The sequence below is a fragment of the Zosterops lateralis genome (assembly GCF_965231275.1).
Source record: "Zosterops lateralis genome assembly, chromosome: Z".
NCBI classification, from domain to species: Eukaryota; Metazoa; Chordata; class Aves; order Passeriformes; family Zosteropidae; genus Zosterops; species Zosterops lateralis.
In genome coordinates, this window is record NC_139800.1 from 33,967,067 (window position 1) to 34,108,991 (window position 141,925).

The following is a 141,925-nucleotide window of genomic DNA, read 5'->3' on the forward strand; positions in this document are numbered from 1 at the left end:
CTATATTAGCATGCCATTCCTTTCAAATTCACCAGCTCCAGTAAGAAGCAGAGTTTAGGTATCCGATTTTATTAAAAGAGGCGCATGGCTTCCCATCAGACTGGAGCATAAAGCTGTGGAAACTGAGCCCATCAGTATTGACCTAGTCTAAACTACAAAATTTATAACTAGTTACTTTGTTTCTCCGTATCACCTCAATACACCTCCACAGGTTTGCTGTTTACTTCTGTTTAATTGCTTATTTCTGAATGCTATTCTTATAGTCAGAAACAGAGCCACTCACCCTCAGTGCTCAAAACTAGCAGTAAAGTGAACTTAATAACCCAGGAATGTTGATGGTTTCAGATATGTATCCTACTATGCTTTTTAATGTAGTAGCATTTTCTTTCAAATTGGCAAGCCTGGACTGGTAGCTAAAACAGCTTTGAACAAGGGCAAATGTTCCTTAGCCGTAACAGGAGTTTCCTGATATTCAGTGCCTCTGAAAGGCATGTCCAACTCAGACATTCAAATTCAGGTTGCCTAAGAAGCTGCATTCTAGCCCTCTTAGTGCTTTAATTTTCCCAATTGTAAAAATAAGAGTTCCATTTGTTATTAACAAATAAATATGAGATGCACTCAGTGATCTCCAGTCTTTTTGAGAGTTTTGATCTGTAGTCCTATATCTTTGTAACTAGATGATCATTAAGGTCTCTTCTAACCAGAACTACCCTTTGATTCTGTGATTTTATGCTCTGGATCTAATCTAACACTCTTACGTCTTTATCTTATAAATGGAGGGGGGGAAGTTTTCTCAATCTGAGTAAGAAAGTATTCTTCATCTGAACTAACTAATGAAAAAGTCCTAATGAAAGAAAAATGTTTGTAGATTTCATATCAGTGGGATAGTGTGAGAAGCCTGATAGTTAATCTGCAAATTTATGTGAAACCTATACCTTCATTGGCTGTACATTCAACAGGCAAATCTAAGAACATTTATTTCCTTTTCTTTTTAAAAGCATGTGGAAAATATGATTTCCCAATCTTTCTGTCTTTGTTTTGAGGTTACTTCTTCCTTAGATTTATTGCCAAGGGACCTCCTGGGAGTATTTCTTTATTTACTTCTAGCAAGATAAGTCTGGCTAAGCTTGCCTTGACAAGTTCAAGGCAGATAACAAGCAACTTGCATGAGGATGTGGGATGATGTTTCTCAATGTTCTGTCATCTGAAGTTCAAGGAAAGCTAGTAAAACAGGCAGATGCTGAAGGTTGTTCTTTGCCAGCTTCTGTTTCCACTCAAAAAACCCAGAAGAACAGACCTTTGTCCAAACTTGCAACAGAAACTGAAATGGAGTCCAAAAGGAGAACAAAAGCACTTAGAATAAAAAAAATAGTATTTCAACAGACTTAGTTGAATTTCTGAAAGTGACAAAAATTCAGCATCAAGTCTATTTTGTTAAGTATATTCTGAAGGTTAAAAAATCTGGTCTTTGCCACCTGCCCACCAGGGCAGGATTCCCTCAGTCATGAACCTTCAGAATTTGGATAGCTCAGCAATTATGTATCTTAAAGTATCCACTTGTATCAAGTTCACAAATAATTAATGAATAATTATCCCTCATTTGGTATGGAGAAGAGCAACCATATTTGTTTGAGGGTATGACCACAATATTCTGAAGCCTATACATGGTTCACTGAGGAGGAACTTAAAGGCATTTTAGTCAATAAAACCACTAAGTTCTTATTTCTCAGCTGCCCAGGCAGGTTAAATGCAAAGACAAAATGATACAATGAAATAGAGAAGAAATTGCTACTTTAACATTTCCCAGATATCTCTTGTTCTGTAGATAAAGATGTCAACAGCTCTTCAGATCTGCCAAAAGAGACAATTGTGTAACACTCCCCAACCCATGTCCATCAAATTACACCTGGTTATTTCAGATAGCTTAAATAACGTTGTTAATTCATCTCACATTGCTTCACATAGGTTAATGAATGAATAATTTACACAAGAAGATCAACCTCTAGATCTGAAACTTCTGAACTTAGTAGAGTATAACAATCTGTTTCCATCAGCATTGACGAAACAAAAAGAAACGGCATCTCCCCTGTAATCATGCAGTAAAATCATCAGAGAAGAGAATTTGGAAGAATTACGTTCTTACCAAAGTATAATTTCTATATGAATAGTCTCCTAGTATCTAATCTTGAAACAGCTGGAATGAGGACCTAGTACTCTGATACTCTCTTTGTAAAGCCCTGTTCTGTAACCAAATGAACAATAGAGCCTACAAAAACTCTGCCGCAAGACAGTGAAACTGTGATTATAAAAGGTTCCAGGACTAAAGTAATTAGTCCAGCTTGAATTATGTATACAAAACAAGGTCATTTCTTGGAACTTCATCTTCCATTCTTACAGGGGAACACGTAAAGGAGAAAGCAGGGTAGACTACAAAAGTGGAGAATGTGATGGAGTGATCAAGACCATCAGGCTCTTTTAGGGAGTGTATTAATACCAGGTAAAAACTGGAAATGGGGTTTTTTTTGGTGGATTTTTTAAAAATATTTTTTCTTAGATAATCTTGGATATTCCTGAAAGGCATATGTGCCTTTGGTAGCAATTACAGGCTGTTGTAGTTCCCCTCTTTGGGCAACAGTTTTCTATAACCAGACTGAAAATGGTTTGTAATTTTCTGGGTCTAGGTAGACACCTTTCATTGTGCTGACTGTTAGGCATGTTCACAAGCACAATTTTCTTCCAGGATGACTGATTTAAATGCCAAAATAAGTGTCAAAATTTTACACACTAATTAGTGTAATATATACACTAATTATTGTGGCAAATAGATTAGAAAGCAGAAGACTGGAGAGGAGGATTATAAATTGCTCAAGTGACTTGCAGCTGGGAATAACTCTGAATAAGCATAGATGAAGAGCAGGCCAGTGATCCTCTAGCATGGACTGAGTTTGAGTGCCTTCATGTCCACTTGTATACCTCTGGCCAGGCGTTGCTTTGGGGATAACCCAGTTCACAGGGTAACAGAAATTAATTCACTCTTTGTGTTCAAGCCACAAGTTTGTGGTTGTTCCCCTGCCTTCCTGTGTCAGCTCACACACTAGTGTATAGCAATGTAAGTACTGCAAGTGCATCCCTCCTCACAGGCTGACTGGGTTGTGAGTGCAAGAGTCTGAGGTCACTGTGCTGCACAGGCTGGTGACTCCATAAGGGAGAGGAGCTGGGAGCTGAAGGAGACCCTAGAAGCTTGCCCAGAGCCCAGGACATCAGGCAAGATCAAGGTCATGAGACAGGGGAAAGCCAGGAATACAAGCCAGCAGTTCAGGGTTAGGACCTCTAGGGTCTGGACCCAGATTAGCAGTCTAAAGGCCAGGCAAAGACAGGATTGTAATGTAGTAGCACCTGTAGCTCAGGTAGGATCCAATCACTACAGCAGCACCTTAGGTCAGTTTCCACAGGAAGGTAAGGACTTTCTGCAGTGCTGTCTGCAAGAGATGTCTCTTGGAGGGTTCCCTCCAAGCTTACCAGAGAGAGAGGATAATCCTCAACAATATTAAATTAGCCCTGAGGTAGCCAAACCCCCAGGAGGAGAGGTGGTCTCAGGGCCCTTCCAACAAGTATTTCATAGCTTTAGTAACCAACAACCACTGAAAGGAGAAAAAAAAAAAAAACCTAACTCAAGGGCTGAGAATTCTTATTTCTGTCAAGCCAGCTTCTTGTTCTTTCTAGGTTTCTTTGATTTTTTTTTTCCTTCTGCCAGATACTTAAGGTTTCTTTATTTAAGCTTAAAAGCAGAAGGATGATACAAAGAGAAAAAAAGGTAACAGTATGTCTCTTCCTTTAAGAGATTAGGACAATAGGTTTATAAATTCACCCCAATTTAGCTGCTTAGTAAGTAAACAGTGCTAAGGCTGTGACTGCTCTTTCAAACAAGAATTATGACAGAGAGCCACTAACAATTATTTCATGAAATTGCTGCTAGCATCACATAAAAATGAACAACCAGGCACTGAATCTAAAGGCACGCAAAGAGCTATTTGAATATCCATGCCCTTTCTCCCAGTGGGAGAGTTCCAAGGTAATGACTTTCTGAAAACCTTTTTTCTTAACATCTGCAGACACCTCTCTATATGGGAGGCATCTCTCTTTAGTACCTTGAGCAAGTGGAACCTACTTTAAATTTTACTTTCAAAAATATCTCTAATCTTTTTCCTGATACCTACCAAAAGCTTGGGTTTCTTCAACTTTTCTTACTTTATCACAATCAGGTTTTATCTGCACTTAGCAAGTATGCTTTTGGCTTAGGCAGCATTTCTGTTCTAGCTAGGCTGCCTTTTAAAAGGAAAAAAAAAAAAAAAAAGAAAAAAAAAAAAAAGAAAAAAAAAGGCATACCATGTGGAATTAAAAAGCTCCATATACTCAAAACCTTGGTGTTTTTTTCCTTGACTTTCCTCAGAACTATTCAGCTAATTGTGAAGCCTTTTTCTCATATGGAACCACTTTTTCTGGAAGTGAACAATAGTGAGTCAATGAGTCAGCAGACAACAAGCTTCCTGAATGAAGTCAGTGGTCCCTATTTCCCTTCTATTTTGTAATGTAGTGGGATGTGTCAGATAAAGATTGCCAGACTGCTACATGTATTTACCAGACTTGCTAAATATTTAATCTTTGACCTTTCCTCTAGTTTCTTTCTTTTTTTTTTCTTTTTTTGTACGTTCATGGTCTTTTGTATCAAAACCAACATACTTCATTTTAAAAATAAGGAAAGACAACAGATTCACAAATTATGGTATCTTCTCCCTGATTTTTTTTACTTGCTCATCCCTTTGATCAATTACTATATTTACACAAATATTAAGGACAAGACTAATCAGGTAGCAGAAATCCATTAATTTGTTCCTCTAAATAATTCACGTCAATACCTCACTTTTTTGGTAAATCCATTCAGCATGGCCTGTTTATAAAGCTCTCTTTCTAATAAAGCTGCAAAACTATGGAGCTGTCAGAAAACAGACATCATGGCTTCCTTTAAAGACATGTAATATTTCCTACAGAAGCTGAAACTAAGAAAAAAAAAATATTCCCAGCTCCATGCTATTGCTTCATAAGAAGTTTGAAATTTTGGAACCACTAACAGTGACATCTCAAAATGTAATTCCAAAGAAAAAATAATAACTTTCCAAAACCACATGATTTCTCAAATTATTATACATTATTTGAAACACAAAACATGGTCCTCATCAAAATTATCCTAATATCCTAATAACATTAAATAATAATGATATTAAGAATGATTTTGCTCCAATAATTAATAAAGTGTATAAGAACTTAATTAGGAGCAAAAGGGCTTTTTAAAATTGTTATTATTAAACAAGCATTCCACTTCTGAAAGTCTTAATTCTCAGACTTAAAAAATACATTAGAAACTTGTTACTAATTTCACTAAAATTTGGATTAGCATGCAAATGATCTGTCTGACATCCCTTAATGAGCAGACAGAGGTTCCAACAGTCACTGAATAAATGTCTCAGGGTTTGGAGGCCACTCTTCTATGTCAGTCCTTTTCCTGATAAAAAAGTTCTTATTTTCTTAAGCTATTGGCTGATAACAGTTCGTTAAGATCTGAATCAAAGCACAAAAATAAAGAATCGTGCTGTAAAATGGTTGGCATCTGTAAGCACAGCATCAGTATAAACCATGAGAGTATGTGCAGCTTTGATGCACTCTGTTTCCCCAGGTGGAACATCCTCACAGTCAGTCTTGTATTTGCTTTTGTAGAATTACTTAGTTTTCATGCTCACTTTCTCATCCCTCTTTCAAAGACAACCCTTATAGATTTAGTAGAACTTCTCAGGTTTGTTGGCTTCTAGGCAAACTTTAGAGTATTCATATTTGAATAAAAAATGAGTGGGCATGACCAATGGACAGTTACAGTCACTAAGTATACAACTCATAAGCCTACTAATCTTCCTCCTTCGTAGCAGCTACGGTTTTATCATCTTTTCAGCATTTTTCTGTTGATAGTCTTAACCCAGTACTGATCTTCCAAGCTTTTCTCAAAAAGCTTCAAAGTATATATATGATTCAATATGAGTAAATTTCTTTTCTTGCTTTTTGATGTAGAATTGTAGAATCATTAAGGCTGGAAAAGACCTCCAAGATCATGAAGTCCAACCTTTGACAAAACACCACCATGATAACTAAGCCATGGCACTAAGCACCATTCCAGTCCTTTCTTGAACAGTTGCAGGGATGGTGACTCCATCACCTCTCTGGGCAGCTCATACCAATGCTTGATTGTCGCCCCCGATTTTATTGCTTTCGAGTGTTTGAACCTTTGCAGCAGCTTTCCCATGCTGCTTCACATAAACAATATTGTATTCTCAGAAATTATCAGTATGTTTTGCATAGTTGTTCTCTGAGAGGAGAATTTGACTGATGGTCATATTGACCAATGGAGTCAGGAGGTTGTAACCTCCTTGGGCCAATCTGGGCCCTCTGTACAAAGTGTATATAAGTAGATTGGAGTCAGATAACAAAGAGCCTTCCATGTTTGATCCTGCTGCTGCTTGCTGTCCTCTGTGAGGGTCCACACCCACTTCGCAACATGTTACTCCTCAGAGTGCAGGGGTAACACTTGATAACCCTTTCAGGTAGAAATTCTTTGTCATGTCTAACCTGAACCTCCTCTGGGGGAACTTAAGGCCATTTCCCCTTGTCCTGTCACTAGCTGCCTGGGGGAAGGGGCCAGTTCCTACCTTGATACAACCTCCTTTCTGATAGTCATAGAAAGTGATAAAGTCTTCCCTGAGCCTCTTTTTCTCCAGATTTAACAACCCCAGCTTCCTCAGCTGCTCCCCATAAAATCTGTGTTCCAGATCCTTTACCAGTTTCATTGTCCTTCTCTGGACGTGCTCCAGCACCTCAATGTCTGTCCCATAGTGAGGGCCCAGAACTGAGTGCAGAATTTGAGATGCAGCCTCACCAGTGCTGAGTACAGGGGGACAATCACTGCCCTTGCCCTGCTGGCCATACCATTGCTGATACAGGCCAAGATGCCATCAGCCTTCTTGGCCATCTGGGCACAGCTGGCTCATGTTCAGCTGTTGTCACCAGCACTGCCAGGTCCTTTCCCACCAGGAAGCTTTCAGGCACACTGCCCTCAGTTTGTGGTGTTACATGCGGTTGTTGTGCCCCAAGGGAGAGACCTGGGACCTGGCCTTGTTTAACCTTATTCAGTTGTGTTGGAGTCCAGGGCATCCCTCTGGGTGCCCTGGAAAGTCACAGACCTCAGTAGAGAGGCCTGGGACCCGAAAAAGAGGGTCTGGGGTCTTTGCCTGGCACAGAGCCCAGAAAGACACAGTCTTTGATTTTGGTCCATGAGAAAAACATCCATCAGAGAGAAGAATTGCAAGTCACAAAGGTGTTACTGAGAGTAGTGTAGTTATCACTGTGTAGAAGATTTTGTAGTTTTGGATTTTTAGAATGTAGATGCAAAGGGACAAGATGGAGATTTTAGGGCGGTGCCCTGGGTTCTTCTTCTTCTCCCTTGGCATCCATCTTCTGCAGTGATGTGGGCACAAAGTAGTTTCAGTGGATTGGATCAGAGTAGAAATAACCCTGTTAGTATAGGTGATAGACACTGGCACAGAATTATCTGTGTAAGAGGTAGCGACCTCCCATCACTGGGGGGAGTCACCTCATGTCCGAGCTGCTGTGAACATTTTGGCTGGACACAGAGGGAGTCACTTCATATCCAGGCTGCTGTGAACATCTTGGCTGGACACAGAGAATTGTAAGATAAGAACTAATAAACAACACGAGAAACCAGAAAACCAAGACCTTGAGACTCCTCATCATTCTCGCACCGAGCACCGAGCTCAGCAGAGAACACAGAGACACAGAGTCAGACAGCAGACCCTAAATCCTTCAGAGGTCAAGAGGGAAACTCACTCCCTCAGAGCCCACACGAACCACCAGCATTGGAATCTTGGGTGAGAAAAAAACAGATTAAACCCAAGAAGTTGGCTTCTTAATTCTGCTTACTGCTGTAACTTCACTTGAATTTCCTCCACTAGTCATTATTTAATGTACCTCTAAGTATCATTGTTAGGCAAATTGTTCAGGTAGTGGATCTATTACAATCTAAGGCTGTTCGTAAGTAAGCAATATTAGTTTTATACATATATTTACTAAATTAGTACTTGGATGTGAGCAATGAATTCATTTTTTTGATAAAAAGATTCTTGGTAGCTTCTCATGGACAAACACTTAGCTAACGTAATTTTGAATAAATTCCACATCATTTATGAACGCATTGTCATATGCTAAATATTTAAAAAACAAAAATAGATTTTGGCATTTGATGGCATTCCATGTCTACTTTAAAAAAATAGGAACTTACTGTAAATGTTGGCCATGAATTTTGCCTCACAAATTTACTGGTGATCTTTTCTGTATTTTAGTAGAATTTATAGTTTCTCAAACCCTTGAGATGTCTTTACCAATCGTAAGAGCAGGAATAAAGAAGAAATTTATAGTCTGAGGAATATAGTGTTAAAGCAGACTCTGTATTTTTGCTAACTTTCGTCAGTATAACATCATGCAATTTAGAATTTAACTTTTAATTCTGTCACTGGATTCAAACAAATATTCTGAAGACCAGAAAAACAAGTATTTACAAAATCCTCGGGAACACCAAGCTCTTCTAATTCCTTAGTATGTTTGATACTGAAATCGGCTGGATAGAAATTTTTCTAACACAGTTTGAGTATTAGAAAGCATGCTGGTCCCTCAGGGGACACTTGCTCCATTTGCGTGCCCTGAGCATCAAGTGAACAGAGATTTTATCATACACACTGATTATATATTCATTAGCTATCCCCACTTACTTGACTTTATTTGACATAGTTGTTTCTCTTATCAGAAGTCATTATCTGATTCTTTGGGGTCTGTCTTCAATGTACAGTGTCCTTTCTATGTGGCTGTTCCTTGACCTCTGCTTCTGAGTAAGTGCAATATCATTGTTTTGCACAAGTTCTACTTTGCCAGCCTTGCAGAGCTGAGCTGGCATCCTGCTTGTGTTTTGCATGACCTCTGTTTGCCTGAGTTGCATCCTTTATTTATTTCTCCAAAGCTGTGCTGTTGTCTTCTACTGTCCTTGATAAGACCAAATGTTGTGCTGTTCTACTGACCTTATCAAGTGAGTAAAATGATGTTTTGTTCTACTGTTCTTACCACGATGACCAGAAAATTTCACAGACTTCTTTCAATCTTCAGTCATTGCAACTTGTAGCAGAAGGACTGCAAGCTGCCTCACCATGGTCTGCACCATGTGCTAGAGAGGAATCTCAGGTATGGAGCCTGAAGCGCCTCTTCTCCCTCCTTCTCCAGTGACCTTGGTGCCTGCAGAGTTGGTACTCTCACATATTCTCTCCCTGCTCTTCTCTAGCTGCAGTTATATCTGCTCAATACCATTTTTTCCTTCTTTGATATGTTATCGCATTCAATACTGGCTTCTGTGTTTTATATCAGATTTGGAAAGAAACGTGTCACAGCAGAAATTAAAGTTTGGATAATTAACCACAATTTTAAAAATCTTCTTGTGAATATTGCACACATCATTAAAAAAACTACAAAATATTTACAGAACCCTATACACAGTGTGAAGGACAGTATGAAGGAACATGCAGAAATTCTTCAAATTATCTCAGTGGAATATAAACAAATTAGAATGTAAACAGCAGCTTTGTCTATTTATAATAACCGCAAACTTATTTACAGACTTTCAGAAGGAGTAGCTATAATTTGGAGTACTTTTCCTTCTCTTCCTACAAAAATCACACTATTGCTAAAGTATTCAGAATCTCTTGTGCTTCCTTCTGTCATTACAAAGAAGAATAAATCCTATAAACCACAAGTTGTTGCCTTCTTCCCTCAGGTCAGGACAGCTGCATGCTCTGTGAATTACAAACACAATTAAGACATTTGCGGTCCAATTTTAACTGTATCTGTGTGTAGCAGAACTCTGCCTAAACAAAGCCCATGCAACACCAGCAGGACACAACACATTCAAATTATGGACCTCCCAAATCACAAATCTTAGCTGGTTTTAGCAATTTTATAAATTGACATCAGAAAGACAGGTAATTAGGTATTTAGGGTCCATGTCTTAAACAGGCTTATTTCAGCAGATATTTTAGTGCAGCGATCCAGACATATAAGAAACATATAAGACACAACTCAGTAAAGTGCTTAAACATTCATTTAACCTAAAAGCTTGACAACTTCCATGCCTTCATTATGATGATTTTATTGCTGAACTTTTGAAAATTTTCAGCTTTTTAGGTAATACTAACTCCAGTGTCTGAAATTTCCTGAAAGGAGATTATACAACACTGCCACACTATGTCAGGGAAAACTGAAAACACAACAAAACCAAGTAGAGGTGGGGACAATTTGATGGAAAGAAATTAAATAACTTTCCCATAGAACAAATTTTTAGCTCCACCTAATGGTCAGAAAAGAAAGGGCTTTTCTGTAGACTTCCTATTTGCTACACAATCACAACTGAATAGGGTGCATCAAAGTAATAAACATAATTATATCAAAACAACAGTATAAGTAAAAATTATGGCAGCAATAACTAAAAAACATCAGCAATTTTACCTCATGTATTCAGCAGCTAATGGATTTTTGTTATCCTAGGAACTAGATCAAAGGCATCATGGTAGTTTCCAAAGAACAGAGAATGTGCTGAGTGTTGCTGCATTTGTTCATTTAATAACAGGAAAGTTCCTTCTTGTGTTTCAGTGAACTACCTGAACTTACACTGGTGAAGATGTGGTCTCTATGTTATGTTTTGTTTGCTGAAGCTTTGTTCCATACTGTACCAACTACTCGTGTAACATGCATTCTTCAGATAAAACCAAACTCCTTCACACATGCCACTCAAAGATCTAAGTGCTAATTCATTAGGTACTTGCAGGTATGGGTTTTTTTCACTAGGTATGAACCTGCAGCACAGACCATCAGGCCAATTCAGTGACATCCTGCATTTTTAGGTCTCTTTATGCAGATATGCAAAAATTCTGTATTTACTCCAGTGGTTTTAATTAAAAACACCTGTCTTCCACATTTTGAGAAAAACAATGTGAAGGTACCCTAGGCTGGATAAGAAGGATTCTTATAGCAAGTAACCCATGAACATTTGAATAATCCTATGAACACTGCAATATATAATAAGCTACAGAAATTTCTCCCTAAGCACCATAAATTACTAAGGAAGGGTTGAAATAAAGGTTTGTCTTTTTCCAAAAAATAATTCTGTTCTCAAACTTATAATATTCAAATCATCCATACTTTTACTAAGATATACAGATTACCTTCAACAGTACACCTTTTAGTCCTACAGTATGTGTTTCTGGTTCTAGGTACTAAGTCACTAAGTATGGGCAGATTTGGCCTTAGTTAAAAATTTTCTATAAAAGACAAATACAGCTGAAATGAAAAAAAAACCCCAATGCCCCCCCCCGCCCCAACCACAAAGATGAGAGTAAAACCAGCATTAAATAGACAAGAGGAATGAGAAGACCCTAAAAAGTAGATTAACATGTCCTAACAGAATTAATAGGCCATTAAAAATTCTTAGTTTGCTAAGAATTGAGAAGAAATCTTGCCGTACCTAAATCAGTTACTCCAACTAAATTTTTATTGGATTATAAAAGAAAAATACATTATTTATTTTATATTTTCCTATAATTTTAGAATTTTATAATAAAATTGCTTTAAAAATTGACTATTCTGCAAAATGTCATCTTTAGAAAACTCATAGCGTAACAGGCCAATCTCAGTTACATTGAGTTCTACTTTGGCAACACATTAGCAAGGCTGACTACTTTATCAGGCAACTGTTTTGGAACTGAATCATTTAAGTATTTTTCACCCAGTGCTAACTATACATTTATTCTTATTTGTTCTGTTTGTAAAATAACCTTTTGCTTTCAGACAATTTGAGGAAAATCTTGTTTGTATGTGTTTGGATTATCTTCAATTGAAACCAAGTTTTCACAGGGTTTTGCAATGTTCCATAGTTATAAACATAGGGAACAGTTAAATGAAGTCTGAAAACATTGTTCTAGCAGAGAAATATTCTTCTATTTGAGTACCTTAAATATGTTTTTTAGTTAGTCAATAGTAATATAAAATTAGAACAATAGTTAACACTTTTGATGTGTTTTTATCCTGATATCACACAATGCTACAGCAAATACTATTTATACAACATTGTGATTAGCATAGAGAGATTAAGGAATTCATAAAAGGTAGTTTAAAAATCTTGGGGAAGAAGTAGAAATACAGGGGCTGTGTATATTACTTGTGCCTTTGTTATATGCTCTGGCTACTAGATTTTCCTCTTTCCTGAAAAGATATAAATAAACAGCATGCATGGGGAACATATCTGCACATTTTGCTATTGAATAACACTGATTTGATCATACACCTAGGCTTTCTCTTTGTTCTGTGATATGTAATAAATATAGGAAAGAAATGGAGAACCGTAACAAAGATTCAGGAAAAAAAAGTACAATGAGTGGTTATTCTTCTGAAAAGAGTGAAGAGAAATACATGGAGAAAAGACAAGACTTCTAAGAGAAAACTTCTAAGGTCATGACTGAAACCACCACTCATGGTACACTGCAGAGAGCTCTATTTATTTACTTCAGAAAGATGAAAGGCTGAGTCACTCCTGAGCCAATGGGTAGGGTAGCGTAGGGAGATATCCTACCTCTTTTCTCACTTATATGGTGCCAGAAATATGTTGCAAGGTCATTCTCTCCAGCTTTCTCAAGCAGAAAATAGAAAACTTGAACAGAGAGACCTCTGGGAATGTTGAAGTCTTTTGTGTTCAAATGTTGACACCATTAGCTCAGGAATTAAAAGGGCTAGGCAGCATTCGTGTAGCTAACTGTTTACCTGCGGAGTCTTGAAAGAGAACCACTTCTGAGCTCTGGGACTCTCCAACAGGATCAAATATTCTATTTCTGTATACAAACCAGCCTCTGTACATAGTCTATTGTCCCATCTCACGTCCCATCCTTTTCCCTGTAAAGCACCTAATAAATGAAAAAGGAACTGTGAAAGGAAAAAACCAAAACCGAATATACACACCCATTTGCTATATTTACATAGGCTCTGGAACATGGGACCAAACTCCATTAGTCACACTGAGTGATTATTTTTCCCCTTGAGACAGGGTCTCAGATAAGTGCTTCCAGGATTAAAATCTTAAGAGTGGACTTTACTAAATCCACTTAGCTTTTAAGTTTACTTACACCAAATGTAAATAGGTTTTTTTATAGAAACCCAAAATGTCTGGATAAGGCAGTCCCACACCTCAAAAAGTATTACCTGCTTCCACTGTGACTAGAACTACTATGAATCTCCAATCATTTTTCAAAGGTACTTTCTGAACAACTCTTTAAGCACACGGAGTAGCTTGGGAAAGGGGTGCTCTTGCTGATATCTTTGTTTTGCTAGGAAATGCATCTGTGGAGTCACAAGAAAGCTAAACCTGTGCTTTTTGGCCTCATCCACTGGCTTGAAGTTTTTGTGGAATCACAACCTGGGTTAACAGGTCTCAGATTGCATTAAGACATTTCCATCTCTCTGTAGACATAGAAAACCTAGACTTCATCAGTATATGGTCAAGGATTCTTGTATAATATCCTTGCTTAATAAAATAAGCAAGGGTATTATACAACATCCTTGCTTATCCTTACATATGAAGGAGTTTCCCCCCTCATATGAGATGACTGGAAACATACAGCTGTCACTGAGACTAGAGAACAGGAGTTAACAGGGAAGAAATAGCTAGAGGAAGGATAAAGTCAGAGGATGCCTGATGCCATGTAGCTCCCAGACACCTAGGTTCTTAGCCAAAGACCCTCACAACAGTAGTCCCCAGCCACATCCCTACTCCCTTCCCAGAAAGCATTTTGCACTCCCTCAGTGTAGCAACAAGAATTGTTCCTTCTCTAATTCTGAAATAAAAACAGAAATACATGGATACATGTATTACAGGATACATGTTTTAAGCTGAAGCTATATATGACAAGGATTTTATGTTTATCTCATCTGTGTAGGTCATGGATTAAATTACTAAAGGCAGAGAGAAATATAATTATATTGTTTATGTTTACTTGCCTCCAATTCTTTTTCCCTTGTGTCCTGTTTCTCTTGTGTTTGGCTTTCTAGGACCATGCCCATTTCCAGCAGTATCTCTGAGATTCAACAAGGAACATCCTATTAATATTGACAAGGTCTATCTTTTATCGTTCTGTTAAGCGTGGATAAAATAACAAATTAATTTGTCTCAGTGTTATGCATTTCCAGTCAGTGCTCAGAGGACCAATTAATGACCAGTTTAGTAGGATCTATTTTATAAAATAACTGAGGTAAATGTTGGATTTAATCATAGATACTGAAACCAAAGAAAGTTATTAACTCATATGGCCTTCTTTAGACTACACACAAATAAACAATGCTGCCCCAAAAAAGCATCTAGAAATTAAATACTTTTTTTCAGTGGGTTGCATTACTTATTATTACACAGTAAGAAACTACATCTTATTTCACATCTGAGTTTCATAGAATCCTAAGATGTCTTGGGTTGGAAGGGACCTGAAATATCATCTATTTCCAAACACCCTGCTGTGGAGAGGGATGCCTTTCTCTAGAACATGTTGGTCAGAGCCCATCCAGCCTGGCCCTAAACACTTCTAGGGATGGGGCATCTACAATTCCTCTGGAAAACCTGTGCCAGTGCCTCACCACCCTCACAGTAAAGAATTTCTTCCCAATATCTAATATCTAAATCTGCTCTTGGTTTGAATATGTTTCCCCTTGTCCTGTCACTACATGCTCTTGTAAACAGTCTCTCTCCATCTTTCCCATAGGCACCCTTCAGGTACTGGAAGGCTGTAATTAGGTCGCTCTAAAGCCTTCTCTTCTTGAGGTTGAACACTCAAAATCCTCTCAGTCTCTTCTCTGGTGCTCCATTCCTCCCCTGGACTCTGCTACATGTCCATGTCCTTCCTGTGCTGGGACCCCAGAGCTGATGCAGCCCTGCCGGTGGGTCTCAGCAGAGCAGAGCAGAGCAGAGGGGCAGAATCCCCTCTCTGGCCCTGCTGCCCACGGTGCTTTGGATGCAGCCCAGGACACGTTTGGCTTTCTGGGCTGTGAGTGCTCATGGCTGGGTCATGTCCAGCCTCTCCTCCACCTGCTCTCCATCTGTTCATCTTCAAACCTGTATTTATTCCAGGGATTTCCCCAACCCAGATGCAATTTATATTCCAGACATTATTTTTTGTTTCTTTTCTCTAAATTAAAAGGTCCTATTTAGTCTTTGTGAAGGTACCTGTTTATTTCAATCAAGTCAACCCAGACCTTTTGATAAACTGAGCAAGTTTTTGCTCAAGAAAAAGTTTTCTCATTTCTAAGAAGTGAGTTTTCTTGGAAAATACATTAAAAAATGAGGTTATGGTACTAAAACCAGCCATTAAGACCTAAGTAAGTACCTACAGTTAAGAAGTCAGGTTAGGTAAGTGAGGGACAAAGTGAGTCGGCATAAACTGACCTGAACTTTAAAACAGAATTTATGTTCAGAGATATTCCTATTAGGACAGGATCAATTATCTCAGTGATTACAGGTGGAACAAAAATCACCTAAATCACAAATCTGAGTACACCTAAAAAATTACTGTCTTCTGTGCCTTTTTGCTCACATGGACTGATTAGTAACAGCAACAGTAACAGCATATAGAGCCTTCTGTTAGTATAGAGAAGTGACTGTTGTATGACAGCTGACCTAGGAACCTGCTAAAAGAATCCAGAGCCAAATCTAACAGCAAAAAACACACAGAAGTGAGTCCTAGCAAAAACAGACATTGCAACAATCTTGTGCTTTCTGAAACCCCCATTTTCTACATGCAACCAGAATCAAGAGGTATCATGATCAATACTTTTTACAGGAATAACCTTTTTTTCCAACTACTGAGGACTTACATAAGAAGTAATACTTGAGGGAATCATAACCATTTTGAAAACAATTCTAAGACCCATTGCCTTCTAAGCTGGACACAGAGAGATGCTAACTGAGAGCTTTTACACGGAAAGGGAACATGATATTTTTCAGAAAAATATACTGAGAAAGCCTTTGAAAGATAAATATCTCCAAAAATCATGCCATATCTTATGCAGGAAAGATCAAGATAACCAGATTTTTAAAAATTAATAATTTCAATGTATTCTTGAATTTAGGCCTGTATTTTAAGCAGCATATATTATTCATTTAAAAATAATTAACATGAAGAAAGGGATCCTTATCCTCCCCTGCAGGTATTCATGATGACCTTTCCAGCAAGAATAGCTAAGTTAGGTTTTGATCTTGTAACACAGTAACAACTAGCAAAAAATTTATAATACTGGATTGAAATTGTGACACTTTCAGACAATATAGTGGTTTTGCAAACTATAGGTTTGCTGAAATACAATTACAGGATACATGTTTTAAGCTGAAGCTATATATGACAATGATTATATGTTTATCCCATCTCTGTAGGTCACTGATTAAATGACTAAAGCCAGAGAGAGCCTGTGAATATTCAGTTCCCACCCATACCATACAGTCTGAGCAAATAAACTGTGAAACATAACCAGCTACACAGTAAAAACCACTTAGATTCAGAGCTTTCTGTCTTATATGGAATTGCAGATCCCAGCTATAACTGTTAAAAGTAAATTGTGATCTTCCACATATTACAATGATAGCATTACCTTACCAATTTTTAACAGATTGCTATCAGCAGAACTCCCTGGGGCAGCAGGCAACCAACCCTTTATTCATTTTCACTACCCCCTTTACAGACCCTACTCCTACCGTCAATTCCAAAAGCCAGAGAAAACGAAGGGTCTCTGATGGCATTTCCATAATTCATATTACTGGAGGCAACAACAGGATTAAGGAATTAAATCTTCCAGTAATTATGAAGAAATTTGAAATTGTTCTGTCAGAAATATGAAAAGGGAAGGTACTTCTATTCCCAAGGACTCAAAATAAACAAATTATTTGCTCCAATGAGTTTAAAGGATCAGGCCTACCTGGAGTATAACTTTGGTAATTGGTGATTAATCAGAGTCAAGACAATTTTTGAAAACTATCCAAAACTACATTGAACAGAGGGAGATTTTTTGCTACTCAGATAGAAATGAAACAGAATGATTTGCTATAACAAAAAAAATCTTAAATTATTGGTTTTCAGGGTCAGTAACAAGCTGTCTGACACATGCATGATTTAGAGGATTATTTTGGAAAAAAAAAAAAATTATGGTTAGATTATCTGCTTTGGTTAAAAGACAAAAAGGAGCAGAATGGATCTAGAAACTCATGGTATTCCAGGGAAAAAAACCCCAACCCGTTATTTCTTTAGATGCAAGGATCAGAATTAACCTCTCTGGGTGAAACAGGTTCAAAACCACATAAATTAGCTGCCTTTATCTTAGCCTCATTCCTTCCTTTGGATGGGTGGAATTTAAGGATGGCACGAACAATACCATGACTAAGTGCTACCAAAAGGATGGTAATCTCATTTTTTTATGGCAGATCTACTACTCAGTGACTTTTTAGGGTACTTTACTCAATCAAGAATTCAGAAAAAAAAAATTAACACATTAAAACACTCCTTGAGCTTCCTAGTCAGTTATTGAATAAAACCAGAGTAGTGGAACATTTGATGGATGTCAGAGTAGCTGAAATCTGCAGCCAGAAAGGGAGACAGCTTAGGGTAGAACCAAATAGAGTACTATAGTGTAGTTCCTCTTGGAAGAGACTTACAATAATAATTTAGTCCAACTGCCTGACCACTCCCAAGCTGACTAAAAGCTAAAGTCCTTTATTGATGGCACCATCCAAAACCCCCTTAAACAGTGACAGGCTTAGGGCATTGACCACTTCTTTCAGGAGTCAGTTCCAGTGTTTGACCACCCTCTTTGTAAAAAAATGCTTCTCAGTGCTCAGTCTAAAGTTCCCTAGTGCTGCTTTGATTCATTCCCATTCAGCCTGTTGCTAGGCCCCAGAGAGACGAGATCAGCACCTCCCTCTCCACATCCCCTCCTCAGGAAGCCGTTCAGGGCAATAAGGTCACCCCTCAGCCTCCTCTCCTCCAAACTAGACAAACTCAGAGTCCTCAGCTGCTCCTCAGAGGACATTCCTTCCCAGCCCTTTTGCCTCTTTTTCCCCTCCTCTGGACATATTTAGGGACCTTCACATCCTTTTTGAACTGTGGGGCCAGCACTGCACACAGGACTCAGGGTGAGGCCACACCACGGCTGAATCCAGCAGGATGATCCCAAGCACAGCTGGTGCTGCTGTGTCTGATGCAGCCTGGGATGGGGTTTGCCCTCCTGGCTGCCCGCGCACACACTGCTGACTCACCCTGAGCTGCTGCCCACCAGCACCCCCAGATCCCTCTCTGCAGGGCTGCTCTACACACACTCCTCTGCCAGTCTCTACTTGTGTTCAGTGTTCCTCCAGCCCAGGTGCTGAATGTGGTTTTTGCTCTTGTTAGACATCATGACACTGATTATTTTCCAATGCTCTGATATTCCCAGGTTGCTCTGCATCCAAGGAGTCCCCCAAGAGAGCAAATAGCAAACTCCAATTCGGTATCATCAGCAAACATACAAAATGTGTGTTCAGCTCCTTCCTCCTGATCACAGATAAAAACATCAAACAGTACTGGCCCCAGAATTGAACCTTGAGGAAAATCACTGATGAGCCGCTGCCAGCCAGATGTAGCCACACTGACTGGTACCCTTTGAGCTCTGCCCTTCAGCCAATTCTTCACCCACTACACTGTGAACCTGCTCTTCTCACAGCTTGTCCAGAAGGATGCTGCAAATACCAAAACCCTCACTAAAATACAGAAAAAACTGTGTCTGCCATCTTCCGTTCACCCAAGGTAAGTTCCTCTATAACACCACACTTTTTTCAGAAAATGTGACAAGCACTATCTAGTTAATCGAGAGTCACCTACGAAGTGCACAGGCTCATCGGTGCAGGCAGCCGGAATGCTCACGGCCATACAAGGATAAGCTGAGGTGATTTGGTGTGTTCAGCCTGGAGGAGCCTGGGACAGGCCTCACCAAAGCCCACAGGCTCCTCATGAGAGGAACTGCAGGGCGGGCACTGATCTTCTCTCCGGGGAATAGCGACAGGACCCGAGGGAATGATACGATACTGTTTCAAAGTGTGTTTAGGTTGGGTATCAGGAAAAGGTTCTTCACCCCGAGAGTGGCTGGAACAGGCTCCCCAAGCCTGCACCAAGCCCGACAGAGTTTAAGAAGCAATTAGACAATGCTCTCGGTTTGATTCTTGGAGCTGTCCGATATAGGACTAAGAACTGAACCTCGATGATCTTGCGGGTCTCTTTCAAATCAGCATATTCTGTGATCGCCAAGTTTCCCTTCCTACTACCACCCACCCCCTACCGCAGCCGGGGGGGGAAGGGCCCCTGAGGGGACTCGGGGCCGCTCCCCCGGCGCCCCCTGCCGGCGCCCCCTGCCGCCGCCCCGCCGCTCCCGGCCCGCCGCCGCCGCCTCCTTTCGGGGCGGGCCCTGCACCCGCCTGGAGGCGTCGGAGGGGGAGAAAACATGGTGGCCGCTTCCTTCTCAAACAGGAGCGGTGACGGGCGCGGCGGCTCCTGAGGCAGCGGCGGGGCGGGGGCGGCGCTCGAGGGGCAGGGGCCGGCGGCAGGTGAGCGGCCGCGGCAGGGCGGGAAGGAGGGAGGGAGGGGGGACAGGAGGGGAGAGGGAGAGGAGGGGAGGCGGCCTGACAGGCGGGAGCGGAGGGAGGCGGGCGACCCGCCGGGTCCGGCGCCGCTCCCGCCTGGGCGTGGGAGCCCCTCTCCGAGCCCCGACTACACGGCTCCTTCCTTCCCCTCCAGCGCGTCCGGAGGAGACTCCCCTCCTCGCCGGACAGGCAGGGAGGCTCGGGGTGTTCCCGGTCTGCTCGGTCCCGGGAAGGGCTCCTGCCCTGACCTGCCCCGGCAGAGCTTTTGCGCCGGGGCTCGTCCCTAACCCGCTCTGCGCGGCCGGGAGGGCGGAGGCGCTTTCTGGACTTTTTCACTGTAATTGTTACCGCGATAATTGTTACTTTCCCCGCTGCCGTCGGGCGCGGCCGCCCCGGGCAGCGCGGGGCTCTCCAGCGGCGCAGGTGGCAGGCGCTGCAGGTGAGTCCCGGGGCACCTCCCTCCTCTATTTCTCCATTTTCCTCTCCTTTTCCATGCCCCGGCTCCTCCCCTAAGCTCCGGCCTCAGCGGGTTAACCCTTCCGGGGGTCTGTGCCGAACTGGGATCGTCACCGGCTGTTGGAAGGGTGTTGGGATAACAGGGATCGTCCTGGCTTAGTCACGCTGGTATTTTGGAAGCTGATAGTATCAGGGAGACGCTTGAAGTACTGAAAGTGTGAGAACAAGGAAAGCTACATGCGTAACTTTCAATCAGTCTGTGTGTCACCTGTGGATATCTCGTGTGTCTTTGCTGCAGGCCCGGTAGCCCGTGGAGCAGAAAGATCTGAGGTGTGCTGGGGCTTTCGTGAGTCGACTAGTGGAAACATATTCACAGAAACATTAAATATGATGTAAGCTGATTAAATCTGCTGTTAATGCCTGACACAGTCGTCAAAAGTGTTGGAGCACAACTCTGTTGTTGATTTTGCAGTCTCAGAAGGGATGCAAAAACTGAACATTATATTAATTCTAAATTTAATGTCAGTTCTCTACCAATCTTTTTAATGCTGTTAAGTCCTCTTCCCTTGTTCAGATCAAACAAGTTGCAGACATGGACTGTTGTGCTGCTGTCAAACAATGCCTGTGGCTAAACTTTTATATCTGCATGAGGGCAAGACAAACAACAAACAGGACATTTCATTTGACTTTTTTTGTGTAGGTTGTATTAGTGTGACTTCTCTAATATCTTCTTGGCTTACTATGGAGTTTTTAAACTTCATAGTTGTTTAAAGTTTAGGTAAATTTGAGCCTGCGCGTGGATGTGTTAATAAAAAGATAATTATTTGCCCTTAGTTTTGTTGGCTGTTTCTTTGTGGGGACCAAACATAAAGTTAGTAAAAGTTTTTGCATCACTCTTTTTATGGTGGCATATTAGGAGTTAAGGCTGTAAATGTTTTGTTCTTGTGGAAAAAATTAATAGTGGAATGCAAATTACTTCATATCTGTTTGGAAAATGGAAGAATTTATATTTGGTGGGGTTTTTTCTTTCTTTTTTTTTTTTTTTGGAAAGCAGTCATGACCCGACTTAAGTGATTAACCAGACTACTAACCAGCCATTCTAACATATATATTTAAAATTCTTCCCATAAAGGACACAAACTAAAAAAACATAACTGTTAGTTTGTGAATGTTTGTATTATAAATATGACTGAAGTGGGTTTTATTTTTTTTTTTTTTTAAAGAATTGGCTGGCAGGCTGCTTTTTTATCATTCCACTGGATATGAAATGCTAATAGTGCATGTCTGTCTTGAGCAGTCCAAGGAAGTTTAGTAGAAACTAGAAATATAAATATTAGCTTGCCTACATGAGTTCTGACATCGATTACTACTAAAATCTCAATGTCTGAATCTTTTAAAGAAGAAATCTTACAAATTATGATGGGCATTTTCCTAAGTACTTATCTGTAAGTTTAACGTTACATTTGTCTATTTATTCTTCAGTTAAGATTGGTCCCTTCATAGCCCAAAGTACAGTAATGACATCTTTTTGGACCACCTTTTACGTATTTCTTTTCTTACTTGAAGACTCTGTGTGTGATTTCTTTCTTTAATCAACCTTTACATAGATTTCATTGAAAACAAAAAACCAACTTGAGTAAAATTTGAATATTAAATGTTGGTATGTATAACATTACTCCGACTCAACATATATTAAATTCGCATTTGGAGTGGCAGTGCTACATATTGTTGGAATGCAGTTCTAGAAGTGGTATCTTTTTAAGCTTAGTTCTTCTTTAGGTCTGCGTTTCACCAGTGGAGAATTGATTTTGGAATTCAACCTCCATATGCTTTAAGGAAAAATATGTTCAAGTGTTCATCTTGACACACCATCTGCTTAAAAAATTGCCTGAAAATGCAATAGGGGAAAAGTCTTAGTAGAAAGGAAGATAGGAAAGATATATTGACAAAGTTGTAAGAATAAGGTAAGATTGTCTTTTGACTGTTATGTCTCCCTCTTAAGGTTTCAGATAAATGTCAGTGGCACCTGTAGCTATAGAGAGAGTAGTGTGCATAAAGGCTATCTTGTTGGGGGGCCCTCGTACTGGTTTCTTGGCCTTCTGACTGAAATAACAACAAAAAGTACCTGTAACCTCTAAATCAGGTCTTTTTGTCTAAGGGTAGCTTGCATTGTCAAGGGTTATCTTTTTCGTCCTGTGCTGGCTAGTCATCCCAAGGCAAGGATTGCCCACCTTCTGCATGCTGCTTTCTTGGATGATATTCAGGATACTGGAGGTCTTGGCATAGGTGACCTGTAAAATAATTCTTGGGGGTCATACTCATAGTTACTAAGTTGTTTCCCACGTGACTTGCCAGATAGTTTTCCATACTGCTTATTCAGATCTGTAAAATGAAAATCAGTTTGCTGCACTTGCATAATGAGACCTGTTTTCCTCCTGTAGTGCTTCAAACAGTAAACTGAATGTTTTAGGTTTTTTATCTGCTTTGGAATTTCTGGTTTGCTACAAAAATAATCCCTCTGTTAAAGTTGTTTTCCAAGGTAGTACAGAAATGTGATGCTGCTTCTTTTCCATCTGATAAAAAGGTAGTGTTGTTGGAAATGCTACACCCCCGTAATGATAATGACAGTGTTTCATTTTGTGAATTTGTGGAAATAAAGGCTCACAGTTATGACCTCTGTTCTTAGAACCGAAGTAACTTTGTTTAGGACAGTTTCTGGAGTGCAACATAGTTTTTGGTGCAGTCAGGTTAGTTTCACGTTCAGTTAATTCTTGTGCATCTGTCACAAAATGTGAGCATGTAGACTTAGTTATTCTGAAGTTGCAGGAATACAGTTACACTGTGCTCTGCATTCCAAGCTCTGTTTGAGCAGAAAGCTTTGTCTTGGTTATAGTATCTCACTCTAGCTCTTTCTTTCTGCTTACAGACTTTTTGTAAATGTGGTCCTGATCTTTACTGTTTGGTTTGGCATACAGGAAACTTGAAAAGAGTTTTCAGAATTACTAAGATTATGATTATGGTCTCTGTTTAATATGCAACTTTTTTTAATGTTATTTTGTTGTTGTTGTTGTTATTGTTGTTGGGGGTTTTTTTAGCAGCATCTCAGGCTTCTTGATCAAGAGAACAGTGAAAATGTACCCACAGTTTTTTGCTGAATGTTGGCTTGCATGTCGTTAAACATTCCATTTGCTTTGTTTCAGTTAAATGCAGTAGGCCAGTTTTGCCTTACTCTGCTTTCATCTTTGCTTTTAGTGGCACTTCAGTTCCTTTTCTTTATTTATTCTCAAAAAGTCTCTAAAGAGACTTGATGCTTTTCAAGCAAAAACCAAGAGCCTGTGTTCCTCTGCCTAAAGGATATTAAAAATAGTGTAAATCAAGGATTGATGTGCAAATTAAGTTATTCAGTTCTAGCAGCAAAAGCTGCCACAATTTACAAGTGTCTAAAGGAATAGAAGCTTTCATCATCTTGAAACGAAAGTGTTTTCCAGTTGTGAACAAAGGGCAGGTATACCACAAAACGTAATAATTTTTCACCAGAGAGGCAAAACCCCCAACATCCTTGATTTTTCTCTGAACAGCCTCATTTCAGTGATAGCTTTCGTCTTTATAATTAATTTCAGCCTTTGATCAGTAATGCATAAACTCTCTACTGCTGCATTCTTCAGTGCTGCTGTTCCCTTCTGCAAGTCTTTGCAGTGTAGAGGAGTTGACTGCTGAAAGCAACACTTTTTTTTTTTTTTTTTCTTCCCTGTTGAGCAACCCCGTGCTGCTGTTCCTGGTGTCACATAACATGGCTCCAGCCCTTGTTGCTATTCTCTGTGGAAGAAGCTATATTCTCATCCAGATAAGAAACCTGACATAGATAGAAGTCTTGTGATTAAAATATCCTCCTGCCATGTCTATATAATGTGTATATTTTTCTGGTTCAGGAAGGGATAAAAGCATGGTTGAAGTTCGAAGAAAGAGAGCACAACTAGAGGGCAGCTACCTATGAGCAACATAGGAAGAAAAAGGAGTTCAAGGACTTAATTAATGTTTCAGGAAATTCAAGAATTCAAGGCACCTGTAGTTGTATAGTTAAGCCCTAAGGCTTCTGTAGGATAGCCATCTTGGTCTAAGAGAAGGTTACAGAAAAAAAATATAAAGTAAAACACTGAGTCACAGCAATAGATTATTCATTTAGTTACTCTAATCATCAAAAGAGAATATTGCAGAATATGGACACCAATGTGGTCAGTTCTCAATAGCTGATCAGTCAGCTGTCCTTGGAAATAGCAGCAGCAGCTTGCCTACACTACAGAGTCATTTTTACCTGTGTTTTCACAGCTGAGCATGAAATCTCATAATAACATTTCAAGTAATTAATGATCCTAGTGACAATGTAGAATTTTGGGTATCTAGCTGGAAGGGGCAGAAAATTGTTGTAGTTGCAGATAATATGAGCTTAAGTATGCTGAGGTGGATTTTTTTGCAGCATAAATAATACCTTTTGCAGGTTTCCTTGAAACAAATCCTAAAAAATAAGCCATGTCTTTGCCAGAGGATATGCTTTCGAGGAGATGGACAACTTGAGAAATATTTAATATATGTAAAACATATGTGTCTTGTCCCTGTTAGGGAGCTGAAGCTGTCAAAGATATGACTGAAAAGCAACATTGACTGAAGTTAATTTTAGCTTAAGGAGACTCAAGTTTCTAAGCTTTCTTCTTCCCCTGTTATCCATCACCTTCTTTTTAGGGAGTAATTCCCAATGAAAGCCTAACTTTAGGTGCCCTCAATTACCAGCTGAAGCTCCTCTTCCAATTCCTGCAGAAGGAATATGGGAAGGCTAACCCTATGAAGTTTAGTTTTCTGTTCTCTAAACATTCTGAAATGTTTATGTATTCAATATATATACTAAATGTAAGGTACAACATACATTTAGGAGTAAAATTTGGATTTGGCCGGAGAGAAAGAGCACACGTACTTTATAATAAAAGTCTCAAAGTCATGAAACCACTGTGATGTGGTTTGCTAGTGCTTGGGAGGAGTTTGCCTCTTACAGGTCACATCCAGGTTTGTTTTCAGTTCTGAATATTCAAAGGTCAACAGGACATAAAAGATAAAATTTTGTAACTGCATAAATGTGTTACTATTTTCTCAAAGTCTTGCTGAAACCAGAAAAAGCAAGTATATATGTCTCTCCTACAGTATTTGACTCAAAGTGATTTCTTGCAGTTAGACTCATCAGTGAAAGACTTGATTTTTTTCTTGCCTTAAATTCTTGCTTAACCTTGTGGATCCATCCTTCCTTCGCTTTTTTCTTTTCACTTTTTGCTATGTCTTAATAATAAATAAGTAAGTAGTAATTCTCTCTGTACAAGACTGTTCTTTTTTTTTTTTTTTTTTTTTTTTTTTTTTTTTTTTTTTTTTTTTTTTTGTGAATAAAGTAGAGACATACCACTAAAATTTTCTAATACTAATCAACAATGTATGCAAACCTGGAGTGGTACTGGTATAAGAAAATCTCAAGCCTTAAGTAGAACAGATTTTGCAAACCAAGAATTTGTTTTGGTAGTGATGGCGTTCTTTCACAGGGGTTTATATTAGAATACCTATATGACTCTGAAGGGCAGAATTCTTTTGTGGACTTCTGGCTATGCTAGCACAATTCTTTTGTGGACTTCTGGCTATGCTAGCACAATTCTAGGAATAAAGCAGATGTACCTTACACATGATAAAGGGAGAAGTATGTAATTCAAGATTGGGTAGATGAAATATCAAGTTCACCTTTGAAAAAAGGCATGGTACACAAGCTTTCTTGCTACACATGCTTTCTTAGAAGGCCAGTGTCATTTCAAACCCTGGTACGTGTGCTTTGCTGTGTTTTTGCTTTGAACTTTGTTTGTGGAAATCTACTTGTAAGATAATTATATGTGAATGCTTGAAGTTCTTTTGGATTATGATGACTCATTCACTGTGAATGTAATGACTAATGTGACTTTTCAGTTTATTTTAAAGAAAACAGAACGAATCCTGTTCAAAGATGTTTACAGATTTCCTTTTTTTTCTTCTGTGAGATTCAGATGTACAGTGCATTATACATACACGTCTTCTTCTTAGTCTTTTTGATCCAGCTGGTTCTGCTGGGAATAAAAGATCTTATTTACTCAGTCACTCCTCTAATTTGGAACTGTTTTTCTAGTTGTATTAGTAGCCAGACAATTCACAGATCTGAGGAGGGAAACTGCTTTGATCCTCAAATGTCTAATTGTCTGTTGTGGCTTTTTAAAATTCTCACCTTTAACTAGCGTGCTTTCTAGTTTGAATGTCTGAGTTGAAATATTTTGCATTTGAGTTGTTCAGGTTAAGTGTAAAAAAATGTAAAAGTTACTCCATTTATATTCCTACTCCCCTTGTCTCTATGGAGCATTGATACTGCCCTAGACCTGGCTGAGGTTAAAAAAAAGTATGTAAAAAATGAAAACTATCATAAAGGACAGAGTTATGCTCTTTCTTTTGAGCAGGGCCTAAAATGATGGTACTTCATTTCTAAGGTAAATCCTCAGACTCCACAACTGTCATCCCGCCTGTCCCTTCCAAGTGCCAGCAGTATGGTAAAGTGTACAGTGGAGCAGTATCACTGTAGGAAAAAGAGGATGTTCCACTGCTGAATACTTGGGAGCACATTGTGGGGGCTGGGATAGGTGTTTGGCCTTTTGGTAGTTTTGGTTGATTGTTTTTCATTTGGGATTTATTCTGGTTGGGGAGGGTTTGAGGGAGTTATTTTGGTGGTTTTGTTGTTTTGGGGCTTGAGGTTTTTTTGGTTGGTTTGGTTTTTTTGTTTTGGGTTTTTTTTGCAAAGGAGGAAATAGTTAATTCCACTTCACCGTGTGCAGAAAAATGAATATAAGGCATCTCAAATGTTTTGTGCATGCTACAGTAAATGAGCTTTGGGACTGTCCTGTTTTGTAAATCATGGGGGATCTAATCTTGGGATTTCCAAAAAATTTGGAAAAGTATAAGATCAGTTCTCTAAGTAAATCAAATTAATTAATTCCTAAATGGTTAAACTTGAAATAGGAATGTTAGCAATTGCAAATTGTATTCATGATAGTCATGGTCTCCTTTAGGAAACCAGGGGGTTTTATTTTAAACATATTACTAAACCAGTTACTGAATCCAGAAATGTATTATGTGTCAAAAAACAGTAAAAAACCCCCATAAAAACAAGCATGAAGAATATTTTAAATAGGAAGACAATGGCAGGTGTTAAATTATGACAGAAATTAATGGTATGCTCTTGGCAATGATTTGACTTCTACTGTCTAAAATTGTTACAGTTTATGCCAGAAAATCAAGTTCCCTTGTATTTTGTCCCTCCCTATTTTGTCTGAGAACTTCACAGTGTGTTGAGTAATACAGTATAGGTATTTTGAGTATCGTATGATGATATTAAGAGAAGGCTCAAAATAGGTGTAATGTCAGACTTCGTATTTATCATGTCTGGTGTGCGTGTTAGGACTTCATGACAGAGAATCTCAAGCTTGCTACCCTTGATAGCTTTTTTTCATGTTTGAGGAAAATATTTATTGACACATATGTCTGTATAAGTAGTATACTGCTGCAGCTTAAGACCAAAAGCATGAATATTCTAACTGCTGTCAAGTGTGTGGTTTGGACTTAATTTTAAGATGTCTTGGCAAACTAGAGTTTCTTAATGAGGAGCTGGCAAGGGGATTAAAAGACAGACTTTTGAAGTGTTAATAGGCTCCCACCAAGCTTGAAGTGCAGCTGAGGAAGAATGAAAATGCTGAAGCCGAGTGGTTTGAGGCTGGTTATCATAGGCCAACCAGAAATGGGAATCATACCTCTTGATAGGCACAAGAAAAATTCAATGGGGTGGGGATAGGCTGCAGGGCTGCATGTGTCAGTAAAGCAGCCTGGGTTTTGTGAAGGTAGTGAAGCTGTCAATGGGGAAACCTACAGAGAAGAAAGATGTCTTTCTGCAGTGGTGGTTTTTTACCAAAAGACAAAAGCCAAGGAAAATTGTGTTCTTCAAAACCAGTGAGTGGCTTTTTCACTCTGGTTTTGTAGAGGCCTTTGATGATGATTTCAAGTGACATACGGCTGGTTGTACATGGCTAACAGAAATTAAATCAAATCATGATTCTATGATCTCTGCTTGTGGAGACTCTGGCAAAGTAATATCAATGTTAATACTTAACAATTTCAATGCTTAGTAGAGAGAGCAATAAGAAAAGGAATATCTCTGATTCTTATAAATTACTTGGAGTAACCTCTCAGGTGAATTTGAAACAACATTCTTTCTTCTCTCCTTTGACCTCTCAAAACCAAATCATAGTCCCCACTCACCTCAACCAAAATGGCACTGAAATAACTACAAAAAAGCAATCTTAGAGATTTGGCGTCCCAGAAGAAATTTAATGTCTGGACTTTTTGTCTTTTGACTTCTTCTTTACTGTTTTGTTTTTGTTTCAGGCTACTATATTTGGCTTTTTTCCCAAGAAGTTTCCAATTACAGAAAGAGTTCTCTAACAAAGAATGTTTCCAGGGCAGCAGATGTTTCACTCATTACATAATACTGAGCATGGCTAACCTTTAAAGCTTTCAACTGGGGCAGTAAGTGCATTTTATAAAGTACTTTTCTTGCTCTGAGAACTATGTTGTTGTTATTATTGTTCTTAAATTTTCTCTTTTGAATTCTTTTTTTTTTGCAGTCTTAGGAGTAGTTGCCATCTTCTGTTATGTGAAAAAGCAGTTACAACACTGATGAAACAAGATTAAACTTGTTTATTAAATGAGTGTAGCTGGACTGCTTGCTCCTTATCATTCTTCATGTCTCGTATCTTCTCTATTTCTGTTTTTAGTCCTTGGCAATATAACTTAATTTACTGGTACCAAACTTGCCTTCATTGGTTCCAGCTGCTTCTCAAAACTGTGTAGGTCAGTTCAGAATTTGAGTTTTGGCCTCCTACATTTATAACTGCTCCAATTTTTATACCATTGGACAACTTGAAATTACTGTTCAATACGAAAACTTGAACTTGTTGAATATTAATATGGTAGAAGTAGCCCAGATAGGTAGTCTGGAGTATGTTGGGTATTTCTTAGATTAGGGTTTGTTTTTTTTTTTTCTCTCAACTTGTAATTTTTCTGAGAGGTAAATTTTCAGACGCCTGAGTGTCCTGGATTACAGGGTGCATTAACTTGGTAATATTTTCAACCATTTTGAATTCATAAGTAGCTATTCAACTTTCTATCCCAAAGCTTTGCTCCTGAAAGCTTTGTTATGTTTGATACAGGCATTTATATAATAACATCATTGCCACTCTGTTTTGTAGCAATGGTAACTTTTTTCCGGCAATCAGAAAAAAATCAGACTGAAAGCACAGTTCTACTTCTTAAGACAGAACCTTAAATTGTTAGTAGATTGCTTTTCTAACTAATTTTAATTTATTAATTATAAACCTGAAAAATTGTGGCTGGTTTCCTCATTTTCTTTGATGATCTTTGCATGCAGGACAGGCAAACATAGCAAATGCAAAAAAAATTCAAGAGAATGGGGAACAAGAATGTATTTTGTTTGAGGCCAAAGTGTTCTCCATTTTTTCTAAAACATGTCTGAAAAGCTGTAAGACCTCTCAGTAACAAAATTGATGTGTAAGTGGCAAACTGTGTATGAGAAAACTAGATATTTATTGTTATGTAATAATCACTTATTACAATACTGGATTTTCAGAGTCAGTTTATTTCATCTTCACCTTTTCTTCCTGTGATGTACACTTTTGTTTCATCTCCAAGCAAATTGGAAAGGAAATCTACATTGGAAGAGCACAGACACCTGTTTCCCATTATATAAATGGTGTGGCTTTTAGTGGCTCTCAGGAAAATGTTAGTAACAAATTGCCAAAAAGAGACACCAAATACCTGTTCAAGTTTTTAAAAACAATGATTGTCTTTGGTCATTGTAGAAATAACAGATAAAGTGTGAAAAACATCTCTGCATTTCCCACTTGTGGTATTCTAAGCTTTGGTATTTGGGTTCTAACTATGGTAATTTGATGTTAAGATTCATTTATTAAATCAATTGATATAATACAGGGTTTTTTTTCAGTATTAACTGTATTAACAGTATGAACTGTATTAATTATGTTTGACATACCAAAAGCTTAATGCAGAAGTGATTTTGTTCTCAAACATTCACAGTCTGCTGCTCTGAGAACCGTTTTTTGTACAGGTGGAGGGAAAAAGCCCTGCTGTGTCATGAGATTTTTTCCAGGCTTGGTGCCTTTGCTTCCCTGGGAGTTACTTATCTGAGTGATTTGCTGTGATACTTCCTACTGGAGTGGCCTGATCTGTTTGGAGTGCTTTAGAAAACTTTACCATCAAGCCTGGTCACCTGCATTTTTTGCCTGATTTTTGTGTCTGTATATAGTCAGAAAACAGTCTGATGCACAAACAGCAACTGCAGAGTCTACTTTTTCTTCTTTACATGTGTTCAAATTTGCAAGAATTTAGCTGTCTGATGCAAAAAACTTGTCTAGATTGTTTTCAGTACCAGACCTTGAACCAGGTTACTTTCTGGATGAAGTTCAATTAACTCAGTCCTAGGTCGTCCTGTAGGAGTGCTTCATTAAAATGTAATTGGCAAGCTTTTTGTCTTTCACCTTGTCCTTAAGTTTATTTTTCCAGTGTTAGAGGCCTCTGTAAGATAATCACCATGTAGGTTGTAATATATTTCAGTTGTGCAATTACAATAGTCTCAAATGTTTACTTGAAAACTGCTAGGAAGGAATGGTCCTGTATTTGCATATTTGTATTGTCAGACCAAAATGCAGGTGACATGCAGCCATTCCTGTTCCACAGCTTGTAGTGTTAAGACAGGTAGAAGGTGGGCAGTGCATCTCTGAAGTGTCAAGTGACTTTAACTGTTACTTTGTTTAATAATTTTCATTATATTCTGATATGCAGTCAAAAAAGGAAGTATTTAAAAACATTTCTGGTTGGTTTTTTTTTTTTTCTTCTTGCTATTGGCTGACTGGCTAACAGTTTATGTACTACTTTTTTTTTTTTTTCTATTTTAATCCTGTTCATTGCTGAGGGTGTGCTGGAAGTAATGTTTGCCTTACCTTGTCTTTTGTTATGCTGTGTATATGTGTGTGCGTACAGATGCACTTTGTAATCTTACACATTGTAAAATGTGCTTCAAAGAACTTATATATAGGTATGTCCATGTGACTTCCCTGTGCGCTGCAAGTGCCATTTCAAGTGTTTAATAACTTCCTTGCTCACTAATTCCCCCCTGAACTCACTTAACTTTGTAGGGTAGTCTATTTTTTAATGTTCCATTCTGTTGTAATTTTAAGTTATCTGTAACGCACATGGAAGGTCTGATTTCTGCTGTGAAAGTGAAGTGGACAAGCTAGAGTTGCACACTTACCTGAGTTGAAATGGGTTTGCTTAAAACTGAGTGTGATATGGACGAGCACAATGATGTGAGTAGTAGGAGTGAAAGGTATGCTGAAACAGATAAGCAACTGTAATTCCAGCTGCAGTACGTTCTCATTGTTAAATGGTAACAATGAGGTTTAGACTTGCTCTGGAAGTGTTCAAGGACATGTTGGATGTGGGTGGATGTGGCTATGGGCAGCCTAGTCTAATGCAAGGTGTCCCTGCCCATGACAGGGAGGTGGAACTAGGTGATGTATAAGGTCACTCTGTTCCCAACCCAAATAATTTTGTGATTCTGATATTTTAAATGTATTCAGAAGAAAGAGTGACAAGCTGAAGGCTTAATGCAGCCCAGCTCTATATCTTTGCTAGGTATGGCAGTGATTTAACTTCTTCAAATAAGTATTTGAAAGCAGCTACAAATCTTGTTTAATTTTTTTTTTCTGTTTTCAGCTTGAACATATGGCTGATACTGTTTATCTCAAGAAGTAGCTCTTGTTTGTTACTTAATGTGCCATTCTGAGGTGTATGTGCATACTATGTAATACTTTTAATGTGCTTTAAGGCACACTTCCAAATTTGCTGATTAAAAGAAATTCTGTGCCGGTCATTTTGTTATAAAATAAAGATTTAGCTGACATCAATGAAGATTCTTTTATACAAAGGGAAAACATTGTTCTTCCCATTCCTTCCCAAACAGTGCTATTTAATCTCAGTACAAGATAAACAGTGGTCTGTGTGAATGAAAAACGAGATGTCTCCCTTCTTTCACACTCCAGGGAAAGTTTCTGTATTTTCAGAATCTGTATACCCTTTTTCTCTTCTGATTAATTAATTGGAAATAATAAAGAACTTGCCTCTGTAAAGATTTCTTCACACAGAAGAAGTTTCTATATTGAGGAGTGAGGTGCCTGTGGTAGTCATTGTGTTGTCTATGAAGTTTTACCTAGGGCAGTGGTTGAGAAACAAAGCTTCTCTCTTGCTCAGATTGCAGCCAATAAGTTTTCCAAGTCTTGCAGATGACATCCTAATGCACTGTCTTCTATCTGTCCAGTAATGTCTATCTTAAATTAATGTAGTAAATTCAGTGTTTTCAGTGATCTTTTGGTCAGTTCATTTTAAAAGTAGATGTCAGAGCAGAGTGCATTTTTTAAACTTCTTTTCTTTCAATAGCCAAGTATAATTCACTTGCTAAGTTAAAGATTTGTACAGAAGTCCTGAGTTAATTTTAACATCTACCTTGCTTAAAATTCTAACTGTGGAGGCTGTTTACAAAATAGGTATTTCAACCCCAGTGAACAAAAAGTGCTGAAGTTATTCTTCAGTCTGGAATAAAACTCATTTCCTGTGCACTCTGGTTACAAAAATATTTCTAGTTATGAAGGGAAGAACTCACCTTTCCAAGTTCTTTAGTCATCTGTGTATGCATGTTACAGGCATGCAAGTACTTTTTAAGTAGTCGTTTCCACACTTCGTAGTTTGTAGGTAATGTCAGTGTGTGAAAGAAGATGCAAGTTTAATAAATTGCAATGTCATATGTTAGCCATTAAACAGTTACAGACATTACTACCTTTTCAGATAGTGGAGTGCTTCCTGAAGTGGAAATTCAAGACTTTTAAGATCAACTTGATTTTTCTGAGTAAAGCTATGCCAGTTGGCCTCCTGGGCCTTGTGCTGGGTTTTCTTGAGGTTAAGGTTAGCACTCCAGTTAGGAGTGAACTGAAAAAATACCCCTTGATATCCACACACACTCTAGATATAACTTTATTTTCTTGGTTTTGTGCATTGAGGTAACAGCATTTGTGACGCTTCTTTCCACGAGCTGAAAGGAATAAGCAATACTCAATGATTTGCCTGCACATAAGCCTTAAAAACAGCTATTTTGGAATCTAGGTCTTATTCTTACTTTGGAGTGAGTATATACATACAGTTTTCCAAGAATGCTGGTTTCTTGTTCATTGAAGGAGTTAGTATTTGTATACAAATTATCAGATTGGTGTTTGTAGCAAACGCTTTGCCTTGGTTGCTTCTGTATGCAGTTTTGCAAAGCTTATGCTTCCTTCTCTTTAAGACGGTTGTCAAAAACTGCATTTAACTGTACAATTTCTTTGTACACTTATGCAGACTTTCTATCCTAATTTTAGAGGATAAATTGACACTTAACACCTTTTTAGAATCTGACTGGAGCTTTAGAGACTAGGAAATAACTGAAGCAATTTCTAACTTATTTTTTTCAAAAATTATAAAAGTTATTTTTATAAAAATGGAATCCTTTTCACCAGGGCAATTTTCCTAGGAAACCTGTCCTTAAGAAAGGTCAGTAACCTTTTAAAAGATATTAGCAACGTAACTATATTTTTGCTAAAATTTTATGAAGATTTATAAAATTGCATTTTGATTGCAATTTGCATTAAGATTGCGTTTTGATTGTGAGAAAGAGTATTATGTTCCTGAAGTAGCCAACCTTACGTGAACTGTGGGAGAGGACACTTTGTCACATTTCTGGCATTTAGCATTGAAAAGATGTTATTTTCTTCACTGCTTTTATTTTTGATAAATAAATCTCATCTTAGGCCAGACATACTAAGTGCCTTAAAGTGTGATCTGTGCTGGCTGGTTTTGTTTTTCATATACACCTAATTACTGCCCTTGTGAATTTCTTTTAGAGAAACATTGGGGGCGGGGAGGTTAAAAGTGCATTTTTTATTCTGAATTTTTTTCTTCTTCTTCTTTTATTTAAAAAAATAATTTAGTTCCTAAACTGCTCACAGCAAACTTTCCGATTGTGGACTATGAATGAATTGGAAAACTAACTTCCCTTAAACATTTTTTTTGTAGCCTGTGTGGGTCCATATGAACGTTGGGGTTTGTGATTCCTCAAACAATATTGCTCATGTTCTTAAAATGGAATTCCCAATTTTTGTTTTCAGTTTATTTGGCTTAAAATGAAGTATTTTTGTAGACTTAAAAACAAAATCTTTCATGGAACTTTTGTGTTGACTTTTCTTTCAATACATCCGTATTGTCGTTGTCCAACATAAAGATAGCAGCTTTTAACTTTAGAAATATATTTTTTTTTGTATTTTAAGTTTTTTCTTGCAAAGAAACATGCTATTGTGTGTTACAATAGAAATCCCAATATTTTCTAAATGTTGAGGTTTTCTTTTAGTCTTGTGATGTACAGAACTCTGCATATAGAAAACAGACAGAGGACAGTAGCTTTTGAAGTTCTTCTATGGAAAAGTTGCTTTGATGAAACATAGAATAGATGGGCTCTTAGAATTATGTCTGTTAAGGGGAGCAGTGTTCATACTTGTTCCTGTGTGAGTCATCACAAAAATAATGGAAAATAGTGGTGGATTAATCTTGTTTCCCACAAATCCTATGGGGTTTTTTTCGCTGCAGTTCAGGAGGCAGAGTATTCTTGGACTTGATTAATTCAGCTGTTTCTATTTGTATTGGTGGCTATCTGCTGATTCTTTGTCTATTTATGTTTCTAAAACTGTTGCATTAGTGAAGATCACTGTGCTTAATTAAGAGCTGTTACTCTCAGGTCTCTTTTGAGTGATCCTGTTTCTTTAAGTCTTTCTGAAATTGGAGAACAAATTCCTGAAGAGCTGACTTGTAGTGCTTATTTGAAACCTTACTTATCCTTGTGGAAAAGGAACTGTTTTGAGAGACTCGGAACATTTTGAAAAACTCACTAAATGTTGTATTGACATACAAAGCTTTTGTGCCAAGTATCTCAGCTGAATTGTCTGGTGACTCTGACTTTTGCCTGTCACATATTACACAGTTTCTGTGAGGTAAAACACAGCCATAACTAAGAGAAAAGTGTAATGTACACAAGGAGATACAAGTGTATGCTCCTAGCAACTAATTGCTATAGATTTATTGATCCCCACTGATGAAAATTTAGAGATGGATTCTCATCATTTACATTTTAACTTTACAAATCTTAGTATTTACTTTTTCAGGTGCTTTTAAATTTTCCTCTCTCTGTTTTCCCAGGAAAACTAAGTTCTCCCTTTAAAGCATATTTGAGGATAACATTAGTGCAATTCCAGGAACTTGAGCTGTGATTAAAAATATAAACTCTTGTGAGGTTTTTGATGTATGCTGTTATTGTTACAGTTTGGTTTTCTTCCTGGTGTGTGCTAAAAGTAAATATAGGCCATGATTTTAATGTTGCATTGAGAGAACATGATATTAAACTGTGTGAATGTGACCTAGTTAATAAAAGGCTGGAACATTTAACAAAAGTTTTGGGTTAAAAAATATTAAAAACAATAGGATGCCAACCATTTTGCTATTTTTATCACCTTTTCCCAGTAATTTGATTTCAATTCAAATGGTATTTTACAGATTGCAAGATATTCTAGCTCAGGACTTTCTTTTAGGAGGAGCAGAGAGTGGATAGTTTATTTCTTTATTTCTTTCTTTATTTTTATAATTCTGTGAGCAATTCCAAGCATCTGAGAGGCAAACTGAAACATTTTAGGCTTTGCAGTTTTATGATTAATCCAGTGTAAGTCAGTACTGCTGCCGAAAGGGTCATACTGCTACTGCTTTTGTGGTGACACAGGCAATCGCTGAAGAACTGCTCTAGTTGAACACTAAGTCTCTGCCAGGTTAGTATTCAGCCTGAGCAATTTCTTGTTCCAGTCATTATGTGGTTGCAAAAAGTATAGTTCCAGACAGAAGTGAAGGTGGGAACGAGCAATGGCAGTGTGAGAAGGGACCTTTCAATTGAGGACCAGTTTACAGAGGTGAAGTAGAAGCCACACCTGCTGCATTTCTTGTTGACTTGCTTAGTTGTAAGGCACTTTATTGCTGATTTCATGCTTTTTATGACAGTAAAAGTAAATTGACGTAAGTTTTATATCTAAAGCTGATCACAAGTAGCTGTGTCTCTGGAATGGTTTCCTTGTTCTTTTGGAGAATTAGGCACTTGAAGAACATAGAAATTACGACCTGACAAATTGAATAAACCTTTTATTGTTCCTGTTGATATGGCATCCACATGTTTTAGGCATAAATCCAGGCACATAAATAACTGTCCCATGGCTTTCTCCTTTGCAAAGGAGCCAAAATCTTCTGTGTCTCTGTATGGATTGCCCTACAAAGCTGTTAGCCATGGTGTTTAAAGAATATTGTAGTGACACTGTGAAAAGTATGATGGAAAATAATTTAAAAGGTGCAGGTACATCTCCTTTCAGATTTGAAAGGACTTGAAAAGGGGTTTGAAAATTTGTTATTTCAGTGTAAGGAAATAAAAACCATAGTCAGAATATAGAGGTACAACAAATTTATATGAAGTTATTTCACTTCTGCTCCCTACTTTGATCTCATCCTACAGTAACTTGCAATGTAGTGTTTGGCATCCAAGTTTTATAATATGCTAAGATTTCTGACCATATATGCAGGATGGATAACTGATTTTTGCCTCAGATGAATACTTAGTACACTTATTATCAAAAGTCTTTGTAGTCTTGTGTGCTGTGAAGATCGGAAATACCTTTTGAGTATGATGTCAGTAAGAAAGAGCTGGATGAGAGCAGGAGCATAAATCAGGTTGCAGGGAACGAGATTATACTGCCTTCACTAAACCACCTTACTTTCAGCAGAGGCCAGTGTTTCTTCATTTACCAGACTTGGGCATTCTGAATTTGAGAAACTTCTCAATATTGGTGCACTAATTGTTTTGGTGTTAATACCCATGAACCATCTCTCCTTGGTTGATGGGACCTTGGCAGCCATGGCAGTCTTGTTTTCAGAGACGGAAACCAGACTTCCATTACTCAATAGCTTTTTATATGGGATTCCCAGAAATCTGGTGATGGAAACAAGGATATCTAGAAGAATATCGTACTTAGCTTCCTGAAGAGGTACAACAGTATCCAGGTTCATTGCTTTACTGCTACTGTTTAAATATGTCTTACTCATATTGTAAAAATAAAAGATTTAATGAGATTTGGATATTTGAAATTGTACTTGAGGTACTTGAGCAAAAGCTGTCAGCTATGTTTGTTCTTGACAGAAACTTACATTTCACTGTTTTAACATCATATGCTTAGTGAACATCAGTGGTGTTGGGAGAACAACTTTCCAGATCTGGAATGTGCAGCTGAGCAGTGATGTGTACTGCCTGATCAGCTGATGAAATGTGGATTTGGATGTGTGATCTTTGTAAATGATTTCCAGATGTTACAGTTGCCAGCTGAATGTCTCAAGACTGCACTGTGAGGTCTATGTTATAAAACAAAATGGATGAATTATGCAGAAGATGAAGTGGTGAGCCTGCACTCGCAATTGTTCTTTCTCTGTCCAAAAAAAAAAACAAAACAAAAGACAATGTGATTCTGTGGTCAAATTGCTCACAAACAATGGTAGAAAAATGTGGATGCTTTTAGGTTGGGATACCTTCGTCAAAGTATAGCCTGTCAAGAGCTTGAACAAGAGAGTGTATTAGATATCATGAAGCAATTTTCTGTGTAGCTGCTGTGTTTTAAGAGCTTTGAGTTACTCTATATCTCACTTAAACTTCCTTGTTCTAAAATATTACTGCTGTGGTGCTAGGACTGCCATCTGATTACCCGCAAGATCTTTCAGTATCTTTTTTGTGCAGGAAAAGTCAAAGTTGGTTTTGCAGTTTCCGTAGAATTTCCGTGAACTCTGTATATAAGAATTTTTCTATTTGCAAAAATCTTTTTCAAAAGTTCTAAATCCTCATAGTTGTTGAGGGAATGGTTTGAGCTTGAAAGCAGAGTGTTTGATTTCTCTCTCTTTCTTTTCCCCAGGAAGTATTGACATAACCATGACAGAAGACAAAGGTCCACGAGTGGCTGACTATTTCGTGGTGGCAGGGCTCACTGATACAGACACGGCAACCCTCCTGGACCAGGAAATCAGCCGACATGAAACCAAGTCAACTGGTCCCAAGGCTCCAATTACTGACATTGCTGTGATAATTAAATCAGCTGGTGAAACTGTCCCAGAGGGATATACGTGTGTTGAGGCCACCCCTACAGCCCTCCAAGCCAACTTAAACTATGGAAGTCTAAAGAGTCCTGAACTTTTTCTTTGCTACAAGAGAGGCCGGGACAAGCCACCTCTTACTGACATCGGGTGAGATTTCTATTGCAGTTCAGTTCCTCCTTCAATAATGATAAAATCTTACTATTCATAGATGATGGTGAAAACAGATATGAGAAAATGTCTTTAAAAGTCCTGTTTTTATCTGTATTGCTTAATGTGTGTTTCTGTATAGAATACATTGAACAAAGTGTCAGTCTTCTAGCGAACTTGTCTTTTTAAAATTAACGATAATGTTTTAATTTAAAAGATGGGAGAGAGAGATGAAGCTGGTAAAATATGAGAAATTAAGTTCTCTGCTGCAGCTTTATGAAAGATGACAGAATAACACAGAATTTATTTATAGAAAATATGTAGTCCAAATCTAGAAATATTAACATGATTAATCTGACAATTATGACTTCAGAACTCAAAATTTTCACTTTGCCGCATTCACTTAAATGCTTATAGTAAAAGATAAAACTTCAGAATGTATAAGGACATTGTACAACTACTGGGGATATAATGAGAAAGAAAATAGAGCCTGGTTGTGGGGTGCTGTTACAATTATGGCAAAAAAAGCATGTATATTTTTCTCCCTAAGTAGTAGGGAGTAAAAATCATACCTATATATGCTATGATACTTTTAGTTATTTTCATTTGTAAGCTTAAATGCTTTGCCATGAAGCCGACATACCTGTTTTTGACTTAAAATTTCTGTGCTTACTGACGCACAGTGTCCAGTCAGGAGACTGATAGTGAAATCTGAGTAATGAAAGCAGCTTCGTGGTAAGACAGTTCACTCTTATGGGTAATGGTTCAAGCTGTATAATTAAGCTGGCACATTCTAACTTCTGTACATTTTAGTCATCTAACCTGCGTTCCAGTAGTCTTCAGTGAAATTGTGATTTTTAACATAATCTTTTCCCATATGTGTGACTAGCCCTGCAAGGAGAGACACTAGAGTATGAAGTTGCGTTTTGACTGATTTGTTAAACTTCATTAAGTTCTTACAGAAGGAAGAATTTCTACAGGGAGTGTTTCCTTAAGGAATTCCTGAAAAACCAGTCTTCAGCATGTGCCTTTAAGGAAGCAGTTTGGGTAGCATATGTTTATTTTGTGTGTCCCACAGCCTTAGGAGCGTGAATGCTTTGGGAGATTTTATGGACAAAATAGGCAAGTAGTTGGCTAAGATGATGGCATTTGGCAAATAGTATTTAGTCTGTATTTTGTTGTAGACAGATCTAGTTAGGGTGTCACACATAACACATCGTGGCAGTCTTTTCTCTCTGAGCAGTGATGCATACTCTCCCCCTGCTGTTCCTCCTGCTTTGCAACTATGTGCAAGAGATGGTTAGAGCATTTTTTTTTCCTGTGAATTCCATTGTGCTCAGATAAAAGTAGAGTTCAGGCAAGAGATGCATGTACAGTCTGAAGGCTAATTTATGCTGTTGTTTATTTTATTAAAGAACCAATGTGAAATAATATTTTACCTTTGAGCCCGTCTGACATGCTGAGTGAACTCAGTGTGTACATATTGAGGAAGAGTAAGGAAGAGTACGTCCCTTGAAAGAATGAAATGTGTACTCTCATATTAGAGTTGTTAGTGTGTGTATAAAACCGAGTTAGGTCATAGTTGGAACATTCAAGTGATTCTTGATGAATGTTTGTGTCTGTCTATGTATTTCTTTCAGTGTTATTTTTGGGGAAAGTAGTTAAACAAATGCTGTTTCTTGAAGAGGGAGGTAGGGATATGCTCTACTGTTTGTCTGCCTTGTGTTTGGTATTTCTGTGCCCTGCATCCTCATTCCTTTCTGTTTGTCCTCTGCTTGTTGAATAGAATGTCTGTATGTTGCTAGAGTGAATTCCTGCTGCAATTACTTACTTGCATATGGCCATGTGCCATGCCTGTGGATGCTACATTTCCTAGAATTAATCAGATTAATTAGTTGGAAAAAATATTAGTAAGAAAAAAAAAAAAGGTTCATTCCTAGGATAAAAGATCTGAGATCTTTTTCCTTAAATGTAGCTGTAAAATTTAGTATCTTAAGCTTGTCTGTCTATGAAATAATTCAGTTACTGTCTTTCTGTTACTTTCCTCACTGTGGTGGTTTTTGTTTGTTTGTTGTTTGTTTGTTTGTTTGTTTGTTTTTTCTGATGTTCCAGAAACAGACAAGAACTGAGATTTGAGATCTGTTTTGGTTTAGGTGCAGTGAGACTTTCAAACAAAATCTCACTTCTTTGTTTTTCATTTCAGTTAGGAATCTGTTAGAGGTCCAGCACATCTTTCTTACCTGGAAGAAAAACCTGAATGGGTTTTTTAAAAGTAGAAGTGGTTTTGCAATTCATAATACTTAGTATAGAAAAGAAAGACTATCATTCTTCTTGTCTGAAGCAGAGGTTCTTGTAATACCAAGTAATGCAAAAGTTAGGTATCTTCCATTATCTAAGTAAAGAAGTTCTGATTTATTTTTTTTCTTAAAGTAGCGTGGGAGGATTTAGTTTGCTTAGGGTTTCTGTGCTAAGGACCCTTATGATTCTGTACGCCTGATTTCTGAAAATGTCTGCAGGTGTATCAATTGAACAAATGATCCTCTTCATTAGAGATGTATTTCAAAAAAGAAAATTAATTCAAATTTCAAGAAGAGTAATAGAAACTGGAAGATATTCTTAAGAGCCAGCATCTTCAATTGTTCCTTAATCCTACCACTGTGACAACTGCAGCTGGATGTTTAGAACAGTGTAGGGTAATAATGATGAAACTAAAACTTGTTTGTTCAGACAAATAATACAAGAGATGGCAGTAAAAATAAAAAATAAATGAGTCTATCAATCTTCTCCCTTTACTTGATCCACACTTTTCTGACCTTAAAATGTTTATATAAGTTCCTTTATTATTCAATACTTGCAAAATGAGAGAGGAAGAGGAGTTATAAAGGCGTATATTGCCTAACAGCTCTGAGAGACAGAATTGTGCTTGGATCTAGAGAAGGAGGAGTCAAACTGGACAGCAGTCTTAGACAAATGCAATTCACAAAAGTCTGACTGTTTTGAAATGGTTTTCCAGAAGAAAAATTTTCTATGCTTCAAGGGTTTTACCTCAACAGCCACAAGGTTGTATTTCTTCTTCTAAACTCTATCATCTGATGCATTGAAGTATACTTTTAAATCAGTAAAACTGGGCATGGGGAAACTTCCATGTACAATGTCAGTCATACAATGAGGTGATATTCTTTTGGTCTTTCTTGCAGAGGACCTGATATCTAGAGGAAACTGGTTTACATTTTGCTTGAAATGAAATTGTATTGGCATTGATAGAATAATGTAGAGAATAATGTGTACTTAGGATTGAGACCAAACTATAAATGTAAAAAGGAAGGAAACAAGTCTTACAAGATCAAATTAATTAATCAAAGGCAGGCACTTGGAAGTTGAAACAAGTAGAAGTGAACTTACCCTGTCAGGGAGGACATTTTATATACAGGGGGTCTGGCTCAGTATTTCATGCATCACTTCTGAATCTTTTCTCTGAATCATTAAAACCGTTGTTTAATTTGAGTGATTCATGGGTGGTGGCTTTCTTCTGTTTGCTTGCAGATACAGCATCGTACTGTAAGTTCAGAACTATGCATGAGGTTAGGAAATGGTGTGGGTTTAATAATACTTATCTAGTGTACATGTAGAGGTGCATGTTGCTTTCATTTTCTTTTTTCTTTTGGTGAGAGGTTAAAATATTTGTAAACGTATTAAATTAGACTGCTGGAACAGTCTTATTCATGCTGTTCCTTCTCATAAGCTGCCAGCTGACAAATGTTTCTGGAATAAATGTATAATTTTTATTTTATTTAAAATACATGAAACTGAAATAAAACTGAACTGAAACTTCTATTGGAGACTGCTCTGCTAGTATTTTCTTCTGATTAATTTAAGACAGTGATGTGAAGAGTTCATGTTAACTCCTTATGCACAATGGATGTGGCCTGAGAGCTGCTGCAATTGTAGTGTTTGGATTCTGTTTTGTTTGAGGTTTTTTAACTTTATGGAGGAAGTAACTCAATAAAAAGAACCAAGTACATGGTTTTCCAGAACATTACTTAGTTTAGACATAGTTAAGTTACATGTCCTTTCCCTATGAATGTCTTGAACCAGTAGGTAGTATATTAACACTAATGTTGCAACATGGAGATGCTGGTATTAGGCTGGTTTTGTACCTGAGAGTACACATTGTTTTAAATTTATACCAAATCTGATGGTGAGAGTTTTTACAACTGAAACGATTGTTGAATATTATTGTCCTCCATGAGCAATGGAATAAATTGGCAGCCTGGTAGCTGCATCGATATACTCCCAACTCATGTGATTTCCTTGTTTTTTTAAAGTATTCTCTGACTGTAATTCATGTTTGTCATCAATACTATGACAACATATGTGGTTTTTTCTGTTGAATCGTAATAATCAGTAGTATTTATGTATTCCAGTTTAATGGTGGAAATAGTCTTCAAGTCATTTTGGAAGTTTAATCATATATTTTTTTTGAAGTTCTGAGGATTGTTGAATATGGAAAAAGACTCTTCTTTTAGCTTAGACACATGACTTTTTGAAGTTTTCAAGTACATACTTAGTACTAGTCTGTCAAACATTTAACCAAAGCTATTTTGGGACAGTAAATATATATTGCCTGGTTATTTATTTTAATGTTGTGAGGGACTATGAGTGAGAGGCTGGAGATCATGAAGTACAAAGATTTAATGGTTACCTTTATCCTAAGTCTTGTACGATAAAAACTGATTTGAAGGTGGACAGGTACTCTGTACATACTGCAGAGAACCAAGCAAATGGAGCCATTGCTTATTTGGGTGTGGAATGGGAGATAAAGCTTGTCCTGTAATAGTATCTGTGCATTAAAAATGTTCAGGTGTATGTTTTAACTGCTACATTTTTTCTCACAGTGACTTTCTAATAGCTTTATGTTAGGTAAAGAAATGTTATAGCTTATTTAGCTGCTGTGAAGCTGTAAAAGATCTTTCATTTTTTTTTTCCTAAGAATATGATGATCCAAGTTAGTGATCTTGCAAAAAGAAAAAAAGCCATGTACTACATGAATGTTGCTGTACAGCCGTGTAAGATATATTCTGCTTTCTATGAGTACAGTCAACTGTACTTAGTATTTCTTTCTTTACTATGCAACAAAGTATTTGTCCTCCTACCTCATTGTCTTAAGTGCTATTATTCAAACTGTGAATGTCAATTATTACTTGGTTTGGATTTTTTTTTTCTGTAAAAATTCTTCTGGGAAACAGACTTCTGTCCTCTGTTGTGCTTTTCCAAAAATCTTTATTAAAAACAAGCAAACAAAGCCCCCAAAATTTAACCAAAATCCAGAGAAAACCAAGCTTGAAAAGACTTAGCAGGCATTTTAGTGATTAAATTATCCACTGTCATGTGGGGAAGCAATTTAAAGTGGAATTTTTATTTATTTTTCATTGATAGTGCAGCATTCCAACTAGTTCTGTAACTAAATCCTTTTCAATGCAGCTTGATTTTGTTTTTCTCCACAGAGAGTTCAGTATAATTTTCAATACTTCTAAGCAGTTTCTTCAACCTTAAGTGCTGCATAATGAAAGACAATATAAGAGATTCATGTTAAAATGTTGCTATGATGACATAGGTTGCTAATGGATGGACATTTTCTCCAAATTCATTCAAGTAACTCTGTATCTATTTGAATGCACGTAACAGTGTTTCCTTCCTGTGTGCAGAGTTCTCTATGAAGGGAAGGAACGAATAATTTCGGGCTGTGAGGTGATTCAGGCTACTCCGTACGGTCGTTGTGCAAACGTTAACAACAGCTCAGCTTCTTCACAACGCATCTTCATCACCTACCGAAGGGCCCCTCCTGTGCGACCTCAGAATTCATTGGCTGTGACAGACATCTGTGTTATTGTTACCAGCAAAGGGGAAACCCCTCCTCACACATTCTGTAAAGTGGATAAGAATTTAAATTGTGGCATGGTGAGTATCTATAAGCTTGAGTTTCTTTTTCTTTCCTTTTACTTTTTTAGCCCAATGCATATATTTCAATGAGGAGCACCTTGAACTCTTCTTAGCACTATTGTAATTGTGTTCTATCACTACGTCACAAATCCTTCATTCTTTATACTGTGTGTGAGATGTCAGTTTTGTAGGTTTTGTTCGTTTGATTTCCTTTCATGTTGGAAATTAGTGTTTCATACTTATAACTCACTACTTCAGTTTGCATATTCATGTCTAGGTGCTCTTTATGAGTAGTGCAGTGAAGTTGTTTTTGTGGGTTTTTTTTTTTTTTTTAATTATCTCTCCCACACCCTTTGGGGATGCTGACACTTGGGATGAACCAGAAACACTCTTTTCTTAGTTATTCATAATGCCTGTGTTACTAAGGCATTGTAAAGGTGATAATCACTGCTTAGAGTTTCTGAGTGTGCTGTGCTTTGGTTGTCTTTTATTTAGTCTGTTTTGCATTCTGTTTACTTGCAGTGGAATAAGTGAGTTTTTTTGGATGGTAGAGTATATTTGGACAAACTGCAAAAATACTATGTCAATAACCCGTTTATAAAAGTACAATAAAAGCTTCACATTCTGAGTTATGATAATTAGAACTTGACTTCCCATAATGGGGTCCTCATGAGAGTCTACTTTTAAATAACCAAGAAGATGTGAAGGTGGAAATTGATCTGCTTCACTTTTGCCTGTTCTTTTGTTGAAATACATCAGAGAGTAGTGTGCTGGTCTGTGGTGTGGTTATTTTATGTAAATCCTGTAATCTCTAAAAAATGAGAGAAAGGTGATCTCATTTTTGTCATTTACATGCATTCAGCAGCCAGCTGCTCATTTTATTCTGTTGGTTTTATTTTTTTTTTTTGTTTTTGTTTTTTTTTTTTTTTTTTTTGGTTTTTTTTTTGTTAAAATATCCAATTTATTTGTAAAGGGATATATTAAAATGCTTGATTTCTGTTTCTTGTTGTCATCTTTGCTGGTTCTGAGGTCAAACGTTTGTCTTTCAGTGGGGTTCCAGTGTATACCTTTGTTACAAGAAGTCTGTGCCGGCTTCTAACTCTTTAGCATATAAAGCTGGTAAGTAATTTTGAAAGCTGTCTTAACATTTTAACAAAAGGATTCAAATGCCTTGTTAAAAATAAAATAATAATTTTAAAAAAATTAAGTGCTGTCTGTCAGAATACTGATCGTGGAGGATGTCAGTTGAAGTCAGCTTCTGTAATTCCTTCTTTGCTCTCCTTTTTTTTTTTTTTTTTCCCAGGGCGAAAAAACATGGGAATAGCATTTATCTTTATTATTTTAGTTCTTATCCTGACAGGCTTGGTAACTGAGGAGCTTTAGCAAACTTTTGTCTTAGCGGACATTACAGATGTAAGAAAATACTTAATATTTCTTGTGTTGGTGATAATGGAGAAGGAGTAATTAAAATCTTGTTCAGGCTTACTTCTATTTCATTCTATGTCTAAACGTCTTCTGTTTAATTTGAAAGTTAAATGTATTTCTTCCCTTCAACTCTGCAATTATATTCTTGTTCCTTATTTGAGGAGAGTGAAAAATATTCTGAACAATAAATCACAAGTCTGGCTTTTGAAAGTTTTTTAATGCATTGCTAAAGATTACTTCTTCTTTCTGAAGAAACCCAAAAAACTTTCAGAAGCATTTCTGCTAAGAAGTGCACCAAATTCCTTTGAAAATAGTAAATTACCAAATAGAAGTAGAAAGAATAGGTAATGAAGTTGATGCACCACAAAATAAGCAAGATGAGCAGCAATACTAAACCTGTGTTTTAGTATTGGTAGTTTTTTCTACCAGCAAGAAAGAATTAAATATACAGAGTAGCAGAGAATGCATTCAGCTAATTCATCCTATTTTCAATGAAGGTGTTACTGCTGTTTTTACAGTAAATTATCATGTTCTTCATAGGGATTTCTATTAAAATCTATTCCAGTGGCACATTTGAATAGCACAAGTACCTCCCAACTGCTTTGATATAAAAATCTTCATTAGGTACTGTGTTTGAGCAGTTACTAGAAGTGCAATAGCTCAAAGGATAACTTCAGTATTAGTACACTATTTTCAAATGATTGCTACTTGGATGGCTTAGTCTTATTGTCAAATGAAATACTTCTTCTTTGCAGCTATAATCCTCAGTTTTAAAGTTCAAGTGAAAAAGTTATAAATTCAGACATAGAATTTGTGGAAATTAGTGGAATTTTATGGAAAATATATTGCTTGCAGTATTTAGGGTCTACAGAACAAATGTGCTTACTTTTCTTTTTTCTGTTTTTGAGGCTTAATTTTCAGATATCCTCAAGAAAACTATGAATCATTTCCATTGTCAGACTCTGTACCTCTCTTCTGCCTTCCTATGGGAGCTACTATTGAGTGCTGGGACCCTCAAACCAAATATCCGCTACCAGTGTTCTCAACATTTGTACTGACCTGCTCTTCTGCAGAAAAGGTATTGGCTCCGCAATGTATTTTTGCTTTTATTTCAGATAGCTGTTATGGAGATAGACAAGGGTTTGTTTCTTCTGTGTTTGAGAAATACTTGTCTAATACTTCCCTTATAAAATTGTATTTCTTAAGCTTTCATGTAATATGAAACTGAGCCAAAACAGGAATCAGCTGGAGGAGTATGTGCTGTTTACTCCTATGTAGGCTGAACCATACACTTAACAAAACCAAATCTCACAGCACATGGCTTTCTCTGTATTTTCATGTAATGGGAATGGAAGTGTATATATTAAAGAGAACTTAACACATGTGTTAGCAATGCAGCGAATGGTTACAGTTTTTATGTGGTTACCTTAAAAGACACTTCCATGTGATTTTATATAACAAGGCATGTGACTTTATGTAGTATGGCTCTGTACATATCTCTGTCTGTGATTTGAAAGCTAATTACCAGAAAGCAGGAAGGTAGGGAGAGGATAAGTGTGCACTGAGAGATAGGATATGAAAGACTCCAATGAGCTTCCAAGACTTAGTGATCTTCTTGAATTTGCCTGAAGGGATAGACTCAGAACATCAGAATTCTATCTTCTAACATTCAGATTTGTCTGCTGAATGTTTATAATGCCATCAGCACACAAAGACACCAAAAATGTGTTGTGTGACTTGGGTTACAGGTGGGAAGGTAGTAGAGGTACTCCTGATTAAGCAAGGGAGCCTTTGCTTAGGGTTGGTCTGCCAGCTATTGTTTCAGCTTGCCAGCTGTGTGTGTGTGAACTGTATGAGGGAGTAAGCGATTGTAATGTGTGATTTGCTCTCTGTATAAATATTTGATTAGCTCTCTAATAAACAGCAGTTTGGCTCTGTTGGTGATAACAACTCAGCTTCCACTGTCTTACTCCCTTAACATAAAAATTTACATAATTCACCATTTTCAAACAGAAAAAACAACATTTCTCCAAAATATTAATACTTCTTTTGCAAGAAGGAATGCAGTAGCTGCCACTCTTTTCTTTCCTTACTTATTTCTGCTAAGCTTGCCAGAATAACTCAGTTATGAAATACAAATAAGGAAGGAATGTTAGAAAAGGTTTATATCTTTTTAACTTGATAAAATAAAGGAAGTCAAAGCTAAAATAATTTTATTGTTTAATTTGGTAATGGTAGGGGAATTTACTATGGAAACAGAAATATATCATGAGGGTTTGGATTTGAGATTTTGGGGATGGTTTTGATCCAGATGATTAATGGACAATGTTTTGCCGCAAAATGAAGGTTTGGTTCCTTCCTTTTCAATTGAGTGTGAGTACTTTGTTGAGGAGGATGCAATGAAAATAAGAGAGAGTTCAAGGCATTTTGTTTATAGTGTTGATTTGTGCATGTTACATAAATAAAGTCATTTCATAAGGTACCAGCAAAAGCACTGTAGTGTGTGTAAATTGCAAAGACTTAAAGATGCATCCAAAGTTCTAGCCCATATTCCTGTTAAATACTGGGCCTGCTTGGCTGTTTTTCTTCATCTTGTAGGTTTATGGTGCTGCTATCCAGTTTTATGAGCCTTATCCCCGGGAGCTGCTAACAGAAAAACAGCAATCGCAGCTGGGTCTTCTGACAACTGTAGAGAGAAAAGTGATTACTTCCAAGTCCATCAATTCAAACAAATGCATCTGTCTTCTCTCACATTGGCCTTTCTTTGAAGCATTTCGAAAATTTCTTATGTTCATCTACAAACTGTCTGTCTCTGGACCTCATCCTCTTCCCATTGAAAAGTATGTAAAACATTTTTCAAGTTGATGTGGTAATGTAGTTATAAGCTCAAGAAATCATGTGATTTATGCATGTCACAGTTGCTACAGTTGATCCATCTTGTTTGCACTGTTTAGCTTAGGTTGTACTGATAGAAATTTTTGCTGCTTCTGTTTTATAGTACTGGCTCTTGCAGTGCCAGCAAAGCTAACTGGATTTTAGTCTGGGTCTTTTTTAGAATATGTCAAGCCTGTTTACCTTTCTTTTAGCTACCTCAAGCACGGAACAGGCTGAGCTGTGATACATGCTACATTTGCAGTCCTGTGTTTTAGGTTAATAAATAAAAGCTCAGGAATGCTGTATGTTAGTGGCAAATATCTATGTCTTCTTCCAAGCACTGCAGCTAATTCAGATTGTCTATGAATGTGTGTGCAAACTCTGCAGAGGGTGCGTGTTATGGTCATGAAAGTTTGCTGAAAAATGATGTTACCTTCAAAACTGCTAAGACATCTGGCAGTGAAGTCTATACTTCCTCTCAGCAGAATCTCTTTAGAAACTGTAGAACAGGGTTAGGCTGCCTGGGATTTTAAGTGGCTTGTATAAATGCCAGTATATTCTTATCTTTTGCTTACATATCTGAAGGTGCCGGTATTAATTTTCGGGCATGCAGCTGAGTGAATGGAACTTCTTCATTTGAGCTTGCATAAATAGGCTTTGACTTATTGAAAGAGTAAAGAGGTCTTAACAGTCTTTCTAAAACATGCTACCATATTAATTCTAAAATGTGGTTAACATTGTTTTCAGCCTTTCATTACTCCCTGGTGCTGTTTTTCTAACATCTTGTCTTCTTTGCAGGCATATATCCCATTTTATGCACAATATACCTTTCCCTTCACCACAAAGGCCAAGGATTCTTGTGCAGGTAAGCAAAACATTTTCATCCATTTTAAGCTACAGCAATGGCAAACCCTCTCTTGGTTTCTTCCTTTTTTTTTTTTTTTTTTTTTTTTTTTACTTGGCTTTGAATATACATCTCCTGGAAGGGAGAGGGGAAGAGATGGATGGGTTGGCCTTCTCCCTCATTGATACAAACCTGAGACAACTTAGGAAAGGAAACAAGCTATTTCATACTTTGGGTGGTGTGGCAGAAGTCCTACTTGCATTATGAAATATCTGCCATGTATTATGTTTTCATTTCATAGACACCATTTGCATTACCTCAGTGGTAGCGTTGTTTTCTGTCTTCCCCTCACTTGTCCACCCACTGATGTGGGTCAGAGGTTAGTCCCCTTGGGGCACTGTCTCTTGTGCTTCTCTGTTTAATCACCTAGCAGCAGTTACATGCTCAACACTGAGTCATGAATGATTTCCTGTAATTCTGAGAATTGTTTCAGTGACTAATATGAACTCTGTTCACTTAGTGAACCCAAGTCCCAAAGACACTATGTCTGTATGCCAGGCAGTTTATGAGACCATGGGTGTATATTTATATTGGAATGTTATACTGTATTAACTTTGGGGTTGTTCATGTCAATCACATACTACTTTATGTGTTTCAGCTTTCCGCCCATGATGCATTAATATTGTCACAGCCAGTTTCTACACCGTTGCCATTAAGGTATCATTATTAATGCTTTAAATGTATGCTACTTGAAAAAATCAGAGGCAAGCAGGAGTCAGTTGTAGAAAGAAGTCAGATATTAGTGCAATATCATTGGGTATTATAAACAGGAAGCTCAATATGCATTTATTATGTTACGCAGTCTTGTCTTGACATGCATGTGCCCCTTGTGGAAGTATAATATCACTAATTATCTTGAAATGAAGATGAATTGCCAGATTATTGCAGGAACTCTAAAGGAATAATAAAGTGTTTGTAAGGAGAAAAAAAACCCTCCATATTTAAAGATCTTGTATTTTCAGAACCAGCGTAGTAAGCAAAATTTAGTAGCATGGAGACTGCTATCTTGCTCTGTGGATACTGCCTACATCTCTGGGTTAGATCTCCATATGATTGTGACATGTGGTTTTATTTCAAGGCTTCTGTTCATCATTGGTTTCAAGTTAAAACCCAAAATCTTCTCAGTTTTTATTCTCTCCACCCCAAACCATTATCATATAATATTTTTTGTGCAGAAGAATCCCATCGTTAATCACATTTCTTACACAAGCACTTAGGTGAAAAATTGCAGCCAGGCACTAAATCGCAAGAGTAACATGTAGAGAACTTCTTTTTTTTTTAGGAACAGATTTCACACCCTTGTATTTCATTCCTAAATGTGTACAGTCCCAACAAATGAAATGGAGGCTAGACTGTAGAAACTAGAAGCATGTTGCCATCAGAATGGTGGATTAGTTTTGACTCATATAGAAATTTGATACTGTGATTCTAAGATCAAATGGATACTCTAGTTCATGATTCTTGTGTGAGGTAACTCATCATATGAAACTGCTAGTGGGGTTTTTTTGTGGGTTTTTTTGAATTAGCATTTAGATTCACTTTGCTGTTATGAATACAAGATGGCAGTGCATCTCTGAGAGAGAGTGCTGTAAACAACACAAATTTAGCAGTAGCATGGTTTAGTGTATGTTTATTTAGCCATAGAATTCAAATTTAGATTTCTTTAGGGTAGTACAAGCCTTAAAATGACATGATAGTTATTAGTTAGATAGCTAAGTTTTTGTTGTATATTAGCACCATTCAGCTACTTGATCCCAAACATTGACAATTGTCAGAAGTTTGATAGTAGTGAATTTTTTTAAAACTCTGTAACATTTTTCTTTTTTTTCCCCTTCCCATCCACTCCATAGTGGAGCAAACTTTAGCACTCTGCTCATGAATCTTGGACCAGAAAACTGTGCCACTCTGTTACTCTTTGTATTACTAGAAGGCAAGATACTCCTCCATTCTCTTAGACCAGCTGTGTTGACAGGAGTTGCTGAAGCTGTGGTAGCTGTAAGTACAAAGTGTTCTGTACAGCAGTGAGAGAAATTGATTTAAACACCACAGTAGTAACAAGGCTTTAAGTTGAAATGATCAGTGTACTAAATGGTCATTTTTCCCAGAAATAGCATTTAGTTCAATTGCCCTAGCTAGTAACTCTTAGAAAGATCATGATTTTTGCGTAGCTAACTGAGAATTATACTGCATTAAAGCAACAAACTTGGGGATTTTTTTCTCATAGTGTTACAATGCTTTTAGTAATTTCATTTCAATGTGCTGCATGTAACTTGCTGGGGTTTTTTGTCCAATATCTGCTGTCTTGTTTTAATGCATTTATTTCATTTAATTTTTCCTTCAGATGATATTCCCGTTTCAGTGGCAATGTCCATATATCCCCCTCTGTCCTTTGTCTCTGGCCACCGTCCTCAGTGCACCTCTTCCATTTATTGTTGGAGTTGATTCACGATACTTTGATCTGTATGATCCGCCACAGGATATTGTGTGCATTGACTTAGACACAAACATGGTCTACATGTAAGTTCTATGGAGATTTTACATTTTTCTGTAGATGAAGAGATTGCTGAAGTGCTCAGGAGTCAAAATTGTTAAACACTGATCCATGTGGTTTGTTTCTTACTGTCCCTTTTTTTTCTCATTTCTAAAGCTTTAAAGTAAATCAAAACTTAGTAAGTGAAAGATCAGCGCTTTGCATTTCCTATAAAAATGCAATGCAGATCTTGCTATAAATTTAGTAACAATGGTAAGTAACTAGGGAAAGGATTGTCCCCCTGTACTGGGTGCTGGTGAGGCCATATCTCAAATTCTATGTTCAGTTCTGGGCCCTTCACAACAAGAAAGACATTGGGCTGCTGGAGCATGTCCAGAGAAGATGGTGAAGGGCCTGAAGCACAAGAGTTGTGAGGAGCAGCTATGAGGAGCAGCCACAGTTGTGTAGTGTGTAGACAAGGACCTTGAGGGAGACCTTATCACTCTCTACAGCTGCCTAAAAGGAGGTTGTTGCCAGGTGGAGGATGGTCTCTTCTCCTACTTAACAAGCAGCAGGGCAAAGGAAATGGCCTCAAGTTGTCCCCGGGGGAGCTTTAGATTAGATAGTAGGAAAACTTTCTTCACTAGTGGTCAAGCATTAGAATGGACTGCTTAGAGAAGTGGCTGAGTCACCAGCCCCAGGGGATATTTAAAAGACATGTAGATACAATGCTGGGTTTAGTGGTGGACGTGGTTTTGTGGTGGTCATGGCAATGTTATGTAAGTCATTGGACTTGATGATCTTAAAGGTCTTTTCCAAACTACATGAACATGAATGCTTCAGGATCTTTCATAATAACTCTTGATACTTTCTTACACTTGGGCTACTTTATGTTAGTGTTAATAAAGAAATTTTTCTGAAGTTACAAGGACCAAATTTTTTTAACACCCATCAAGCAAAAGTTGGTGTCTTTGCTATGTTAATTCTAACATATTTTAACTTAATTATTGTATTTTTTGTACTTTTCTTAAATTGAAGTATTCCTTGAACAATTGCTTTGTACCTTCTTGAGAAGAGGCTAATTCATAATAATTCTTCTGGGTTTCTTTAATGTGACTACAAATAACGGAAATGTAAAATCAGATTTTTCAAGTGTTTAGTAACTACCTTTCAATTTTTAACTAGATCACAAATAGAAAGACATGTCTAAGCTAGTTCAAGATGAGGGTGATCATCACTAAATCAAGTGCACATCCTTTCTCGGAAAATTGAGTTTTACTTATCTCATCCTGTCATTTTTTAACTCTTGACTTTTTTTTTTACTCTTGAGATAGAGTTAGTAATTTGATCTGTGGATCAGTGAAATGCTTTCTTAATTTTTATTGTCTCAGAAGGACCCTTCCTCTACCGATGCCAGTGTTTCCTTTGCATTACTGACATGCTTTGTTTTGTTAGTAACATCACAGGAAATGGTAAACAATGGAGCAAATTGTGGTGGTTGGTTGTGGGGTTTTTTTTTTTTTTGTTTGTTTGTTTGTTTGTTTGTTTGTTTTTTGGTCTGGGTTTTTTTTCTCCTTCCCCTAAGTCCCCATAAAAAAACATGTCAAAAAGCATCAAAAAGCCTTTTCATCAGTTTATAACAAAGTATTATGCCACCAAGAGAATAATTATAGGTGTTGTGAAAGAAGAACATATTGAAGAAAGTCATGACAGATAACTTATTTATTTGAAGGTACTTGCAGGGAGAAATACCTCTGTATTTTTGTTCATAAGTAGAATGGAAATTGACGATTGTGTTGCCGAAAAATAGAGATAAACTGAGGAGATTTTGCAAGTAGATAAGGATGTCAAGATGCTTCTACGACTGTTAGAAAGACCAAGTACTACTATTATTTGGATCGGTTGCTGAGCTAAAAATCTCCTAGTGGCTGACTTCTTAGGAGGCAGTCAACTGGAAAAGCTTTCCTACTCTTTCTTTTACTGTCTTATAAGACCATTTCTCCTTCAATAACAAATTGATCTCTTCTGGTTTTGCTCCCCATTTTGCAATTATCCTATCTATACAACATGTTTGACTTCCAGAGGAGTTCGGAAGTAGCATTTGACGTCTGTAACATTTGACTTTGGTAGATGTGAGGTATTGGTACCTGCTTTATGAAGCATTTTTAACCTGGCAAGGAGTATATCTTTCAGTTTTGGAGGTGTGTAGGTAAGCCCAAATCTCCATAAAGCACTTTGTGTTGAAGATAATACAGAATTATGAAAATACTGTGTTATTAGTAAATAAAGATTTTTTTAAAATATAATTTTATCCATATTGGTTTCGGTCCCTTTATAATTCTATGGCAGTGCAGTAGTGCTGGATTTATTTGTTTGTTTATTTAGCTGTAAAAGCATTTAACAGCCCTGTTGCTGACTTGGAAAGACTGCTTAATAGAAAAACAACTTCAGAAAAATTAGATATTTTCTGGTACATCAGTCTATCTAGTGTCTTTCTAGAGCTTATCTTTCTTAAGCTATACCAAAAAATAATAAAGGCCTTTTATTCATTCAGCATCTTCCTTATTGCTTTTTATTTTTTCTTAACATTCTTTGCGATATTTAATGAGTTTTCATTGTTAACTAGCATTTTTAGGGCAAAGATTTGAGAGTTCATTTTATTTTCTAAGCAGGATTTCTTTCCTGTCACTTTTGGAATAGTACCGCTTATATTGTTTATAGGCATGCCATTATTGTGGGGGAAGAATGGGCAAAGGCATCCATAAGCATGGAATTTTTCTTTAACTCCAGAAACTTTGGCTTCTTTCCTAAGATATTTCTGTGTTCATGCCAATAAAGCAAATAGTAACGGAACAAATATTTCGCAGATGCAAAGTACAAAAACAACTAGTGCCAGTATCAGCTTGGGTAGTAATAACTGGTTAGGTTTAGTGGCAAAGAGGTTTGTTATAGTCTCTGTAAGAGCAATCTCTCCCATCTTCTGCCTTCCAGAAAGAGGCATAGGAGTTCTCAGGATTTATTCCGTACTCTTTATTTATATCCAACTGGTTAAAAAAGGTCTAGCATTGTATCCATTTTTCTCCTTAAAGATGAACATCCCTTTAGGCAGTTTACCCCACTGCTTAATCAACCGCATCATTTTCCAACTGTGAACTGAATTCCCAGTCTTTCTAGTACCTGTTAGACTGTGAAGATGGGACTGGGTTGCTGTAGCCATATAGCTGAGTACCGTATGACCATCAAGTTCTGATGGTCAGGACTGATCTGGCCTCTTTCAGTAACATGTACTTAGAACTGCTTTTATTTGTGTCAGCAGTGGTATGGCAGGTTCATGCTAGAATAGACCATGTTTAATAAGCACATATAAGAGAGTGTGCTTAAATCATAGTAGCAAGGCTGGTAAAAAATCTGAAAGGGAAATTATTGTAAGGTCTGAATCAAATCTGAAGGCAGATCCTCCTTGCAGACTGGATGAAACTCTACTCATTACTCACTTTATATGGTTCTGTATCTGAAGAAATTAAATTCTGAGTTATGTCAGTCCCATTTTTTATTTTTAACAAATAGCTATAGCTACAAGATTTCAAGATAATTTGAAGGTACCATCTTCTGTAAATGAAGTGACTTAAGCTGTTGACATTAATCTTTTTATACTGTCTGTGTTTTATATGTCCTTTTTTGTCTCTCCTGTGTTTTAGATCAGATGATAAGAAAACCATCAACTGGAAGCAGTTTCCTAAAAAGCCATGTAAAAGCCTTCTCAGCACCTTAAAGAAGCTGCACCCACAGCTGGCAGCAGGTGACATAGATAAAATAAAAACTTCTAATTAATATATAAATGTAATGATTTCCTCCTATCACATGAAATGTGATACATTTGTTTTAGACTTTTTTAATGTGACTTCTTAGAATTTAATCTCTTTTTTTAGCCCTTACTCATGGTCATATGCAGCGTTTCATCCACCCCAAATCCTTGGCAGAGATCTGTTCATTCCCCAGCCTATGTTGTTACTGGGAGTTTCCTCAACTCAGCATGCAGCACCTTGCACTTAGTCTGGTTAAATGTCATGAGATTCCATGGGCCCAGTTCCTGAGTTTGTCCAAGTCCCTCTGGATGGCATCCCATTCCTCAGGCATGTCAACAGTATCACTCAGCTCAGTGTCATCTTCAAACTGTCTGAGGGTGCACTCCATCCTTTTGTGTTATTGATGAAGATATTAAATAACACAGGCCCCATATGGACCCCTGAGGGATGCCAGTTATCACTGGTGATAACTATCCAACCGATTTCTTATCCATCCAGCAGTCCACCTGTTAAATCCATCTGTCTCCACTTGAGAGAGAAGATATTGGGAGGGGTCTGTGTCAGCAGCTTTACACAGTTCTGGAGATCAGTAGCCCTTCTCTTGCCCACTGATGTAGTCACTCCATCATAGAAGGCCCCTGTGTTGGTCAGGCAGGACTTGCCCTTGATGAAGCTGTGCTGGTGTCTTGAGTCACCTCCCTGTCCTCTCTGTGCCTTAGCACATCTTCTAGGAGGATCTGTTCCAGGGTCTTCCCAGGCACAGAGGGGAGGCTGAGAGGGTGGTAGTTACCAGGGTCCAGTGCTAGTGGATATCTTAGATAATGACTTTTCTACCACAATAATGGAATAGCTAATTTTTGACAAACTGTTTTGTCAAAAGAAAAATAAAGACAGACTGTCTTCAGCAGAGTGTCTTTGACAGATAAGATTGAAGTTCTAACTGACCTAGCAGTTTTCAGGTATTGTTTCATTCTAACTGTAGATGGATCCTTTTAGGTAAAATGGTTCAGAGTATGTAAGGTTATATTATTATGGGGAAAGAAACTATGATTTATGTACCTAACGTGCATTAAATTAATAAATGACAAAAGCAAACAATGGTAGTAATTAAGAGATAGGTGTTCCTGCCTTAGTTTTTTATGATTTTTTCTTGTAAATAGCCTTTACTTCATCTGTTAGAAAATCTCAACTTTACTTTTATCAGCAGTGTGTATCATTCATTAGGAACTACTTCCTAATTCTATCTTGAACACAGCCAGTGTTCAAGACACATAATTTTTCTATTTTGGCAATACTCTGATAGCTGTGTTTCAATATTTATTTGTATTTATGTAAAGGTTTTTTTATTATTATAACTCATATTTTTGTTGTAAGTGTTGAACTGTCATTTTCAGCAATATCTGCTGCTGGTTTTTTAAGATTGCAAGAGTAAACTCTAAATGTCTTTTTCTTGTTTCTACCATTTGCTGCACCAAAATGTTAGGATTGATGTTAGAAAAGTAGTTTTAGATATGTATTCTTCAGAACAAGGGAAACATGATTGTAACAAAGGAGTGGTTTAGGTCACTTAAAGAATCACCAGCAAAGGTATTAGCAAAAGCAGGTTTCATATAAATTTGCAAAAGCACAAAAATGTTCAGTAGCAGGATTCACTCTATCACTGGTTTACATGGATGAAGCACAAAAGGAAAGTCAGATTAGAATCAAGCTAGAACGATTGTAACAAAGTCTGGGAATGCAAAGGGGCAAGGGTATGAAGAGCTAGGAGAAACCCTTCTGTAGAGTCAAGAGTTTCAGAGAGGACCCACTTGCTTTCTAAATTCCTGATGGAGCCTAGGTGTGACTGAATCCAAACTTAGCCTTAGAGTAAGGAGGCAGATCTAAAGTCCAAACTAAGCCCCAGGTTTGTCTAAAGGATTTAGCAGCACTTAGCCATTGACTGATAAAACATCTACAAAGTGATTTAATGAGATTTACTGTAAGCACCACAGTAACTTTATTTCAGATCTGAGATTGATACTGTGGCATACTATGCTTGCCATTGGGTGTTTAAATCCATTCACATACATGCACACAGACCCAAAGACTTGAGTGCAAAGGTGTATGTACCTGTTAAAAATTCACCTTGAGTTCAGTGAGATAATCCTATCCCTTGATAACACTCAAGGAGTCATAGGTTGAGCTTTGAGGATTGCATGGTACTGGGGGGTATCCCAGACCCTGTCAGGAGGTTTCAGCAATGGTCCTCAGACTATGGCAAACTGGAGAGATGGTGGGCTCTGAGAGGTCCCACTCAGAATGAGATGCAGTCAAAGATGCCCAGAAGAGCTCAGAGGGTCTGGCTTAGGACTAATCTTCATAGTGCCACAAAATTACTGTCTTCAGTCATCTGTCAGTCTTCATCCTATTGACTGAAAAATACGGGAATTTTCCTTGGATGTCTAGTAGTAATAACAATAGTAATATTGTTCTGTTTGAGCTATGATTCAGGCAAATAGTGTTCCAAGGCTATCTATTAGGCAAGAACTATTTTTTAGGCAGAAGCAGTTCCTAAGAACAGCCAGTGTTTCTGATAAACTGAAGGGGACGTTAACTGCTCAGGAGCCATTAATCAAGGCCGTGGTCTAAAGAGAATGCCTGAGGAGACTGGAGATTGTGTAGCAGCCCAAAAGGAGCTGGTTGGGACAGGGAGTGGAAAAAACTACCACACATAGTGCTTTGTGTTTGTGTCAATTTATTGTTGAATGATTATTTTCAGTTGAGTATGGAGTAACATTAAATGAGCTGACATCCTTGTTTTATGTCAGACTGCTACATGAGTTAAAAAAATGCACCTTTGGGGTAACCTGCCTTTTAGGTCAACCAGTTCAATTGGATCACAGGATTTCTAGTGCTTATCACCTAAGAACATAATCAAATAGATAAAATGTTTAAACGCACTGAATTTTTATTAAAGGACTGTATGTGTTGCTCATTACTAGTTCACAGGAAAACTCAAGAAGGTTCTGCAGTGGAAATGACTCCTATAGAGGCAGATTTCTCCTGGCAGAAGAAGATGATGGAACTAGAGATGGAGATCCAGGAAGCATTTCTCCGTTTCATGGCGTCTATTTTGAAGGGTTACAGAACATTTCTCAAGCCAATCACACAGGCACCTTCAAATAAAGCAACTGCTGCCGATTCCTTGTTTGATCATCAAGGTCAGGGTGGGGCAAACAAGCTGCTGATAGCATTAGCAGTGTTACAACTTTAGAGCTGAAGAGCTGCATAACTTTAAAAGGTCAAAGTTCCTTTTGGTTGTACAGTTCTTGGCAGTGTTTAAAATTGGACGTTTAAAATGCCTAAAGTTAAGCTACTCAGAGTTGATTGGAACACAGATACATACACGTAGAACTGGAGGTTTGCACTAGCTCCAGTGTTAGAAAAAGCTTTTTTATAGTAGCATGATGCCCTTTCATCATGGCATATTCTACAAGGGCAGCTCTCAAGAATGAAAAAATATTTCTCAATTTGTATGACACAAAAATGCTAAAGCCCTAATGAGGAGTGAAGTAATGGCCTTGGCAGAAATTGAAAAATAGTAGAGAATGGGACAGAAATCAGAAATATGGCAAAGCAATAAACAATAGTCAGCAAATGTCACTTCTCTCATCACTGTTAACTATTCAGATCTGTTCACGACTTAAATGCTACATAAAATGTCACAGGGGTTTTGTCTGTGGTGGTGTTTTGGGTTTTGCTGCTTTTTCGGGGGTTGTTGAGTTTGGGGTTTTTTTTAGTTACTGAATAAAATATTTGAGAAGAGATTTTTAGGTATTCATTTGGAGACTTTTTAACCTTATCAGGCCAATCACCTTTCAGAATAATGCAATTTTTATTTTAGTATTGTTCTAGCTGTTGGATGCTTTTGTCCAAGGTCATCTTTTTCTTGCGTAATGAATCACAAACAGAGTAAGAAGGGATTACATGGGTGTAATTGATTAATCAAGGTTGTTAAAAAATAGCTATTAAAATGCTGTTGTGTTAATCTTCCAAATGCAAGTTGTTTTTGATAAAGCAAATACTTTGCATATTAGTCTTAAGTAATTTTTATTATGTGAATTATGTTTATTAACACACTTCATGTGTTAATTTCCTAGGGAACTTTTAACTGGTATTTAGTTGTGTGTTCCCTTTTATAACCAGGATTTTTAAAAAGCAGAGACCGTGCCTATACAAAGTTCTACACACATCTCACCAAAACGCAGATATTCAGCCGCTTTATTGAAGAGTGCAGTTTTGTGAGTGACAAGGATACTGGCTTGGCATTTTTTGATGACTGCATAGAAAAGGTGAAAAATACTCTACTAAATAATATTCTTCTGTTCACTTTGTGTTACTGTCATTTTCCTTTCTTCATCTTCTTGCATGGTCATAATTTCTATGTTGTTGGGGGAAATTTTAATTAAAGGCCTGTAGTATGTCAATCTATAAGATAATGTGAGAATTACCAGTAGCTGACACTTTAGCAAGATGCAATCCATATCTTCCCATTAAATGCTAATTTCCTCCTCCTGATGGGGGATTTCTACGAGTGGTCGTGTGCCATGACCAAAAACATCATTATAGTTTTTCCCACAATCTCTGGACAGAACCTTCATTTTAACAAGTTCTTATAGACTGAGTCTTTAGTGAAGGATTGATTCTAATCAGATTAACATTTGTGAATGGACAGAAGTTAATTTGCCTTTCCTTTCTCTGCTAAATGTGGGGTATGCATCTAGAGATTACTTAGTTAATAATTTGTTATTATTGCAGGTTGTCATATTGGAAATAGCTGAAAAACAAGATTTTCTCCCAGTGAAACAAAATGAAAGCCCTTTTCCTTTGATACATTAAGGATTTTATATTTAGTAGATAATGCGAGCAGATTGAAAGCATTCTGATTACTGAATTCTTCACTGAAGTATTTGAAATAGAGCTTAATTGCTTCTACAGTAATACGGAAGATTTCTGTTTCTTTAATATTTCAATCAGCAAGTGACACAGCTTTAATAGAATTATTTAGGATTTTTGTTTTGAGTTGAGAAGAAACTCTTAATTTTTTTTTCTTTTCCCAGCTCTTTCCAGATAAAGGAACAGAAAAAGGAGAGAAGGTACTTTGCCCTTGATAATGTTTAGGAATATCTGATCATGGAATAAAAATGGAAAGACAAGGCTGTGGACTTGATATTTGAGTAATTAGAACAAGTATAATTGATATATAGCCAATCAAATATGGCATATATTAAATACATTTTTACATTTTAATATAACTGACATTGAAAAGGACATTTTGTTACAAAGCCAAACTCTGTACTTAATGTACAAACTCTATTTTCAGGTCGATGTAGATTCTGTTGAAGATACACGCCTGATTGAGCTTGATGAGTCACAGAAAAGTGAACACACCGTGTTCATAATGCCACCAGAACCACCTGCTGATGATGGACAGGACCGAGTGCCAAAATACAGGTACAAGTTAGACAGTCATGAAGAGTGAAACTAGAGTGCTTATGATGTTTAGCAGGGCAGATGTTCCGCGATGGTGCAAGATTTGCCTTAATGCAGTGTTCAGAAGAACTCTTTGAAAGCAATGAACTGCCCAGCTTCTGGTAAATTTCTGAACCTCTAGAAGTCAGTGGTTTGGGTGTGAATGTTGAATTATGGTATTAATTTTTAAATTGCTTCTTGCCAACTTTATAGTAACACTTTCCTGCATGTATTCAGCATCCTTTCTGTTTGAGCCATTTGTATTTTGTAGCAAGTGCAGTGCTCTTTGTTCCATGTTGGGAATGATGAAAAGTGGGTTGTGAGTCTACCCAGTGCTACTGATCTGCACACAATGAATCAGAAGAGCAAAACATGCGCTCCACTTTCCAGATTTCTTGCATTGAGTCTTTTTCAGCCCTGTGCAGGAAGTGTGGAGTTTCAGACACTCTGAGTATGAGAGTATGATTTGTTTCTACCTGAGTGTCTTGGAGATCATGACGGTTCTGTTTTTTGCTGTTATCCTTTTAATCATGGTCTATGCTCCCCTGACCTTCATGGTTAGCAATCTAGCAGTGGTTCTTCTTTCCATTGTCTTTGGAGGTTTAATGTCCAAGGCATCTTCTTGTAATATCTTTGTGAATAAAGCTACAAGAATTTTTCTCCTGTTTGTAATTTTTTTTCCATATCCCTTGTCTTTGTATGGCTTTCCTGTTACGAGCAGGTATGTGAAAACTTTTATTTTCTGTTGTTTTTTTTGTTGGTTTTTTTTTTTTTTTTTTAATAATCTACATAGCTATAAAAACTTCCCACGACTAGATTTCAAGCTCTTTGACAGGCCACAGGAGCTCAAGCTCTCCTTCAGCAGACACCCAGCTGGAAGCAGCATTTCGAATAGTCCAGCACTCATGGCAAAGAGGACAAAACAGGTCAGATGAGTCTCACTGTAATCACTGTGTGATCACTAGAGACACAAATTTTCTTGGTAAAACTGCTGCTGCCTGTTTGTACTGTAAGTTAATGTTGTTAGAAGTTTGGTTTCTCTAAGTATTCAGAATGAACACTTAAAAATAAATGGAACAGAAGAGATTAAAAATTATCATCTGAGATTACAGTTTATTGTCAAATGCATTTTTAAGCATCAGGCTGTAATATAAAATTAAATTAAAATCAATGCATAGTGTGGGAAAAAAGGATTGATCCTGATACTAGTTTTTACCAGCAGAGAGTCTTAATAAGAGAATGAAAGATAAAAAGGGATCTTCAGCTGAATATGTGTCTATTATTATTAAATGCTCACTCTTAAGAAGCCAGTATCTGAATTAGATTTCTAGATTCGAGATGTTAATATCTTTTGACTGCTTTTGTGTTTTGTTTCACCCTTACAGGAGATAAAAACAGCCCATAAATTAGCCAAGAAGTATTATGTAAGCCCCTCCCAGTGGGCTAAGTGTCTCTTCAGTCATAGTTACACCCTATGGTTTATTTGTCTGCCGGCCTATGTCAGAGTTGCACATCCCAAGGTCAAAGCACTGCAACAGGCATATGATGTTCTGATTAAAATGAGGAAAACGGATGTGGAACCACTAGATGAGGCAAGTGGAAATCAAATAAAGTTACGACTGTGAAATAGAAGACAAAGTGCAAATACAGTCAATTTTGCTAACACCACCAGGTTAAGCATACTACAGTTTGACCTATATTAAAGCTACCTTAAAATCATCTCAAGTAAGCTTAACTACAACAACTGGAAATTAATTCCTTATTTTATCCCCAGCATAGTGTCTGCTGGGTCAAGTACTCCAACTCAGCGTTGCTAGTCTTCTCACAGATGACTTCCAGAAGGAAGTTCTTGAATATCCCTGGGTTTTATTGCACTTTAATTAATGCTTTGCAGCCTTACTGCACTGAAGGGATGATGGATTTGTGTGCAGCATACTACTCTTTCAGTGGTATCCACAGTACACAGCAGCAAGTTGTCCTTCTTACCTTCTTTATTTCTCAAATAGAAGAGCTGAGTGAAAAAAAAAAAATCAGCATGCTCAACAGTGTGACCGCTGATGTTATTTCAGGTCCTGTGACTTGCTATTTAATTTTTATTCCCTCTTCTGGCTGTAGCATATTACGGACTAACTAGTTGTTCTCACAGTTTTCCCTTTTATATGTGTAAAAGTTGGAAATCAGAAAAGAGTTGAAGATGCTTCAAAATTCTTGTCCTTAATCCATTTACACATTTCTGTATCTTTTCAGGTCTGTTACAGAGTAGTAATGCAGCTCTGTGGACTGTGGGGTCAACCTGTTCAGGCTGTGAGAGTCCTTTTTGAAATGAAAAATGCTGGAATACAGCCAAATGCCATCACCTATGGTTATTACAATAAGGTAAGGGTCCAGTGTCTTTTGCAGTTGTCACTCCCAATGTCTGGTAGCATGTTTTAAGGTTATTTCTTGAAGTTCTTCACTTGGATTTGCTGATTCTGTTGGTCAAGCAATCCTTTTGGACATGCTTACGGAATGACTGAACCTACACTAAATGATTCTATACTGTTAAATTTACATTTTCATGCTGTTTGGCTAACCAAAAGTTCTCTTGATTTACACTGTTTCCATTTGCAAATATTGGAACCGTCTAGTGCTTCCATGTCAAGTAAATCTGTTCTAAGGTGTATTCTTTAAGATAGCAAGATCCAAGATGGATGGAGGCTGGAATTAGGCTAGTTGAAGTAGACTCCCCCTCTTTCCTTGGTTTCAAGTTCTCATAATATCCTGATGAAACTTCGTGCTAAACTATATAAAGGAAGAAGAAAGGAGATGGTACTATGGTCTTCTGTTGCTATCAAAATATATAGATAAGAACAAAACCCACTGTGTTAAAGAAATTTTGATCCGTTGTCTGGTTTTACTCAGCTATTGTGTACTGAGCTGTGGAATAAAAGGGAATAGCTCATAAAAATTCAGTTATTTGTCCTACTTCACATGGTTGACAGTAAATGCTTTATATTTTTTTAACTGGAAGGAGAAAAAGCTTCTAATCATACTGTGCTTTTTAATGTAACTTCCTTACTGTTTTTGTTACTGCAAGAATGTCTTTTTCTGCAGGCAGTTTTAGAGTCTTCTTGGCCTAGCGGTAACCGCAGTGGCATATTCCTGTGGACAAAGGTACGAAATGTACTTCATGGCACAGCGCAGTTTAGGCAGTGCTTAAAGAAATCAACGCAGAGCCCACCAGTGCCTGTGATATCAGGTAATAAGTTAGTTGAAATAGATTTATTTCTGGTGAACAAGGGTATGACATGCTTTCTGAGGAATTGCAGCTAAAATTGTGGCTTTTGAAATTGGAAAATCTGTCCTTAAATATATAAAAATTGATATTTGCCAACTTGATTCTTATAACAGGATTAGAATGTCTTTTCCATACTGAAGAATTAATTATCTTGATTTCTGTTGTCAGAATTTCATACTCATATTTTATGTGTGCAAGCTGAAGTACTTACTGTTGTCTGAAGAGGTTAGATTTGTTTAAAAACCTGAACAATGAAGTCCTCTCTTACTAACCAGCTCTTGTTCATGTCTTTAGCTCTGCGGAGTCCCACAGTTGGAAGTGATGGGGACATGGTGAGCCATGGTAGCGTGGATAGTTCTAATGATGCTAACAGTGGGGAGCACACCCTCTTCGTCAGTGACTTAGTCAGGCTTGATTCCGTTGATAATCACTCTAGCACAGGTACTAGATTCTGCTGGGTTTACTACTAACAGTTCCCCAAAAGGCTGAATTTTCTAGTCTCCTGTTGATTTTCCTTTCTCAACTAGTACTTTCCCTTCTTGAGGCTGTAGAGTAGTGTGGAGTTTAACTTGTGTAGAAGAAGTACACTATTGTTGAACATTTCTCCTTTACTGCCCGTCATACTTTAGTTCAGAATGTACCATAGCAGAGCTACTGTTATAGTAAAATAAGAGTTTTGCTGTGGTCTCATGTACTCTGGTTTCTGTGTTAACCTTCAGGAAAGGTATGAAGCCTCTGACATATGAGGCTGTTTAATTTTTTGTCATTTATTCACAGAAGTGTTAGTCTATGTAAAATCTTTCCATGAAAGGAAAGGAGTGATATTTGGTGAGATGATTAGAAGGTTAACACTTGAAAATGTTTTTACTTGATAATATCCCAGAAAGGTCTAATTAGCATTCAGGGAATTAGTATGTTATGTTAGAGTATAGTAAGCTATGCTTTTAAAGGCTATATTCAAGTGTCCTAATAGTATTTGCTAAACTTTGAAATAAATACAGAAATTATCAGAACCTTGTCATACAGTTTTTAGGAGACAGCATGGAAATGGAAAGGCAGATGTTAAGCTAGAGAAAAACTCCACATTAAACATGGTGTGCATTCCTCCTGACAAACTGAAGTAAAAAGAGTTCACAGGAAGTTAATAGTTTGAAATGGCAAGACAAAATGCATGGTTCTTCTTACCTGCTTTGGTACTGATCACATCCTAGCTGTGCAGTCTCAACTAAACATCCTTTCTGTGTATACTTCAAAACTTAATGTACAAAATGATTCTTGCACACTCTTCATGTTTTTAATTTCTTGAGCCCTTCTGTAAAGAGAACTTTGAGTCTGATTCCTATGCTTCAACTGATATGTCTGCCTAGATGACTGAACTTCCCTTCTCTCTGCTCTTTGTTGCTCTGCTTTTTGCTCTTTGCTGTCTCTTGGGTGCCGCATTTGTCCTTGGCTATCACGGTGTGGGGTGCAGACTTATGGTGTGAAGCCTTGGATGCACGTGTGCATTATTTCTACCCTTGAATGTTACTCCTGCAGGTAATTCACCCATTTATTGATGGGGTATTGGCACTTCTGCTCAAGGCAGGGACACTAAAATTATTGAAAATCTGATAGAGAGAAAATAAGCACCAAAAGATATCGAAACTTAATTTTCTATATATAATTTTTTTAATACAGTAGCCAAATGTAATAATTGATGGCTGCTCCAGAATTAAAAATTCTTTTTAAATAGCTGTTACTTTTGCTAAAATAAATAGCAGTGATGTGTATGGTAGATGAATTGTATCTGTCAACCCAAGTTTTACAGAGCTTCCTAACACCTTTCACACTTTTTTGTTACAGTAATAAGTGATAATAGGTACTCTGAAGTACATAAACAATCCTGTTGAACATGTTGCTGAGAAATATGTCCATATAGTATTTTTTTCTTTTTGCACATGCAGCAACACTTTAGATAACAATAACAGAGAAAAGACTCATTCTGGGTTTTTTCATGTGACAGACCTTTTTGATTACTATAAACTTTTGGTTTTTTAGTGAGTTACAGCTGGCAAGTTTAACTGCTATAGCAGAGGATCAGACTTTTTAAAAAATGTTTATAGTTTAACTTTTCTTTTCTATTACAATTTATACTTTGGCATACAAAGATATAGCAATGTTTATAGTGCAGATTTTTTCCAGAGCTGTATTCACTGTTAGAAGCTTGCTCAGTTATGGCTGTGCTTGTCTAAATTTCTTTTGTTAATGCATTTGAGAATTCAGCTTACCCAGCAGTTAAATATTTCATGCTAATGTAATAGGAAAGGAATAAGAGGAGATACAGTTCTTTAAAAAGTTAGTCACCATAGTGTTTCTAGGGTTCACTAGTGTTCTAGTGTTCATAGTGTTTCCATATTCAATATGGTTAGAAAAGTAAATTTAGATTGGTATAGCCAAATTATCTCTGGTGTAATCATCACTGAGTAGATCTTTCCACAGATTAGAAATTTTGGAGATCTCACTATAAACTTTTCTGGAGAGACAACATGTGGAATAAGTAAATTTCAGATCCTTTATTTTCCTATTGAAAAATAAATTTAGAAAGAAAAATGAACTTGAAGCATGTGTTTGTATTTTTTCTAACAGGTGGTCAGTCAGACCAGGGTTACAGATCCAAGGATGGACTTTTGAGAGGTGATAAGGATAGTCTTCCTGCGGCTGAAACACAAGTAGAGAAAGATATTTCTTCTAATATTGAAGACTTAATAGGAGGTTAAGTATGCGTGTTTATGTTGAAGAAGGCTTTTGGTAATAAATATGTTTCATGCATTAGATTAACACAGATACCCAATGTATTGAATTAGTAATGTTCTGAGGCTCAGAATACAACAGATTTCATTCTACTTATGTGCCCTAAATTATACAGTGGAATGTGTATAGGTAGAAATATTATTATTTATTATATTAACGTAATATAGATGGAAAAATTGGACAAACGTTGGGGTATGCAGTAATTTACATTCCATTCCTCTCATTTATCTGTTTGAAATTTTGACAATTTTTAACTGCACTTGTTGACCTAATAAAAAGCACTACTTTTTCTTACAAACTCTTCCCAGCTATAGACTGCCTTATGGTCATCTCCTGTCTTCTGTTCAAATTTTGACCTTAGCTTTTCTATATTTTGTTGTTTTCATTACTAAATTTGTTTCATATCTGGGTTATGAGATCCTTTCTGCGAGTTAGGGCTTTAAAAGCCTCTCATTAAACAAATAGCCCTGCATGAAAATTTGTGAGCTACTGTTCTTACTCTGCTTGGGTTAGTTGAAAAAATACCATGGGGAGAAATTGGCAAATGCTATAACCCTGTGAACAGCTGAGCACTCTCTGCATAATGCTGGCAGCTGTAACCTTTCTGGGCATTGCTTCCAGGAAATGCTCAGAACCTAGTAGGAGTGATCCTTTAGTTTGTTATTACTTAAGTGGACTGTTGGAGTTTACATTTTACATACCAGTGCAAATAATTACTAAGTTACTTAACTTTGTATCTCTATATCTCTGTATCTCTATCTATATCCATATATACTGATGTTCACATTCTCTTTCTTGCAGAGATTTCTACAGAAAAATCTTATGAAAAGCAACAGCTGAATATAGAAAGTCAGAGTCCAGCTGATCCACCTGCTTGGGGTAACAGTATTGTGAAAGCTCCATCAGGCATTTTTGATAGCAGTGGAAGGAAGAGCAGTAATGGTGAGCCACTGGGTGAAACAGAGCTTGCTCAAGTCCTGATGTTGTTCTGTAGTGTTTTGCAATCTGTTTTGTGTTGTGAAAAGAAACAAATCTTCTGTTCAAGGTGCAGATGTCTTGCACAATGTTTGCTTTTTCCACCATTATCCTGTGTAGGTGACATAGGCGCAGGTGAAAGCTCTGGATTCTAGGGCTGAAAATCACTGTTCTGTAGGTTGAAATCAAGATTTTCCCTGCCTGCACTGTGAGTGTTTCAGTAATACATTAGGAAACAAAGAGAAGTAGTGTCTCCACTCCTGATTTTGTCATCTAAACCTTGCTGATCTTGGACAAGTCTCTATTCCTGCAGCTTACATTGCCAATCTATCATGCAGGAGTAATGTGTGTTGTCTTTGTGCCGTACAAAATTAATTTACTTGTCCCAAGATTTGTGATGAGGAAGATTTATGGATATATAAAAGCCAAATCTTGGGGATCAGTTTATTTTTCTGCCTTTGTGTTTGTCCTTTACTAAGACAAGATAGTCCATTTTCAGTGTAGCTTGACAGCACAGAATGGTGTCTCGGGTAATAAGTTGCCTGGAACATTTTGACTATTGTGATAACTGTTGGCTAGCCAGGAAGCAGCATTGACGTGAGACTCAAACATCCTCCAGCAGGTGGATATGGTACAACAGGTCTTCTCTTGAGGTCCTAATATAGTACAATTTCCAAACTTACAGAGATTTTAACCTAGCTAACACAGCTATCTAGATAGTAAATGTTCCCAATTACTCTGAGGAAACAGGGACATTTAAAATATTAGTTTATATCCTCCTCATGCTAAACTTAATTAGCATTTTCTAAATATACAGCTGTGTCATAAATGAAACAATCCATCTGTATTGGGCAGACACACATGGTAGTATTTTTCAGAACCAGAATGAACTAGGGAGTTTGATGTTTAAATCTGTGAATGTAGCTCATGGGGGAAAAACCTCAAAACCAACCGAGCAACTTTTACCTAAAATTGTCATTTCCTTTAGTTCATGGCTATAGTACTCTTTGGGTGTTGGCACAGGGAAAGGAGGTAGAAGCCATAAACAGCTTTGACTGCAAAGAATAGGTGGCTTTTGATCTGCAGGATGCCTTTGCAGTAAAATAACATTTTCATGCTAGTGTTACTTCTTGATGGATATCTTGAGACTGCAGTGCTTCTCTATGTAAGGAGATTGAGATTTCACATGGTTTCAGGAAATAAACATTTTTGGTGGCTATGGATACCATGTTATTAATACATTTTCTCTTTTAGAAACTGTCTGTAGCCCACTGTTCATAACTCAGGATTCAATCGAAGATACTGTCTTTGATAATGTTTCTCCTAAGAAAACAAGTGAAAAAAGACAGAAGAGGCAAAAACTGTTTTCAGAGAGAAGCTGCAGTTTCAGTAGTGAAAGCAGAGCTGGAATGCTGCTGAAAAAAGGCAGCTTGGACTTGCATTCTAAAGAAATAGCAATAATGATGGGAGCAGATGCCAAGATCCTAACAGCAGCTTTATCTGGGGCCAAAATTTCACCCTCTCACATGACTAAATCCCACAGCTTTGAAAATATCACTGACCAGCAGGATTCTGACGTAAGTGGCACTTGGAGTGGTTTTACTGCAACTGATTGGGACCTAGAACATAGGTCTTCACCAGTGCTGGAAGAACCTGGGGAAGGGCAGGAGCATCTTGAGAATGGAAGAGCTGGAAACATAACCACAGTGGAAGACATGAATCTTGAACAGTCAGCTGAGTCTAAAAACCAGAAATCAGAATCCAAAGATGCAACCACTAAAAGAAACAGCTTTTATGGAGTGGTTAAGCCTATTGAAAGGGAAGATGTTGAAGTAGGCTTGGACCCTCTTTCTTTGCTAGCCACTGACAGCACACAACCAGGTTATCCAGAGCCTGGGGAAAAGTTGATGTCACCAGTTGCAGCACGTAACTTGGCAGATGAAATAGAGAGCTATATGAATTTGAAGAACCCATTGGGTAGTAAGTTTCCCAGCATGGAACTGCACAAGCTGGATAAGGAAGCAGAAGCTTCTGGTATACTTGGTCACTCCCAAGAAAGGAGATCAAGCCTGCCTTTGGATCCCATCCTGCCATCGTCCAAGCATTATGAAAATCGAAGAAGTCCTTCTGTCTCCAGATCCAAAACATTCACTGGACGATCAAAGCAACAAACTCATTCACAAGTTCAAAAGGAGCGGTCTTTGTCTTTGACAGGATTGGGTCGTTCTTCTCCACATGGCTCATTGGGAACTGTTGTAACAACTTTATCCAATCTGAAGTTAGACAATATACTGTCTGGACCAAAAATTGATGTTTTGAGATCAAGCATGAAGCAGGCTGCCAATGTGGCCAGTAAGGTGTGGGGAGTTGTAACATCAGCATATAGTTACTCAGATGATGAGGTAAGTGTTTTTCAGTATAAAAAAATTGGAAGACACAAAGTTAGAGGGCTAACTTTTATGTCCAGAGGATTGCTTCTCTAGGTGGTGTTTTTTATTAAGTATTGACCTGTATTAGATAATAAAAGTTATACTTTATCTATGGTGTTTTTCCTTGCCATTAAAAACAAACAAACAAACAACACTTTTCAGAAAAAAGCAGATTAGATAGTCTCAATGCAGTAAGTTTTAGCTTTTTGTTCTCAACGTTTCTCCCATTTGTTTATTAATCTTTTTATTTATATGTGAAGAAATTGAATCAAGAAACTCTGGTAAGTAAAAATTTATGTCATCTTAAATGATGCCATACTGCCCTGTCTTAATTTAGAAAGCTATGTCTTAATTTAGAAAACTATGTGAAAATAAATTACAAATGCAGGAAGTCAAGTTGGTGAGGGTCAAAGTTGAAAGTAGTAAGGTACAGCCTGAGATCTAGTAAATTTACCTATCAGAAATTTGGAAACTAAATGTTATGGTTCTTCTGTGACTAATAGAGTGTTTTTCAGAGTAAAACATTTCACACAATGACAAGAATGAGGAGGATATAAAAGGATGAGTATTGTAACTTCCTCTTTCCTTGTTATGTCCTGTTATTGTGCCTTCAAACACAGTTTTCTCAGTTAGAAAGGCCTCACCTTGATCCAGTTAATGCCTCAATCAGGTGTTTGGTTTTAAGGATCTTTTTTCTCTCCTCCTCAAGGTATTAAAATAGCTTTTGGTTGCGTTTCTCAAATTCTTCTTGCTTTGACCAGCCTTCATAAAAAGTAGAGAAGGAAAAGATAACTTTGACTTATTTCTATGTGAAACAAATTTAACTGATACTACTAATGGGGTCTCAAATAATAAATAAATATTAATAAATTCTTCTTTTTTTTTAACCAGATATTGCCTGTGACAATGAAATCTTGCTGCCTTGCTTTCTTTCCTGGGGTTTTTTCCTATGATCTGTGTTTTCTTCTGTGCCTTTCTATTAGATTGACCTGTTGCATAGAATTTTGTTTAATCCAAGGATGTGACTTATTTCAGTTTTCTTCACACATCATTTCATTCTCTCCTATTTTATTTCTTTAACTTACCTTTTAAAAATATCCTTATTATTATTATACCTAATATAATATCTAATTATTATACCTTGTTGCATCTTGTGTTTTGGTGACTGAGTTATTGCTGCAACATTTCAGCTGGTATGTTTCCTTCCTGTCTTCAATTCTGAAAATAAGACTTTAACTTGAACCTTTTTTCTGGTATTTACTTCATTTTGTGTAATGTCTGACAAATTGCTGTTCTGCATCATTTCTCCTGTTTCTACTGTAATGAAGAAATTTATATCCCTATTGTTTTGCCACTCAATGTGTCAGTTTTTCAATATCCTCCTGCTTTATCCAATATCTGCACCTTTTGGGGCTCATAGATTTATCTTACATCTCATAATTTATTTTTTTTTTTTACATCAGGATTTATCTTAATCTACTAGCTTAACTATTTATTCTCTAGGATAAAGATGGAAGTCAAATAATGGATGTGGAAATACTCAAAAATGCTACTTTTTCTTCTTGCATTAAAGGAAGAAAGCCATCGACCAGACTTTAACTTCCCTGTGAGCTTTGAAGATAATATTTTAGGAGATAACCTGTCATCAAGAACTGGAGTCCCAGGCCTACTTACAAATGAGCTTGCACAAAGCACTACTAGTCTTGGCAGTAGCAGCAGTGGTGGAGATGTAGGAAGACAGCATTACAGTGCAGGTGAGATGATTTGGTTTTGTTTCCCCTGATAACTTGATTGTAATACAACTAACAGGGAAAACTGTTGCATGTGAAATCACTCAAAACAGTGGAACCTATGATAATGTGAAATTATTTCAAGCCCTTAAAAGAATTACAAGTAAATCTTTACTTCCATTCTATACTCTTCTCTTGCAGTAGCAAGTAGCTAATGCTTCTCTCCTCATTGAATGTATAAAAAGCTGATACAATTTGTATGAGTTTAACCATAAAAATACTTCTTGTGTATGTGATAGGAAGATTGCTAACTAGTTACAGCAAGAAACACCTGCTCATTCATGTAAAGTCACAAAACCCTTGAAAGTATTAATAGTGAAATATTAATACAGAAAAGCTGAGCAGTTTGAGAACTGCAAATAGTTGCATAACTAACAGAGACAGATCATTTGAGGGAGGAAAGGGGCAAACTGTCTTGGTTTAGAAAGACAGGTGTCTACCAGGGAAAGCTGGAGCTTCCCTTAGAAACCAAACCAACGGAACAAGCCCATAGTTCCATGTGCACAAAAAACCCTAAAGCAATACACACTAAAAGTTATTAATCTTTACCAGGGAATAGGAGGTGTTGGATACATACTTGATTTGAACTTACGTAGGAAAATACATGATTGTTGATGACTGTGAGCCTATTGCAAACTGTCCTTTCCTCCTCCCTGCCAGATATAAAACTGAATTAAATAAATCTAGTAATTTTCAGTTCAGATTTAATTCAGTTAGATTTGATTCTTATTTTGAGAAAAAAGATGTGTTTCTGAACCAGCTGTGGGGTTGGTTTAGGTCTCTTTGCAATGCAATACCTCAGCAATGCAAACATTGTAAAGCTGTCTGCATCAAGAGAGGAAGAACTATCTTGCGTACTGGAGATAAGGTGGCCCTGTATCGCAAAATCTGGACAAGATATCTTCTAGTTCCAGTTAGTTAGGGGGAATATAAGAGCCAACTATAAAGAGTGGCAGCCAACAGGGTACGTAAAATTTGTTCACAGACATAATCTTGAGCTGAAAAAACAGAGGAGCCTTCTTTATGAAGAGGGGATATCGGTGGTGATTTTTTTAATAGAAAAATTTGGGCATGTAAAAAATAATTTCAATAATATTGCCTTCTAGGAATGATTCCAACCATTTCCTTTTAATGAATGTATTCCACCTCCTTTTCCCCTTTTCTTCATAACCATAACCTTGGTTAAGGCTCATAACCATAAAACGTAGCATTACCAAAGAAAGACTATTTGTTTTAGTCCAGTGTTAATCAGGGAAAATCTAAGTGCAGTAATGGTAGTTTTGGTATCATATGCCTCACGTGGTGCTGTCCTTGCATTTTCTGTGTACATATGGATGTATTATTCAAGAAATCATGACTAACTTGGTCAATGTACATTGGGCAGTCTTACTTTACTTTTTACAGTCTCTTTTACTGTTTTCTTTTACAGTCTGTTTTTTTTGGTTCATGCTTTCTTTTACTATATCTGTGATATATTGTATTAGAAAATAACCTTGAAATGTTAATCATGAACAGTATATTTATCTATATTGTAACTGTAATGTCAGTGAGTTACAGATACTCCTTCCTGTCTTTGGAGATCTTTTGGTACAATTTTCTTGCCTTGGTTGAACAGCAGTTACTTTCTTTGGGAATGGATTAATGATTCGTTGCTTGAACACAAAACTCAAATGACTCTTTTTGTACAGGTGAAGTTTCATTCCCAAGAAGTATGAAAGTTCTAGATTCTGAAAAATCAGAGCACAGCTCTTCACATAATACTAGTTTATCCAGCATTTTCCAGAACTATGCAATGGAGGTAAGATAATTAAACTCATAGATGAAAGCAATAATTAGTAAATTGTGCAGTATGCATTAATTAGCTATTTAGTTGCATCGTGGTTGGTTTTTTCAAAACAATTTTTCCTTGTTTTTACTGCAGAGATGCTTAATATTTGTAGCTTGGAGTCCAACAGCAGCTTTAAAAAAGAAGAGTGTCTCAAATACTTTCATGCGTCCATCATATATATTGAGAAAAAGATGTTCAGGAAGAGTCAAAACTTGAAGTGAAAGGAGTTAGAGTTAAAACAGATCATTTGTGGGGATTTAGATTTTATTTTCCTTAGGAAAATTGTGCTATTACTAAATAATTTTGATAAGTTGACCACCAGCACCAAAGCCCTCACACAAGTATTTGCTTAATCCTCTTTAAATAGGGAACAGAATTGAAAGGAAAAAAAAAAAAAAAAAAAAAAAAAAAAGATTGAGGGTTGAGATAAAGACAATTTAATACATGAATTTTGGAGAAAAAATAAAAAAGAGGGAGACACAACAACAACAACAACAAAAAAAACCACCAGTAATGCAGAGATCAGTCAGCATGCTGACACCTCAAGGAAGAGCTACCTTGAAAAAACACACATAGTTTTATCTCTGAACTTGATGTTACACAGTTTCATTTGGTCATCTGAGGTCAGCTGTCCTGGCCGTGTCCTCTCACAGCCTCCTGGCTGAGTTGTGCAAATAATTTAAAAAGTCTGTGATAGTGTGTAAAGTCCTGTGCCACAATAACTAAAACATTGAACTATTGTCAATCAACATTTGGAGCTGGTTACCAGTCTGAAACACAGGATTATAAAGAATACTAACAAGAAAATTAACTCTATCCCAGCCAAAACAAATGAAATAATGTTTTAGTATGGTTCTCTGTTTCAGTTATTACCTGTAGATGCTTTCATATTTCAGATACATAGGCAATGGTCGCTGAGTTTGCCTTGGTTGCTTTTCTTCCAGCTGCAGTGCTATTTTGCTAGATCCTTTGTCATTTTCACTTATGTTTGGTGTTCTGGACATCTAGGCTTGTCAAGCTTCTGCATTGCATTATATAAAGGGTATAGCATAATAAAATATGTCATCTATAATGACATATCTAAATTATATTAGTTGTAAAATTTATTAGAAGTTGTGTTTGATACTTTTTTTGGAGTTTTTCAGCCATGTAACTGAAACAAAGAAGTAAGAGGAACAAGGTGTATAGTCCATTCTTCAGTTAGTACAGGATTAATTTTGCCACCTTTTTTCCAATTCTCTATCTAGTATAGTGGAGGGACTTCTGTTAGGCAAAGACACAACATTCTGATTTTCCACTTGTACTGGGTTTGCATGGTAAGGATTTGGTAGAAGAGGAGCTGCCAAAACTTTCCCCCGCATCTGACAGAGCCAAAGGCACCCAACTCCAAGATGGACCCACCACTGGGCAAGGCCAAGGCCGTCAGTGACAGTGGCAGCAATGCTGGGATAGTGTATATGAGAAGGGAAAGAGAATGCTGTGCAATAGCAGCTGCAGGAGAGGAGTGAAAACACATGACAGAAAAATCACTTTGCAGATACCTAGGTCAGTAGGTATCTTCCACCACAGAAGGAGGGACAGAAGCTGCTCCAGGCACCAGAGGAGAGATTCCCCTTCAGCCTGTGGTGAAGACCACAGTTCCCCTCTGCCCCTGCAGCCATGTACACCATCCTAGAGCAGGTGGATGCCCAAAGGAAGCTAACCCTATAGACAGGGGCCAGTGCTCCTGGACCTATGACTCCATGGGGAGAGGAGCCTGGGCCTGGAGCATGTTTGCTGGCAGGGCTTGTGACCCTGCAGGAGATCCATGCTGGAGCAACTAGTAAAGAACTGAAGTTTGTGGGAAGGGCTTACTTTGGAGTACTTAGGGTAGGACTGTGCCCTGTGGGAGGGACCCCGTGCTGAGCTGGGTAAGAGTGTGAGAAGTAAAGAGTGTCAGAAAAAATATGGGTTGAATGACCATAATCTTCAGTCTCCATTCCCATCTGCCATTTCAGGGAAGAAGGTGGAGAAGCCAGAAATTAAAGTGAAGCCTGAAAAGAAGGGAGGAGTAGGGGGAAGGTGTTTTAAAATTTCGGGGTAATTTCTCATTACCCTACTTGAACTTTTAATTGGCAGTAAATTAAATTAATTTCCCCTAGTTGAGCTTATTTTGCCTGTGACAGTAATTGCTGAATGATGTCCTTGTCCCTATCATGACTCACAAGCCTTTTGTCATATTTTTCTTCCCCTATTCACTCAGATAGGGAGATTGCTAGAGTGGCTTTGGGGAACATCTGGCATCCAGCCAGGGTCAAGACACCTTTTATAAAGGTTTCTTTTGTGTTTGATTAGTTTTGAATAAGTGGACATGCATCTACTTATACAATTCAAAAATTTGTATATGCTGAAGTCTTCGTAGAAGCAAGCAATTGCAAATGCTAAATTAGTAGCCTTTTAGGGTAATGCTTCTTCCATGCCAGAAATAAATTACTAATATCTTTATTTCATAGGTAAAAGTTAAATATGAATGAAGTAATTCTGAGTATGGTGAGAAAGAAGTGGTGAACTCACTCATTTCTCCCCACTGGCCTTCTGAGACCTGTTAAACTTCTGTGGGTACTAAGCTTATAAGAAACAATTGTAAAATAATCCCAATAATATTAGTTCTTTGTTGTTCTAGGTCTTGATGTCAAGCTGCTCTCAGTGTAGAGCTTGTGATGCTTTGGTTTATGATGAAGAAATCATGGCTGGGTGGACAGCAGATGACTCAAACTTGAACACTACCTGCCCTTTCTGTAAAAGTACCTTCCTACCTTTGCTTAATGTTGAATTTAAAGACCTTCGTGGCTCTGCAAGGTCAGTGCATTTTATAGATGCTCCATTTCTGCCTTCATACCTGTGCATGGTTATATTTTTTCACAAGAGGATCTTTGGTATCTTTCCCTGTCTAGATGTACAAGAGAATGTTACTGCCTATTCATAATCAGTCATGATTGTACCGAAGAAAATTATAAGTTGTGTAAACTATTGAGTTGCATTGTAAAACAGCCAAAACCCAAAGAACTGGTTGCCTTTTTATCATGTTTTCGTTTCATATTTTCTTTGTAAGCATAACTGTAAGGAAGGTGTAAATCAGTTTTCATTTTATTTGGATGTTAAAACAAAGACTATGAACTTTAAATTTTATAAAAGCATATGAAGAGGTTTTTTAAATCTGTCAGCAAAGAATTTTTCCCAGACGAAGTTTGCTAGCAGCTTTTAGTTCCAGATGCTCCACCTTATTGTTTCTCCAGTTTAAGCTTCTCTGCTTACTGTTTTAACCTCTTTTACACTGTGAAAAATGGAACTTAATTTTAAGTTCCAGCTCTTAGAGTAGTTGTTATTGCTGTGAAACAGCGGTTCCACTAGTGTTCTCTAATGCAGAAATTGAGCATCTGTATTAACTGTAGAACATGCACTTCAGAGACTTAGCAAAGCAAGACACATTGGGGTTGTCATGTGCTTATGATTGTGTATGATTGTGTAGTCTGTAATGTTACATTACAGACTACATCAACCATTTTCAGTGATGTCACCTATTAATACACTGGTGCTGATTTGAAACCATGATGAACTGAGGTCACTTGTAATGGTTTATGTCCAGTGTAGGATGTCTTCTTTTGCAGATAAAATCTCTTTATGTGTTAATTTACTCTGCCTGTATAAGACACAGTGGTGAGAGTAGGATGAAATTTATGTTCTCTTGTCAAGCTTTTTAATGTTGTGTTTCCTTTTTTTGCTACTTCTGAAAAGTAAATTAAGAAAATGACTTTATGATTTTATGCTTATATCTTTACCTTTGTATTTTTCTCCTTCCCATTCATGTTGTAACTTTAGCTTTTTCCTGAAGCAAAGTACCTCAGGAGATAGTTTACAGAGTGGCACCCTTCCATTAACTTCAGATCCTCTGGAGCAGAAACTATTGACCAGTCCAGCTGTTGCTGACCTGATAAGTTTTTCAGATCACCTGCAGCCCAGCCACACCATAGCTGAAGAAACCAGCTCTGCAGCTGAGCAGGGGTAGGTAAAACAGGATTGTTAGTTCTGTCAGAAATGCATCAGTACTTCCACACTTAAAAGGGTGAGGTTGGCTTTTATACTAAGTGTGGTGAAGTACAGTTGTAACTTGAGGATGATCTCTTTCCTTTCTCACTTTTTGCATGTTTTAAGCTTGCTTTTATCAGTTTGAAGTAAACTCATTCCACCAAGTGAGTAGGTTCTAGAGATACAGCTATAGAAATGAAACTTCATCTGCTGTTGATGAATAGGTAAAACCTCTACTCAGTGTGGTTAAAACCCAATCACCGTTTAAACTCACACAGAAATTCGACCATTGCTTCTCCTTTCCCGTATGTGTGATTTAATAGGAAGGAAACTGCATTATGGGAAAAAATAAATCAATTTGCTGGAACAAATTGACAGAAAAGTTCTGGGAGCACTCAAGACTTCTGCTGAGCTTGTGTTCCATGACAAAAAAAACCCCACTATGTAAAACTGAAACTCTGAAAAACAATTCCACTTTTGAAACAGTTTGAGGAAGAAAAGCATTAAGGAGAAGGCATCATGTTGGACCAGGGAAGAACTGAAATAATTCTGCTATGAATTGTGACCTTTTTGCTTGGATTGGTTACGTTTTGTTGTAATTGTTTGGGGTTTTTTAAATCATCATTCAGTTTGAAATTCTGGGGTATTACTGCCTGAGAGTAATGAGGTAATACCTGTGTCAGAAAACTAAAACTTAAATCAATCAAGTAATTAGTCTTAATACATTAAAGGTGGTATTGCTTATGTTAACATCTGAATTTTGATGACAATATATTTTTAACTAAAGTAAAATTTAAGGCCAAAAGTCACCTGTAAATAATAATTTTCTCTCTCTACAGATTATATAGAAGCAAATACTTTCTGTTTCACTTTGTTTGTTCTTCTGTATGATAGTTGAAGCTGTAGTTTTAGCCATTGAAATTGTAAGGAGCACAGAACAAATATTCCCAGATCTGGAAATGCCTTGATTGCTTGTGTTAAATCTGACAAGACTGAGTTTATTTAAATTAGATTGCTGGATGTGTTTGACACAATTATTACTTCGGCATGCAATTTTCAAATTGCTTTCTGCTATACTGCTGTTCTGTTTATGACACTTAGAACATAAAGGGAAGAGGAAGTAAAGATGAGTGTAGTCAAAAGAAGATAATCTTCACAGACTGGCAAAACTGTGAAATGTTGTTTTTTTAAGCAAGGTAAAGCTGTAAAAGAGCAGTGGTTTCTGTACCGAACTGCAGTGCTTTCAGATTCATAACTTAAGTTACACCTAGCTGATTTTCTGAAGGGATGTTTATACTGATCTGAGAGGCATTTTGTTCTGTGTTCCCTAAACAATGGAGCTAACTGAGAAAATACAATTTCTTATTAATAGAGAAAATTGGTTTGGGATCTTCACTTGGCGGCCTTTCTCTGCTTCCTTCTTGTTGCCATAGAAATGCTGAAAATATTAGCATATTTTCTTCTAAAATTCACACAGTGATTTGGCAGAAGAACAGACTACAGATCCCACAGCCATGAAGACACATGCCAATAATCCACAAAAAAGGGGAGTGTCCTTGACTCGGAGCCACAGTGTAGGAGGTCCACTGCAAAACATTGATCTCTCCCAGAGACCGTCTCATGGCATTTCAACAGTTAGTCTTCCAAATAGTTTGCAGGAAGCTGTGGTAAGTCGAGAAGCTGCATATTCAGTTGAGAGAAAAATATTGAAGACAGTGAACTTAAAAATATTCTACTATTAGCATTCTTGTCCATTTGGGGAATGGGAATGGCCAAGTATATTTTCACCTTCCTACAACTGAGAAAAAATCCAACTTAGTTCACTTAATCTAAAATTGCTTTTCCAATACTCAAGTTCTGCTTAATTTGAAATGTTCTCTCTAACAGAATGAAGCTAGTCTTTGTGTTTCTAAAACTGGAAGTTCAGTAGTAAAGCAGCTGACTAAACACAGTAGAGCAAAACGTTGCAGGAATGCAAGTCTGTTCTGTTTCTGTGCATTTACTTACATTCCTGCTGTATATTCTGTTAGGCTTACTTGTTGAATGGATGGGAGAAGGTAAGAAGCAGTATTGAGACTCTTACCTTTCTTGTGGGGAAGGAAAAAAAAAAAAGGTGTTTCTCCTCTCTCTTGGTATTTGTTATTTTCTGGAGGCTGCCTTATTATGTGAAGTCATGATTCAGTTCCACAGCTGATAAAATTACTGGCATTTCTCTTCAATTTCCTTTGCTGCAGTCTTGATACTGGCTACTAGCTTAGATAGCTTGAAACTTGCACAATCAGGAACAAGTTCTAGCCAAAACAAATAAGCTTTTTTTTTTTTTTTTTTCTTTCTTGTTCACATAATAGAGAAAGCCTAGGTGATTGATCTTTAATATTAAGAAATCCCCAGCAGTCAAAACTGCTGATGGTGTTAAAGTTAGTGTGTTCAGTAGCTCCAGAAGCTTTTTCCAAGTGTCAAAAGAAGCTCTCCAGTGAAGGTTTCCAGGGAAAGTAGTCCTGAAAAGTATTTCTGAAAGATTCTTTGATTTAATAAAAAAGCAAAAGCAAAACCACAAAGTCACTCCCAAACAAAACCAAAACTTTTTTTTTTTTTTTGGTGCATGTTCTGTTTTTAGGATCCTTTAATAAAACAACGTAACCCTGCCCCTGTATCTGTACCCTATTTGAGCCCTTTGGTACTGCATAAGGAGCTTGAGTCACTGTTGGAGAATGAGGGAGAGCAAGTAATTCATACATCCAAATTCATCAATCAACACCCCATAATCTTCTGGAACCTAGTCTGGTATTTCCAACGGTTGGATCTGCCTAGCAACTTACCTGGACTCATTCTAACATCTGAACACTGCAATGAGGGAGTGCAGGTAAATGGCTTCCTCATGTTAGATCGGCAGGTATTACAGTGAGTTAAGTTGGAGAGCTTGGTTCAAAACATCTGGGTAAGTAATTCTTGAACAGCTGAATATAAGTTCTTGGGTTTTTATTATACAAGTAGATAGGTTTGTTTCCCACAAGGATTTTTGAAGGGGCATGTGTGAAAAGAGTCTTCAAATTCTAGTCAAGATGGTCCATTTTAAAAAGCCAGAGAGCAAGATTTATTGAGGAATAGGAAACAAGATGTGTCTGCGAAGAACTCAAAAATTGTAATATATTGCAATACATACAGAGTGAGTTACACTCTTGAGTTTACAATCTTGAAAGGTATTTTTTGTTCTCTTTGAAGAATAGGTTTTGCTATTCAAACTCCACTGAATTTCATTACTACACGACTAGAACAAAAGAATGTAGAAGAGGTCTATCTTTTGTGTATTTTGCCTTTCTAATTTAAAGGAGTAGATTGAAACCGATATAATTTTTATGTGTAGGTACAAATTGAAATTAAATATGTATTTGTACCTGATGCATGCCAAAAAAGTAGTATTTTCCTATCTACTTGTACACACTTCATCTTTAAAATTCTTTCCCTCAATTTTCAAAAAACCACCCACCTAGAACTGAGGAAAAGTTTCCAATAAATGTAGTTGAAGACAGACAATACTAATGAAATATAAAGCATTCTGGAAAACCATGATGTGTTAACAGGGAAAACAGCAAGATGGGAGATAATATAATGTAATTATTTAAATAGACGTACTAAGTGGTAAGTTTTTCTCACCTGGTAATTCTTACTGTATTAGTGATTCCAGGGGCACTTAATTTCATAAAATATTTACATAAGTGTTCTTTGACTACCATATATTTTTAATGGAAATACGTAGTTCATATCTGTATACTTATGAAGATTTTTTCTGCTTTTTGGGAAAGCCAACATGTAGATATGCACACCAAAATGTTCATCAGATCAGAAAATATTGCAGTATGGTATGGTTACTAGTACAGATCAAGTACGGTGTCTGGTGCACAAAAGGTATTTCCAGATATATACTCATAAGTATTTTCTTCAGATGCCTGTAGAAAACTAAATGGTCTTCATACATTAGGATAAACTAAAAAAAGGGTAATTAAATGTTGTAGTACTTGCGACTGCTCTGCTTGAGTGCCGTTTATTGTAGAAGATAACATCTGCTCCTGTTTGTTAGATTTAAGTTAAATAAAGTTAACCTTCTTTGTTTGCAAAAATAGTAAAAGAGCAGGATTTTCAAATAATGTAACACTGTACTGCTGTTTTTAAAATGTACTCCCTTTCCTCATGTGTTGTAGCTTCCTTTGACATCTCTTGCTCAAGATAGCAAGCTAGTGTACATCCATCTTCTATGGGACAATATCAACCTCCACCAAGAGCCAGGGGAACCCCTGTATATATCTTGGAGAAATCTCAGTAAGTAAAACAAATGCTACAGAAAACAGAGGGAGAAGAAACTATGGAAATAAACCATTGGTTTACAGTGCCTGAAGTGTACATCAATTTGCAATATTTTTTTAGCATGTGAAGCATCTGCAATCCCTTAGGTACTTCACATAGTCTGGGTATCAAATTAGTTGTGAAAAAAGTTTGATGTGCTCATCATATGTCATACACTAAAGGATGGGAGGAATTGCTGATTGCTCAAGATGTACTAAAATGGCTTCACTTGATTTGAATGTTTCACTGCATTATCTAGTAATAGCTATGCAGGCATGTACAAGAAGGCTGTATTACAAAAAAGTATCTTTGACTTCCGTAAATGAAACATCATCAGTCCCTTTCATAGCTACGTTTGGCACTCCTCTTGACTGTCAAAAGTAAGATCAAAGAAAACCTTGTCTAGCATAAAAACAGGCAGACTGGTTATGAGGACTTAAGGATTTCCTTACTTCTGATCATCAAAAAACCTTTGTTGACCTAAAGTTCTAAATCTATGTTTTAACTAATAAAAAGTATGCTAAAAACTATGCTGCATGCTAATTTTGGTTCTAAGGAATTAAAAGGGGTTTGTTGAAAAATGTCCTAAAAATAAAGAGATTGATCAAAAAATTACAGTCAAGAGCACAGAACAACATGTGTTATTTCCCTCAGATTCCACAAAACGTATTGTTGTAACCGTAATAGATGAAAATCATCTGGTCATGAATGAAGATGCACAAATATATACACATTTATGTAAAGAAAAGGAGCAAAGGGCCTGTTTTATATGTGGAAGAAAAATAGGCCATATAGCAGTGTCAGAAAATATTCTGGAAACGCAAAATTACATTTGTAAAGCATCGTATATGTAAATTTTATAAAAACATCATGTTGATGTGGTGAAGATTACTAGGCTTGGTCTGCAATTCATTTACAAACTATGCACTCACTGCCTAATCTGTAAACTTATTTCTTTGCCAGTACATGGACTTACTGTTCTCTCATGAGTCACTGTCTTTCAGAAAATAATAGTTCAGTGTTATTCTGAATGTGGCATTTAAAGTAATAAATCATGATGGTAAATGTCTTGGTCATTTTCTTTCCTGTTTGATTCAACTATGCGTTATCTATTTCAATATGCATCCCAAAGTTATCAGTTGATTGTAGGTGGCTTTTAAGAAGGGTTTTGATAAGAAAAGTTTCTTTGCTAAGAAAAGTGAGACTTCTATTTTACTTCTTTTTCCTTGTGTAACAATAATCTTCTTGCAGTGAACATAATTTGGAATACAGCAATAAAACCTAACTAACCAACCATCACAGGCAACATCTGATGATGGGTACTCTTCAGTTGCTTGTATTTCTCTGTCATGTGGGACTTCTTGCATGTGGATACTTGATGTATCCTGTAACTGCTGGGTAAAGTTACTTTTGAGTGAAGACTATAAGCAGACAAGGGCCTTCTGTTTTAACAAATTTCTGTAGATTGAGTAGAGGTTCTTCATGTGTATCTCACTTTTGGAAATACTTCTGCTTATTAAAGTGAAAAAAAAAATCTTTACTGCTCTAATAGTCTGTACGGTTACACTTCCCAGATTGTTCTGAAAAGAAACCCTCCACACTGGCAGAAGATCAGCAGGCAACAAACACTTTGTTAGAGAACATCAAACTAAGTATTCAACACAATGATGTTATTAAGCCAATCAACCTCCTCCTACAGAAAGTTAAGCCAAATGTGAAACGACAGAGGTAAAAGCATAATCTCTTCTTAGTTTCTCTCCACTAAAAATTAAATAAGATCAGACTGTATATATTTCATAGTGATAATTTCATAAGGACCTCTGGGCAAGATTCCATTTAATTTGTGTCCACAAAAAAACGTGTATTTTTTTAATGCCTATATTTACAAACAGATGCACTCTATATTCAGATGTATAGTTCATCCAGATCAAATGGATGAATGTGATTCTTTAATAAAAATGGGCATTTTAAAATTACTAAGAAAAATTCAGGTATTAATTACTCAGATTTTGATGTTGCTCCAGATCTAGCAAATTGATAAATACAAGTATACAGCATCCTCTTCCAGTGTGTGGAATATTCTCCCTAATTATATCTTCTGAAATTCTAGCAACCTGGAGTACTGGCTGTGAAAAGTAGATGCAGCATGAGCCACAAAGAGAGGGAGATCTGTAAATAATTCTTGTATGGTGCATTTTGTAACCTGCACTGCAGTTCAGGGAAGGTTTTGTACAAAAGCACAGACTCTGAAGTAAATTACAGCAGATACAAGATGTGTTTGAAGCCTTCATGCTAAGTCATCTTTGTTTCTGTGTTTTGTAGTTACTAAAAAGAAACAGAAACTGATCTGTCTAGAGAAGCATCTTTATGACTTCCACAAGGGGAAAAAATAATATCTGATTATTTAATGATACCTATTTCTGAGAATTGACCATGACATTCTGAAACAAAAAATAAAAGTATGAGTGATCTGAAAGAAACCCAGACATTGCTTCATGTCAGGCAGGAATGAATTAATAATAAATTAAAAAGTTGTGGTTAATTTAATATTTTGTTTGTTAGGTATTTCTATGGCAGAGGATTTTGTAATAAGATATGTAACTACCAGGATTTGGCAATAATATGGCTTTCTGCATCAACTAAAAGAATTCAGGCCTTAGAAAACCTTAAGCTAGTAGTCACATAGATTGGTCACTTTCTTTACAAGCAAGGTTAACAGAACATTTACAGAAAGTACGTAATGGAAGTCTTCAATAATGATTTTGTAAACAGGATTGTTGATGCTTTGGTTAACTCACCCTTTAAAATATTCCCCTAGGAGTTTTTACAGGGAAATCCTTTTCCTGTCTCTTGTATCTCTTGGAAGAGAAAACATTGACATTGGTAAGTAAAAAATACTGTGAAATGCATAGACCCTATGGATATTTTATGTGAAAGCTAATGTATAAAGTTTGTTTCTAAGATTCAGTTGTGTTTTAGTGAAAAGTACTGTGCTGTCAGTCTTCAGGTGCTGCTTTTACATAAACATAATTCAGACGGAACCATTAATTTTGACTTTGTTTGAAACCAGTAATGATCTACTTTAAACAAAGCATATTTGAAGAGCTTGAAATTTAAATTCTTCATATCTGAAAGCTCGTTTCCAGTCTTGACCATCTTTCTCTGACCCACATAATAGACCTATGTTATCCAAACACCTGATTTCCCACCCTCTCCTGATCGTTTCTATCCTGTCTTCTATTTGGTACTACGCAATCAAAGTGACTCCCTTATGAAATGTGATAGGGGAAATACATTGGGAACAGGCAAATGGAACTGTCAAAGTAGCAGTGGGTATCCACTGTGATGTTTCATGGTGCCACACCATCTTATGGAGAGGCTTTTAAGGTCCTCTGAGAAGGTGCATTTTGAAAAAAAAAAACCAGCATCTAGTTAATCTAGATAACTTTGTTACTATAAAAAATTACAAAAAGCATTTTATAGGAATAGTAGTGTGCATTGTACAGTGTTTCTTAAATGACCTCAACTGTGTTTTTTCTGTTTCAGAGGTCTTTGATAGTGAATACAGACTTGCACTTCAAAATCTACCAAAAGAAGTTCTTGAAAAGATGGAGAGAATAGATGATCCACCAAGCAGCAGGGTTGAGTGTTGCAGGAAGTGCTTTGGAGCACCTTTAATATAAAAACAAGGAAGACACACACCAAACTTTGGAGAGACAAAAGCAGAGGTGAACAAACCCAAGAGCATGGTGACATATACACCTTTGAGTCTCAAAAGGTGTTAATAGAGCAATTTGTCAACCAGTTTCATTGAGCTGCAACATATATTCTTCTCATTCATCTCATAGGCACATTGTAAAGTATGTCAAAATGTTTTAAAATTATGAGTTTGTTTCAGTGGTTGATCTGCTTTTCCCTCATATATATTCTTTAATTTCCTCAAAATTCTCCTCCATGATATCATGTTGTTCAAAAAACTGATGACAAAACAGCAGCCTATAGTTGGTGACTTTCTTAAGGGCCACCAATATTGGTGTATTTTAATGAAGTACTTTTCCAGTGCTCAGGTTCTTCAATGCTTCTTTAAAATTACCTTTACCTAGAGAGGGATCCTTTTATTAGCATGTGGTATGGTTTATGAATGTAAATATTTGAAACCTTGGATTGGAAGCTACAAGGCAGTTGCTTTCATCAGCTCACAGTACCTTAAATTGCTACCCTTCTCCTGACTCTTGTCCCAGTCAGTATTCTGATTGCCTTGCTATCCTTTTCAAAATGTGTCCCTACAGCTGTGAGGAAACAGAGACTTACACTCAACTTTCCTGTATTCTCTGATAAACTATAAGATCTATAAACATAGTGGCTGCTTTCTCCAAAGAAGGATAAGCTTCTACAACAAAGCAGCTCAGAAATGGATGGCTTTCTAAAAATCATGTAGGAAGCTCAAATGGTATTAGAATACACACAAGAACTGTCAACAGATACTGCCTGAAAAAAAAATGTTTTATACTATTTGTGTGTGTGCTTAAGAGATGCCTTCCTCAAATTCTTTATCATCCTCTCCCTTGGTTTCCTACTAGCCTGTGGGTTAATTATTTTGCACTGATAGTCCAGATTCACTATTTCAATTAAGATGTATTTATAAAGGTGGTCTTCAAGGTGTATATTATCAGAAATGAAGTGCTGAAGTGTATGATCTGAAAAGATGTATCCATCTTTTGTATTGCTTCTAGTAAATAAGACACTTCCTCACCTCACATATTTAATTGACTACAGTAGTCACACTCTTGGCAAGGAGAACCTGGATACTGGTCAACAGTTTAAGTGTTTCTGTTACTTGAAGAATATGATAAGATTTATTCCAGGTTTTTGCTGAAAGTTAGTGGTATGGCTTTTACAATGGAATAATTCATAGACAAAACAGGTATTTGTAGCATGTAAAAGGAGCATAGCTTAAAATATTAATTGCATCTGGGTATGAATGTATTTGCTTGATACTACTTTTAAAAATTTTCATTCTTCAAAATGATGAGGGATGAAGATCTGTATGGAACAATTTTTTATATGGAACAATAAAACCTTTTTTTTAATGAGGTGAAAACAAGGGAGTTGCACTATTTATGACAAAATATATCTACATCATAGACTGATGCCTTGTATTTTGTCTAAAAGTGCTGATCCTAAGTTAATATGGGGATATTACCTGGACAGATTCTCTCCTGATAAAAACTATTGTGCTTTCTCAACAACTAAAAGCAAGAAAGCATGCAATGATTTTTTTTTTTTTTTTTTTAAGTCTTTATTATTTGGGTTTATGCATAGTTGCTTGATGATATCTGACCTACATCATAATTAGAGAACAGTCCTTGATTCTTCATCTTTTCCTCTCTTCTCCAGTTAGATAATTGACATGGTTTCATCCTTTTAAAATTAAAGTCTAAAGCATTGGTCCAAACAACTTAATATTTCTACAAATCAAAGCCAGCAATTTTTGTCTGTATAACTCTATACATTATTTTTCAGCAGACACAAAGACCATTTTTGAGTGTTAAATGGACAAACCATGTGATTATGTGATGCAACTTGCAAGGAATCAAGTTTTTAATTGCCCTTAAATTCTCCCAGCTTGTTAAATGGCAAGGAAAATCTGTCTCATGAGTACTGTTTTAGATATGTGACATCCAAACAGTTTTAAAACATAGTAAATAACATTATTATGAACTGGTTTCTGTAAACACATCATCTTTATTTCCAAACAATTTTCTCATCTGTTGCTAAAAAATATAGATTAATAAGGTAGTAGTGTTGTAAAGACAGCAAAGCAGATTGTCACAACATCTAGTGTTCATTTTTAAATCTTTCCCACTAAATATACACCAAAGAAACAAAAACAAAACAAAACAAACAAAAACAAACAAAAACAAACAAAACAAACAAACAAACAAAAAAAGCCAGAGGAGAAAAGGAGAGCTGCAGAATTGAACTTGCTTTGATTTGACCTTGCATATTGGCATTTTTGTACACTACAAATTAACTGCCATTCCTGGTGTAGGCACCCAGATTTCAGAGTGGTAGAAGTCCTACACGTAGCTACTTAAAATCTCAAATCTGCATATTGGAATTGATTCTTTAATATAGAATAAAAAAGGAAGACCTTATCCTTTTTATAGGTGTTAAGAGTAGCTAACTAATCAGTTGTTTTTTTAATGTAATCCATAGCTCAGATGAAAAGGGAGATCTCTGAAAACAATTGTTTTCATCTCAAATGCTTTTTTTGGGGAAAAAGTAAGTTTCACAAAATCTGGCCAAAAATAACCAGGGAAAAGTTTCAGAAGTTTTTTGTGAGTGCATTGCAAACACTCTTGTTCTTCTGAGAATTAGGCACTGAAGGCACACTTCCAAAATTTAGTTGACAGGATGAACTTCTTTTGCTACATGGGGATGCCTTAGTTATGTACAAATGCTTCTAACTTGTTTGACACCCAACTCCTAAAAATCCAACTTTATCTGAATCCATAATAATTGCTGATCTGAGCAAAGTGTTGTGAAGGAGGGATGAGGATAAGCTAGATTTTGGTTCTGTTTTTCTGTCAGTGTAAACAAAAGAAGTAGCATTTTGCTCACTTGTGAAACTCTTGCCTCCATATACTCTTCCTAGTATCTCAGCAGCCAATGTTCAGGAGATTATTCTTCTGTGCATATTTTGTAATTCCCATGTACAACCTGAAAAAAACATTTCCAGATCAGCATTAACTTCAAAATATGCAATGTATGCACAAAATGAGGGTGTAAAGCAATCTGATAACAGAAGTGGATGCAAACAATGAATTTCAGGCATGCACAAGAATTTAGAAAGTTTGTATTGGAAGAACAGTTACCAAAGAGAAGCCTCCTTGAATTGTTTCCCTAAGAATGTTGGACTGCAACCAGTTGTGCTAAGATACTCTCTTGTACCTTTCACCCAACTATAAATCAGTTACACACACAGCTTGTATGCTCACATGAGAAGAGCTGGATTTTTTTGTGTGATGAAAACAACAAACAAGGTCTTAAATGTTTAAAATCAGGATTCTTAAGTTACTGGAAGCATCTGTATGTTACTTATAATCATATCCTGTCTTCACATTTTATATAACCCAAGTTTAGACAATATAATTATAATGGAAAATATTTTATTTACTATATGTGTTTCAAACGAAATTAATTTTGCAAGTAACTTAGTCTTATTCCTGGTGGAATTTCACATTGGTTAAGCTCAAGCTACATTGCACTTGTGAATGAGTAATATTCTATTTTAACTGTGAATTAATGGCTTTTTGTATTGCTGCAGCTAAAAGAATATACCTTTCATTGAGTTTACTGCTTTCCTTGAATAACTGCAACATAGGGGATATTTTCAAAATGTATATTAAATTAGATCATAGAAATTATATTTTTAAAACAAATTGTTAAAATGTAAGGAACTGAAGAATCCACTCAGTAGTTTTCTTTTTTAAAACTCTTAATTCAACAATAAAATTATTTTAATGCAGATAACTCCTATTTTATTAACAGTAAGCAGGTAATCTTATTCACATAATTGTATCTTTTCAACAAAAGGGTTCTTTTTTCCTTCAACTAAAAACATCTTAAAATGCATTCTGTATATCAGCTTTTCACTATGGATCTTCTTAAAAACAAACACCCTTTTAACTTGTAAGTGTTGAAAATGAATGGTTGGACTCTAGTTCTGTACTCTCCTGTGCTGTATATCATGATGCATACATGAGAGGATCAGATGGCGTTTTTATTTGTTCTTTCAGTCTGCATCAACCAATGGTGCAAATAAAAGGGATTGTTTGCTGTTGTTTAGAAGCACATTAAACTCCTGTTAGGAGCTTAAAATAAATTGTATTGTAACAAGGATGAAATGATGTAGCGTGAATAAATTATGAATCTATTAAGTGAGCTGGGAAGCTTAATGCAATAAAATTTGCACTGGTTTAGAGACTGTTTTGAACTGTTGAAAAATGGCATACATTTACTGTGCTTTGATTAACAGTTGTTTCTCTGTAATATTTTTGTACATTTGACAAAAATTTGAGTTTAAAAGGGCACTCTATATCCTGAATTCTGTATAGATATTCTAGACTAAGAAACAATTTTTAATGCTGTTCTCAGAATAAAATATATATGCATCCTGTGTAAAAATGTACCATTGTTCAGCCTCTTTCACTGCTGGAATTTACACGACTGACAGGATTTAATCTTGAGTGCAAATTCAGCCTATAGTTGGGCAAAAGCCTTTTGACTGTGGTTTTGGGTAATTATTTCACAGTACCTCAATGGCTTCTGAATGGTGGGAAAGAGCAGAGGCAAGGGAAGAAGGGAAAAAGCATGGGATTCACTTGTGAAGATGTGGCTTCTAGAGAGGATGGCTCTGTGGTGCCTTAAGCAAGCACTGGGCATCAGTAGAGGTAAGAAGAGCTGGAAAACAGGCTCAGTGTGACAGAATCTGTAAAGCTTTTGTTTGTGGGAAAAGCATAGCCCCTGGCTTCCTGAGGACAGCTGGTGGTCTCTGCAGTGTATTTGTGGCTTACTTGGGAGAACCCTTCCCAGGAGTTCTAGTTCCTCAGTGGCTTCGTAATGGGAGCACAGAGTGATGCTTTCACCTGATGCATCCTAACTTGCAAAAACATTGGTGGACCTCTTGACTCCTAACATAGTTGCAGGTTACATGTAATTTCAAGGTTGTTTTTTTTTTTTTTTTTTGTGTGTGTGTGTGTGTGTGTTTTTTTTTTTTTTTTAATTTATTTTTTTAATTTTTATTATTTTTATTATTTTTTTTTAAATTGTTGTTTTTTGTTTGGTTGGTTTTGGTTTTTTGGGGGGCAGGGATAGGAGTGAGGCTGAGATGAAATTTAAGTAGTAGAAATTGCCAGTGCCTCAGGCCTTCACCTCCACACTTGAGTACCTTTCAAACCCCCTCATGTACAGCAGTCACTTCATTTATCTGACAGTAACAATACCATACCCTAAAGTCCTTTCTTGCTGATGAGACTGATATGCATAGCACAGATTGATATCTCGTGGAGAAGATTAATAATAAACCCATATTTATTATTTCCAGACCGATGTTTAGATAAAATACTAAGAATGTTACCCTGTCTTCATATTTCCTACCCTTCATGTGGCCTGTTGAGGGAGGAGACAGAAAGAGGCAGAATGCTGTGCAGGAACAAATGCTTCCATTTGAGGAATCCCCAGAGAAGCATGAACACAGGGTTTGGGTTTGAAGCTGTAGAGAGGAGGGAACTGCTACTTCCTGTGCCAGAATCTGGTGGGAAATTTGAGGAAATCTAATGGTAAAGAAAATAGCAGAAGGTGCTTGCTTAATGAAGCTCTCATCCTTCATGTGTTCAGAGCCATTTTGAGTAGTAGTTCCCTACTGATAGTGATAGTTACTCCTGTCTCTGTAGAGACAAACTTCTACTGTCTACAAAGAAAAGTAAAGGAAGAGTTAACTGACTTGCCAAGCTGGAGAACTTACGGGGTCCACAACTAATCCGAAGTGTCTTGCCTCTGTGTAGGAATAATTGCATGTACCAGTGCAGGCTGAAGAGCAGCTGAGCAGAAAAGACCTCGTGTTCCTTCCTGGTGGGCACCTACTTCACCCTGAGATAGCCCTAAAAATGCTCAGACTTGACCAGCCACTGTCCTGCTTCAGCAGATGTTTGCACATTACTGTTTTCCAAAGTGGCCTGGAGGCGTGTCAGTGGTTCCACTGAGATGTGTGGCAGACAGAAACTGCTGGGAAGAACAGAGGCTCAATTCACCTAGTTAAAAGAGTAGTTCAGATAGATGTTTTGATATTTTTGTTTAGGTTTCCTTAAGATTATTTCCTTTGACATTTTTTCCTCATTCGTGTGTCAGGCTGTCTGAATTCAGACCTTGCTGGTTTAAAATGATTATATATGTCAATGTTATGTGTGTTCTGTTTCCTTGGTTGTAAAGAGATAAAATGGCAACATGTCAGGTTCTGACCAGGGTCCATTACTTGCCCTGAAACTTAGGGTGTCCCTGAGTTTGCAGCCAAGCTTCAGACTTGCAGAAGAACTGCCCTTAAAGAGCAGAAATCCTGCCGAAACTGCTGAAACATTCAAGGAAAGCTGCTGTTTCCAGCATTCATTGTGTTTAATATCACAGATTTTGAAATGGTGTTAAGCTGTTAAAGGACTCCTGCAGCTGCTGGCCTTTTGCTTTTATTGCAGTTTCTACTGTAGCAAAGCCAGAAGTGCACAGGGGCAGAGAAGACATACTCTTACTTCATTAGCCTCTTCCAGGTTGGGGATTTGAGTCATCCGTGACCTAAAGCCATGGTGAAAGTAGGTGACTGGGAAAACTCGGTATGAATTTACCAAAAGCAAATCATGCCAGGGTAAATTGGTAAGTGCTACAGAAAAATAGCATGTCAAGAGAGAGTAGTATTGTTGAGCTGGACCTTGCCAAAGCATTTGATGCTGTATCCTGTAGCCTCCTCCTAGGCAAATGTCAAATACAGACTGCATGGGGGTGGTCTGTGAGATGAGCAGTAATCATCTCACAGGTGATCAATGTGTTTTACTGAGGCTGGCAGCCTGCCACAAGTGGGGCCTCCCAGGGATCAGTAGTGCGATACATATTGAAACATCTCCATGAATGATGTGGAAGATGGGACCAAAAGCACACTCAACCAACACCTTTGGTGTGTCAGTGAACTGACGTCATTTGAGGTGAACATGAATGCAATGAGAGCCATCTTTCACAGACCTAAACAGGCCAGATCAGATGCCTTCCAAGGTCCCTTCAAGCCAGGACTGTTCTTTGAGTCTACAAGTCATGATATGCCTGATTTTTGCCAGAAAGCCTAAGACTGCAGAAGGAAGCAGCAGATGAACTACAGCTCTAGGAAATAAGATAGGAAGAAAAGTGCAGTAAGGATTTTTCTGGTGATAAGGCCATCTATTTCCTGGCTCTGACAAGGCCACACATCCTCAAAACTTGATAAAAATAACCAGGATCCCACTGAGTTTTTTCACACATTAGTACAACTGAATAGTAGTTGCACTGCTTCAGAGAAAGACTTACTCAGCTTATACATACTAGGTCATACAGAACAGCTATACCACACTACTAGTAGTAGCCTGTTCAGAACATTCCTGTTCTTATTCAGGACACACTCACCTTGGTGCTTGTTCACCCCTGTTCAAAGCAACTGGGTACATTTTACTAAGATTAAGAGGCTAGACAGTTATTTCCCTTCCGTGGATCGTAAAATTCTCAGCATTGTGAATTTACCAAGTCCTACTCTCTTACCTACATTTTCTCCATATTAATTTTTGCTGGTTTTTGGAGAGACTAATGTGGAATAAAAAGGGACCTTTTTATTTCATGGAGCTCAGGTTTTACAAGGCCTGTGGATCTTCACTAATAAACTGTAGGCAATGAATATGATCTCCATAAGAAGTACATTGTAAAATGGTACCCTTTTAAAGTTTTATTGAACTAGCCGGCATTATTTAGCTCATGCATAATCACAACTATTAGCCCTCCTAATTTTTTCTGATGGGCTAGTTGTCCTTCAAAGACCCTCACTGAAGCTGTCAAAGACAGGCAAAGGCTTGGTAGCTGCTTTGGCAAAGTCTCTTGGTCCAAGGTTCCACCACACACAAGTACTTCATGGCAAATTCTGTCCTTGTCAGAGATCACTATCCCATTATCCTAATACGAACCTGAAGGTTCATGGACCACAGGTTTAATCCTTCCATGCCCTTAATATACTACCAGCAGGTCTTGTCTTCTGCAACTTTTTTTAGTCCAGATTTTTTATCTGATGCATTAAAATCTGGTTCTAGTCAGGTGGGGCTCTAAATTAGAAGAGCCTTGCCACACACATAGGAGGGATAAAAACCTTCCCAATTTCTTAGGTTGTGATGAAACCTAATTTACAAGAAACAGAACTGATCTCAACAAAAGTAGAAGTGGATCCAAATTGCTGTCTTAAGACAATTTAGCAGCAGACCATTTTAACATCCAACACATGTATTTTTTACTTGGAGTCAAATTCCAATGACCCTCAACCAGTACATACTGAATACATTAAGGCTACTGTAGTTTTTAATTCTTAAGTCAAATCTTTTAAAAGGTGCCTTCTGATACTTGGTACCAATTTTAAGAACAGAATACCTACAGAATCAAGTATCTCGTGTTTGCAGTAACCCAAAACAATTATGAAGAGCAACACCACGGCTCCTTAAGGGAGTACCTACCACTAAAGCTTTTGACTAAGAGCATCATCCAGACGTTCCCACAACTCTGGCAATTTTGTGGACACTTCCCTGGGGAATCTGTTCCAGTGAGTATTTGAACTGCATTTAATTCTGCCAAGAATCAGCTGAAGTTTTCCAGTTTTACCAATGTTATACTCAGTATCAAAAGTGACTCTATCTCCTCATAAGTGAACTGCATCAAGATCACGGTTTGTGGTTCCAGTTTGGTGTCCATGATGCAGTTTATCTGAACTCCTGTTCAAGAAATGGCCAGTAACAACACGCACTACAAAGTCTCATACTGGAAGTCTGTCACCAAAAGATTTATTGGTAATTAAATGTACAATGTCTTTTTAGTATCATGTACAAGATCTTTACTTCTGACTTGATTCAGACTTGGATGTAGAAGCTCTCAAAGAAGAAAGCCGGCGCCTCTTGGCAATCTGCTCCTGGCGTTTCTCCTTGGCTTCCTGAAAGGCACGGAGTATGGAGATGTTACATATCATCAAGCACTTCAAAACATCTACCAAGGAACAAACTAGGGAAAATGCAACTTGAAGGAATGGATTTTGTACGTCAATAGAGCAAAATCATTTCCCTTCTACAGGTCTGCAAGTATCCAAACACTACCTGTGTCTTTGCACAGTAGTTAAGAAACTGATGTAGAATTCGTAACACACCAAAGGTACATCTCTCCGTTTCTATCTGGAAATCATAAAATTCAGGGAGCACTCTGCCAAGTATTTCAACTATCTTGCTTACAGCACTGCTTTAGCAGTCACTGCAGTTTCAAGAGCAAAGGGCAAATGCATGCTAACAAGTACTTTCTTGCCAACTTATCCTCTATCTAGATCAACTGCTGAAACCCATTTCTCCACACAATCACTCAACCACCTGGGCATCTTGAAGTTAAACCATAATTAATTTGAACTAAAATAGCTACAGAAAAAAAAAAAAATCACTGGAGGCCATAACTTTACTTCCTTCAAAAAAGGTTCTCAAATTAGTGGGCCTGGTTAATTTCTCTTGCTTTATGACTGGCAAAACCAGAAAGAAAATATTCAACTGACCAGCTATGTTTATGCTCACATGTGAGCACTTATCTTCAAAATGAGCAGGTACAAAGCAGCTGCAGGCATACAGTCCAGTTTACCAAAACCCTTGTTTCTGGGAGATGAGCTATATTCTATAGAGCTGAGCTAAAATGGCAAACATACCTTCATCCTCTTGGCCAACAGCTTGGCATACTCTGCAGCTTCCTCCTTGTTCTTCTGTGTGCGCTGCTTCTTCAGGGCAATACGCCGGCGCTTGTGCTGCAGCACTCTGGGAGTCACCAGTCGCTGGATCTTGGGAGCCTTGGTTCTGGGTTTCTTGCCTAAAAATCATCACGGATCAGCAGAAGTGGCAGAGCACTTTCCAAAGAGGCCACAGGCCTCATCTTGCCAATTTTAAAGTCTGATTTACTGTTACAGTAACGTTATTTAACATACTACATATTGTAGCAACTATACAGAGTTTAACATCTTTACAGATTTTACAGGAAAAACAATCAATTATCACCAGATACAGCACTAACAATAATCCTGTCTAAACGCCCATGATTTGTTATTAGAAATGAAGTGTGAATTCCTAGCTTCTCAGGAGGTCTGTCTTTATTAACTCCCCCTAGACCTAGATTTTTTAGTAATAAAGGAATTCATTATATAGTTTCCAGAACCAGCTACTGGCTTCCAAGCATTAAAAAAAAATCTACAATTTTACATTGACAAATTTACTATTTGACACTGTTTATCCCAAAAAAAACAGATCTACAGTCCACAATGAGCAAACAAAACATGCAGAATAAAATTTTACTAAGCAATCCTGACAGACTTATACCACCAGTCTGATGTCCACCAGGATCATATTCTTTAATGCAGTTTCCTATGATGTGTTCTCTTCCCCAACGACCTTTCACAGTACCAAGTCTTATCACATTCTTCTAAAAACCCACTTTTTTCCCCTGACCAAAAGCAAAAAAAAACCCCAAATTAAAATATTACACTGCAAGAGAGATGCAGTAAGCAAAGCAGTGCCCTGCCAATAAAGCCTCATTTCAGACTGCCTGCCATAAGCGGGGGGGGCGGGGAAATCTTAGCATCTTCTCTCTATACTGCTTTTCCCCCCACACCACAAATTTTAACAACATTCTACCTTTAGTATTCAACTTTCTTTCTACTTTAGTATTTAACTTTCGTTCATCACCAACTACTTTTGGGTTATTCTTAGAAACACCAGTAAAATTTACTCCAGATTCTACCAAACATCTAAGAACTGTGACAAAACATGGCAGAGAGGGGTGAAGAAAATGAGGCAGCCAAGAAAATTTTTCCCCACAAGTTACAGCTGACAAAACTTAAATATAGGGAGCATCAACTTCCTAGATGCATTGTTAACTGTGCTTTATTTAGTGCAGTACTTAGAGAAACCTGAAGAGCTGTACTATTGGAGTTCTTACCCTCTTTGTTCAGAGGCTTCCTCACAACATACTGGCGAACATCATCTTCCTTAGAGAGGTTGAAGAGCTTGCGGATCCTGCTGGCTCTCTTGGGACCGAGACGACGGGGCACAGTTGTGTCAGTCAGCCCAGGAATGTCTTTCTCACCTTTGGGAATACAAGTTTAAACATGCCAATCACTACACTACAGCACCAGGTTTAGCTGCAAGACTTAAGTTTAAAATACATAAGAATTCAAGGTAGTGCTAGGTAATCTTTGGGGTTCACCTGTCAATAGCACCACCCCTGCTACCCTTGGCTTGCTTTGACATGATCAGGTTGCTGGCAGCAACAAGAAATGGTTCAGTGACCAGTCTTAGCATTACAAGAATGCAATGCAATGCTCAGACTCTTTAAGTCGCATTCTCACACTCTGAAAGTGGGATTACCATTTCCATTCCATACAACTTAATAACCACTACCAAGCAGGCTCCTTCTAGGTGCCTGTATCTACCTATTGGTGGTTTCCTCCACACTCTTACCCTTCTTCACTATGACCAAGTTGAGGACACTGAGGTTGGCATCGACGATGCAGCCGCGGACAGACTTGCGCTTCCTCTCCCCGGTTCTCCTGGGGCGGTAGCAGGAGTGGCCCTTGCTGAGCAGCAGGCGGACACGGCCGTGGGTCAGCACCCCCTGCTTCATGGGGAAGCCCTGCTTGTCGTTCCCACCGCTTATCCGCACCACGTATCCCTACGGAAACGGACACACGTCTCAATTACTCATGTCTTTATTACCTCCAGAAGTCGAGTAGATACCGCAACAGACTGCAGGGAACCACGGGGCAGCATGTCCATGTTCCACACAAGTCACTGCTACTGCCAGTGCCAGCAACTTTAACCAACACCTTTGGAACAGGTCAGCAATTCTACTCAACAAACCGTAAAAAATAACTCTGTATACCAGAATTTACATTCCTAGGAAGTTTTGTTGGAAAGTAACACAGTAGTATCTTTTATGATTATTGTCTAGCTTTCCTGCAATTGTAAACGTAACTAAGGCCAGTTATCTTGACAAACTGGCAATCTGCACAGAACACAGAAATATCTACAGTAGAGATACACAGGATAAAAGAAAAAATGTGCCTTTGACCACCTTTCTCAAATTCAGCTGCACTGTCCATATTACCAATTAATTATTCCAAGACAGGAAAACTCTATCCCCAAAACTCAACATATTTTTCCCTATACATTATCAGCAGTTTAAACAAAGTCAATTTTGAAGCAGTTTTATACTACAGATTTAGCTTGTCCTGAATACCAAGACAGAGCACTCAAATGAAGGGCAGTAAGTTACTGTGAAGGGGAGCAAGAAACTCTAATGACACGGCTTTAAAAACCAAATCCCCCCACCCCTCAGATAAAGTACCGAAAAAGGCTAGCCCAACCAATAAATTCAGTTTATATATAGCAAGAGAAACTTTCCACTTGACTGCCAAACTCACACCATACAAGCGCTACAGTGTGACAACTGCATACTGGAGAAATTTTGTATTTGCAGCTCCTCAAATACAACTCTTATACATCCTTCTGCACTACTTACCTTCCACTCCTCACCAAGGGAATCAGCCAGCACCTCTGTGGCCATTCGCTTTTCATAAAAAGTCCTGAGCTTACGCTCATCATCAACTTCAATGAGCTTTTGGCAGCCAGTAGCCGGGAAAGAGATGTTGAGCTAACAAACAAACAAACGAAACAAAACCGAAAAAAACCTGGTTGAAACATCTACGCGAAGATTAAAAAAAAAAAAAAAAAAAAAATCAAAATTTACCTGATGGTTTGAGCTTGGCATTTCAAAGCTGGAATTCCCCAGCTGCTTACACAAACGCTCACCAGAAAAACCTGTTACCACCACACTGAGAAGCCAAGGCTCTCTAAGGTCTATTTTCGGCCACTCTGGGCTGCGCAAGTCGTTCAGTCGTATAGGAAAGTGACTTTACCGCAGTCAGAGATCCATCACAGAACGCGAGCAGCAGATACCTGTGCTCTCCTCTTCCTACACAGGCCGCACTAGACAGACGCGCAAGGCGCTGAAGGGGAACTCTCCCTGCTGTGCCGGATCACTTGTGCCTCCTCGGGGCCTCTGCAGAGCGCAGCGCTGCCCGAGCGCCCGCCGCACTGCCCCGGGAACAGCGCACACGGCCCCCCCTCCCGGGCCCTACAGCCGACCGCACAGGCCTCTCACCCGCTAAAGTCTTTCGGAGCCGAGCGGCCGCTCCACAAGCCCGGCGCTGCGCAGGCCTGCGGCAGCACAGCCCTGACCGAGGAAGCGGGGCCCACCAGCAATCCACTCCCATCCGCCCCACAGCTGCGCTCCGGCCCCGCCGCCAGGGACCATCAGCCCCCGACGGCGGCTCTACGGGCAGCGCCGGGGCCATTGACAGCGGGGCGGCCCCAGCCCCGCCACCCGAGCGCGGCCCGGACCGGGCGCGGCCTCACCTTCATCCTGCTCGCGCTGGACGCCGCGGGAAAAGGCCGCACTTCCGCCCGCACTTCTTACATACACCCAGGAACTCTCGCGAGAGGAGTGCCGCCCGCGTCCGCGTGACCGGGGCCACCTAATGGCGACGAGGCCTTCACAGCGAGGGGCGGGGCCTGGGGAGAGGGCGGGGCGGGGCGGGGCGGGGCCTCGCGCGCGCCCGGGTCGGGCAGTTGTTCCTGCCTGGGGCTGAGAGCCGCGGGCGCTGGATCCCTGGGGCGCCGCTCAGCAGGGAGAAAGCGTTCCTTAGGAACGGCCTGTGGCGTTACGGGGCTGGCAGCACTGCCACTTGTAAAAAGAAGCTCCATCAATACGCGAGGCACAGGCTTTCGGGGGAAGGGGTTGTTTGTGCGGCATGAGCGGTTCCTGCCGGCGCTGGGCCCGGCGCTTTCCGCGCACGGGGCGGGGCCGGGCCGGGCCGGGCGAGCAGCGGCCGCTCCTCCATCGCACGGCCCGGACTGACACTGTGCAGTTCGGGCCTCCGCAGCACGAAAGAGACAGTCCTACTGTGCAGGACCGTAAGGATGGTCAGGGGTCTGCAGCTTCTCTCTTATGCAGAGAGACTGCAGGAGGTGGGCCTGTTTGGTCTGGAGAAGACCAGAATCAATGTTCAGAAACATCGTAACGGCGGGTGCCAAGAGGATAGCGCCAGATAAATTTCAGTGGTGCCCCGTGGCACAGCACAGAGTAATGGCCCTAAACTAAAACACAGGAAGTTTCACCTTAACATGAAGAATTTCTTTACACTGAGGGTGGCAGAGCACTGGGACAGCAGCCTGGGGAGCTTGTGGAGTCTCCTGTCTGGAGACATTCAAAACCCACCTGGACGTGCACCTGTGTCACCTGCTTTAGGTGACTCTGCCGTGGATCCCGTGGTCGAACTGGTGCATTCCACACACAGCGGTTCCGTGTGAGAGCTCTCTGAGCGCACAGGGGAGCCGGGCGTGCTGCCCCGCCGGTGGGAGCACGGGCTGCTCAAGCGGGGTGTGCCGGGGAGCGGGGAACCACCGCTCCCACTGCCCGGCTGCCGCACAGGCTACCGGCACAGGCCCCGAGCGCTGCGGCGGGACGACAGCTCTGCCCGCCGGCTCCGCCCGCCGGCTCTGCCCGCCGGCTCCGCCCGTCAGCTCCGCCCGTCAGCTCTGCCCGCCGGCTCCGCCCGCCGGCTCTGCCCGTCAGCTCCGCCCGTCAGCTCTGCCCGTCAGCTCAGCCCGCCAGCTCTGCCCGTGAGGGCCGGCCCGGGGCCGCCCCGCCCCTTGGCGGGCCGGGGGCGCGGTCACCGCCCGCAGCGCGGCGGGCAGGGCCGAGCCCGGCGGGGCGGGCGCGATGGGCGCGCTGCTGTGGTGGGACCCGCTGCGGGCCGGCAGCTCGGAGGTGGACTGGTGCGAGGACAACTACACCATCGTGCCGGCCATCGCCGAGTTCTACAACACGGTGCGTGGCGGCGGTGCCCGGCGGAGCGGGAGCGGCGGCGCTCGGCCCCGGGGGCTGCGGGGGGAGCGGGGGCGGCGGGCAGGTCCCTGCAGCCCGGGACGCTGTGCTGCCTCCTGCTCCGTCCCCTGCGGGGTTTTCCTGTGGCACTGTAGCGTGCCTGACATGGCTGTCGACTTCTTTTCCTTCTCCGGCTGCTGGCATGCCTAAGATTAAGGAATTTTTACCTAGTTTTTAAGGTATAAAATGAGGAGGTTTACTAGTCGTACTATTACCGGTAAGTAGTGTGCAGCAGGCCCTGTCTTCGTCTTTGTCGAGACTTGTGGTGGCCAAGCACCGAATTTTTGGTGCTGGCTTGCCCTGGTCTAGTAGGCTTTGCATAAACAGGTGTCAGCGCCTCGATGGGCATGCATGGCAGTGATGGATCAAGATAAAGAAGTACCTTGGTCTTCAGAGGCAAAACTGTGTTTCTCCCGAACATGTTTGGCTCCAAGAAGGCAAAGCTTTCATGGAGAGTTTGCCTTTAGGTTGCAGGATGAAGTGAGGAGTGTATTTTCTGAAGAGGAGGAGATACCTATTTAAGAAAGCAACTGAAGAATGGAAGGAGAAGGAAGAGGAATAATGTAATTGTTGCCTCCTTACAGTTAGTCATGGTTTACTCACGAGTCCTCTTGCAGCTTTCCAGTACCTGTCAGCTGCTGGAGAGAACTTAAGAAAACAACCGCAGCAGCAGAGCCAGACTGCCCTGTACCACACACTTTGGAAAGGGAGCAATGCTCCTGAGATCCTGTTGATATGAAGAATGGCAGTGCCAGATCCACTAGAGGGGATAATCCGTTGGGCTTTCAGGTTGTTTGCCCTTCCATGAAAATCACCTTTCCAGGGGCAAACCTGCAAATGCTGTCAGTTTCTGTTCTATAGGAGGTGATGTGCGCACAAATGAGGAGTTGGAGCTTCTGCTTTGTCTCTTTTATACTTTAAAGTGGCCAGTTGGTTTTTTTTTTTTTTTTTTTTTTTTTTTTTTTTTTTTTTTTTTCCCAAATTCCATCCTTATCTGAGCTGTCTTTCCCTTTCAAGCCGTGTTTCTTTGACTGCCAATAGTGGAAGAAGAAGTAGGTGTCTGGCTTCCCCCTCTGGAGTTCGTATCACGGGAGGTTCTGCATACATAGAACAAATAATTCCATGATGCACTGTATACATTGCTAACTTTGTTAGCTCATTGTTACATTGTTTTTTGTTTTTTTCTTGTACTTAACTGCCGAAGTCCTAAAGATGGTAGCTGATCCGTGCCACTGAGGAATTTTGAAGGGGTGTGAGGGAAATTGTCGGCTTTTTTTGTGTGTCTGATGTCACTGTGCAAGAACCAAAAACAAAGGGAGGAAAAGGCCAGGATAAACAAGTTATCGAAGGCAGCAAATGTGTTTTGTAGCCAACTATGCAGGGGGGATGGGTATCCTTCTACTGTATGGCTGGCTTATTCTGGGGTAGAGTGAATTTTCCTCATAGGCAGGGATATGGGGCGATGTTTTGTGCTGGAAACAGTGTTGATAACTCAGGCATGTTTTCATTACTTCTGTACAGGGGTTACTCAGGCCTTTTATGCTCCTCACCTCACCCAACTAGCAAGTGGGCTGGGGGTGCAGAAAGCTTCTGGAAGGGACACACCTGGGACAGCTGATTCTGTCTGACTCAGTGAATTCCCCAGGCCATATGGCATTATGATCAATATGTAGAGCTGGAGGAAGGAGAAGGAAGCATTTGGGGCCTTTAGGGTGGTGGCATTTGTCTTCCCAAGTCACTGTTCCTTGTGATGAGGCCCTGCTTTCCTGGGGATGGAGAACATCTGCCTGTCCATGGGGAGTGCCGAATGAATTCCTTATTTCACTTTGCTTGTGTGAACAACTTATGTTTTCCCTATTGAACTGTTCTTATCTCAACCCCTACAAGTTTTCTCACACACATTTACCCTCTGATTTTCTCTCCTATCTTGTTGTGAAGGGAGTGAGCAAGCAGCTGGGCAGTGCTTAGTTGCTGGGTGGGATTAAATCACAACACTGTACTGAGCTGATTAGCAGTGGTATAGAAGTTTGTCAAAATGCTAGAAGCTGCACTTGTGTCCAGATGAATAACTGAGGCTTCAGACAGGTGGACAGACACGGAAGAAAGTTTATCTCAAAGCCTGCTGTGTTGTGGCAGCTGTGTACGAGTCAGTAAGCTGTACACTGAAAGAGGAGGAGAAAAAGAGGCAGTGTTGAGGGTAGTCATGTTTAGGCTCAGTAATACCAAGTCATTGTTAGGGCTTGATTTCTGTATTAGCAACTTCTGAAAATTAAAACAGTGAGTTGCAGTGGACTGATGGGGTTGTGCAACTGTGTCCTCAAAAAAACAGATGCTCACAGGACAGTTACGAAGTTTTAGCCCTACTCTAAAATGTACCTTAGGTGGCATTTATTTAAATAATTTTATTCTAATTTTCTAAATTTTATTGCTTCCAGAGGGAGTTTGTTCTGACTGTTTCAAACACCCTTGAAGTTCCAGGAAGCACTCCTCAGCAGACCTGAATCTGGCATCTGGGTCATTAAGCTTTAGATTAAAACCTTGCTAATCCAGACTTTAAACGGCCATGACTGAGGTCAGAGTTATGGTTGAGGTCTCACGCAATATTCATGTAAGCACAAAACTGGAGCAGCTTATCTGAAATGTATATTTTAAAAATTTAATTACTTATTCTGGTGAGACTTAAACCAAAGCACTCAACAAAATTAAATCAGTAGGAAAAATCTGTTCAGAGGTTTTGTATAAATGGATCAACTAATTTTTTAAAACATACATAAGATAGACTTAAAATTATTTTTGTCTAGCTAAAGTGATTCAGGTCTTAAACTTTTCCAGTAAAGAGGCCACAAAACACTCTGTAGCTCAAATAGAAGGAACACTTTTTTAATAAAAAAGTGTATTTATATATATATATATAAATAAATATATATAATATATTTTAATATATATATTTAAAATATATCTTTTTTCTGAAATTAATAAAATAATGTGTTCTGACACAGTGTAACCCTACTGCAGACCATAACAAATGCCGTCACATGATCAAAATAATTTTCTCTGTGAAGAGGTATTTAGGAAGTAAAAGATTTTTTTTGTTTGTTTTAAATACTTGAAAACAGTATTTTTTTTCTTGTTGGCTGAGAGAGTCAGTACTTAGCAATTTAGTATGTTGCATTTAGTTGTGCTTGTAATTTCCATTTATGAAGGGAATTGCCAGGGTTTTATTCTTTTTCTTTTGTCCCCTAGTGGCATGGAAATAAAAGTTTTAAAAAGTTATGAGGTAGTCTTAGGAGTGTGAGAGAATGCTTTGTACTCTCCCTACTGCATCTTTTTTACCACTGAAGAGTTTTAGTGCATAAGAATGTCATGTTTAGGTAGCAGGATATGGAGGATACACACACTCTGATGTTACTGAGAGCTACTTTAGTTCAGTTTTTAGTTCAGAAAGACATGGTGCAGTAGGTTTTTCTGTAGTAGCTGCTCTGCTCTGCTGCAGCTGCTCTCAAGGAAATGTAATCAATAGTGATGAATACATGAGCTTTGGTAGGACTGCAGGAAACATACTGTATCAAGACAGTGGCCAGATATGAGTGAAGTTGTGTGATCATGATCTAAGCAAGCCCATTCGCTCTGTCCTACAGACCTATGTCCTGAATTTCTATAATATAATTAATTGAAAATTAAGACTAAAGGTCCAGAATTGTATGAAGCCAAAAGAATGGACTGTTACTGAAAGGCTGCCTGCCTATTTCCAGAACTATAATGTTTAACTATTGCCTTTTCCAGATGCCAAAGGAAATCTTCTGTACTACTGATGTAAATTTTTGCACTTACTGTAACTATTAAAGTGTTTGAATTGTACATTACCAAATCATGGAGGCCAGTTGTGTATTAATATAAAAAATGCACATGCAGTGTACTTTCTGAAGCCATATTTTCTGAAGCTATACTTTAATATTGAAATTTTTAGTACTACAATTATTTCAGCTTCTGAGATGTTAGGAAATCCTCCTGATGGCCACTGTAAAGAGTACAAGTCAGACTCCAGTTTGCAAGGGGTTTCTTGCATTTGCAGGCAGGACCTTAGCATGAGTGGGAGTTCATTGCCAGAGGAGCACTACCATAGCACAGAACTGCTCCCTTGTTGGCGGCTAATCACTTGTATAAATTTACGTTGCTACACCTGTGGTAAGTAAATCTAATGTGTCCTTTGCCATCTTGTTCCTAGGTGGAATAAGGACTTTCTAGCCAAATTTTGATAGGTTGTGATTGCCTGTTCTGATTTTCATCATGGTTGATTTCAGCTGTAGAGATGGAAAAGTTTACTTCCAAACCACTTGGTTTATAACCACTTATTTTCACACCTGGACACTTCCCTTTGGCCGAACTGTATCTAAAAGCCTAAAATGCATAGGCCACTTCCTGGCCCCCAGAGGACTTACTCATATTCTATCATCCCTGCTGTCACTGTATATGCTTCCTACCTACTTCGGAGTGAGGGAAGTCTTCCTGTTCTGTGTATGTACCAGCACATCATGTACTGAGATCCTGGTCCCTGACTGTATTCACAACTTTGCAGACAGTCTCTGCTGAATGGAGTCTGTGTGGGTTTTTTGTGAATGAAAGTTGCTCAGGTAAACCTGTTTTGTTGAATGTGTAGGTTGCTTTACATGAGTTAAAACAACTTCATCTACCTCTTAAAATCTGTTCTCAGACCCCGTTAAGAGGTTGACAACAGTACCTGAATGAAAAAAATCCTGTTATTCTTCAATTATTTCTCCACTAAATTTTCATTATTGTCAGTACCAGTTTGTAAGTTTCTGTGAAGAGGTGATCTGTCCCAAAGGAATGTTCTTGACCCAGAGTTGTTTTATACATCAGCCTGAGAGGAGTGTTGCTGGGGGTGATTTTCTCTTGTGCTTGGGCTAAGCAGGTAGACATGGGAAAGCTGAGGCTGGAGACTCCTCCTGTCCTTTGGCCCACTGTGAAGCAGCAATAGTCTGTTTTCATAATTGCTCAGATTCTTTGCCATTGCTGGCCCTCAGACCTGGCAGCTCCTGGAAAGAACAAAGTGATTTCTACTACAGAGACAGTTCCTGCTAATTGATAGTAAAGTGTTTTCAGTATTTACAGAATCATGCTTTAGGCTGTTTGTAAGCAAGAAAAAACAGAAAGCATGTCTTCATTAAAATAATACATATTATATTAAAAAAAAAACTACCAGCAATGATCTGAATTATAGCATTCCCACCTTCCTATAACTGGTTTTCAACCATGTTCTGTAGTGAAGTACCAAGGGAAAAAATTGAAGTGTAAAAGGACTTAAATCTCCAGGTGCTCTTTACCCTGCACAAAAAGGCTTCTAACTCTTTTAGCCTAGTGTTGCATTTCAGACCTTCCAGACAATAACTATTGTTCAATAAATTGACTTCCTCAAATCTTATCTAGCTCCGCCTAGTGCCAGTACTTCTAGTGCTTTTTTCCATGCTAGGCTTTATAGCCATTTAGAGACAGGTCACTGGTCTGCAATAGCTTGATCTTGTGATTTATTAAAAAAACTAAGGACATTGATCTAATACCAATATCCAACTATGACGGACAAAGACTCTCTAACAGTTTAAAGTTAGAAAGTGTATGTTTATTACGACGCCGGGCAGCGTGAGGGATAGCTCCCAGAAACACACGCGCAATTTACAGATCATCACAGGGTCTTTTATCTACGGAAGTATTGAATACACAAACTACAAATGCATATTCATAGCTCTGATACCTCCCATTCCCCGCTTCGTATGGTAATTAGCCCAAAAAGCCATTAAGCATGCGTAGTTTGTTCTTTGAAATGGGTCAGTGGTCTAGGGTGGGGTCCCAAAATGATGAAGTAAGATTGTCTTCCTCAGCTCTGACTTTTTAACCTTTAGTGTTTGTGACAGCTAAATCCTGTTTTTCCCAGGACTGTTTGATTTATGATTGTATTGTGTTCATAGGGCCTATTGATTATTCAGGATGCAGAAGCTCTAGTTTGACAGCTCCCATGATTTATCAGTTCCTTATCAGTTCCTTCAGTCTGGCTTCTGTTAGCAAAAGGGAAGTCCTAGCTACATTATCTCAGCACTATCTATTTTGACTACAGTCTTCAATGCCTCATTGTACACCTTCTGAATTGTCACAGTCTTGAATGCAGATTCTCAGTAAAACTCCTTTGAGAATTGACTTGAATTGTGACTAACTACATTTTACATTGCTAAAAGTTTTTATGCTGTTACTAATTTAATGGTATTAAACAAAACAAGTTGATGCTTTTGTGAAAACAGCTCAGCATAGGCGGAAGCAGGGGATCATAATTTGTTGAACTCAGGCTTCATTGAATGACAAAATGTTAATATAGAAAACCTGTTAATATTTAAGATTTGTTTATTTTCTGCCTTGTTTTTTTTTTTTCCTAGATAAGCAATGTCTTGTTTTTCGTCTTACCACCCATATGTATGTGCTTGTTCCGTCAATACGCGATCTGCTTCAACAGTGGAATATATTTAATATGGATTCTGCTAGTCGTGGTTGGTAAGTTGGTTACTCTGTGTTTGCCACAGCTCATATAAACGGAGAGAGAACATCCATTTTTCCTGCTTGTACTTGACTGTTTTTTAAATCCTGACATCTACAGAAGAATTTCGTTGTACTTGCTTAAAGCTGAAGCAGCCATGGTTTCTGGAGGGAAAATGCCTTTTGCAAACTGAGGTTGGTGGGAAATTTGACCATAGTTCTGTTGCCTTCCAATTATTCCTTGTACCCTTTGTTGTTTTTTTGTGTTTGGGTTTACTCTACAGCAGTGCTGACTCTCTTTGCTTAAATGAGAGCTGAAGTGCAAGTGCAGCTCAAGAGAGGAGTAGGGTTTTTGTTGTACTGAGAAGGCCCAAGGATGTAGATGTGAGATTCTGAAGTTTCTTCATTCTTGGAGGCACATACAAGGGGATAATCAGAGCCCTCTGGGGTAGTGTGACACTTTCCACCTGTAAATCTGTATCATGGGGTAGTCATCAGATGCTGCTTTTTTTTTTGTCTTACCCATTCTTGTGCTATTGAGAAAATTCCAAAGCAGCATTTGGCATTTATTTCTTAATTGGTTTTGCTTTATACTTTTCCACCTGATGTTTCATCATGCACATCTTTTATAGTAGGAGTTAACATTTTTATCTACTACTTCTCCTTTTGTAATGTACTTTTGTGATGTAGTTTTCTTCATGATTAATGAGGGTATGATGACTTGGATTGCCTCTTAATAAAGTTGATGAGTTTTATCACCTTTTCTAGACCAAATGGTAGCTACCATTTCCTCTGAAGTTCTAAGCAAGAGCAGAGTGTTTAAGTCTATTATGGTATTCTAGCTGTTCATAATATTGTCTCTTGATTCATTCTTCCAGGGATTGGATCTGTTTATTTTCATGCCACCCTCAGTTTCTTGGGCCAGATGCTGGATGAGCTGGCTATTCTCTGGGTTCTGATGTGTGCTCTTGCCATGTGGTTCCCTAGGAGATATCTGCCCAGAGTTTTTCGAAATGACAGGTAATCATACAATGATACATTGTATGCTTTCATGTTTTTTGAAACTTATTGTGCTCACATCTAAACCTGCACATAATGGCACGAAGTTATCAACCTCACCACTCTCACTGCTGTCTTTTCTTACTCCATTCTCTTCCAGTTGCTTGTACCGCATTCAGCCCATTTTGTTCAAAATTCCTGAGTCAGCAGTTACTGGTAGTGGGATATGTGTCCTGTAACTTCAGGTGATTAGATGAAATTACTTGCCTCTGGAATTGTCTGTTCTTATTGATTCTAGGGAGACATTTGTTGAGTAGTTTATATAACTTATGTCTTATGTAGGAGAAGCCATCTTTCACTCTTCCTTTTGTATATCCTGAAGTGTATATATACAAGTAAACCTATGAAAGTCAGTTGAATGTTCATCTGATTTTTAAGACAGTGGTTAAGGATGGTGTTTAGGTCTTCTTAGGCTGAGTGTGTCTTTAGAAACCTATTGTGCAAAGGGATTTTTTTCTTTTTCTTGCAGGTTTAAAAAAATACATTGTAGCCAGTTTAAACTGTTTGGTTGAGGTTTGCCCCCCTATAAAAACATTATGTTGTTTTTTTATGCAGTAAAGATGTTGAGGTAATGGAGAGGCTTGAATTGCAGCATCAATGTTTTTCCCTCTGAAGATTGCTAAGACTGCTGCCTTTTGCCCTCTTACACTGTTACTCTCTGCAGGAGTTTTTTGAGTTTGTTTGTGTATTTCATTGTTAGGGGTTTTGTTTGGTTTTTTTTTTTTCTTGGCAATATGCCAGATTAGAAGTTGCTAATGCATGGGGAGAAGTTTGGTGCCTAGACTCACCATACCTCAAAATAGCTTGCACTGGATAGAGTGTACTTTAATTACTGTATTCAGCCTATGTGCATGGCCCATTTCTCTTCAACATCTTCATAAATAACTTGGACTTGGACACAAGACTGGAAGGAATACTAAATAAGTTTGATGACCACACTATATTGGGAGGAGCTGTTAAATCCCTTGAGGGCAGAGAGGCCTCCACAAATGAGAGTAATCACAAACCAAATGAAGTTCAACAAGGGAAAAGTGCTGCATTCTGGGATAAGGCAAGTCTGGTTGTATGGACAGATTTAGAAATGAGGTGCATGGAAAGGGAGGAGCCTGGGGGTCCTGGTCAGTGGCAAGTTGACCCAGCAGTGCCCTGGCAGCCAGGAGGGGCAACCCTGTCCTGGGGTGCATCACGCACAGCATCACCAGCCAGGCAGGGGAGGGGATTGTCCTGCTCTGCTCTGAGCTGGGGCAGCCTTGCCTCAAGTGCTGGGGGCTGGTTTGGATACTGCAATATAGGAAAGACTATAAAACTGTAATAGAGCATCCAAAGAAGGTAACAAGGATGGTGATAGATCTGGAGGAGAAGCTGTATGAGAATGACTGAGGTCACTTGGTTTGTTCATTTTGGTGAAGAAGAGATTGAGTGGAGACCTCACTCCAGTCTTCAACACCCTAATGAGGAGAAGAGAAGGGGCAGGAACCAGTCTCTTCTCTGTGCTGACCAGTGACAGGACCTGAGGGAATGGCCTGAAGCTGAGTCAGAGGAGGTTTACGTTGGATGTTAGAGAAAAGTTTTTCACTCAGGAGGTGGTTGGGCACTGGAACAGCTCTCCAGGGAAGTGGTTACAGCACCAGCCTGACAGAGCTCAAGAAGCATTCAGACAGTGCTCTCAAACACATGGTGTGACTCTTGGGGATGATGCTGTGCAGGGCTAGGAATTGGAGATTTTCATCCGTCTGGGTGCATTCCAACTCAGCATGTTCTATGATTCTGTGTGGTTTAATGGCTTTGTTGCTTTGGTATGAATTTAGTATTTCTGCATATTACAGTGTACTATTATTACAGAACATTGTCAACAAGCTTTACTGGTGTCTTTTGGTTTATTGTGTGACTCTTAGATGTTCAGTTCAAGTGAAGAATTCAGAGTCCTAAATTTATGTGTAATTTATGTAGACTCTATAAATGAGCCCCCAGAAGCCTAGGTTACATTTTGTAAATTAGTGTCTTCTGGTATTGCAGGGTAGGTTCCAAGTATGGACCAATATGCTGTTAAGGAATAACACTTCTGGGGTGAAATACTGTCTCTGTTTAACTTTGTGTTAAAACTGTAAATACTGAGATGAAAGATCCTATTGTATCCTGCCAACTTCTCAGAGAATGTGTCAAGACAGTTACTTTATAGGGAAGGTCTGGATTCCTTTCTGAAGTATGCAGACACTCTGGGCAGCCAACCTGTGCTGGTTTGAAAGCAAACCAGCAGGAGGAGTTAACTCCACACAAATACCTTGCTAGGGATTCCAAGTCAAAATTACAATTTAATAGGAAAAATTTGCAATAAAGGCAATAGTAGAGAAACACTGTCTTAAGCTGACAAAGTCTGAATACGACCAGACACCCTGTTGGTTAGGGTGGTGGCAGCAGTCTCATTGGAGTGATGGATGTTGTCTTGTCAAATCAGTGATCCTGTAGAAAGGTCTGGTCCTTCTCTGGAGCTTCAGTGGTGGTTATTGGGAGCTCTTGTCCTCTGGGAAGCAAGTGGTGGTATCGTGGCGTCCCAATCCCCAGATTATATACAGGTGGGAATGTTAGATACCTCTCCCTGGGCTGGGGTATCTCAAAATGGGATGATGTAATTTTGTGACATATTCTGGGGAGTCCTTGGTGACCCATGAGCCGGCCCTGCTTTAGGCTGAGCTGCATTGGGCAGCTGTTGCAAATGACAGACTATTAACTCCTCATCAGAAAATGCCATAGCTGGTGATAGAATGCATACCTTACATTGTAACCCAAGACAAAACCCTAACCTAGAACAGGTTTGGTAAATCTGAGTTTTTCACTTTGCCTGACTAATCTACTATTATGTCTATTGTGTGCTCACAGTTGTACTCTTCACTTTCTTCATCCTCATCACACTTTGCATTTTCAGTGCTGAAAATGTTATTATCTATCATGACCAATTTATGATGTGTTTATTCATTAGGACATTCATGTCAGATCAGAACTTCCTACTTAAGTTACTTGTTGCTTGCTAGCAGAAAGAAAAACTTTAAAGCAAAAGGCAAATGGAGTGAGCCTAGGTGAGGGTAATGACACTTGTGGCCATGGAATGATACTGTAAAAATATATTGAGAGCCTCTTTCAAACATAGAAGGCCGTCCTTGGACAACAACTGTTTTAAAAAGCAATAGGCCAGTAGTTAAAAGGCAGCATAGTGATCATCTTCCTGCCATAGCCCAGGCATAGACTGGATGTGGGTTGTTTAAAGTGCAAACCTGAAGTTTAAACAACAGTTAACATATATTTAATTTACAAATTGTCAGGCTATCTACATAGGGTGCAATAGTGATTTCATATTTGCTAAGAATATACCAAATCTTAGTCTTATAAAAAAGACTGAGAATTTCTCACCTGCTGTTAAATTTGATTAAGGAAATGTTCTAACTTAGCATGTAAGTTTCAGTATCTTTGAAGGCTCTAAAGAGAAAAAGGAAAGTAAAGTAGACTGTAACATAGCTGTAGAAGTTGAGGCATTAATAATAAGAAAATATCCTTAAAATCCATGTTAAAATCTTGAAGAATGATGAGATAGAACATTTTTGAGGAAGTACAGTGCTGTGTGCAGAGGTAGATGTAAATTTTGTTACATTATTAAAATAACATTGAAATTTCTGGGTTTAGTGATTAAAGTTTTGAATTAAAGCAGTTTTTCTGCCCATACAAACTCTATTCAGAAGCCGATTTAAAGCTGCTGTGGGTGTCCTGTCTGGAGTTACCACCTGCCTGGCCTTCATTAAGCCTGCCATTAACAACATCTCACTAATGACTCTGGGAGTTCCCTGCACAGCTTTACTCATTGCTGAGTTGAAGAGGTAAGTACAATTCTTCTGAATGCAGGCAGCATTGCCTTCTCAGATCCTTAAGACACTGTGAGATGATACACTAGATCCAGCTTCAGTGCTTGTGACAGCAGATCAGAAGTGCTTCTACCACACGAAGAGCAAATATAGTATAAATTTGCTTGGCAGTTCACGTATTTTTTGACAAGGATTTCTTTTCCCTAGGACATTATAGTAGGTCAGATATTTTCTGTGTTCCTGCATTATACATCTTGCTGAAACCTGATTTAACTCAAATTTGTTTATTTATTGTGAAATTAGGGCCTGGGTTTCGCTTTATAGACAGCATTTTTTCTGTATAGTGTGCACATGGGTGAGATGATGGCATGGTTGCAGTCTGGATGCTAGTGGGAATATGGAGCAAGGCCCAAGCACATGTGGAATATGTTCCAATTCCCAAAGTTGTATTGTGAGTCTTGCATGACTTTGATATGAAAATTACTTGATTTCATTTCATTTGATATGAAAAATATGATGGAGTCAGAGTGACATTGATAAGGTCAATCACTACATTTTGGAGGATAGGTGTCAGTCAAGGCTGTAGAAATCATAAAACCATAATGCAAATAGAGAAGAACCCGAGACCCATTTCAACATTTTAGACAGTTCCTCTGTGACAGTGATACCAGCAGCAGTCCAGAGATTTTTTTTTCATCTCTTTATCCACTGTGAAAAGGACCAGGGGAGCACTAGCATTGGAACTTGTCCTTTTTCACCTCTTCTCCAGTGTCTGACAAAGATTTTACAACTTATGCTTGCTCTTATATATTGCATATGTCCATCAAAACAAGTTAGAACTAAATGTCTTCATTCTGATTGTGTCTCTTAGAATAGAGATTTTTCTGTTTGCTACATTACCCTGATCTTCCACTGCTGTACAATGGAAGCCTCTCCAAGCAATGTTTTGTAAAGGTGTTAATGAGTATTTTCTTGTTAGACATCCTTCTGTGTATTTTTTGTGATCAAAGACACTTGGAAACACAATACAAATTGGTTGTGGACAAGTTCAGTAGTGGAACAGTATTGGTGGTGTCTCATTTTGATGGCAGCACAAAGGAACTACTGACAGGGCAAAGGGACATGTGGTTGTGGCACTGGATAATCTGTGAATTCTCTGTCAGTTCCATATCAATTTTCCAGGCATGAAGACCTGAGAAACTTGAAAGGACAAGTTGTTAGTGTCTCCTAAGTTTGGGTACTGTTGTTTCAAATCTAGGAATTGGTATGCCTACAAGTATTTGTTTTCTAAAACTCTTTCTGCAGGTCATTGTCCTGGTTTGGGACAGATTTGGGAGGAAATCCAGCATCATGAAGTCCCCCCAGGACAGTCATTTGTTACTAAAATGTCTGTAGTTTCCTGGTCTTTTTTTTAGAGAGAGAATTAAGGACACAGATAGACCTTCTTTTTCAACTGGTGAATAAAAAGGGACCAGAAGTGATATAGGGCCCTCTCTGGTTGTGCACTGGGATGGTTTAATACTGTTGATATTTGTGGATGAATTCCTAGTGTAAAAGGCAAATAAGAAGCTTTTATTTTAAGCTGTGCTGATCCTTTTGAAATTTAAAGGGTTACATTCTTGTAAACTGAGAGGTAAGGAGTCATCTCATCCCTTGTGCAGGGGGAGAATTAATCTAAGCATTATTTAAAAGGTTTGGTATTTTTCCATTCTGTGCTACCATAGCCAGGAGGAGACTTCATATCCAAGTCTGGCAGGCTGCAGTGGAAATTTTTCTGTGAAACAGATATTTGGGGAAGAAGGGAAAAGTTGCTTCTTTTCCATGCTGAAGTTTTTGGTATTTTAGACCAAAACTCCTTGTTGATATTCCTATTCTAGACCGTGTCAATTTTGTACAGAATTCTGGGGAATCAGAACCACTGTTTTTTTAAATGAAAATTTTCTGCTTATGTTTGTCTTTGATGAGGAGATAATGTTGTCACAAAAGGGCATTACATTCTTATATGTGGACCTGGTAAGGTCAGTTGTATGGCTGGGAAGTATTGTGGGTAGGATGTGATCATAAAGAGCAGAAGGTAGTCAAGTGTCCTTGAAAGACAAAGAAATTGTTGAACTTTATTCTCATTTCTGTCACAACAAATCCATTCCTGTGTTTCTTAAAAAACAAGAAAAATATCTGCTAGAAGATGGTATCGGATGTATATCCTTTGATTTGCCTAGTCCAAGCCATGGAGATTATAATGTCGTCAAATGAGTAGGTATTTAGGGAGTTAGCATCAGGCATATAACTTACTCCCTATGCAGATAGATGCTAGAATATTGTTGCTTAGCTGACTTCTGAGTCTTGAGCAGTGAAAGTTTATCCTAGTTTCTGACCATTATTATTTGATTCTTCTACTAGAAATCTGACTGTTTGAGGGAGTCTTGCTTCACTATTGCAGGTTCCTTTATTCCCTTGACTAAAAGGTTAAGCTAGTTAAAAGTTTAAAATATTTCTTAGGATAGAAAGGGAGATACCTGTGTAAAATCCAATCAATCAACATTGCACTGGTTTGAAGAAAAGCTGGAACGCCTTTTCGGGGATTTCAAGACATTAGAAGGTATTGCTGCTGGAAGTGTATATTTAAGGCGTCCCTTAAATAGCAAATGACTGTTTGCAGAAATGCTGATATTTGAATAATTGGTTTTTGTTAAACAGAGAACATTGTGCATTATGTGGATGAAAGGGAAAATAGAAGTACAAGATTTGTGAGATCCAGTTTCTTTCAGAATAGAATAGGATAGGATGAATGTGTCTTTTAGACCCTCAGCTAACAAGTTTTGGTTTAGTTCTTACCAGTGTCCATATCTGTTGAGAAATAAAAGAAAGGCTACATGTCCAGGTGGTATTTGCATTGTATCTCTTAATTGTAAAAGCAGTGGCTATGCAGTCTCTTGCTTCTCCAGCAAGCATGTCTTCCCCTCATCTGAAGCGCAGTTACTGCAGAAACTGAAGACTCCATGATGGGTGATCTCAGAAAACCCAGGAGTATTACAGAGCAGGCTGTGCTCTTCCTGTTGTGATTCTTCTGCCTTAAACTAGTCCGTTGCAGAACACCCTACAATATCTAATCTTGTTTATAGAAGTAATTTGCAGCACACCATGGTGGTACTGAGGAAACCTCTCATTACAGTCTATACCATTGCTATGGCTGATCTTATACTGGGTAAGCCTTCAGTTCTCTTTGCAGCCTTGAATTCTTTGAACCATGCAGGTTGATTGCCTTTTCCTCTTGGTATTCAGGTAGTTAGGTCCTGTCTAAAGGAGGTCTTAAGTTGGAGGCCAAACCTCTTGTCTTAAGTAGGATGCAGTTGCATGTGCTTATCTCTTTTAGATATGTCCAGGGAATCCTCATATTCTCAATACACACACCCTTTCCTTTGTCAGAATACACAAATACTCATCTCAATAGTCCAGTTTTATCCATCAAATAAACAAAATTGATTCATATGCGTATCTGCTTAGGTACATGGTTTAGTGTTGTTAGGAACAGTAGTACCTCTCACGGAGGAATATAAATGCCTTAGTGTTAACAGAAGTCTTTGTACAGTAACAAATATGAACAAATCTGAGCATTTGCTGCATGGCTGGTTGTTAATGAACAGCATGTGTAACTAATCACTAGTAACACCCATCCCTAGGTATAGGAATAGTTTGATATTTGCCCACCATTGGTACACTGGTTTAGACAATACCCAAAACACAGGTACTGATAAAAAGGTTTGTTTTGTTACCTTACCTCTGCCTTGCATCGGAGCCAGACTTACTGTAAATTAAATTCATCAGTTAAGTACATTTGTGGTGGAGTAATTTTAATGATATGTGTCTGGCATTGTTTTTAACTATTGATTTATGTTTTTCTCCTTAGGTGTGAAAACCTGCGTGTATACAAACTGGGTCTCTTTTCAGGGCTTTGGTGGATGCTAGCACTTTTCTGCTGGATCAGTGACAAAGTGTTTTGTGAGATCTGGTCCTCATTTAACTTTCCCTATTTGCATTGTGTATGGTAAGTGTTGTGTATAAACTCCAGAGTTTGATTCGAATGTGATTCATCCTCACCACACTACCCTTCTGTGCTGCTTGGTGGCTATTTCTGGTTAGTTCTAGACAGAATCAATGGTAAGATTTTATAAGTCCATAAAGCTTTTTAAAGTCCATATAAGCAGAAGTACAAGTTTTCTGCTATTCAGGGTGGCAGATCTAGGAGTCTCTTTGGCCTGATTGTGTTCTTAAGCCATTATGTTCATTAATTGTAACTGAATTCCTTGCTATACTGGTTACTGAAGACCATAGCTGTGACTGTGAAAACTTAAACTGCCATTGATAATGGTGGTAATCCTCACGATGGATGAGGATTAGTGGTTAATTAATGATGGTGATGTGAAGGAGCAGTTAAGGGCTGTGGTGGCTTTTCTCTTTTGCCACCCAGCAAATCATGGTTACTTACTTGAGATGCCATATCTCAGCATTTCTGCACAAATCTGAAGGTGCAGAGAAGCCAAAAAGCTGCAGCCTGTTTAGACCAAGGATAAACTTCAGCTTTGTAGTTTTCCTTGTTATCTATATTCTTTACCTCCATGCAAAAGACAGACAGGAATCCAATGGGGGCCTTGTGAGAAGATGGTAAAGGACAAGACTGATTTTAAAGTATGGTGATACAGTTGTTTACTGAATTTATTTTACTGATTCATTTTTCTTTCCTTTTCTTTCTTTCTTGGTGTGTGGGTGGCTATTCTCAGGCACATTTTAATTTGCCTTGCGGCATATCTGGGATGTGTCTGCTTTGCTTACTTTGATGCTGCCTCGGAGATCCCTGAGCAGGGCCCTGTCATAAAGTTCTGGCCCAGTGAAAGGTGGGCATTCATTGGAGTTCCCTACGTCACCCTCCTCTGCGCACACAAAAAAACATCTGTGAAGATTACATGAAGTTGGATCCTTGGAATGGGGATGGATTTTCAAGTTATATTCCAGCACAGACAATATTTATATAATGATAAATGACTAGTGTTGCATTTTCTCTACTTCCTAAGATAGGCAGCTCTTCAAGTGTCATAGGATGAGGATGGAAGCATGTTCATTCCTCTCTAAAGAAGAGAGAGGAAGCAGGAGTATGGGGGCACTTGAACACTAAAGTAACAAAATGGCTTCTTTGTTTTTTGCACTGTGTTTTTGATGTAGCATTTCTCCTCTTGATAAGAGCTCTTTTCCAATACCAGGGTGAAGGAATGATCTTTTTGTAGTAGGAATCTACTGGTGCTCAATCCACTTCTTTTGTAACTTTCTTTGTGAAAGAAGGCAGTCCAAGATGCCTACATGCCATCCTGTGTCCTTCTTAGCTCTGATTTTGCTGCACTTACACATGGCCACAAGAGTGTGCACAAAGCCCGTGCTATTCCCTGCCTGGTGTGGCACCCAGGCTGTGTGTTGCTTTGGATCACAGAATACATGATTGCTTTCCCAAGTACAACAGAAGATGAGTGTTTGCAGCTGCATTACTCTGTAAGTGCACTTGGGCAATGTAAATGCAGAGGGAGCTGACAGAAGTCCCTAAAACTAGGTAGGAGCTCAAGGATTTTATTATATTTTCACTGTCCTGTGCATACTTGTATGCTGCACATTTCCTTCTTGCAGAAATGTCACAGAAATCCCTCTCTACCTCTTGAGACATGTTCAGTCTTGAATTTGACATTGAAGTGCTCACAGAAGTGTGAACATTACCTTCAGTAAGATCTCAGGTCAGCATTGATTGACAGTGTGATTAAATTATGAAAGCTCATAGGTGTCTAGCTGTGTGTCTAATTTTGAGAGTTGACTTCTCACCAATTCATTGCAAAGTGATGTAAAAAATAGTCCAGCACTCCACTGGTTATACTTAGGAAAAAAGTAGATAACTGCTTAAAAACCAAGCTGAATACCTAGATTTCACTGAGCAATGAGATGTGATATTGAGTCTTGCATTCTTGCAAAAGATTCTGATTTTCTGTGTTTTTTCTCCATTTTGTAAAGATATGGGATGCCTAGGCCCATTTAGTCTTAAGATTATTGGTGTTGAGGTTCAGTAATGGCTATAGTTCTTGCAAGCAACTAATATAAGGCCTGTTTTAAAAAATGGTGCAAAGTGCAGGCATGTTTTTCAAGTATGAACAATTGTAGCTGCTAATAGCTGCAGTTTTGGAGAAAAAATTCTCACATTCCTCAGAACTCTAATATCAGAACTCTAAGCAGGATAAGGCTTTGAATATACATTTTTATTAATAAATGTAATTTCTTTTTTTAGTATTAGACCATGAAATATGATTTTCTCTTTTGCTTACATCTCATGTTGTACTTGTTTTTTATCTGTGCAGAAATGTTCTCTATACAGTATCATCTTTATGAAAGTGGTTTTTAGCAAGAACTTTGTGCTGAATTAATCTTCAAGCATTTAAAAACCTTTAAAACTTTTGTATAAAAAATTATGCTTAGAAAGCAAGAAGTAAGGTGTATGCTGATACTCTTGAAGCAAATTGTTAGGGGGAGATATGATTTTTTCATGAGACCTTCAAAATCGGTGAGTAGACTACTGTCAGATGACTGCCAGATGGTAAAAGCAGCATAAAACCTTTCCAGTGGAACACTACATATTTATACCACTTGCTAATAGATCTGAAACATCTTTTTTTTTTGACACACACTGATACAATTTTTGTATAAAACCTGTTTGTAAAAATTTATGTAGTGATGTTTGTTACTCTTTGAAACACAGCTTTTTTTTTTTTTCTTCCTCTCCCCCTGATTATGAAATGCTCAACTTCAGACACTTCTCAGGTATTAAAAGTTCTATTATTAGATCCTTTTACAGATAGGATTGCTGGCTGGAACCCAGCTAAGTTTTCTGATGCTTAACATGGCCCTACTTTGAGTAAGACCTTTTGATAGTGTTTGCTAAATTATTATGTTATGGTAAGTAAGTTATTTTCAGCATTACCTGGGAACCTAATAACTGCAGACATAATGTACTATTCAAAATGACTGGAGCCTTTCTACTTAATATCTTGCTTGAAAGCAACCTCTGACTCAAAGGGCTCTAGTTAATCTACTGTCAATTGCTGTCTTATACTCTGCAGAGTCTGACTGCTCACAAAGAAGTAATTTTGTAATTTAAAAAAATCTCGATAGGGCATTCAGCTATTGAAGAAGTAAATTAATGCAGATAACAGGCCAAGAATCATCTCCTGTATTTTTATTATCTAATATCTAGCCTTTTTTACCCTTCGTGAGGGATTTTGTGAACAAAGATCACTATGTGTTCAAAGCTTCACAGTGGAACTGGTTGGAGTGTTCCTCTGTAGCAGCAGCTCACCACTTTTAGATTTAGCTATTGTACTTTACATGAAATTAGTATTAACTTATATAACTGAAAATAGTTACACTTATTTAAATAAATAAAAGACATGCATTTTACAAGATTCAGTTGTACAGAATGCAACTACACAATCATATTAGTACCCAAAGAAGTATGTGATTGGCATACAGAAGAGTTTGTGCACTGGATCATACAGATTGATAAAGTATGCCCAAGGAGCTGTATTACATTGCAGTATAAAGTGATTTATATGCACCTGCAGGTTTTAAAGCCCCAGAATGCTTTCTTTCCCTGCTGGCAGGAAGTGACTTAGTTCCCAGTGTTTAGGTTCAGTTACTATTTTAGTCTGTTTAGTGGGATGCAGTACTGTGTTGAGCATATTGTAAGTATTGACATGCAATATTCATCATTCCTTTAATATTAAACTTCAGGTTTTTTAAGAAAGAATGGTTACTTTTCAGTGGTAGCACACACCCAATTCACAGTCATTAACAACTCAAGATGTACTATGTAAGGAGTGGCAGAGGATTGAGGGTTTCTTCCATCTCCATTTAAGTCTGTATATGAAATGTTTGTGGAAAACATGTAATACTTTGCAGCATTAAACTGTATTTGGAGTAAATAATGTTTGTTTTTGCATACATCATGTTTGTGGAGAAGAATGCAGCTGCCAGTATGCCTTGAACTATAAGGATTTTTTCCCTTACACAGTTATCAGCAATTCTGACTCTGAGGAGGGAAACTGCATTAGATAGAAGAGAATTAATTAATTAATGAGATAGTGATTACTTTGCATGTCAAACTGATTTTTGCAACTATTACAAATACTTGAAAACTGTAAGCCCATGAATCAGCAAACACAAGTAGCAGGAATGGTTAAAAATGAGTGGCCTATGTTTCCACAAATAGACAAAACTGGGTCAGAGTGAGTACATCTGGGAGAACAAAGTGGAGATCTTCAGTGTATGTTATCTAAGACTGCGCTTCCAATGTAAGGGAGTGAGATTGTGGCTATATAGTAGCCCTTACACCTGCCCTTCCTCTCCTGCTTCCCTTTTACCATGGTTCCTCTCACTTCATGTAAAAGACCATTTTTGAGACATTCATGGATCTTCATAAGCAATTATAATCGAGCTGGAAATAGCTGTTGTGTGAAAGCATAGCTATATTCAAGAATGTTACTCACTCAGAATTAATGTCTGTAGCTGCTAAAAATTCAAAAACAGCTGGTGGGTTGGCTCATATATTGTGTCACTCAGTCTGCTCTTAGCTGGAATTTATGGACATTGTTTCCCATGGAAACGAGAAGAGCATCATGATACCACTGCATTTCCCTGATAGCTTCAGAGCTCTATGCTTATTTTGTCCAAATCTGATAGAGGCAAGAGCCTTGGAGGTAATTCTCTACAAACTGTGCAAAAGATGGTCAGGTAGAAAAGCCAGGCCTCTGAGACAAGCTATTAAGATAATAGAGAACTTACCCAGGAAGGAAATCAAAGCAGTGCTCAGATTCTGGATTTGTTTTTCCTGTGCCTTGTACCAGCTACAGCATCTGGAGCTCCTTACACATGGAAGGCATTTCACTTGCTTCTGTTCCAGAGATAGAGGAATTACTTTCTTGTGTAACAGACAGAGATCAACATTTTGCTCCAAATTTACAGGGCAGAAACTCCCCCAAGAGGTTGGTCGACAATGTCTTGTATTGCTATATTCCAGGCTGTCAGTTAAACACAGTGGAAGTTGAGAAAGGCTGCAGTTTGAAGGAGGTGACTTCCATGCCGCAAACTCAAGATCCATAAAAACCTGTTTGTAAACTTCCATCATGTAGTGAGGAGGTTAGTAGGTGTGTGTTAAAACCAAGTTTGTTAAAACCAAGTTGTGTCTACCTAGTTTAGTTTTCTTCTACAACAGGGTATTTGCTGTGGCTATAGGAGAACCTGTACTATTAGATTTTGACACATAAGCATTCTAGCATGGTTTGACAGGACATTATTATAAAGTGCTAGAAAATCTGTGTTTGATAGAAATTCTGTCTGTGGATTTGTGTAAAAGTGTTTGGATAGCTGTTCCTGAGCTGTCTTAGGTGGTCCATTATAAAATCAAAAAAAGGTGGACCTCAGGAGAAAATCCTTCCTGGGTTACCTTTTGTTCAATTGCCCAGCAGTGCCCACATAAAAGCTAAAGATAAAGTCTGGGAAGATTTGGATACCTTGAGATCTGGATACCTTGAAAAAGTCTAAAATCCAAAGGTGATTGGCTGAGTTGTAAAAAGACCCAAGAACAAAATAGAGTAAGAACAACGTATTAAACCTATACAGTTATTATTGACAGTGCTGAATGCAGAATAACTAGGAAAGGAGAAGTTCTTAGTACAAGAACTGAAGCATTAGTGTGCATCAAGAGCCAAGTATAATACAATAAGACATCACCTCATTAAAGAGAAAAAACCCCAAATCATACTGAAAAAATCCTGTAAGACAGAAAGTAATCCTTTCCTTCAGAGAGTACCAATGAGGATAACTAGCAGTTGGAAAAAACAAAATGCATGTATGGAGAAAGACTTAGCCTTGAAAAACAGTGTGAGATAGATATGGACATGATGCAAGTATGTAGAAGAAAGTGTGCAAAGATTCAGGGAATTAGAAGAGGGCAGGTTCAAGAAACACAGGAGTAGACTGTGGAGGGTCGATATCTCTTATCTCTTCATGAAGATAGATATTTAGGGAGAAATTGGAGAAGTTGTAGGCATTTGTATAGGACACGGACACTGTGGATCCTGCCTTGGGAGAGGGATATGGAGTAGTTGGTAGTGACAGTCTGGAGTCTCGGACACTGATTTTTTTTTTCCTGTTGTTGCTGTGCATGTGGGCTGGACAGAATGAACTGTTGGCAGAGGTAGAGATGAGTGCTTGGCCTGATTGCACTTGCAGAGAAATACCACCAATAAGAGCATAATTGTGAGCATTACTGGAAAGTAATTGTCATTGAAATTTGTGTATCCAGGAACACAAAAGTGAGCCATGATCATGCTTATGGAAATCTGCTGTGACTGACACTTTACAAAGCCAGTCTGTTTGGAGAGCACAGAATACACAAAATTGCACAGAATATTCTGACTAGAAAGGAACTCACAAGTATCATTGAGTCCAACTCTTAAACAAATGGCCTGTATGGGGATCAGACCATAGTGTTATCAGCCCTACTCTCTAACTAACTGAGCTAATTGTTAAAAATGGAAAAGCCCACACAGCACTGGATATGCTGACGTCAGATAGGATTTGCTTTTCTCAGCAAAGGAGGAGGGTCTACTTGGGAACCAACAGGGCTCACTGGCAGAGCCTTCAACTAGATGTGATGAGGAAGTGGGACAATATTAGGCTTGTCCCTAGCAAGCTGTGGATTGAGAGGCAAATGTTAGAGGGTCAGGGTGCTGGCAAGGGCCCTGAGAGTCTGAACTGTGCTGGAGCACACCTGCAGTCTTACAGAGATGAGCCAGAGACTTCAGGGGTAAGAGGAGCCAACAGAGAAACACCAGGGAAATACCTCAAAGTTCTGTGTCTAGCTCTTGGGTCCCCAGCACAGATTTTCTTCTGTTGGAAGATTTCCAGAGAATGGGCAACAAGTTGATCAGAGGGATGGGGCACCCCTCGTATGAGGAAAGGCTGAGAGAATTGGTACTGTTTGGCTCTGGGGTGACCTAATTGTGGTGTACCTGAAGGGAACTTAAAAGAAAGATGGAGAGAGACTATTTACAAGAGCATGTAGTGACAGGGCAAGAGGGAATGAACTGAAAAAGGATAGACTTGGCATAGATGTTAGGAAGAATTTCTTTACTGTGAGGGTAGTTGGACACTGGAACTGGTTTCCCAGAGAAGCTGTGGATGGCCCATCTCTGGAAGTGTTTAAGACTGGATGGGGCTCTGAGCAATCTAGTCTAGTGGAAGGCATCCCACTCAAGGGCAGGGACACTGTAACTATGAGATCTTTAAGGTGCATTCCAACCCTAGCCATTCTGTGAATCTACAACTCTAAAGCTTCTTACAAAACATTCTGAAAAGTAGTGCAGTTCTGTCTCTTATTCCAATTATCTCAAGTATATTTAGGTCAGGGTTCCTACCTGACATTAGTATAGCACTTCATTTTGTTGCAAGGGGTTCTGTTAAGTCAGTGTTGTTTGATATTGGCCAAATACCATGTACCCATGAAAGTTGTTTGTTCACTCTCTTTTGCTACAGTAGCAAGCAAAAAAGATCAACAAAGGGCTCATGAGTTAAGGATTGCAAGAAAAAACACTCTAAAGGCAAAACAAGTTCCAATTTAAAAGTATAAAGTATATTTATTATTAACAGAGTCAGAGGATAATGAGAAGTAAAATAAGCCTTTAAAACATCTTTTTTCCCCTCAGCCACTCCCTCTTTCCTACCAACAGTGCAGGGAGACAGGACATGGTGGTTTTGGCCAGTTCCTCGCTTGAGATCTTTTTTTGTTCACCCAGGGAGACAAGCCTTTGCTACTCTGTGGGGTTCCCCCCACAGGCAAACAGTCTTCTCAAAACTGTTGTGGCATGGGTCACTCGTCCATCAGGTACAGTCCTCAAAAAATAGGCTGCTCTAGTCTGGAAGCAAGGGCTCTCTCTCTCTCTCTCTCTCTCTCTCTTTCTCTTCAGGTCTTCCACAGCCTTCTCTAACATCCACCTGTTCCAGCGTGAGCACTTTTCTCATGGGCTGCAAGTGAATCTCTGTATCCCCTGTGGACTTTGTGCATTACAAGGTGATAGTTTGTTTTGCCATGGTCCTCATCATGGCCTGCAGAGGAATCTCGGCTCTGATGCTTGAAGCACCTCCTCCTCCTCTTTCTTTTTCACTGACTTTGGTGTCTCGATGTTTTCCCTCACATGTCCTCACTTCCTCCTCTTCTCTGACTTGAAGAAAAACTGCTGCTCATAGGCACCATTGTCAACAAGTTCCACTAATTCAAAGATTCTTGCAAGATCCTGCAGTACCAAGAAGTTCATTTTGTCTAGGTTCCATGTCAGGGTATCACTTCCTTCTGCTATCCTGCTTCCTTCCTTCACTATCCTTCTGCTGCTGCCCAGGCCGCCCCGTTGCCATTGCACAGGCAGTGGTGGCTGCCTTGGCGCTGGTGCTATTTAACACCTCTCATCGTGCAGGGTGCCGGAAGGGGAGACCACTGCCATCACCCCTGCCCTTTCTCCCGCAGCACAGTTAGCTAGGGGCGGGAGGCAGGCAAGGAGAAGCCATGGACTGCATTGAGATGGCATTGCCGAGTACTGCACCGGGAATGCCTCCTCGTGGTGGCATTTCTCCACCCCTGAAAAAAAACTGTGTGGGCTGTTTTGATTTTCTTCTTAAATGTGTCATCAAAGAGGCATTACTAATCTCTTTAATTGGGTCAGCAGCATGTCCATCTTTAGAGCCATCAGAGATTGGCTCTGTTGGACATGGTGGAAGATTCTAGCAGCTTCTCACAGAAGCCACCCTGTGGCCCCCCTGCCACCAAAAACCAGGCTGTGCCAAACCAACAGTCAGGTAACTGTAAAACTTGTTTTTTGTGTACTCATAGAGTATATGAAACATTCTTAGAATACAAAGCGATCAGTTTAATAAATACTAAAGGAGAATATCAACAACCCTCAAAACAAGAACAAAATTCTAAGGAAGTTGTTTTGATTCTCATATCCTCATATAACCTTGGTATCAATGGGGAACATGGAGAGTTCAAAGAATATAAAAGGTCTGGAAGTTTACTCTGAATGACTGTCATGGGAGTGGAAGAAAGGTAAAACATATTTTGATCAAGAAAGAATAGTGCAATGTGGTCACAGCATGAACAATTCAAGTATTGAAAGACACATCATCAGCAACCACACAGGTACAAAATAAAAGCAAAAGCACTTGGATAAATAATATACATTTAATGAAAAAGGATAAAAGTTATTTGAAAACACTGCATACACTCAGTATTTATGTAATTTGCTGTGGGACTTCGCTCTGTATCACTTGTGACCATGTTGTGTCAGGTAATCTTTCTCCATGAAAAAAGAAGTTACAAGCCCTTACAGATGCTAGTTTACAGTGACGAGTGAGTGACATGATCTCAAAAAAACCTGTTTTCTGAGAGAGAAAAAAAAGAGTGCATATTTGAACAATCAGCCAGAGGGCAAAATCTGCACAAGGCTGAATATTGTTTGTATAGAAGTGATATCTGTTATTGACATTAATGACTACTTGGAGAAATTACTTAACAGCTGGGATGCAAAACAAGTGCCTTACTAGACATCTGTGGGGAAAAACGGGCTGTGGTGGAGGTGACTGTTTATTCAGGGAAGTTGTTCTGCTGACAAGAGGAAACTGCTAAGTTGTCCGTGAGAGAAATGGGAAGGAGACTGTGAATGATGGCCTTGGTGGTAGGCAGGAGGGGAAAACTCACAAGCAGACAGCTGCCTAGAGAGAGACTATGAAGGGAAAAACCTGAAACAAAATGTGGGCGTTTTAGGAGGACTGCGGAGGAGGGAAGATGACCTAGTTTTTGTAGAAACTCATACAGCACTGCAACGTGATTCTCCACATGAACACATTTTGGAATGATGCACTCCTTATAAGTCTGTCTCCAGAACTGTGGTCTGCTTCTCTGCTGACAGTACACCAAGCGAGGATTGCAGTGTCCTAGGCAAACCAATAATTCAGTGTTTCGATACTGTGCTGTCACAGCTGTGCATAATATCACCACAGAGAAGGGATATGGTCTGTCTAACTGACCACAGCATCTGGACCACCTTTGTAAATTGCTACGCTTCTTTGCTAAAAGGAGAGAAGTTGATCAATACAGCAAAACCCATTTATAAAGTCTGCTGTCATGAAATTATGGCAAAATAAGGCTAGAAATCTTCTCAGGAAGTCATGTAGATCAACAACAGCTCAAAAGCAGGCTCAGCCCTTCAAAAATGTCTCAGGAAGGTTTTTGCCTAGCCTGTTGTTCAAAACCAACCAACAGAACAAAAAATGCAAACCACAAAGCAAAACAACAACAGCAACAACAAACCTATGGCAGAAGTCACTCAATATATTAGTGCCTGTTATATCTTCCTGTAGAAATAGAGAGGTGTAATCACAACATGACTTTTACTAATCCACTTCTGTAATCTGAATAAATCCTGATCCTAAAAATGGAGTACATAATTTGGACTATCTTTGTAATACTATTATGGTATTTGAAATAAATAAAGTGGTAGTGATGTGAAGAAAAGTATAATTTGAAAGTTGGACAAGCAATGTGGGTCTACAGCCTGCACTAGTTTTATAAATAGGATGGTTTATCTTGGTTACTGTAAACTCTTGGCAATTATTAGGGCCACTGGAAGAATGAAAAGTTAAAACCTGTGAGCAGGACCATAACCTGTCCTGCACTGCTCTTTGCCCCTCATTACATGGACTGGATTTAGCACTTCTGACTTTTCCCAGAAACCTTTAGCTTTGTTCCTTGTGATGCTATTATACCGTGTCTCAAATTCTCTATCTCTAGATGCCTTAACTTGTGGTTTTCCTGGTAGTCATGAAGCTGCTATGAAGTCCTGGTAGTCATGAAGTGTTATGAAGACCTGCTGAATTGTTTTTTGTGTCTGTGTTAAGGAACTGTCCTACCTTTCAAAGTCAATGTAAATCCTTCCTCTGGCAGTGTATAACAGTTTCTAGTGCCTTTAAAAACATACCACAATAGACTGTTCTGGCATATTCATGTATGTGTTTGTGTGAATCCCATTAAATGCTACTGTAACCATATCCCATACCTTCAGAGACTGATATGCTGCCATCCAGCTCTGCTTGCAGGTGATAAGGGAAATTCCTGCTAAAGTCAGTGACACTCTCCTATATCTTAGACATCTGAGGACCAGGTATGAAGTCAAGCCAATCAAGCTCTATATAGATTATTGTGAATCTTTCCCCAAGGTCACACTACTTTAAACTTAGGCAAGCAAGACTTTTTTTTCTGATATTAGCTTACATATTTGTGCAATGTTTCTGTTCCTTGTTTTAAATAAGAGCTACACCTTTGAGCCTAAAGTTCATGTTGCTTCTATGGAACTAGATGTCACAAGAACTGAGGCCTACCATCAATAAGTTAAGGTCACCTGTCTTTAACCCATTCAGAAGAATGAATGAAGAAGCCAGAGCTTCTCGTGCTTGAGTCACCTGATCTCTGAACTGTAGCATGACGTTAATTAATGGATACTGCTTGTTTCTTTTCATATGGCAGTGCTGTACCCTTGTAAAACTAAGGTGTATTTATAAAGGGCCTTCTCTTGAAGACAAAAATACTTGCACTGGGTGTCTGTCACAGGAAGTCTGTTAGTTGAGATCATGAGGAGCAATTGGGTTTCATGCTTGGGCTCATGTCTTCTCCATGGACACAAGGGAGGGGAAGAGGGTTAATGGCACTGCAACATCTCATTAGAGCATGACATGAGGCATCCACCGAAGGCAAGGCTACATCTCTTATCCAACAAACACTTGCTTCTTACTTCATGCTCTGTGTTAATTTTGTGTGACTGCCTGAACGGTGATGGACAGCAAAATGTCTTACCACTGAGAGAAAGCTTGACTGCAGAAAGGGAGAAACTCTACAAGGAGTAAGATGCATAGGAAAGAAAAATTACTCACAGTATCTATATATAAGTAATTGTTGCCTCTGGTGTGAGGCTGGCGACCTGGTTAATCGGGGGCCACGGCGAACTTACAAACTGGCCGGACAAACCACGCGTGACACCAATATGATGAACGGTGGAATGCAATTTATTTCCCATGGGCACCTGCTTAAGTGACCTCGGTGCGCCCACGTGACTCTCAGAAGGGGATAGACAGCAAGGTTACAGGGCAGCAGCATGAAAAAGAGGAGGACCCTATTCTCCTCGTACATCACGTGAACTTCCGTGCGGTTTTGCTAACTACATTTCCCCCCTCTCTATGACTAATAAAACTTTCAACTTAAACATAACAACAACAAAGAACTGAAACAACTTGTTAGTAGAATGTGCAAGCAAGTTAAACTTGTAGGCAATAAATGCTGACGTTGCTGTCTTTTCAAGCTAGCTGTCTTTGCTCTAAAAGCATAATGTCAATTCTGCTTAAGCGAGCTTTAACAAATTGGGTTATTTTGTTAAGCAAACAAGGGCCGAACACGAGGGCAAGCAATATGGTAACCACTGGTCCGATCAAGGTGGAGACAACGGGGGCAATCCAAGGATGTTGGCTGAACAGTGAATCGACCCAGTTTCGCTGCTGGAACTCTTGGCCACGGCGTATAAGTCTTTCTTTAAGTTCTGCCATGGATTGCCTGATCGGACCTGAATGGTTAACATATGTGCAGCATTCCTCATTCAATGCAGCGCAAAGTCCTCCCTGTTGCATCAGCAACAGGTCCAAACCTCGTCGGTTCTGCAGCACCATCTCCGACAAGGAGAACAGAGATTCTTCCAGTTTTAAAATGTTTTTGTGAATCTCAAGGAGGTCTTCATCAATTGCTCGCTGGAGCTGCAACAAATTCTGTTTCTGTGTGACCAGCGAAGAGATGCCTGTAGCTGCTCCTGTTCCACCTAGAGTTAGAAGTACTGCCAAACTGACAGCTGTTACAAGTTCTCTCTTTTCACGATGGCATGCTTCGAAGTGGAGCATTACTTCGTCATCTGTGTGGTACAGGATCCTAGGGATGACAGCGACTTGAACACAGAAATCGTTAGTTGCATCAAACTGCCTGATGGAGACACATGGGGTGATACCTGTGGTATGACAAGCCCACACACTCCCTGGTGCTGGAATGGCCCATGACTGTTGTTGGTCTAGGGTGATTGAGATGTTACAGTGCTGTTTGTTTTGAGTGGCTAGGGATCTGCTGCCAATGCACAGTCCGTACCCTGAGATCATTCCCAGAGTAATTCCCTTGCGGGAAGTGTCCCACTTACATTGTTTGGGATTGGCTCTTTTAGAATATTCAAACATTGTCCTGACACCTATTCCTTCGTAAAAGGGTGGTTTGGCGTCATAGCACAACCAGCATGACTTGGTCAGGTTAGGTTGTGAGTAGTTTAGTGACGCAAACGCAGCATATAGCATTCGATCAAACAGACCCTGCGAGGCTACTTCGGGTCTGGGACTGGCTGGTACTGAATCGGGCTCTGCCATTGCAACGAGCATTTTCTCTTTTTGTGAGGTTATCAGCTCGTTGGGCCCTACTGCAATGTATCGTGTGGGTGGATGAGTTCTGATGATCTGTATAACTGTGCCACGGTCAGGGGCCAGGCGTATTGAGTCGTCCCGACGCCTGTACACTGACCACAATCTGCCTATCGCCCATGTTGGGTCTTGGGGTCGCAGTACTGTGACTGTGAGGTGAGAGCAATTTCCTGGGTGTTTACCTTGGTATGTACTTCTTGATATACAGCCATGCGGCCAACTTGTTACTTTTAGGAACTCATCCTCCTTTGGAGGTTTCCACCGGTTACCTGTTACTATGGTTTCACAACCCCAATACCTACAAAACCAGTAACCTGATTTAGTGCAATAACTCTTTCCGGGGTTGTGGCTTGGACACCAGTATGTCCCTTCTTCAATAACTCTTGCCTTACCGGATCGGTCTCTCGTAAAGATGTCTGTCAGACGCACCGTCCACACGGGTGAGTTGGTTTCGGACCGACCTATCACATCGCCGGTGATAAAGTTCTTAAAGGTCCAGATGCTGGGCTGGTAGGGATGGTTACCTGTGCCTAGGTGAACTGATGGCGGCGCAAAACTGATACACAAGAACAGAACTGGAAGTTTGACTGGCAACCTGTAGTGGACAACCTGTGGAAAGACACTCGAAGGCAAATTGTTATTTAGTCTTTTCACTGGAAATATTCGTGCTGCAGCCTCTGGCAGGTCTGCAAGTGCTGTTTGCACCTTTCTCCAGTCTGTCAGGGGCATGAACTTAGTCTTTTTTCTATGTGCATGCCTCATGGGCAAGTCTGTGTGCTTAAAGAAAATTGCTGGTGTGTCCTCTGTGTCTGTACTAGAATCTGAATCATCACTAGACTCCCCACTGGTGTGACACTGTCCCTTGTATTCAATTCCCTGTCCCTTGTATTCACGTTCCTGTTCCTTGTATCCACGTCCTCGTTCTCTGCACTCATGTCCCTGTTCCCTGCATTCACATCTTTGTTCCCTGCATTCACATCCTCGTTCCCTGCATTCACGTCCTTTGCACCACCCCTCTCGGACCGGCTTTGACACCTGCTCGACCTCCTCCTCCTCCGAGTGAGAGGAAGTGGACTGGTCAGACACTTCCTGTCTCCTGTGCTTTTTGCTCTGACTCCGCCCTCTGGGTTTCTGGTGGGCAGGTGTGCCACTCCTCCTGCTCCGCCTCCTTTCCAGAGGCATCTCTGCCTTAAAAGGAATGGCTGGGGAACCCGTTCTCCGATTGGGCTCTGACTTCTCCTCCCCTCCGAGGACCGCACCTCCCCCTTTTTGGTCCCAACCGCGTGTGTCTGTGGCGCGAAATTCTACAGAGCTCCGCCCTTCTTCTTCAGCCTCGACGCCATGTTGTGGTGCATATGGAGGTGGCCTTGAGTCTATTTGCCTTAAATCTGCACTCACAACACTTTCCCTTGGTCTCGGGGGGTTCTCCGATGGGTTAAACCCGACCGCAGAAAGGGACTTTAGGACCGGGGATGAGGATCGCGATTGCATATTAGTTTCAAGCACCCGCTCGCTCTCCGTGCCAGGACTCCCGAGCACGGACCGTGAAAGGTTATCAGTTTCAAGGCCCTGTTCTTTTTCAGCCCGATCATTTTCAAACACAGTCTGTGTGGCTGCTCCGATGCCCAGCTTGGGAGTTAACCTCAGGCATTTTTGAGCCGCAGCCCACGTCTCCTGTTCCTCCAGCGCTTTCTGCAGCGCTTTCATCAGTTTGCCCCAGCTTTTTAGATTTTTGCTGGTGGCCGAGACTATAACGTCTCTCACTAGCACATTAGTACACCTCACCCAGCATTCTGAATACAGAATAATAATTCCCCACTGTACACAAATTTCTGAAATTACCTTGCTCAGCATCTTCATGCCGGCGGTACTGAGGAGCGTCCTCCTCCACCAGGGTCGGTCGTAGCGCCCTGGTCGCCTCCCGTTATCAGCGTGTCACCCGTCGCCCGGAGCACACTCGCACCCGTGTGTTGGGGGGGGCATTCCCGGGTTTCGGCACCACTTGTTGCCTCTGGTGTGAGGCTGGCGACCTGGTTAATCGGGGGCCACGGCGAACTTACAAACTGGCCGGACAAACCACGCGTGACACCAATATGATGAACGGTGGAATGCGATTTATTTCCCATGGGCACCTGCTTAAGTGACCTCGGTGCGCCCACGTGACTCTCAGAAGGGGATAGACAGCAAGGTTACAGGGCAGCAGCATGAAAAAGAGGAGGACCCTATTCTCCTCGTACATCACGTGAACTTCCGTGCGGTTTTGCTAACTACAAGTAATGTTGCTGAGCTCTTTCATGGTGCATTGCAATCTCAGACCATGTTGCACAGCAGCCTTGTCCTTTCACCTTACTGCTTAGGACTTTTTCTTCAAATCTTCCCTTGCTAGTTTCCTGTTTTGCTAGTTAACCTGATGTGTGCTCTCACAATTCAGTGTCTTTGTAGGTCCTCTCTTTTCCTCTCTCTCTTATTATGTATATATAATACTGCACATTGCTTTAAATTATATGAAAGGCTAGTCCTCCACTGAACTGTGATGAATGCCTGACTTCAAATATACCTTTTAACTATGAATATCAGAATTTATTGTAAAGTGTGAGAGCTTATTCCTTTTTACAAGTGCTAAATGGTTTTTTATTCAATATTTTTATACTTGGAAAACTAAGGAATAAAGATCTGTCAGTCCCCAGACTGTAGCATGCTGTTTTATAGCTGATAATTATCTGCAATATGAATAATAATAAAGATAACTGAAAAATACATGTCTTATCCTGATCAGCAATTGAATGCAAGCATTAGTTTTTGCTATAAGGCTCTATGACTGTTTCTAATAAAGCTGAGCATTTAGATAAGCAATAATTCTTACTATTTTAATTAACCACATTTTATTTACATATTTTCAGTGTAGAAGAGTATAATAGGTTATTGTTATTTCCTTTTGGGAAGGTTATATGTAGCATTAGTAATAGAAGTCACCCTGTGATCTCCCTGATGCTGTAGCAATCAAAGCTATAGCATAAGCACAACATTGGCAAATGTAACATAGAGTGAAGGATAGACCAGGGAAAATCACAGAAGTCTTTTCCTCTGGTGGCATTTGTGGCAGATAAAATTATTACATGATGGAAAAGGCCCTGTATGAGGTATTAGTGATGTTATTTTTTGAACCTAAACAACATTTAGGAAGTAACTGCAACCCTAGGAATTTCAGCCTATTTAGTATCTCAGCTGGAATCAGAAATTGAAAGGGCAGAACTGCAGTATGAGCTGTCATTTTTTAATATCATTTAACTGGAATATGTGGGTGACAGCATCTCGATAGTGTGAAGAAAATGTATAGAAAAAATGCCTTGACTGTGGTAACAGCTTTGAAATCACTGACAGGTTTCAGCTGAATGACAACTTAGGTGCTCCAGAAGACTTGATGTCAGGCTCTCTCTCTGAGAAACCAGATCTTTGCTCCTTCATTCAGAATGAAATGTATGATTGATCCTTAAACTGTTCCTAGCAATAACTGTCAGGAAAAAGTGGACATTATAACTGGAAAAAAAACTCTGAAATATTCTTCAGTAATATAATTTTTTTTTCTCTGTTCCCATTGCCCCTCCCTTCTCTGACCCCAAATTTTCATTTTAGGAAAAGGATGACTTACAAAATAGAAAACTCTAAATGTAAAGCATACACTGTACATGTAAAGCATAGGTAAATGTAAACATATATGGCATTATTTGTGTCTGTATAAATGTGCAACTAAAAATTGTACAGTCCTGGACCTTCCTTTTATAAGGTCAAAGCTTTAAGAAAAATGGCCAAGACAGTCTGTACACACCACAGTACCTGAGTACCAAATGCATGCTATCTAATAGAGAAGTCCTCTTGATAGCATGCAGGATAGGTTCTCTGTGATGCAGAGAACTTTTCAATTGATAGGACCTGAGAACAAATGAACCTGCACACAACAGTTTTCCCCAAAGTCAGAGAAAAAGTGGAAACAACGTGAGGAGAACAACATAGCAACACTAAGGTCAGTGAGGGGAAGGAGGAAAAGGCAGTGCTTCAAACACTGGAATTCTTCTGCAAACTGTGGTGAGGACTGTAATACAGCAAACTGTTCCCCTGCAATTCATGAAAAGCATGGGGGGATACAGAAATCCACTTGCAGCCTGTGAGAAAAGGTGCTCACACTGGAGCGATAGATGCTGAAAAAGTGTAATTTCATGGGAAATTCAAACAGAGAGAGAAGACAAAGAAAGAGGACCCTTGCTTCCAAACTAGAACAGCTCATCCTTAAAAGACTACACCCCATGAACTAATGGCCCACACAAAACAGTTGTGGGAAGACTACCCATGAAGGGGACTCATGTTGCAACAGGTCAGGTCAGGTGGGGTTGCTACTCAATGAAAATTAAAACCAAGCTGGAGAAGCTCACAGAGAATTGTCTCCCATGCCCATGGGACCCCACAACACAGCAGAAAAAAAAACCCTCCCTTCCCTAAGTGAACTGAGGAAAGATTTATAGAAATAACAAACTGACTAAAAACCCCATGCTTTTTCTCTCTACACTGTTGGTAAAGAAGAGGGAAGGATGGGAAAAAAAGGTGTTCTAAAGGTTTTAGTTGTTCTACATTGTCCTCTTTTAATTCTATTGATAATTTTTCTCTGTACCATTTAAATTTGAGTCTATTTTGCCCTTAGAGTATTTTTCCCAATTCTTATCCTCATGAGACCTTTGGTTTTTCTTTCCCCCTCTCTGCTCAAATATTGCAGAGGAGAATGAGTGAATAATTTTTTCATAGGTGCCTAGCTTTTGGCTAGTGTCAAACCATGACACGTTACTTCAAGAAGTAAGGCTTTAAAAGCAAATAAAACCTTAATGGGTGAGGATTATGATGCAAATTCATGAGGCCATTGCTAATTGGATACTAGGAGGAACACAGGTTGCAAGGATTCTCCTGCTTTCAGTCAGCACTGGGGAAAGGCCTCTGGAAATGTCTTCTCAGTGTAATTCTCAAGAGAATTACACTGAGAAGACATTTCCAGAGATCCATGATGAAACCAGGAGAAGTGGCAGATTGCCACACATTTCTGTTGAAGTTTATTGCTAGGGAAAGAAAATTTGTACCTTTTCTCCCTCAAAGGATGCTTAGTTGAACTTTGATTAGAAGGCTAGGAATTAATCCAATAGGCAACCATTGGAGACAGAAGACTTTACAAAAATGTTACCCTCCATCAGTATGAGGTCTGCAATTCAAATACAAAGGTCAGCTGTCTTTCTGTATGTTTCTTTCCAGATATTCTCAACAGGAGAAAACAGATGTTAATTTTCCTTCTTGATATAATCCTGATAGCCTTTTTAATACAGACTTTCTAAAATGTAAGATGTTTTTCAGTCTGTTGAATGTCTGAAGTTGCTTAGTATTCAGATGAAAAATCCTACTATGTTAAGCAAATTAACATGTAAGCCTGACAAATGTAAGCCTTTGATGGTGTTTTAAATCCTCCCCCACATAATCAGCCATGATACACCTCAGAGATGTATGTGGTAATACACATAGAGAAATGGATTGAATGTTAGAATCATCATAGAGTCATAGAATGGTTTGAATTGGAAATGACCTTAAAGCTCCTCTACTTAGAACCCTCCAGCTTCCACAAGACCAGCTTGCTCAGAGACCAACTTGGTCTTGAACACTTTCAGGGGTGGGCCATCTACAACTTCTCTGGATAACCCATTCCAGTGTCTCACAAGCCTTGCAGTAAAGAATTTCTGCCTGATATAAAATCTAAACCTATACTCCTTCAGCTGAAGGTCTTTCCTCTTGTTCTATCATATATCACTACATGTCCTTGTGAAAAGTCTCTTTTCAGCCTTCTCGTATGCTCTTTTAGAGCAGAATCCCCTCCCTCACCCTGCTGGCCACACTGCTTTGGATGCTGCCCAGGATGCAGATGTGTCTGGGCTGAAGGTACATATTGCCAGGTCATACTGGCATCACCAACCAACCCCAAGTCCTTCTCCACCCTGCCTGTGTTTGTATGGAACTTTGCACTTTCACAGAATCACAGAATGTGTAGGTTGGAAGAGACCTTCAAGATCATCGAGTCAAACCCAGCCCAACACCTCAACTAGGTCATGGTATCAAGTGCCACATCCAGTTTCCTTTTAAACACATCCAGGGATGGTGACTCTACCACCACCCTGGGCAGACTATTCCAATATTTAATCACTCTTTCTGTGAAAAACTTCTTCCTAATATCCAACCTATATTTCCCTTGAGCAGCTTAAGACTGTGTCCTCTCATTCTGTCAGTTGCTGCCTGGAGAAAGAGATCAAACCCCAGCTGTCTACAACTACCCTTCAGGAAGTTGTAGAGAGTGATACAGTCACCTCTGAGTCTCCTTTTCTCTGGGCTAAACAACCCCAGCTCCCTCAGTCGTTCTTCATATGGCTTGTTTTCCAGTCCCCTCACCAGCTTTGTTGCCCTTCTCTGGACACGTTCAAGCATCTCAACGTCCTTCCTAAACTGAGGGGCCCAGAACTGGACACAGCACTCAAGGTGTGGCCTCACCAGTGCCCAGTACAGGGGAAGAATGAGCTCCCTGCTCCTGCTGGACACACCATTCCTGATCCAGGCCAGGATGCCACTGGCCGTCTTGGCCACCTGGGCACACTGCTGGCTCATGTTCAGCTGCTGTCACCAGCACCTCCAGGTCCCTTTCTGCCTGGGCACTGTCCAGCCACACCGTCCCCAGCCTATAACGCTGCAGGGGGTTATTGTGGCCAAAGTGCAGGACTCGACACTTGGACTCATTAAACTTCATTTTGTTGGACTCTGCCCATCGACCCAACCATTCCAGATCTCCCTGCAGAGCCCTCCTATCTTCCAAACGGTCGACACATGCTCCCAGCTTTGTGTCATCTGCAAATTTACTAATGAAAGATTCAATACCCTCATCGACGTCATCAATGAAAATATTGAACAGACCTGGCCCCAGCACAGACCCCTGAGGAACACCACTGGTGACTGTCCCCAGCTGGATGCAGCACCATTCACCATCAGTCTCTGGGCCCGGCCATCCAGCCAGTTCCTAACCCAGCAAAGAGAGCTCCTGTCCAAGCCCCAGGCTGCCAGCTTTTCCAGGAGTGTGCTGTGGGAGACAGTGTCAAAAGCCTTGCCAAAGTCCAAATAGAAACATCCACAGCCCTTCCTGCATCCACCAGGCAGGTCACTTGGTCATAAAAGGAGACCAGGTTGGTGAAACATGACCTACCCCTCCTAAACCCGTGCTGGCTGGGCCTGAGACCCTGGCCATCCTGTAGGTGCTGCGTGATGACACTCAGTATAAACTGTTCCATTATCTTGCCAGGTACTGAGGTCAGACTGACTGGACCAGGGTTTGTGTATGTGAGGCTGATCCTCTCCTTCTTAGAGGACTCAGTTTTCCTGGTCAGGTGGCCTGTAGCAAACTTCCACTATAAAGTCACTTGTCCCTGCCCTCCCTTTATTCCTGACCCATAAACTCTAAGCTCCTTATCCAGCCCTGATGGAGCTCCATGCAGTCCACACAGTGACTATGGTCATTGACATGGAGGGCAAGACTGCCTCCCTGCCTCTGCTGCCCATCTTTCCTAAAGAGCCTGTTCCTTCCATTCCAACACTCCAGTCACAGGAGTCATCTTACCATGTTTGTGTGATGCCAGTAAAGCCATAGCCTTGCAGGTGGGTACAAGTCTCTGGTTCTTCCTATTTATTCCCCATGTTGTCTGCATTAGCATAGAGTCATTTAAATTTGGCCCCCAATGAAGGTAATTTTCTTTCTGGAGTGGATGGAATTCCTTAAAGCTGCTCTTCGGATGCTCTCCTGCTGACTTCTGCATTCTCTCAAGGCTCTGGGCATGTCTTGCCGGCTCTGGCATCTACTTACCCTGTTGCAGTGGGGAGCATGATAAGCAGGTTGAGTTTTTCTTATTGTTTAAAAATGCATATAGTTCTTCCACTCAGGAAACTTACTGTATACGCAGCATTGCTAAACTGCTAGCCCTGCTGGGGAACAATTACCTGGGATGACAATCAGTCCTCCACCCCTTGCTGCCTGCCTATAGCTGGCACTGCCACCAGGCTGCCTGCCTCAGCCCCAGCCCCAGCCTGGGCACCCTGGGTAGGGGCTTGTAGCAGGCAATCTGTGTCTTCAGAACTATACCCTCCAATAGTTCATGGTTTTGCTAACCACTTTTTTTTTTTTTTTTTTTTTTTTTGGCAACATTTGCATGATTGCTGCTACAGAAAAGGTTTTAGTTAACTGTAAAAGCCTGCCAGCCAGCCAGCCAGCCAGCCAGGAAAAGTGAACATGAGGATCTCCACAAGCTGAAGAAGCTGAACTTAGAACAGTTCTCTGCATTACAAGTTTAAAGCCTTCATGTTATTAAGGTATTTACAATGTCTCTGGCACTCCCTCCCATGAATTCTCTATGCTTAAAAGTGCAGAAGGTCATTCACCTCTTTTTAAATAGAGGCACTATTTGCTCCCAACTAAGGTAGCTGCTTCCATGTAGCTCATGGAAACTGGATTGCCTTTGGGATATTCACCTTTCTGTCAAATCTCAGTGAAACTAGCCATTGAGTAAGATACAAGAATATGTCATCACTGGAAGAGGCAGGCATCCTGTCATATTTTCTATGGAAATCATATCAGACGTTTAAAGGAAAGAGGGACAACTGAGATGCTGGGAAATCTGTTTCTGTTGATCCCCTGTTGTTTTGACTGGAACAAGACTTCATACCTTCTGGATATTTCTCCATTACACTTTGGATGATTGAGGTACTTGTCTAGAATCAGCAATTACCATTCCACAGGATGTATTTTGTCTTTTTTCCCATACAGCAATACAATGAATTTGAACTTCTGTATTGTCTCTCTAGCCCTTTTGTTCATGAAGAAGTACTGCACAAATTATGCCCGAGTGTAGTTTTCATCTTTTGTTGGCACTAATGCATTTATCTTGCTTTTACTTCTCTTCATGCAATCTCTGAAAGCAACAGTTCAGCAAGTAAGACACAAAGTCACTCTTTTAGACTCAGTCTTCATTCATCTACTTCATCTCCCACTGTGAAGCCCATGGAGATTTTGCTATCTCTAAGGGCAAGGGCAGTTCTGTAGACACTGTTCGGTCTGTGAAATAAGGTAGCTTGGTTAACTCAGGCTGCACAACAAAATTAGGGGAATGCAGATTCCAGTAGGAGCAACCCAGACCAGTTATAAGGAACAAAGAGTAGACCTGATAGAAACAAGACAAGGACCGTGTCATGATGAAAACTCTTTCCCTTTTGTATTCTCTCCCTGACCTATTTGCAACTACAAGATGATCATCACTCAGGCAGCACAGCTGTACTGTCTGTGGCTTTGATCTGAGGCTTTAGAGTGCTCTGTCATTGAAGTCTCCTGCCTGAACTTTTCCCACTTGTCCTCCTAACAAAGGCATTGAAGGTAAAGGGAAAAAAATTGTTCTTCGCAGCTGCTCAAGGAGTATTTTCCCCTCCTTTCTATGAATCCTATGATTCCCACTATTGTCCTTGACCCAAATAACATTCCACAGTTAGAAGAACTCACAGCAGTTCTTCAGCTTCAAGGACTGAACACTATCCACAGCAGAAACACCTTCCTTCAGACAGTCATTGTCAATTACAAAAATGTACTATGTATTGCTTCAGGTAGGTACCTCAGGAAGGAGAGATCATCATTCCTCAAGGGTTCTCAGCCATGCTGCTGTGGACAGAAAACTGAAATACATCTTAGAGCTTGTGTTATCAGATGAAAGAAAAGTCAGGAGCAGAAATGCTATCAGTCAAGTTGTCATCAAAACTGGGAAAGACAGAAAGTCTCCAAGAAACTTCTTTTCAGTTTTAGAGAATCAAGACATTCACAGAGAGAGGCCTGATGAGCTTAAGATCTAGAGACTGGGAGTAGCCAGAAGATACACATCACATTAATGAGCATTACCCCAGACATCACCTATGGAGAGGTCAGAGACACTAGGTCTGGGAAAAGACTGATAAGAGAACCAAAGAATGAGGACCAAAGTAGCACCAGAGGCGAAGGGAACAATAACCAATAGGAGATTGAATACTAAGGATTGTGTCATTTAAGACCAATGTATGATAATTTCTTTGGGTTTTGTCTGTATAGGTATGTGAAAAGTCTGGTAAAGAACCATGGAATGATTTCAATTGTGCATCCTGTCCAAAATAAGGTAATCCCTTGATTCTCTAACACAGAAAAGATTTTGTTGGAGAGTTTCTGGTTTTCCCACAGTTTCAGTGAAAATACCTCCACATTAGCATGCAAAGCCAAATTTCCAAATAAATTCATGCCCAGATATTGTCTCCCAATTCCACAGAAAGGCCAGTTTAAATACACTCACTTGATTTCACCTTAGTTGTGGTTAGACTGCTTTTTCTGGTGCCAGCAAAAGGTGTTATCTTCTCAGACTAACTCTACCCCCAATAAATGAGAAATTGAGAAAGAAGTGCAGCTTAGAGCAGAAAAATTACTTTCCTATATTAATTCAACTTTTCTGGGTTTTATTTCTTTCAAATTAGCTGCATATTAACTGAGATTAAAACCAGATAGCCTCGAAGGAGAAAGAGAGATGTTCATTGAGCCTCCTTCCTTTGCAGTTTCTAGCTCTGTGTAGCTTGACAAAATTCTCAAAGACATCAAATTTTCACTCTGCTGCTGACTCATTGGTGGTC

The 141,925-nt window shown here is 38.9% G+C and overlaps 3 protein-coding genes across 5 annotated transcripts; 2 read left to right on the forward strand and 1 right to left on the reverse strand.

Annotated features, from left to right (window-relative positions):
* Positions 1-19,795: 19,795 nt before the first annotated feature.
* DENND4C (DENN domain containing 4C) lies at positions 19,796-91,498 on the forward strand. 3 transcript variants are annotated; one of them, XM_083883667.1, is made up of 33 exons: positions 19,796-19,807; positions 38,554-38,881; positions 44,587-44,839; positions 45,871-45,940; positions 47,155-47,324; positions 48,845-49,086; positions 49,919-49,985; positions 50,623-50,681; positions 51,875-52,019; positions 52,366-52,541; positions 56,193-56,293; positions 59,282-59,500; positions 60,486-60,631; positions 61,400-61,435; positions 61,663-61,793; positions 62,605-62,737; positions 63,197-63,403; positions 64,059-64,187; positions 64,905-65,049; positions 65,383-65,529; positions 67,714-67,839; positions 68,680-68,820; positions 70,108-71,255; positions 72,856-73,036; positions 74,761-74,870; positions 77,563-77,738; positions 78,759-78,941; positions 80,443-80,632; positions 81,583-81,828; positions 83,165-83,282; positions 84,881-85,034; positions 86,125-86,189; positions 86,853-91,498. In XM_083883667.1, the coding sequence occupies exons 2-33, from the start codon at positions 38,571-38,573 to the stop codon at positions 86,987-86,989; spliced, it is 5,862 nt and encodes a 1,953-aa protein (XP_083739793.1). In that variant the 5' UTR covers positions 19,796-19,807; positions 38,554-38,570; the 3' UTR covers positions 86,990-91,498. The 3 variants fall into 3 exon arrangements, with proteins under 3 accessions (XP_083739793.1, XP_083739792.1, XP_083739794.1); XM_083883666.1 differs by lacking the exon at positions 19,796-19,807 and adding an exon at positions 28,784-28,921; XM_083883668.1 differs by lacking the exons at positions 19,796-19,807; positions 65,383-65,529 and adding an exon at positions 28,784-28,921.
* A 4,394-nt stretch (positions 91,499-95,892) lies between these two features.
* RPS6 (ribosomal protein S6) lies at positions 95,893-100,679 on the reverse strand. Its single transcript, XM_083883935.1, has 6 exons — positions 100,568-100,679; positions 99,672-99,803; positions 98,612-98,822; positions 98,091-98,237; positions 96,811-96,968; positions 95,893-96,063 (listed from the first exon to the last, which is right to left on the reverse strand). Exons 1-6 carry the CDS (start codon positions 100,571-100,573, stop codon positions 95,968-95,970), a joined length of 750 nt encoding a protein of 249 aa, XP_083740061.1. The 5' UTR covers positions 100,574-100,679; the 3' UTR covers positions 95,893-95,967.
* A 1,254-nt stretch (positions 100,680-101,933) lies between these two features.
* On the forward strand, positions 101,934-121,502 carry ACER2 (alkaline ceramidase 2; the record flags this gene model as incomplete). Its single annotated transcript, XM_083884154.1, has 6 exons — positions 101,934-102,041; positions 108,539-108,653; positions 109,514-109,655; positions 113,423-113,560; positions 117,453-117,590; positions 118,324-121,502. The coding sequence occupies 6 exons, from the start codon at positions 101,934-101,936 to the stop codon at positions 118,508-118,510; spliced, it is 828 nt and encodes a 275-aa protein (XP_083740280.1). The 3' UTR covers positions 118,511-121,502.
* Between the last annotated feature and the right edge of the window lie 20,423 nt (positions 121,503-141,925).

Excerpts from the sequence above, each read along its gene's own strand:
- DENND4C (XM_083883667.1), top strand. The coding sequence starts at position 38,571 with ATGACAGAAGACAAAGGTCCACGAGTGGCTGACTATTTCGTGGTGGCA. Across the intron at positions 38,882-44,586 it reads CCACCTCTTACTGACATCGG|AGTTCTCTATGAAGGGAAGG; the intron begins GTGAGATTTCTA and ends TCCTGTGTGCAG. Across the intron at positions 44,840-45,870 it reads AGAATTTAAATTGTGGCATG|TGGGGTTCCAGTGTATACCT; the intron begins GTGAGTATCTAT and ends TTTGTCTTTCAG.
- RPS6 (XM_083883935.1), bottom strand. Across the intron at positions 98,823-99,671 it reads CCCTTGGTGAGGAGTGGAAG|GGATACGTGGTGCGGATAAG; the intron begins GTAAGTAGTGCA and ends CCGTTTCCGTAG. Across the intron at positions 96,969-98,090 it reads GAAGCCTCTGAACAAAGAGG|GCAAGAAACCCAGAACCAAG; the intron begins GTAAGAACTCCA and ends GATGATTTTTAG.